The sequence below is a fragment of the Grammomys surdaster genome, unplaced genomic scaffold, assembly GCF_004785775.1.
Source record: "Grammomys surdaster isolate TR1022 unplaced genomic scaffold, NIH_TR_1.0 342, whole genome shotgun sequence".
Lineage (NCBI taxonomy): Eukaryota > Metazoa > Chordata > Mammalia > Rodentia > Muridae > Grammomys > Grammomys surdaster.
In genome coordinates, this window is record NW_021604761.1 from 632,202 (window position 1) to 767,844 (window position 135,643).

At 50.2% G+C, this 135,643-nt stretch overlaps 11 protein-coding genes across 19 annotated transcripts in view; 3 read left to right on the plus strand and 8 right to left on the minus strand.

Annotated features, from left to right (window-relative positions):
- Hsf1 (heat shock transcription factor 1) overlaps positions 1 to 3,693 on the plus strand; it is a 24,773-nt gene extending 21,080 nt beyond the window's left edge. The window contains exons 5-14 of one of the 5 annotated variants that reach the window (XM_028778898.1): positions 297 to 372; positions 446 to 507; positions 630 to 726; positions 832 to 965; positions 1,098 to 1,367; positions 1,809 to 1,892; positions 2,648 to 2,753; positions 2,831 to 2,896; positions 2,967 to 3,036; positions 3,115 to 3,693. In XM_028778898.1, the coding sequence (XP_028634731.1) occupies positions 297 to 372; positions 446 to 507; positions 630 to 726; positions 832 to 965; positions 1,098 to 1,367; positions 1,809 to 1,892; positions 2,648 to 2,753; positions 2,831 to 2,896; positions 2,967 to 3,036; positions 3,115 to 3,320 (1,171 nt within the window). In that variant the 3' untranslated portion in view covers positions 3,321 to 3,693. The remainder of the gene's footprint in view (positions 1 to 296; positions 373 to 445; positions 508 to 629; positions 727 to 831; positions 966 to 1,097; positions 1,368 to 1,808; positions 1,893 to 2,647; positions 2,754 to 2,830; positions 2,897 to 2,966; positions 3,037 to 3,114) is intronic. The other 4 variants (XM_028778899.1, XM_028778900.1, XM_028778901.1 and 1 more) reach the window with 4 other exon arrangements.
- A 1,171-nt stretch (positions 3,694 to 4,864) lies between these two features.
- Dgat1 (diacylglycerol O-acyltransferase 1) lies at positions 4,865 to 14,970 on the minus strand. Its single transcript, XM_028778819.1, has 17 exons — positions 14,520 to 14,970; positions 9,550 to 9,637; positions 7,522 to 7,562; positions 7,342 to 7,427; positions 7,205 to 7,257; positions 6,971 to 7,076; positions 6,710 to 6,817; positions 6,555 to 6,629; positions 6,373 to 6,476; positions 6,251 to 6,289; positions 6,131 to 6,172; positions 6,010 to 6,054; positions 5,813 to 5,925; positions 5,673 to 5,738; positions 5,498 to 5,585; positions 5,348 to 5,410; positions 4,865 to 5,239 (listed from the first exon to the last, which is right to left on the minus strand). The coding sequence occupies exons 1-17, from the start codon at positions 14,744 to 14,746 to the stop codon at positions 5,087 to 5,089; spliced, it is 1,497 nt and encodes a 498-aa protein (XP_028634652.1). The 5' UTR covers positions 14,747 to 14,970; the 3' UTR covers positions 4,865 to 5,086.
- Positions 14,971 to 19,238: 4,268 nt separating this feature from the next.
- Positions 19,239 to 25,152, minus strand: Scrt1 (scratch family transcriptional repressor 1). The gene is made up of 2 exons (XM_028778955.1): positions 24,611 to 25,152; positions 19,239 to 22,706 (listed from the first exon to the last, which is right to left on the minus strand). The coding sequence occupies exons 1-2, from the start codon at positions 24,723 to 24,725 to the stop codon at positions 21,775 to 21,777; spliced, it is 1,047 nt and encodes a 348-aa protein (XP_028634788.1). The 5' UTR covers positions 24,726 to 25,152; the 3' UTR covers positions 19,239 to 21,774.
- A 12,139-nt stretch (positions 25,153 to 37,291) lies between these two features.
- Positions 37,292 to 39,091, minus strand: Tmem249 (transmembrane protein 249). The gene is made up of 6 exons (XM_028778845.1): positions 39,044 to 39,091; positions 38,625 to 38,778; positions 38,317 to 38,411; positions 38,024 to 38,219; positions 37,768 to 37,853; positions 37,292 to 37,474 (listed from the first exon to the last, which is right to left on the minus strand). The coding sequence occupies exons 1-6, from the start codon at positions 39,089 to 39,091 to the stop codon at positions 37,292 to 37,294; spliced, it is 762 nt and encodes a 253-aa protein (XP_028634678.1).
- A 487-nt stretch (positions 39,092 to 39,578) lies between these two features.
- Fbxl6 (F-box and leucine rich repeat protein 6) lies at positions 39,579 to 42,571 on the minus strand. Of its 2 annotated transcripts, none has more exons than XM_028778879.1 (9): positions 42,158 to 42,571; positions 41,732 to 41,890; positions 41,538 to 41,601; positions 41,120 to 41,251; positions 40,908 to 41,015; positions 40,713 to 40,826; positions 40,413 to 40,644; positions 40,087 to 40,333; positions 39,579 to 39,823 (listed from the first exon to the last, which is right to left on the minus strand). In XM_028778879.1, the coding sequence occupies exons 1-9, from the start codon at positions 42,547 to 42,549 to the stop codon at positions 39,664 to 39,666; spliced, it is 1,608 nt and encodes a 535-aa protein (XP_028634712.1). In that variant the 5' UTR covers positions 42,550 to 42,571; the 3' UTR covers positions 39,579 to 39,663. The 2 variants fall into 2 exon arrangements, with proteins under 2 accessions (XP_028634712.1, XP_028634713.1); XM_028778880.1 differs by having other exon boundaries at positions 40,413 to 40,608; positions 42,158 to 42,549.
- A 106-nt stretch (positions 42,572 to 42,677) lies between these two features.
- Slc52a2 (solute carrier family 52 member 2) lies at positions 42,678 to 45,132 on the plus strand. Its single transcript, XM_028778920.1, has 5 exons — positions 42,678 to 43,013; positions 43,124 to 43,371; positions 43,463 to 44,342; positions 44,435 to 44,558; positions 44,672 to 45,132. Exons 2-5 carry the CDS (start codon positions 43,242 to 43,244, stop codon positions 44,882 to 44,884), a joined length of 1,347 nt encoding a protein of 448 aa, XP_028634753.1. The 5' UTR covers positions 42,678 to 43,013; positions 43,124 to 43,241; the 3' UTR covers positions 44,885 to 45,132.
- A 31,132-nt stretch (positions 45,133 to 76,264) lies between these two features.
- On the plus strand, positions 76,265 to 97,451 carry Adck5 (aarF domain containing kinase 5). 2 transcript variants are annotated; one of them, XM_028778811.1, is made up of 15 exons: positions 76,265 to 76,394; positions 89,811 to 89,914; positions 90,953 to 91,102; positions 94,859 to 94,934; positions 95,056 to 95,256; positions 95,346 to 95,486; positions 95,565 to 95,678; positions 95,777 to 95,908; positions 95,988 to 96,071; positions 96,166 to 96,247; positions 96,311 to 96,389; positions 96,484 to 96,575; positions 96,651 to 96,903; positions 96,978 to 97,094; positions 97,175 to 97,451. In XM_028778811.1, the coding sequence occupies exons 1-15, from the start codon at positions 76,383 to 76,385 to the stop codon at positions 97,284 to 97,286; spliced, it is 1,749 nt and encodes a 582-aa protein (XP_028634644.1). In that variant the 5' UTR covers positions 76,265 to 76,382; the 3' UTR covers positions 97,287 to 97,451. The 2 variants fall into 2 exon arrangements, with proteins under 2 accessions (XP_028634644.1, XP_028634645.1); XM_028778812.1 differs by lacking the exons at positions 76,265 to 76,394; positions 89,811 to 89,914 and adding an exon at positions 90,645 to 90,833.
- Positions 97,441 to 109,600, minus strand: Cpsf1 (cleavage and polyadenylation specific factor 1). Of its 2 annotated transcripts, none has more exons than XM_028778809.1 (37): positions 109,350 to 109,600; positions 105,321 to 105,348; positions 105,109 to 105,242; positions 104,899 to 104,979; positions 104,634 to 104,785; positions 104,392 to 104,538; positions 104,119 to 104,258; positions 103,931 to 104,041; positions 103,738 to 103,831; positions 103,533 to 103,620; positions 103,338 to 103,460; positions 103,187 to 103,238; positions 103,016 to 103,110; positions 102,875 to 102,949; positions 102,718 to 102,798; positions 102,554 to 102,643; positions 102,309 to 102,419; positions 102,095 to 102,236; positions 101,839 to 102,017; positions 101,623 to 101,759; positions 101,373 to 101,547; positions 101,084 to 101,290; positions 100,892 to 100,981; positions 100,658 to 100,801; positions 100,426 to 100,578; positions 99,630 to 99,746; positions 99,462 to 99,552; positions 99,293 to 99,377; positions 99,078 to 99,219; positions 98,848 to 99,000; positions 98,591 to 98,767; positions 98,450 to 98,516; positions 98,324 to 98,371; positions 98,089 to 98,244; positions 97,858 to 97,987; positions 97,647 to 97,785; positions 97,441 to 97,567 (listed from the first exon to the last, which is right to left on the minus strand). In XM_028778809.1, exons 1-37 carry the CDS (start codon positions 109,491 to 109,493, stop codon positions 97,520 to 97,522), a joined length of 4,326 nt encoding a protein of 1,441 aa, XP_028634642.1. In that variant the 5' UTR covers positions 109,494 to 109,600; the 3' UTR covers positions 97,441 to 97,519. The 2 variants fall into 2 exon arrangements, with proteins under 2 accessions (XP_028634642.1, XP_028634643.1); XM_028778810.1 differs by having other exon boundaries at positions 97,468 to 97,542.
- Positions 109,601 to 113,775: 4,175 nt separating this feature from the next.
- Positions 113,776 to 117,964, minus strand: Slc39a4 (solute carrier family 39 member 4). Its single transcript, XM_028778905.1, has 12 exons — positions 117,671 to 117,964; positions 116,970 to 117,254; positions 116,327 to 116,522; positions 116,068 to 116,234; positions 115,807 to 115,978; positions 115,376 to 115,548; positions 115,111 to 115,266; positions 114,922 to 115,041; positions 114,793 to 114,847; positions 114,555 to 114,707; positions 114,147 to 114,334; positions 113,776 to 114,055 (listed from the first exon to the last, which is right to left on the minus strand). The coding sequence occupies exons 1-12, from the start codon at positions 117,860 to 117,862 to the stop codon at positions 113,927 to 113,929; spliced, it is 1,986 nt and encodes a 661-aa protein (XP_028634738.1). The 5' UTR covers positions 117,863 to 117,964; the 3' UTR covers positions 113,776 to 113,926.
- Positions 117,965 to 122,411: 4,447 nt separating this feature from the next.
- On the minus strand, positions 122,412 to 126,543 carry Vps28 (VPS28 subunit of ESCRT-I). The gene is made up of 10 exons (XM_028778826.1): positions 126,415 to 126,543; positions 125,384 to 125,453; positions 124,850 to 124,878; positions 124,709 to 124,746; positions 124,340 to 124,429; positions 123,666 to 123,771; positions 123,448 to 123,549; positions 122,917 to 122,970; positions 122,734 to 122,825; positions 122,412 to 122,650 (listed from the first exon to the last, which is right to left on the minus strand). Exons 1-10 carry the CDS (start codon positions 126,535 to 126,537, stop codon positions 122,533 to 122,535), a joined length of 822 nt encoding a protein of 273 aa, XP_028634659.1. The 5' UTR covers positions 126,538 to 126,543; the 3' UTR covers positions 122,412 to 122,532.
- A 118-nt stretch (positions 126,544 to 126,661) lies between these two features.
- The window catches only part of Tonsl (tonsoku like, DNA repair protein), a 14,608-nt gene continuing 5,626 nt past the window's right edge, over positions 126,662 to 135,643 (minus strand). Inside the window, exons 14-26 of one of the 2 annotated variants that reach the window (XM_028778832.1) lie at positions 135,140 to 135,212; positions 134,866 to 135,029; positions 134,665 to 134,788; positions 133,852 to 134,582; positions 133,685 to 133,761; positions 133,068 to 133,218; positions 132,888 to 132,966; positions 132,122 to 132,423; positions 131,765 to 131,936; positions 130,916 to 131,091; positions 130,506 to 130,579; positions 129,995 to 130,128; positions 126,662 to 126,924 (exon numbers count right to left, since the gene is read on the minus strand). In XM_028778832.1, the coding sequence (XP_028634665.1) occupies positions 126,743 to 126,924; positions 129,995 to 130,128; positions 130,506 to 130,579; positions 130,916 to 131,091; positions 131,765 to 131,936; positions 132,122 to 132,423; positions 132,888 to 132,966; positions 133,068 to 133,218; positions 133,685 to 133,761; positions 133,852 to 134,582; positions 134,665 to 134,788; positions 134,866 to 135,029; positions 135,140 to 135,212 (2,439 nt within the window). In that variant the 3' untranslated portion in view covers positions 126,662 to 126,742. Of the gene's footprint in view, positions 126,925 to 129,994; positions 130,129 to 130,505; positions 130,580 to 130,915; positions 131,092 to 131,764; positions 131,937 to 132,121; positions 132,424 to 132,887; positions 132,967 to 133,067; positions 133,222 to 133,684; positions 133,762 to 133,851; positions 134,583 to 134,664; positions 134,789 to 134,865; positions 135,030 to 135,139; positions 135,213 to 135,643 lie in introns of both variants that reach the window. The other variant, XM_028778831.1, reaches the window with a different exon arrangement.

The following is a 135,643-nucleotide window of genomic DNA, read 5'->3' on the forward strand; positions in this document are numbered from 1 at the left end:
TTTTACCCCCAAACTGAGGGTAAGCCGCAGTTTAGGATCTTTCCCAGAGTCCTGACCTGTGTGTCTAGCCAGTATGTGATAAGTCCCCCATTTTGGATAGGATCCTAAGGTGTACCATCAGATTCTATCCATGTCCTGCCTCAGTCCTGGTTGACACTTGAATCCTGCCCTGTAAGTAGAGCGGAGTTAGGGAATCAGTGGTGCAGTGAGCCCTCATCTGGTCCAGCCCTGTCCATCAACAGCCTGGCTCTCTGGCTCTTCTCATGTGACCCAATTGACCCAGCCATGTGTTGCAGCGAAAACGAGGCCCTGTGGCGGGAAGTGGCCAGCCTTCGGCAGAAGCATGCCCAGCAGCAAAAAGTTGTCAACAAGGTGGGCAGGGCTGGTGGTAGGTGGGTCCCCTGCATGACTGGGCCAGGGTGACTGTATCATTTCTGCCCCACAGCTCATTCAGTTCCTGATCTCACTGGTGCAGTCGAACCGGATCCTGGGGGTGAAGAGAAAGATGTGAGGCTCTGGGAATGTCTACACTGTCCACTCTGACCCTGCGCTTTGGTGTCCTCTGCTTGCTGTATATCCTGGGCACCACCAAGGTCTGTGTAGGCAGTTGACCTGTCTCTTCCCTGCAGCCCTCTGATGTTGAGTGACAGCAGCTCAGCACACTCTGTGCCCAAGTATGGTCGACAGTACTCCCTGGAGCATGTCCATGGTCCTGGCCCATACTCAGTAAGCACCAAGCTCCATGGGACTGCCAGTAAGTGTGTAGTGGATGCTGGGTGGCCCAGGCTACCACGGGTATGCCTTGCATGTGGCCTTTGTCTCTAATTGCAGGCTCCATCTCCAGCCTACAGCAGCTCTAGCCTTTACTCTGATGCTGTCACCAGCTCTGGACCCATAATCTCCGATATCACTGAGCTGGCCCCCACCAGCCCTTTGGCCTCCCCAGGCAGGAACATAGATGAGAGGTGGGGCTGCAGTACCTTTGTCCCTCCTATCACCTTAGTGGGTCAGCCTTTATGGACTTCGGGCAGAGTTAGAAATGGGTGGGACTAACTTAGGCTCCTCCTAACATGTCTGTCATTGTCTAACATGTCCAGGCCTCTGTCCAGCAGCACCCTGATCCGTGTTAAGGAAGAGCCCCCCAGCCCACCTCACAGCCCTCGGGTACTAGAGGCGAGCCCCGGGCGCCCATCCTCCATGGATACTCCTTTGTCCCCAACTGCCTTCATTGACTCCATTCTTCGAGAGAGCGAGCCTACCCCTGCTGCCTCAAACACAGCCCCTATGGACACAACCGGAGCCCAAGCCCCCGCACTCCCAACCCCCTCTACCCCTGAGAAGTGCCTCAGCGTAGCCTGCCTAGACAAGTGAGTGCTATGCCCACCCTGCCTCCCTATAGCCTCTGAACCCCAACAGCATGGGATTTCCTCAGGCTGGACACAGGGTATCTATGTCTTAGCGAGGCACAATCCCTGCAGTTTGCTGGGTGTGATGGGTTGGATCTGTTCCCCCAGACCTGAGTGAGGTTGAAGCTGGGGAGGGAGACCAACCACATTACTAGAAATGGGATATGCCCCCTGCCTCCTGGGCCACCCTTACTACTGCCATCACCCTCTCTTATGGCAAGCCCCAAGATCTTTGGGTCTGTCCACTCTCCCTAGTCCTGAGATCGGGAATGATGAGCCAAGGCCCAGCCTTGGCCACCACCCCTCAGGTACACCCCAAAAGCTGAGTAAGCGAGGACGGTGGGCATAGACTCCCCCGTCCCCCGCCTGCAATGGGGGGGCTCTTGTCTTTGTATCTTGCAGTTTGGCTCGCGCTCCACAGATGTCTGGGGTCGCCCGCCTCTTCCCCTGCCCCTCTTCCTTTCTGCATGGCCGAGTCCAGCCAGGGTTAGCGCTGCCCCCACTTGGGAGGGAGGAGGACTCCGCCAGGCCCTCTCCCACAGCCATGGACCAGTTCCCAACCTGGGCATAGCACTTGCCCTGCCTGGCGAAGAGCACCAGGGGATGGTCTCACAGGCTCTGCATCTCCACTGACTGGCTACCATTTGCACAAGCCCATGGCTGTTAATAGGGACAAGTTTCCTGCCTGCCCCAACTACCAGTACAAGCTGCTACAATGAGCTTCCTGTCAGAGTAGGGTAGGCCCCGTGGCACCTACAGAGCCATTTTAACTGCCTTGCCCATGGCTCAGGTGTGTCCATGGCCTAAGGCTTTCTGGTCTGAAGGAGGTCTACCCGCGCCAAGCACAGTCCTGTTTCCTCTCCTTACTCTCTTCCGGGTGCAGTGGCAAGACTGTCAAACCTGAAAAATCTGCCCTCCTATCCATTTCTAGAGCCAACACCCCTTGTCCTTTTTCTCCACCTCCTTCTTGGCCCAGCCTCAGTAACTACTAAAGCCTCCTAGGATGTCCTGCCCCTGGGCCTTGCTATATTCCACCCTTAGCAGCCATAGAGGGCAAGCTTACTACCTGTCCTTTCAGCATCTTCCCAGAGATATACACACACAGTCCCCCCAGGCCATGCTGGCTATGCAGAGGGACCTTGCTTGGGGGGCTGCAACCAAAGGGGAGCCCTTCTCCAGCAGGAGTGTGGCTGGGTGGGAACCTGGGGCACTAGTTCACCTGCCCACTTGCCCTGGGCCAGGAACGAGCTAAGTGATCACCTGGATGCCATGGACTCCAACCTGGACAACCTGCAGACCATGCTGACAAGCCACGGCTTCAGTGTGGACACCAGTGCGCTGCTGGACGTGAGTCTGGTCATCCCTGCCCACCCTGCTCCATCCTGCCCACAAGCCAGCCCTGACTTCCCTCCCTCCTCCTGCAGCTGTTCAGCCCCTCGGTGACCATGCCCGACATGAGCCTGCCTGACCTGGACAGCAGCCTGGCCAGCGTGCGTAGGCGGGCAGGGTGGGGGGCAGAGGGGGCCATCAACAACCCTCACTGTGTTCTCTGTCCCACAGATTCAGGAGCTTCTGTCTCCACAAGAGCCTCCCAGGCCTACTGAGGCAGAGAACAGTAACCCCGACTCAGGTAAGCTAAGTTTCTGTGCTACTCCCAGCCCTCACTTCCAACTTGCCCACCCCCACCATCCTGACCCATTCCCCACAGGAAAGCAGCTGGTGCACTACACGGCTCAGCCTCTGTTCCTGCTGGACCCTGATGCTGTGGACACAGGGAGCAGTGAACTGCCTGTGCTCTTTGAGCTGGGGGAGAGCTCCTACTTCTCTGAGGGAGATGACTACACGGATGACCCCACCATCTCTCTTCTGACGGGCACTGAACCCCACAAAGCCAAGGACCCCACTGTCTCCTAGAGGTCTCAGGAGTTGTAAGGCTGGCGAATGCCTGGCCCCCAACCTATCCCTAGGACATGGCTAGTCCTGGAGAGACAAAACAGTTGGGCAGTCCAGGGGATCCTAGGTCAAGCCACAACAACCGCAGTGGAGCACAGATGGAACTTGGGCCTGGGCAGTACCATGGATCAAGAGGAAGGTCCTGAGGGATGCATACCTTCTGCCTTCACCCCGCCCCAGGTCTACTCTCTGATCAGAGCTTCACAGCCAGTCTTGGACTGACCCTGCAGGGTGTTCATAAAATTGTATTTTGGATTTTTACATGAGAGTCCCCTTTAACCCTTCACAAATAAATCAATAAATAAATATATCTACATATATACATACATATACACACAGAGATGGGCAGATGATAAACAGACAGGATCTACTGTGGCCTCCTGTGTTTCCTCCTGCCCTGAGGGGTCTGGAAGGTGGGGATGTAGACAAGGAGTTCAGAACTCACTACATGTCTCTGGAAAAATACAAATACCTGTGATACTCCCTAGGCCAACCTTGATGCCACAGAACTAGTATTTGCTCACAGCTTTTTCTTTAGGTGACTGAAAAAGACAATCTGCCCCATGTTGTCAGCAAGAGTGTTCTGCATGGTCATGCTGGACATATTGGCAGAGCCAGACTCTGTATCTACCAGGTACTGGAATGGTTCTGAATTTGTTCCTGCTGTCTTGGACCGGGGAAAAACAGGTGGAAATGGCCTCACGGGTAGCCTAGGGCTGGCTGTAGTGCATACCCTGAGTTCTGAGGCAGGTGAGTTTACTGCCCACCCTGCCTAGCACCAGATAACCACCTAACTGCAGGCTAGGGTCTGTAGCCTGGCAGAATCTAGCAGTTGACAAGCGCAAACCTCACTAAGGCAAAGATAAGGACCTTAGACTGTCAAAAAGACTCTTATGTAAAAGTCTTTTGTCTAATTTAGCAGCTACTAGAACTTGGGGGCAAAGTATTCCTCTGTTCAGAGCTCTCTACTGTCAGAGCCAAGAGTGCTTTGGAAGAGTGGGCCAAGCCCAGTCAGGTTTGGCCTCTGTGCAGCACAGCCTAGAGCCACTAGCTCAACTTGTTGAGCAGCCCGATCCCAAGGAGTTGAGACAGATCCTAAAGGTACAATGTGTATAATTCCTGGGCCCCAGGCAGTGTACAAATGTCCTCTCCATGGATGGCTCTACCTCTAAAAGTGTGGATTTACATTCCTACTGGTGGTGCTAGAATCAGGGTGTTTACCTCTGTTGAGTCTACATAGCTCTGAACCCTGGTCCTGCATGAATTAGCAGGGTAGGATAAGAATTCACTGGGCTTTCCTGTGCAATGACATTACTGCACCCCTGCATGCTGCTGCCTCCTACTATGCCCTGTTCTGCAGCCGAACAGCTCTGTCCACACAGTTGTAAACAGCAACCATGTAGCTCCAATCCTTCCAGCTCCACCTGAGATGGAGTCTGAGAATTTCAGTCCCTAAAATGGCACATATGGGTGTAGGTCATCCTCAGCATCTTCCACAACCCCTGTAGGAAGGTTTTTAGACAGCACTTTATTGATACCCTCAGCCCTGGACAGCACAGACCCCCAGCACTGGCTGATACCAGCTGGACTCAGGTGCCATCCCCAAGAGCAGGAGTAGGCCCCATAGGGGCAGAGAGGCCTCCCAGACTAGGAGGAGTGTGCAGGCAGCCAGGAACCCCTCCAGAACTCCAGGCCCAGATTAGGGAGGGCTGGCCTTTGGCAGTAGCTCAGACCCCGACTGGGGCATCATAGTTGAGCACGTAGTAGTCGTGGACATACATGAGCACAGCCACCGGTTGCCCAATGATGAGTGTCACCCACACAGCTGCATTGCCATAGTTCCCTTGGAAGAAGCGGCCCACAAACCAGGCCAGTGGGACCTGAGAACACATGAGGCTACAGTCAGGGGGCTACAATGGCCATAGGAGATGGGGTTCAGCACAGATTTAGGCTAAGAGAGACAAGCTTCGCTTCACAGAGTTCCTCACCTGAGCCATCATGGCTGTGAATGCCCAGAGGCGGAACATCCGCAGAGGAATGCTCACTAGGTACTGGAGTATAGGAATAAGAGAGATCAGTGTTTCAGCTGGTGGCCACAGCCCTGCCCAGAGGTAAAGTAGGGTGTGCAGAGCACTGACCTCATGGAAGAAGGCTGAGGCAAAAAATACCCCTGTCCTGGCTACCCATCTGTTGCTGCCCAGTCTGAGCAAAGGCTTGTAGAAGTGTCTGCAGAGCAAGCAAGCCATAGGATGAGGCTAATGCCATAGGGCCCAGGTCCACAACCACATTCCACAGGTGCATACATCAGCCTACCTGATGCACCACTTGTGCACGGGGATATTCCAATTCTGCCAAAAGTAGGTGACAGACTCAGCATTCCTTGGGGTCAAGAAACAATGGGATAAGCAGAACATGCTATGACCTACCCAGATCCCCAGAAACACACCACTCACCACCAGTCCCTGTAGAACTCTCGGTCTCCAAACTGCATAAGCTCTGCCACAGCATTGAGACAGGAGTGGAAAAGCCAATAGAAGAAGATAAGCCAGATCAGATGGTTGGGGACCTTTGGGAGACAAATCTCCAGGTTGCAAACTTACAGACTCCACCTATCCTTCACACTCATCCCACTGGAGTCTCTGACACTCACCGCCAGCTTTAAGAGACGCTCAATGATGCGTGAATAGTCCATATCCTGTGGAGATAGGGCTGCCTCAGCTAGCTATATCATCTACCCTACCCACCCCTGCCACAAGGGAGCCTAACCTCACCTTGAAGGGCTTCATGGAGTTCTGGATAGTAGGGACCATCCACTGCAAAGGAGAATATCACATCAGTTTCCCTCAGCTACATTGAGCCCTACCATACATACACCCACTCACACCACTTACCTGTTGGATCAGCCCCACTTGAAGCTGGGTGAAAAAGAGCTGGGAGAAGAACAAAGCAGTCAGCTGAGACTTGAGTTGCACACACACCCTGCCCATACCAACCCTCAAAGTCCAAACCTCACCATCTCAAGAACTCGTCGTAGCAGAAAGCGCTTTCGTATTCGTGGGGATCGAGGAAAGTTGAGTTCATAACACAAAGTAGGAGCAAAGATGAAGTAATAGAGATCTAGAAGGAAAGGGTAGGTGCTTGGGCCACACATCCCTGACCCTGACTACAGTCTTGCCTCTGGGAGTCCCAACTCACCTCGGTAGGTCAGGTTGTCTGGATAGCTCACAGGTTTCTGGGCAGCAGCCCCACTGACCTTCTTCCCCGTAGAAACTGCCAGCAAAGCGAGACTAGTGTGAGCCATGAGCCCAGGCTCAGGCCTATAGGTGAATCCCAATCCTGACAGCTCTTACCAGCTTTGGCCTTGGCCTTTCCTTGGCGGCACCACAGGTTGACATCCCGGTAGGAAAAAAGCTTGAGGAAGATGATGGAGTATGATGCCAGAGCAAACAGGGAACCCACTGCAAGACAGGTGACTCAGCCATGTCTGCCCATACACTACAGTTATATTGACACAGGAAAGGTAGGCTCAGATGTGACCACCCACATCCCATGAACAACCTGAGGTCAGCTCAACATGGGAGGGGATGGGAGGGGTTGGGATGAAGGTGCACCTGGAGTGATAGATTCAACCAGTAAGGCCACAGCTGCTGGGAAGCAGAGGATTGTGGCCAGGTTAACCACATGTAGCAGCAGCCCCATCTGCTCTGTCAGGGCACCCTGGAGAGGAAGAGAGCATTCAACCAGGTCCTCTGCCCTGGGAGACAACTATCAGGCCTAGTAAGAAGAGCCTATCTCAAGCAAGCCACTAGTAACTTTTAACAAGGATGGGGATAGGCACCACTTACCACTGCCAGGCGCTTCTCAATCTGAAATGCAGCCACAACAAAAATATTGGATGCTGAGGACAGAAGCATCACAGGACAGGTTCAGGCCCTGGTCAGCCTGTTCCCCCACCCATGGCCCTTCTTGGACTGCAGCTCACCAATAATCAGGCATGGGGCAGGCCAGCTGTAGGGGTCCTTCAAAAACAGAGACACCACCTGGATGGGATCCACCAGAATGCCATACCTGAGAGTGGGGCAATGGAGGCCTGAGTAGAGGTGGGCCTCAGGGCCTAAGCAGGCTGGGCTGGGGTAAGAGGGGTCCTAAAAAAGGTACTCACTTGATTAGGTTCTCTAAAAATAACCTTGCATTACTCAGGATCTGCAAGAGACAATCAGGAGGGTTCAGTCCTGGTGGTGCTATCACAGCTTACGTTACCCCAGCATCTCTACCCTTGGCCAGGAAAACAGCTGTAGCACTCTTAGCAAGGGACCAGTCCCTCTTGACAGCACAGACCTACTGGGGAGTTGAGAGGAGGGCTGCCTACCCTTGCCCAAGTACTGGTCCCTTCAGTGTTAGAGAGACAAGAGGCTACAGCAAGCAACAGAAAGACACATCAAAGCACAAAAGGGCAGGTGTAGGCAGTATTTGTACCTGAGTCAAATACTCTAGCAATACTCAAAACTCCCAAGAATGTGGCCCCAATGTAGCTCAACTAAAGAGTGGGCCTCTAGACTCTAGCCTGAGACTCAGTGTGTGGCCTCCATCCTCATCCATCTCCCGAGCACTAGATACAGGCCTGGTGCCACCAACTTGTCCAGCTACCCAAACAGACAGAAGCAGTGGATAATACTAACAAGGGAGCACTGGTGAGGTTCCTTGCCTGGGTGTTCAGAGAAGGGACCGTAAAGGTGGTGAGTTTAGGGACACCATATTCCAGCTTGGTACTTAAAAACATACTGCTCTATACCACCTTCTGATTGCCCACTGCAGGTAGCTGGAGCCAGGATTCATACATCCTGGAAGAGAAGAATAGAAGGGCCAAAGGCCAGGTGGGGCCTGAAGAGATGGCCCAGTAGTTAAAAACACTGGCTGCTCTTCCAGAGGACTTGGTTCAATTCCTCCCATTCAAATAGTGGATCACAACTATCTGTTAACTCCAGGTTCAGGGCATCTTCTGGCCTCCATGAACACTGCACGTACATGGTACAGAGACACATATGACGGTAAAACACCCAAACACATTTTGAAAATGAAAAGCTGGGTGGGTGCAGGAAATTCCAAGAGAAGAGACTGCTATCTGGACCAGCCAAGCACTCCCCTGCCCAAAAAGTTCCTTATCCACCAGGTTGGCCAAGAATAGTATGCCAAGTCCCACGGGCAAAGCTGACCTTGAACCCACTGGCCCCCACTGCTCACTTCTCACTCAGCAAGCCTTATAGCCCCATAGCTAACCAAGGCCGGAAGCTCTCTCCAGGGAAAAGGTGTTGTAGGCCTCAGAAACCTTTCAGAGCATAATAGGGTAGAATCCCTTCCAGACTGATAGCCAAAGAAGCCATGCCTAAAGCAGGAACAGACAACTTCTGGGTGAGGGCAATAGGTATCAGACCATATCCAAGTGTTAGAAGCTGGGTGACGATAACCCTTTGTCCCTGACCCACCCATCAGGTTGTCCTTTTGAGCCTTGGACTCCAACAGCTTCTAGGGTGCGGATGCATAGCACCAGTAAGAACCAGGTCCTAGAAGCAGCAGATTTAGACATAACATAGCACTCCACCAATACTCAAAGCCAAAGGAAAGGGACTAGAAGGCCTGTAACACTGTGCCTGGTTCTACCAAGGGCTCTATGTCTATGAATGCACATGGCATAGGACACACATCCTCAAGATTCTTTTTTTTTTTTCATGTATGTGAGTACACTGTCACTCTCCTCAGACACACCAGAAGAGGGCATTGGATCCCATTACAGATGGTTGCTGGGAATTGAACTCAGGACCTCTGAGGACTTGGACCCAGAGTGCTCCCTCTTCAGCCTCTCGGCCACCTACCCTGGGGAGCAATCAGTACACCCCACCATCTCCTTGCTCTTCTATACCACACCTACACAGCCAAGGGAGACCTGAGGCACAGAGTATTCAGGATATTCATTGTCTCTACTGCCACTGAGCCACCCACAGAAGTAGCCTGGGATCCTAGAGCAAACCCGTCCACTGCAGGGGCCCCCCTGCTTCCCTGTCCACCAGGCCAGTGCTAGCAACCGCATGGAGCTGTAGTCTTCAAAGGGCAAAGCCTCCGCCCAGGGAAAGGGTGCCCTGGAAGGTTCTGCCACACATGGCCACAGTGAGCCTGCTCCCACATTCCTACTCACCAGCATCACCACACACCAATTCAGGATACCACGATAATTGCTGAAACCACTGTCTGAGCTGAACAAAGAGTCTTGCAGACGATGGCACCTGGCAAAAAGGAGATAGGATCCTGCCCAGTAAGCAAACACAAGCAGGTCAAGGATAACCCACTCCTGCCCAGGTATCTTTTCTGTCAAGAGTTCACTACCCATTTTCAAACAGGAAGAGGACTCAGACAAGGCCATTCCAGTGGTTATATAGCTACAAGAGGGGACGGTCTCAGCACCACACAGAGACCTTTCCCTCTAGGCAGCAGAAGCTAGACAGGCCTCCATGGAACTTGAGTTCCCCAGAAACCAACTGCTATCAGGCTCTTGGGTCACAAAGATAACCCCATTTGGGTGTCTGTGGATCTGTGTGGACTGACCCAGTACTACTGCAGACTGCCCAATCTGTTCATCCCATCTACCAAGGAACCCATGGAGGAGTCCCCACACAGTAACAGCAGTCTCCTGACATTCAGACGCAGACCAATATAATAGCTGGCCAAGTGCCCACCCTCAATGTACATTTCTTACGAGCAATGAGTTGGCCCTCTATTTGCATGTTAAGTCTGTGTCCCTGACTTCATTCAGTGACCGTGAGGACACTACTCAGGCTAATGACAAGGAAACCCTCAAGGCTCCTACCCAGTAGGATACAGGGCATCCAAATAGACTCTGTATGTGAAGAATACCAAGCCTGGCAGAGGAGGACTATGAGACTAAGATAAAGCCTAGACTCAGCTCCTGGCAAAGACAAAAGGAAAAACTCAGAGCCCTAGTCCTGGTAACTAATGCCCTCACTCACACCAACTGTGGCTCCACCTTGCCCTCCAGCTGCTGTGCCACCAGGAAGCCACATAGAATTGAGCAAGACCTAGATTTTGTAAGCAAAGAGGCTAGGGCCTCCCCTTCCCTCTCACCACATACACCTCTACCCTGGGGCATCTGAGGAGGAACAGGCCAGGAAACCTACTATAGGTACCATCCTATAAAAGCCTTTTTAGAACTGACCTTGTTAGTGACCCTCAATAACAAGGGGCAAGGCCTAGCTTTGGTTAGGGTTGGAAGTCTGACAGCCCTCTCCAGAAGACAGGTCAAAGAGGTTGAGGCAATGCCAACAAATTCAATCTTTGCTGTCAAAGACTTTGAGGACAGCCTGGTCTACAGAGTTCAAGGATAGTCAGGGCTACAAGAGAAAACCCTATCTATAAATAAATAAATAAATAAATGCTATCTACTTGGCACCTAGTTCCATCTACACTAGCTTCTGGTTAGAAGGAGGGTAGTCACATCCTTCTTACTGTCCATACCATGCTACAGCACCAAAGTGAGACACAGCCACCCCCAACACCACTCCCAACTGTCCATTTCCTCAAGATTAGGCTTCCAGCATCTACACACTAGGCCCACATGATGCAAACCATGTGATATGACTGTGCTGTCTTTACCTTGAGTCCCTTTTCTCCCCAGATCTGAGCCTGCCTCCTGATGGCTGCCCTTGTTTGGGGTATTCCCCCACCCCTACCCTGGCTGGTTTCCCTGACTTGATGTGGCTGCCTTTAAGAGGCAACATCATGAGACAAGAAGGAAGGCATCTCCCAGTCTGTGTCTACTAGACCTCAGCACCAACCCCCCTACCCCATGCTGAAGCCCTGTGCTTGCAGCACTCCTGCCCCCAAAAACTCACGGCTGGCCTCTGTGGCACAACCCAGCAACAACTGCCTGAACATAACCAAAGCTGTTTCACAAGACTGACCTCTCTCCCCTTTGAGTAACCAAGGAGACCATGCTGCCTTTTCTATGGCCATCTCCAGAATAAAGACAAAACTAGAGAATGGGTCCTGCTTTCCAGAGCTAACAGCAAGCAGACAATTTTTTGTTTTATTTTGTTTTGTTTTTAGAAGACATGACCTATGTAGGCCAGGCCAGCCTTGATTTTCCTGCCTTAACCTCCCAAGTGCTGGTATTTCGAGTATGTGACACCTGATGGGACACCTGGCCTAGTTTAGCAGACAAGGTCTTAAGAGGTTTTTTTGGTTGGTTGGTTTTGTTTTTGTTTTTGTTTGCTTTGTTTGTTTTGTTTTGTTTTTTTTTTTTCAGGGTTCTTCTGTTGAGCTTCCAATTCCTTCCTCAACTGTCCACACTGGTGTCTTGGCTCCTCTCTGGCTCTCCCATTCCCACACTGCCTTGCCTCTACCCATGCCACTCCCTCCCTCCCTAGGTCAGAGACATCTGTCCCAGAGGAGGAAGCCCCCATCAACCAATGCCTGCAAAGCTCCAAGCCTGCCACTGTGACCAGAAGCTAGTAGGCTGAAGGGCAGGCTAGAGAAATGGCCAACAGGGAAAAGAGGAGCTGGCTACATGATACAGCTGTTTTTGCCACCCTCTCACCTACTAAAGAGCCTGCCCATGTCCTGTGCCTTCCAACTGTCTTACACTCATTCCGAGACCAAAAAGACAAGAGGATAGCTGGCTCTCCTTCCTATGTCTTATGGTAAGTCCTCTACCCAGCCTACTCAGGTAAACCACACAGAACAAGGAAAAGGTGGCATCCTCTCTCAACTTTCCTTCAACCCCACAGAAACACTGTAAAACAAGAACGAGCCCATCCCCAAACACATGCCAAGATCTGTGCCACACCCAAAGGACCAACCTCTAAGTATGGACTTCATTTGGAGATCACATAGTTATGATCTGACACTAAACAGAAAGAGAAGGGAACAGAGTGCCCGCTCCTCTTCCAGCTGACACCTGACACTTCATCTGTGCTGCTCTCTGAGCCAAGCCCTGGGGTACAAGATGGAAGCAAGCTACTTATAATTCCTAGACCCTGCTATAGAGATGTACAAAAGATATGCAAAGACAAAAACCACCATAAGGCCTTGCCTTGGGTGCCCATTCAGTAGATAAAATGTACACCTTGCCATAGGGTAGAAGAAATGAGCTGACATCCAGAACCTGGCTCAATGGCCCAGCTTAAAGTGAGCAGGAAGTACTAGGGAGGGGAAGATACAGCTCGAGGAGTCAAGAGGAAGGGTAGGAAGAGAGTTGGGCTGCCAAGAGCAACAGCAGAGGGAGGGGGAGCTGGCACAAGAGTAGCAATGGGGTGAGCTCCAAGCCAAGCCCATGAGAGCAGGCAGAGCCTGGCCCACCAACACTGACGAGTGGAGTCTAGCTCAGCCGGGGGGTTTCAAGCCCTGTGGCATCCCCAAACTGGAATGAGGCCCACTGCCCACTGGGTGATGACAAACTCCCCATGCCCATCCCCCCAATGCAACACCCATCTATGGAGGACAAGGGACACAGCAGAGACCCTTTCCACATATACATATACATCTTTCCTAGCTTTGTACAAGCCTCACACCAGAGGACACTGAAAAAGTTCAATGGTCATCTGAACATGTGATTGTTCTCTCCTGCCTATCCCTGAATGGTAACTTGGCCTACAACTGAGACCTCAGATAAAAAGATACTTTCCCCACCCCTCTAGAGATACTAGCCAAACTCCTGATCCCTAAAGGAAAGGACAATCAGGGAAGTCAGCATAGGGGACTCTTAGGATCATAGGACCTTAGGTCTTAGGATCCTTAACACCTTTTCTGATGGAGCAGGCACCTTTAATCCCACGACTTGGGAGACAGAGACAGGTGGATCTGTTTGAGGCCATCCTGATCTATAGAGCTAGTTCCAGGACAACCAAGGTTACACAGAGAAACCATGTTTGCTTGGAGAGAGAGAGAGAGAGAGAGAGAGAGAGAGAGAGAGAGTGAGGGAGGGAGGGAGGGAGGGAGGGAGGGAGGGAGGGAGGGAGAGAGAGAGAGAGAGAGAGGAACGCAAAATCATTTAAGATTGAAAATGTGTGGACAATCTCTCTCAAGACCAGCTTTGAATTGCAGAAAATCACCAACCCTTTAAGGAGAGACAACCTCCACCCCCCTTCTTGCCTCCCTGGCTTCCTTACCTGACCTTTGTCCATAATGTACCAAGCCTGCCTCACACTGAAGTTATCTTATCTCCCAGGTGAACTGTGAACACCCTAGGGCAGCTGGGGGGGGGGGGCTCTCCACAGTGCCCACGAGAAAAAGACTCGGTTGATACAAAGAGAACAAGGCTTTGCCAGCCTAGATATCCACTTCCTCCAAGCCCATCAGTTGCTTCCTAACCCAGAGCTACTAAAGGGTCCCATGATGATCACCAGAAAGAGTCTCGGAGCCGGCACGGAGGAGACAGTCAATGCTGCCAAAGAACACGGTGCATGTCTCCATGTCTTCAGTCATTCAGCTAAGCAAGGCCTCTCCCATAGGTGTGTCCACACCAAACCTCTCTCCAGTACTCCAACCAGAGGATGAAAGTCTCAATTAGTAGTCAGCTCTGTCCCTATAGCCCGCAGTCATTCTGGTAACATAAGCAGGGCTTCAGGCCCTCCTACTTGCTGGAAGAGGAGTGAATAAGCCGTGCAGCCTGTTTGTACGAGAAAGCTTCCTGTACTGTCCCGTGCCCTGAGCAAACGCCCATACTCATCTCCTCAAATAGGCTTGAGTCCTCTGGAGCCTCTAGTAGACTTCTCTACCCACAGGACACCCCTCATAGTTTTGCAAAGGTAACTTCATCATAACCCTCCCTGGAAAACATCTACCACTTTCCACTGAAGAAAGTGCATTCATCCCCAACCCCCAGCTACCCACCCCTCAGAAAGGACTTCAGGAGACTTTTTCTCAAGGTGTGCTTACTTCCCTAAGCAATATGGAAAGGGGGCTGCTGCCTACTCCTCTACCCAGGCTTCCTGGTGGGTTACTAGACCCCACCTGGATGACCTTGGCAAGTCACCCTCTCCCCAAAGCCAGTGTAGCCCAAGGGACGCGGAACTCGCAAAGCTGTGGCCAACTTTTAAGAACTGGGAACGACGCTGGAGAGATCAGATGTAAGAGGATCAGGAACCCCGCTACCTCAGCTCCCAGTAGCCGTCGCCCACGCTGGTCTTCCCGTCTTTGTCCCGAGTGTGGGCTGGAGCCGGAGCCGGAGCCGAAGCGTCACCCCCGGCGCCCAAGTCGGGGCCCACAGCCGCGTCTCGCACCTCCTCTTCGTCTACCGTGGGCCCATTACCACCCTGGACGGAAACCCGCGAGCCGGTCCTCCGACGCCGAGAGCTTCCCGCGCCTCCGCGGTCGCCCATGGCTTCCACCGGCACCTCGCCGCGGCCCAGTCGTGCTCCGCCGGCTCTCAGCGCCTGGAGCCCGCGGCCCCGCCTCTGGACCCTGAGCAACGGCCTCCGCCTCCGCCTCCGCCACCGCCCCCTGCCGGCCTCCGTAGCCGGCGCAGGGTACTACTACCTCTGCGACGCTGAGGCTGCGATGCTGCGGAGCAGCTGACTGGCTGAGGCGTCAACTGAGAGTCCATTTGTAGTTCGAGGCCAAGCTGAGGCGGGGCCTAATCGAAGAGGCGGAGCACGCCGGGAATTGCGGGAGCAGAGCGCGGAGCCTCCTGGGAGTTGAAGGCACCGTGAACTGACGACGTATAGAACTCTGGGAACTGCAGTTGCAGCCTGGCGGAAGCAACTAGTGCGCAGCTTGGCTGTGAACTTCGATGGAAGAGGTCCAAGGTGCTGTCTCACTGCGAGGAGCAAGCTGGAGGAGTACTGCCCCGGCTCCTGGCTCTCTGGAAGCTACGCACTTCCCCTGACCTCTTGCTTGCCCCTTGTCCCACTTCTGTAAAAACATAGTTTCGTCATCCCCAGCAGCGGTTTGACTGTAGGTCATTTATGAAACTGCGCTGACGTCTTGCAGCCCCAAATCCATTTTTGAACGCACAACCGACAGACCTATCTGTCCTGGCAGCGTCGTTCTCAGAAAGATCCCTAGCTGCTAGGCAGGAACTGCTTTAAATGGACCTTGGAGGACATACCCTGTCAAAGGATCAAACCAGAGAAATACCCAGACTCACATCACAGCAAGTGTGTGCAACTATTTGTTTGTTACACACAAATCAGTTGTTTGTTTGGTTGTTTGGTTGTTTTTGGTTTTTCGAGACAGGGTTTCTCTGTGTAGCCCTAGCTGTCCTGGAACTCACTCTGTAGACCAGGCTGGCCCAGAACTCAGAGATCTGCTTGCTTCTGCCTCCCAAGTGCTGGGATTAAAGGCGTGTGCCACCACTGGCCGGCTCAGTTGTTTGTTAGATGAAGCAACTCATCAGACACAATGGCCTCTTCCTCCACCGCCCCACAATGCCATCGAGGGCCTGACAAGCAATCTGCCTGACTTAGACATCTCAGTGCATGGATTCTGGACCTCAGGAAGCACCTGATTTCCTTCAGAAACACTATAAGGACCAAGGGGAATAGTGACTTTCTCTTCTGGGGGATAGCAGGCCTAAGAAGCACAAGGTTAGTAGCCTCTCCTACAGGGTGCCACCAGTCTTCCTATTGAGCACATCCCACTTCTGTGGTATCCACTGACTCCTTCCCTCAGGCCACTTTTTCTTCATGCCACACCTCATGGTGAACAATCTAGGATGCCTTGAAGGTGTCTTTGTGTACATATACAGAGAAAAGCAGACCTTGGCATGGACTTCTGTGGATCAGAGCCAACCTGGTCAGTGTCTCAGAACATTCCTTTGTTGCTGGTTCAGCATGTCTTTCAGCTGGGCCTTGGCAAGGCAAGGGCAAGGTTTTTGTGAATAGTGACCCCCAAAAGGAAGCAGAGTGAAAGAAAACGTCTCTTTGGGAGCCTGAAGTAAAGGTAAGTCACATGAGCTCTGCCATTCCTTTCCCAGTCTGTTAGGTGAATATGAGACCTCCACATGTTCCTGGGCTAGCACTTTGGCTACACCAACTTCCAGTATGCAGCCAAAAACTAAAAGTAGAAGGTTGAGGCCTAGGCTGCCACTAAAGCCAGAGATGAATTCACACTATCCAATAGCATGAAAGTTCTCCTTGGAGACAGCTATTCATTGACATTCCGGCTTAAAGCTGTCAGCCTACAAGAGACCATGGGAGTGAAGGGACCAGAGGATGGACCGGAGCCATCAGGAAGGATGGTTCTATGGAGACTTGTGGCAAAGAGGTGGGACCTATGTCAGAGACTCAGGACCTGATTCAAGGAGTAACCCAGGGTGCCAAGAGAAAAGAAAAAGTACCATTGAGATTGGCTGGGGATAAAGGTGTGGATAAATGCCTTGGCAAGGCAATCATGGCAGCCCTGCTGGAGGTGGCAACAAAATGGGTTCAGGCCCTAGAATAAGGAGCCCTGCAAGCCTGAGGGAATCAGAGGGACAGAATGGTTTTAGACATGTGTAGACAGGGCTGGTGAGATGCCTCAGCGGTTATGAGCCCTGGCTGCTCTTCTGAGAGGTACTGAGTTCGATTCCCAGCAACCACATGGTATCTCACAACCATCTTTAAGGGGAACTGGTGCCCTCTTCTGGCATGTGGATATATATGCAGCAGAGCACTCATACAATAAATTTTTTAAAAATTTAATAAAAAAAAAGAAATTCACAAACAGCTTCAGGCTGAACCCAGCACCCTAGGGTTATAAGCAGGCCAAGGAAAACCTGCTTCAGAGAGTTCGCAGCAGTGGAGAAGTGGGCTCATCTCAACCCTCCAGGAAGCTGCTTCCATCCTTTTGGCCTACCACCCTAAAGAAACAAGAAGCAATCAAGACCCTGAAACTGTGGGTCCTCTAGAAAGTAGGAAAATAAAAGACTTCCTGTGTGTCTTTGCTACTACCAAAGTGGTGTTTGGGTGGGTGAAGACAGAGCTGTGTAAAGGCAATCCTGGGCTATTTGTCCAATCCACAGCTGTTTAGCTGAGCCTTGGGTTCCCCTTTTACAAATAGGAAATCTCTTAGTGAGCTATGATGGTACACACCTTTAATCCCAGCACTGAGGAGGCAGAGGCAGGTGAATCTCTTGAGTTCCAGGACACCCAGAGAAAGCTTGTCGATCTCTTTCCAGCTAGGGACAGTGACAGTTAAGATCCTTCTGTGGAGAGCCTGATTAACCGCTTCTCCCAGTGCCATATGTGCCTTCATTCCTGTTGTTACCACTGTCCAAGCTTCCCAGAGAGCGTGCCCTCCACCACTGGAATATTCTCCAAGCTGCTGACTGTGACCTGCTGCAGACACATTTCTCCTCTTTTGACACTGAATGGAATCTGAGTGAGTCTGGCTCCTGTTCTTGCCAGAATGTGGGCAGTTAGGTTGGCCCTGACCTAAGACTGACCTAGTTTGGTCACATCAAAGTATTTGAGCCACTCAACTCACACCTGCTGACCTTCTTGCCAGGGGTCATTGCTAGGTGAGCCTTCCACCCTCACTCCTGTGGCTGCTTTGACTCTCTCTACCCAGCACAGTCTTGCCTCCTATTGCCTCTGCTCTCCTTGAATCTGAGGACTTTGTGTGGTTACAGAAGTGCCTCTGCCCCTGGGAATCTTCATACTGGCCCAGCCTAGCTGTCTAGCAGTACAGGAGCACACACCCACAGTTTAGGGGGCTGTAAGAGACCAACTCTTTTAAGCTCAGACTGCATTTTTTTTGTTGTTGTTTTTTCGAGACAGGGTTTCTCTGTGTAGCCCTGGCTGTCCTGGAACTCACCCTGTAGACCAGGCTAGCCTCAAACTCTTGAACTTGGAAATCCACCTGCCTTTGCCTCCCAAGTGCTGGGATTAAAGGCGTGTGCCACCATCGCCCGGCTCAGACTGCATTTTAGAGCACCTGACCTAAGTTTGAACTCAGTTAAACTAGCAGCCTGTTACCTAGCATTAGTTTCCAAGTTACCCCCCCCCAACAAGACCTATGTCTCCAGGTTATCCCCCAACAAGACCTGCATCTAACTCCAGTTTTCAGATTACTTCCTCCCAACATAGTTTACAAGCCCACCCCTGCCTTTACAACCACCAATGCAGAAGGAATAGAAGTTTGTGGTTTGACTCCCTGCACCAGCCAATTATGCTAAAGGCCATGGTAGCACTCCAGTTAAATGCTTGCCAGGCTAGAAACACCACCACCATCGGCCCTGCCTGCTGCTTTCCACAAAACCTTGCCCCATAGATGTTCGGGGCTCCTCTCCACCAATACCATCCTGTGTGTTGGTGGTGGGCTGAGCCTGAGCTAACTTGAATAAAGACTCTGGTGTGATGGTGTGATTGCATTGGATCAGCAACTCTGGCTGGTCTTTTGAGGTTCACTTAACACTTCCTTAGCACTACATCTGGATGAGAACAGCAGGCTTTCAGGAGAAGGGCTACACCCAGTAGAGGCTTCTACTGTCCCATTTGCTCTAACACCAAAGAATGAGGGACCCAGAGCGGTTGACACAGCTACAGTAGTATGAAGGAAAACAGACTGGAGGGATTCCAGGCCAGGGACTGCTTCTAGATCAGCTTAGGCAGGACCTGACTTCGGGCTATCTGCCCAGAAGCTACGAGGTCCCAGAATACCTGAGACAGAGCAGAGTCAATTGTCCCAGGGGAATTGTCAACGGCTTTGCCTTCAGACAGGTGCTCCTCTGGCTCAGCTGGCCTGACTGACCCTCTCCAGTAGGAGAAAGGCCAAGGCCCGTGCTTTACTTGGGATTTCAGCACTGATCCGAGCCTAAAGAACCAGAAATCCTCCCCTTAGACACCCTCCAATACCCCTAGCAGCACCCCAATATGACACGCCAATCAACACTCCAAATTCTATCAAGAGTGGCATTTATTCTCCTCGTGGAGGTGCGGCGCTCCGAGGAGCTGGTGCTATTGTGCTTAGGAAGGAGGTCTGTCCGTCCGTCCGTCTGTCCGGCCGGCCCGGCCCCAAACGGGGGCGGAAGAGGGACACGGCCCGAGTAAAAATCCCGGCCTGTTGCGGGCCAGGAGTATGTACAAGGTGGCGGGGCGCAGGCGGGGGTGGGGGCGGGGCGGGCCGGCAGCCACAGCCCCCACCCGAGGGCCCCCCGCACCTCGGGCCCTACTTGTAGAATCAGTACAAAATAGGTGCTACCTAAACGTTCCTTCTACCTGAATTCGCTAAGTCGGTTATTGTGCTGCTTAGTTATGGGGGCGGGAGGGGGCCCATGGCTTTCCACGGCGGCAGGGTGTGGGCGAAGCGGGAGATCCTGGCGGGCCCACAGCCCTTCCAGCCTTCTCCATAGGTAGGTAGACAGGAGTAAAGAGTGGGTCGGGGTGGGCGCCTCTGTGTGCGTGTGCATGCGGCACAGGCTGGCAGGCCCAGGCTAGGAACTGTGGGCATTTCGCCAGGTGGAGTAAGGGGATTAGATATGGGCACTGCTATGCTAGGCCTGCGGGTCCGCACCAGGAGGGTAGCCAAGCTTGGTGCTGGGTTGAGGCTGGCCATATCATATACTCCAGCATGTTGCACCTTAGCGGCACAGAGACAGCAGAGTCTCGTATCTCAGGGAATCAGAAAATGGGTACCTGTATGGGTGGCCCTGGTGAAGCTTGGGCCCCAGAGACCCTGGGACCTGTCCAATATGAGCTGGGAACATAAGGCCCAAGTCAAAGGCAGAGCCTGACTACACCCAGCGTATTCTAGGACTGAGGTGGGCAGGAGAGGCCATAGGGGCTCAGGGATTCAGCCCTCTGCAAATGTCTTCCACCCTGGCCTACCCATGCTTATTGGGCCCTGTCACTGACAGGCACCTCCCAGAAGGTTGCCACATCTCTGACGGATTCAGGAATGGGCCTGGCATATCGTAGGTACCCAATGATGGGTCGGTGAGTGATGAAGGACTGACAAGAGAGGCCTTAGGTGATACCTTTCCATCCCAGCCTCTGGAACCATGACGCCTGCCGGGCTCTGCCCTGGGGTAGGGTATGGGGAAAGAAAGTCTGCGTGGCCGGCCCCGCGCAGCATCCCTGATCTAGGGGCCTATGGGATGGGTAGGGCAGGGGATACCTGATTCTCAGTAACTCTAGAGGCTGCGGCAGCTTCACATGCAGTGCGCATTATTGCTCTATAGTCTGCATCGGACTAACTAAGAGGAAGGGGAGCGGGCAGCCCCGGGAAGGGTTGGGAAGAAGGGTGGGACTGCATGCAGTGATGTCACAAAGGCGGCGGCCAATGGAGCGGGGCCCTTGGAGTAGGGTCACCGCCGAGGCTTTGGCATAGACGGGTGAAAGTTGGCAACCGAATGGGGGTGGGGCCTGGGCCTCCGGGAAAGGGCTGGCCTCAGGGGCAGAGGAAGTGGTCCTGGACAACCTAAGCCCCGGGCGTCGGCGGGAAGGATGAGGGTTCGGCGCCCCCTCCCTGACCCGAGTGCAATCCGTTCATAAATAAAACGTATAAATACAGAAAGAAAGAAACCCGACGCGTCCGCAACCCCCCCAGGGGGCTTTACCCGCAAAGCAAATACAGAGGTGTGTAGAGGGCAGTGGCACGCCAGCCTGCCGGCCCGGGTATCCGTCCTCCAACACCCGAAGCCTGGGGAGCGAGGGAGGGGGCCCCGGGGCAGGGCGGGATCGGGGTCTGAGTAGGTCGGATAAGTTCATGCGATTCCGATATGCGTCATTATTATTCGTTATGGAGGACAGAGCCCCGGAAGCCGGGCTGGAAGAATTAGGATTTGGCAGAGGATGCGAGGCGTGGGTTGGAGGGAGGCTCGGACTGAGGCCCCAGAAAGAACCCGAGGGAGAGGGTTGCCACCGTCCGCGCCCCTCCCCATCCCTAAATCGTCTAGCACTCCCGGGAGGTTTGCAAAGCCTGCGGAACAGAACGCCTCTGTGGCCCGCCTGATATCCTGCTCCTCCTCCGGCCAGCTGCCCGAGTGGAGCTGACTCCCTGGACGCCGGGCTGAAGGCTTGGCCTGGAAGGCTTGGGAAGGGGTGGGGAAGACCTGAGTCTCTGGAACGCGATCCAGGGGCGCAGAGGGAGGAGGAGGGCGCTCCTTACCTCACCTCACCCCTGTCTTCAGAGACCCAACTAAGAGATGAGGTTCGGTTCTGGGTCTGGTCGACCCTATTGCTGGGAGAAAGCCTGGGGCACCCTGGAGGAGAGGGGAGGGTTTTCGGGGTGGGTCTCCCCTCGGGACCCTATTGCTTGAAGGGGCTGGCAAGGCTCCTGGCGAGCGGGGCGGGGTGGGGCCGGCTCCCTGCCCCTATTGCTGTAAGGAGAGGCCCGCCCTCCAGCCCCTCCGCCCGGACGCCAGCAGAGACTTCCCTGGGGGCCCGTATTGCTGAGAGCCGACCTGGCTGGCGGAGGCCCCGCTGCCCTAGGCTTGAACCGGGCTGAGCTGCGGCGGCGCAGGGGTTGCGGGGCCGCTGGCGCCGCCCTTGAAGCAGGCTGACTCGTAGTGCTTGTTGAGATAAGACTTGAGCGCGAAGCTCTTCTTGCAGCGCTTGCACTGGAAGTGCTTGAAGGCGGAGTGCGTCTGCATGTGTGCGCGCAGGTTGGAGCGGTCTGCGAAGGCCTTGCCGCAGTGCGCACAGCCGAAGGGTTTCTCGCCCGTGTGCGAGCGCATATGGCCCTGCAGCAGCCAGGGCCGGGAGAAGGCTTTGCCGCACACGCCGCACTTGTGGCGCAGGTCGTGCGTGAGCAGGTGCATAGCCATGGCCGGCATGGACACGTACACCTTGCCACACGTTGGGCAACGCCTTGCCAGCTGGCTGTCCAAGCTGCGGTGCGTTTGCTTGTGGCGGCTCAGGTTCGACGACGTGGCGTAAGTTTTGCCGCACTCTCCGCACGCGTGCCGGCCACCAGCGCCCGTGGCTCCCGGCCCCGCACGCGCCTCGGTGCCCGCCCCCACGCGCGTGCCACCCCGACCAGCGGACCCTGATCCAGAGCCTCGCGTGCCCGGCCCGCCCCCACCTCCAGCGTCGCTGTCGGGGGCCGCCACCGAGGCTGTCGAGGGGGCCGCGGCAGCGTTGGCATTAGCAGCCTTACGGCGTGAGCGCCCGTCAGTGATGAAGAAGGCGTCGGCCGCGTAGCCTTCGCTGACCGCCGCGTCGCCGTTGATGTAGCCGCCAGCAGCAGTAGCCAGCTCTGGGCGAGGGGTGGGCGGCGGTGCTGAGCCAGAGGCCGCGGGACCCAGCTCTCCCCGCACAGCCGCAGCATACATAGGCTCCGGGGATGGCCCTTTGAGCAACGCCGCCTCAGCGTCGCCATCGTAGACCGACGCAGGCCCCACGTAGTCACTGAGGTATCCTGAGGGCGGAGGCGGACAGACAGACAGCGGGAGGGGAACGGAGCAGCGGGCAAGACACACGCAAAGCGGGCGGCGGGAGATCGAGGAGACACAGCAGGAGACGTCGGGGTCCGAAAGGAAGGCGAACAGGGATCAGGACAAAGGAGAAGGAGCCGGGGACCACAGGGCAGAGAGGATGGAGACCGTGGGGAGGGGAAGAGAGGAGAGAAGAGAGACAGCAGAGGATGAGACAGGGCCAGGCAGGGCTCCTCCCCCGCCGCCCAAGCGCCCCGCCCCCGCGCGGGGAGGAGAGAGATGCATCTTCGGGCGCGGCTGCCCCCCTTCAGCGAGCCTCAAGGTCAGGGGGGAGGGGCGGCGCTCCTCTCTTCCTCCTCCCCCTTCCCCTCCCCCTCGGGTTCTCCCCACTTCAGCAGTTTTCCCTGATTATGCAACACACTGCAGACCCGCCGCGCACAAAGCCAGGGCCTCCAGCCCAGAGACCCCGACGGTCCTGCCTCTTTGGGATCCCCGAGGCCTTCTTCAGGCCCTAGAATCTGCTTCCAGACTTGGCGCTGTCCCTCTTGTTCCTTAGGTGTGCCAACAAAACCCTAGCGACTCCTACCTAGTCAGCATCTCTGGCCATCAGTACTCCTTCATCTTCCATGTCTCTAACCACTCACTGGACTTGCAGCTCCAACTCACCTGCCTCTCCACTCACTACTTTCCATTATCCTGGGTCCTAGTTTGTCCCAGGTTCGTGTTTTCTCCCCATGCCCTAACCCTACTGGAGACCTCAAGTCACCAACAGGGGACTAGGAAGGCTGTCAGGGCACCCACCAGGGGACACCTTAACAGAAACAAGCTGCAGATGGACATCGTTCATGCCAGTAACTGCAGTTGTTCCCCAGGTACAAGATGGATCTCACGATCTCAGAATCATAAATGCATACCCTTCACGAGTCAGGCTCTGGCTTGTTCGGGGTTACACTGGGGCTCTCAGCAACCATCGGGCCTGGTGGGATCTCGCAGGGTTTGCTGTACACTGACCCTAGCACTGGAACCCAACTCCTACACATGCAGGGTCACATATGCGATCATCCAGACACACTCTCAGTCACATGGTGCACAGCGGCCTCAGAGTCACGTGGTCTCATGTAGTGGCACACAGACAGGCACACACACAGGGTCACACACAAGCGCACAAAGTCACATGGCCACACGCAGTCACATGGGCCCACACAGGCTTATGCTCTTGCAGGTCACACTTGCTCTGCCACCCCACACTGCTGGCACTCCTGTTCCCCTTGCCTGCATGCTAACAGTTGTCCTTGAACTTGGGCATCCTTACACAAAGAGCCTCCCCTGACTCCAGTGCCTTGGCTTCCCTTGCTCATCTCTTCCTCCCTAATCCTGAGTCCAGGGAAGATACTGCTGTTGCATCTTCTGGTACCTAGGCCCTGACAGGTGGGTGGCCCTAACAGACCCCAAGCCTACTCCCTAGAGTTCCCAGAATTCCCTAGCTGGCCCTAGCCAGGTGGAGCCAAAGAAAAGTGAAACAGATCCAGATTTCTGGGTGTGGGTTTGCATGTGCCCATTTAACTGGGTCTTGTTATGTCAGCAGGTGTCCGTGCAGCTGTGTAGATCTCAACACAAGTCTGTGTGGGGGTCAGTGTGTGCCTTTAGTGCTTCCTCTTCCTGGTCCCTCTTTCCTACCTCTCCTCTACCCATACTCTGTCCTCTCTTGAAAGCTGTCTGGCCTTACTCTCTGCTCCCCTTTCCTCAGCCTTCATTCTCTGTTCCAGCCTCAGGCTGCTTCCGTTGGATCTACATCCCCTCCTACCTTGCCACTCCACCCCCACACTTTGGCCACCCACCCCTTCCTGCAAAGCCCTGGGCCCTGCCCCAGCTGCAGTCCAAAGCGCACCTTTATCTTGCAGTCGCACTCCGAGATCGCTGCGGGAGCGCCCGTAGGAGCTGTCGAGGTCTGCCGAAGAGAATGTGTCAAGTTTGACCTTCTTAACCAGGAAGGACCTGGGCATGATTCCTGCGGGGCTCCGGCAGTGAGGGCCTGCAGAGCCGGGGCTCAGGGGGACTGCGTCCGCGGCGAGGCCCCGTCACCATCCGAGGAGCGGTGGAAGCAGCACTGTCCCCAGTCTGGCCTGTGGATGCTGCTGGGCGAGTGTGGTCCTCTCTCTTCTTTCTGCCCTGCGTCTTTTCTTCTTCCTCTCCGGATCCCTCCTCTCTTTCTCTCTCTCCTTCCTTCCTTCCTTCTTTCCTTCCTTCCTCCTCTTCTCTTCTTTTCTCTTCTTTCCTTCCTTCCTTCCTTCCCTCCTCTGGTCCCGGCTTCCCAGCCCGCAGTGCCGCCCCTGGACAGGCGGGGGAGGAGGCTGGGGGGGGCGGAGAGGGGGGGAGCGGCTCCGTCCCGGGCCCGGAGGCTGCGAATGGGTGCAGGGCTGGCCCGGCCCCACGGCCCCCTTCCCCTCCCCCCCCCCGCCGCGGCGGCGGAGCCTCAGTCAGCGGCGCCCCATGCCCCCGGGGGCGGCAGCGCCGGGCCAAGAGAACACGACAGTAGCAGCGGCAGGAGCACCAGCAGCTTCAGCACCGCGGCCAGCGCTGGCTAGGGCAGCACCGCGGCCAGCGCCCGGGCGCGCTCAGCTGGCGTTGCCGGAGAGGGGCGGGCCACCCGGGCCTGGTCGCGGGGCGGGGGTCCTCGGCGGGGGTCTCTGGGAGGCTGGCTTTATTGTTCTGCAGTCGGAGCGGGCGGCGGCGGCAGCGGCGGGCGGGGGTCCTCAGGGGGAGGGGTGCTCAGGGAGGGCGGGCCGAGGGAGGGAAGGAGAGAGGGAGGGACGGGGGTCCGGGGGCGGGGCTCCGCTCTCGGACAGCTCTGGGGCAGGCCTCCTGAGCCCGCAAGCCTCTTCTGCCTACCGCCGAGCGCAGCCTCTGGCTTTTAAAGCCAAGCGCTGGGGGAGGGGGTGGGCGGGGAGGGGAAAGGCCGGCGGAAATGGCTGCGCCGGGCTGGGTCGGGCCAGGGTCTCCTGGGAGGGGTCCTGGGGATGCCTCGCCTCGACTTGTGCGGAGTTCCCCCGTGCGACTCGGGGAATGGCGACCTGATACTTGGTGGCATAGTCGGGCGTGCGGAGAGAGGTTGGGAATGGGCCTGGCACTCTCCCACCCCAGGCTCTGGTTCTTTTGGGGAGAACGCAAGCGGACCTCGGTCGAGTCCACGCTGTCTCCTATAAGGTCTGGAGGCTAGGTGCGGGATGTGCGGAGGCGGGGAGAGGCGGGAGACCAAAGGAGTGAATGCTGAGGCAGCGAAAACGCAGTGTGGAAGCCTGTGTGCGCCCTGTGCCGCAGTGCCTCTTGCCACTCTGTCACCTCGGCTGACCCTGTACCCGCTGGAGGGACCTTTCAGCCCCCGCCTCTCCCGCGGGACGGATGTCCAGCACGGTGGCGTCGGCGCAAGATGAGTGGGCATGGCAAGAGGGGCTGCCATGCCCCTGTTCCAGAAATTCCGCTTCATTGGTGGTTTCCGCCCTTCCGCGCGTCTGCAGCTTCTCCAGGAGGCCCGCAACCAGGCGGATAACCCTTCCCGTGGCCGCCCGCCCGGAGTTTGCAGCCCCCATGACGTCAGGCCCAACGGCCAATGGCGGGGCACTGGGGGTTGGGGGCCTCACAATGGCAGCGCGCGGGTGCATATGTCCCCAATTAGGGCCGGGCGCCGCCATTGTCCCTTCCTCGCCCCCTCCTCGCGTTGGGGTCTCTGAGCTGAGCTCTCCCCACGCAGCCTGCTCCGGCTATCGACTATGGTCGCAGAGCGGCAAGCAGAGACTGCAGCGTAGTGACCTTATACGGACTGGCCCGGCGGGCGCAGGTGCCAGGGCGGCACAGCAGTGCTGAGCTCAGCTCCCTTCCTCCTGCTGCGTGCTGGGCTGCTACCTGCATCCACTGCCTCGCGTCCGGCCACGGTGGGTGTAAGCTACCTGCCCTACACTGAGCGTGGAGACCACTCTCCTGCTTTATGCTAGCGGCCCAGCTCCTCAGCGGCGGGACATTCATCTTGCGTGGCAGGCGCTCCCGAGGGGCAGGACGGGTGCGGCCTCCCCCTTATCGCTGAACAGCAGCCGGCGAAGCTCTCAGTAGGGGGTGGGGGGCGAGGGTTCCCCATCAGCCACACCACTAGTCCGGGCTCCTTCCCAGAGGGGAATGGCTGAGGCGCAGCCGGAGGCGTCAGGCCAATTAGCATTTTGATTGCTGGACGGAGGTGGGGGGTTCATCTGGAACAAGGTCTAATTACCAGACGGACCCTCAGGGCTCAGGCAGGCTCGATTCCCACCCCCCACTCCGTTTGCTCCCTTCTCCTGGACATTGTCCCCGCTTCTAAACCTATACTCCCACTTCTTCTAGGTCCTCTCAACAGGCCCAGTCATCCTGTCTAGTTCTGTCCTCCTACTTTGCCTCTCGAGTCCCTTCTTAGTCGTGGTCCTTTGCCCGTCCAGTCTTTCCTGGGTCTGTCTTGAGTCTTGTTGTTCTGCCTCTCTGTCCTCAGCCCTCTTTACTCCACCTCTTCATACATTCTCTGTCCTGCCCTTACGTTGTGTACACATCTCTTCCCCCTCTTTGTCCATCTTCTACCTCCTTTGGCCCCTAACCCCCTTGATGGGAGATACCATGGCCGAAAACCTGTGCTTGGGCCTTGGGGCCAGGCAATACCGAACGAGCCATTCAAACAGGCCTTGCTCTGGCTATGGCGGATCCCTCAGGACTCCCCACCCCCCACGGGTGGTGGAGGGGCACATTGCTAGGAGGGGCAGCTGGGTCCAGGCCATGGCCATCAGTCCCCACCAGCCCAGGTGCATGGTTGCACATGGGACCTGTGCAATTACTCGTGCTTTCCGAATGGCCTCCTTGTGAACCTGACTCCCTGCCCCCACCTTCCCTTTCACATCTAGAGGTGCCCAGTCCCTTGGCCAAGCCAGAGAGATTGAGAAACAGTTGACCACTCATTTTGACAAGTTGTAGGCTCCTTTACCCAAGGCCCCATTGAGTCTCTGAGAGTCTCAATGACTCTTGTGAGTGTTATGTGGAGAATCAGTCAGCCCCCCAGCCAGTGGATAACTGCAGGCCTCTTATATTACCTTTCTAGCAACTCCCACAAAATCTCTTGCTATGCTGGCCCAACTTGCTCCGCCCTTATCCCTTCTCTATGAATGCTTGGTCTACAAATGATTGGTCTATGACTGTCTTACTCTGCTTTTGTTGCTATCACCCTGCCTAGGTCCCGTCTTACAAAGGGGTGGTGTTCCCATTGTTGTATTGCCAACAACTCACTGATGTGTTCAGGCCCTGTGGTCTCCAACCACCTAGGGAAACAGTGGACAGCCTCACTGGAAGGTCCACCTCTCCTGCTGGGCTGAGAGGTGACTGGCAAAGTATGGAGAGTTGGCTTGAAATGACCGGTGAGGACAGCTTCTGTGGTGCCTGGGTGGATGAGGTCATTAGCAAGAACAGGTCAAGGCTGTGGTAGGGAAATGGAGGCTAGTCCTTGAGACTACTTAATTCAGTCACAGTGATGGTGGCAGCTGGGCTATGCAGCTAATGACATGTCTGAGCTAGGAATCCTGGAAGAGAATGAAACAGGGCTCTGCAAATTCAGTAAGGAAAAGCTACCCTCCTTCCATGCCAGGGGCATCTGTGGTGAGAGAAACGGCAGCCTCCATAAAGGGCTGCCGAGTTAGGGGGTAGCACAAAGGGAAGTTACGTGTCCTGACTCACTGGTGACAGGTTGAAGGCCCAGGAAAGGTCTACTTCAAAAGGCCTAAAGGGCAAAACAGTCTTGGTCCCCACCGAGGCAGAATCATTGGAAGCTATGTTAGCTACGTCATCACTGTAACGTATCCCAAGGAGAGAAGAAATGTTTATTTTTATTCCATGGTTTTTGAGGTTCCAACACCTATTTCCTCTTTTGTTTCTGGGCCCTTCTCAGGCAGAGCATCATGACAGAAAATCATAGCAGAACCAAGGGATTCCCTGCAGAGCAGCCAGGAAGCAGAGAGGGATGCAGGAGAGTGCCAGACAAGGTATTTATTTCCAAATCACAACCTCAATATTCTGTTTCCTCCAGCCAGGCCCACCTACCAGTCTCTACCATTGTCTGAAAATACTATAATCTGGTTCCATTAATGGATCAGTGAGGCCTGGTAACCAATCAGGTTCCAAATGTTCCACCTCTGAACTTGGCTGCATTAGGAACCTAGGCTTTTAACATGCAAGCCTTTTGGAGGAATACTTTATATTTAAACAATGACAAAAGCCAAGGTTACGGGGGGGGGTGGACCATAAGAGTCTGGATCACAGCACAACCACAGCTATATCCATAAAAAATAAGAAAAGCACAAGGATCCGAGTTCAAGCCCCAGGATCCCATAGAAAAAAGCCAGTCATGGTGGCATGTACTGTAATCCTAGCACTGGGAGAGTAAGAGCCAGGCAGATCCCTAAACCTCATTGGCTAGTCTACCTAGCCTTCTTGGTGAGTTCTTGGCCAATAAGAAATCTTGTCTCAAAAAATAAAAATGAATAATGTTTCTGTAGTAAAATACCAGAGTACATCCTGTAGTTACAACATGCACATATACACACGTCTGCACACATACATGGCCACTTGCACAGGAACACACACACACAAAGAGCAGATATCAAAGTAGTAAATGTTTTCATTAAATATCAGTTTAGTAGTCTATAAAAAGTACCTGATAGCCGGGTGGTGGTGGCGCACGCCTTTAATCCCAGCACTTGGGAGGCAGAGGCAGGTGGATTTCTGAGTTCGAGGCTAGCCTGGTCTACAGAGTGAGTTCCAGGACAGCCAGGACTACACAGAGAAACCCTGTCTCGAAAAAACAAAAAAACAAAAAACAAAAAAAACAAAAAAAAAAAAAGTACCTGATAATGAGTGAACTTTTAGTTTAGTTTAGTTTAGTTTAGTTTAGTTTAGTTTTTTTTGAGACAGGTTTTCTCTGTGTAATGGCCCTGGCTATTCTGGAACTCACTTTGTAGACAAGGCTAGCCTTAAATTCAACAGAAATCTGCCTGCCTCTGCCCCCCGCTGAGTGCTTGGATGAAAGGCATGCACCATCACCAGGTCTTGAATGAACTTTTATAGAACAAAGATGCTTAGACCACAAAGAGGTTAACAAGTAATTGGTACAGAATAATTTACTAGGATCCCAAACATACCAATTTAGTCCCAGCACTGGGGAGGCAGAGGCAGGTGGATCTCTGAGTTCAAAGTCAACCTGGTCTACAGATGGAGTTCCAGGATGGCCAGGGCTATACAGAAAAACCCTGTCTCAAAAAAAAAAAAAATTCATAAAAGCAGAAAGAGCATGCCAGTTCATGAGGAAGCCTGTACCTATGATTATATTCTCTGTTAACTGAAGGCATTTTAGAATATGATATCTGGGATTTACTTCAGAATAACAAAGAGGAAGGTCTGTGTGTGGTCCATCTTTTGGTGAACATGGTGATAGGTACAGACTCTCAAACTCACCCTGCTTTAATACATAATTTGATGTTTTCTACAGGAAAAGAAAAAAATGCTGAAATTTACATTTTGTCATTAAATTGGTGTGCTTTTAAAAAACAAAAAGAAAAAGAAGATGGCCAAAATTCTACAAATCTGATGAAACTTAATAACCCACAGACTCTTCAGTACTCAGAAGGCAAAGGCGGGCATATCTCTTGAGTTCAAGTCAAACCTAGTGTATCTATTAAGTTCTAGGACAGCCAGAGCTACATAGTAGCTGCCTCGAAATAAAACAAAAACACAGACACATGTTCAAACTCCACACATAAAACAAGGAGAGTACCTAGATATCATATAGTTGACATATCAAAAATTGTTTAAAAATCCAGTGATAAAGCCTGGTGGCCCATGCCTTTAATCCCAGCATTCAGGAAGCAGAGCCAGACAGATCTCTCTGAGTTTAAGGACAGCCTTGTCTACAGAGGGAGTTGCAAGACGGCCAGGGTTACAAAGAGAAACCCTGTCTCAAAAGCAAAACAATTTTAAAAGTTCTTTCATGGTAGGGACACTTCTTTAATCCCAGTATATAGGGGCAGAGGCAGATGGCTCTCTGTTTGAGGCTAGCCTGGTCTAGGTAGGGAGCTCCATGCCAGTCAAGGTTTTACAGTAAGAACCTTTCTCAAAAACAATAATAAAAAGAGGAAGAAGAAGAAAGTAAAAAAAAAGCCAGCCTGGGTGGTATATGACTATAATACCAGCACTTGGGAAGATTCATACTTAAAGATTGTATGGGTTATTTAGTGAGTTTAGGGTCAGCCTGAATTGTTACTCTCTGTTCTGTTCCTCTATTGAACCTAGAAAATTGTTTTCTAAAAAAAAAAAAAAAAAAAAGCCGGGCAGTGGTGGTGCCACTTTAATCCCAGCACTTGGGAGGCAGAGGCAGGCAAATTTCTGAGTTCGAGGTCAGCTTGGTCTACAGAGTGAGTTCCAGGACAGCCAGGGCTACACAGAGAAACCCTGTCTTGAATAACCAAAAAAAAAAAAAAAAAGAAAGAAAACAACAACAAACAAAACAAAAGAGGCGAGGAGGGTTCCTGTATAGCTCAGGAAATAAAGGCGTTCCCTGCCAGGCCTGGCAGCCTCAGTTTTGATTCCAGAACTGACATGGTCCAAGGAAAGAACTGATTCCCCAAAGTTTTACTCTGATTTCTTCATGTCATGGAATGCACATTTTAGCTCTCAACACACACACACAGACACACACACAAATAAGTACTCCCTCCAACCCCTGCCCCAAGACAGAGTTTCTCTGTGTAGCCTTGGCTGTCCTAGAACTCACTCTATAGACCAGGCTGGCCACAAACTCACTTCAACCTGCCTCTGCCTCCCAAGTGCTTTGCTTTTTACCTGCTTGTCTCTTTGTCTCACTGGCAAGTTCGTCCACTCTGTTGTTGCTGTATTTCTTTACTAGTATCAAAACCCAGCTTCTTGCTAGGCGTGATAGCACACACCTCCAGCCCCAGGACTGGGAAGGTAGAAGCAGGTGGATCTCTGTGAGTTCGAGGCGAGCCTTGTCTACATAGTTCCAGAACAGCCAGGGCTATGTAAAGAGACCCTGTCTTTAAAATGTGTCTACCGTGATCGAAGCTTCTCAAACGTGCAGAGAGCTATTGTTGACTCTCTCGTGAACCCAAATGAATATGGCATGCGTACAAAAATGTCAGGATGAAACCCATTATTATGGGTAATTGATATATATGCTAATAAAGACAGAGTTGCCCATCACAGATGAATGGATAAGCAGAGATTGCCAGTGATACAGGTTAACAGTAAAAGACATTCTGTGTGTGGGAGGCCTTGGGTTCAATTTCCAGTATTTTAAATGAATGAATAAATAATACACTACTGATAAGTAAAAGTTAAAGGTTGCCATTAACCACCAAAAGTTAGGAGTGGGATGCTCCTTGGAGACCACAAACTCTGGTCTCCAGAGCTATGAGAAGAAAGGATGGCTGATGATGACCTTGGTACTTTGCTGTCCCAGGAAACCAATACTGTTGTACTTAGATCGGAGCTGGTTTGTTTGTAGCGGAGCTGGAGTTGGGAAGCCACAGCTTCCCACTTGGCAAGCATCCCCTGAGCTGTATCCCTACCCCTAAGTTCTTTTAGCCTTGAGGGATGTTGCAAGGGAGGCTTCAGATGAAGAGAGAACTTTTCTACTCATGAGCTGAATCAGAAGAAAATATTTCCTATTTAGAACTCACCGGGTTGAAAGTTAAACCTTTTTCTTTGTTCATAGTCACCAGCTTATAAAACATTATTTTTTGGGGGGTTGTGCATTTTCAGATAGGGTTTTATGAAGCCCACAGTGGTTTTAAGATTCAGTGTAGCTGAGGATAAATTTGAACTCGATCCTCCGGGTGGTACAATAGGCTTGTGCCACCAGACCTGGTTTTACGCAGGGCTTGAGACTGAACTCATAACTTTGTATAAGTGAGGCAAACACTGTGCCAACTAAGTCACACTCCAAGCCATGCTCAGGCTTTCATTTTAAGGAATAGCCTCTGGGTAGGCTAATAAAATGTAGGCCGCCACCTGTGAAATGTTTTTGGTGTCGAGGTTAAGTCCAGAGTATAAAGGTAAGATTTCCCATTCAGTGAGCTCAAAGATTGGAGGCAATGTTCAAGACTATTTTTTTTTTGTTTGGTTTTGGTTTTTGGTTTTTGTTTGATTTTTTGTGACAAGGTGGTCCCTTGGGAATCCAGGCTGCCCTTGTACTTGTGGCTAGTGTCCTATCTTAGCCTCCTACACACTGACACCACAGGCATGAGCTACCATGGCCAGCTAGCTCTTCCAACAATCTTACCATTGGTGGCAACACTTTGTCCTAGAGGCTACCTTGAAGAAATTCCTGGGTGTGAATCTTTTTTTTTTTGGTTTTTCGAGACAGGGTTTCTCTGTGTAGCTCTGGCTGTCCTGGAACTCACAGGGTAGTCCAGGCTGGCCTCGAACTCAGAAATCCGCCTGCCTCTGCCTCCCAAGTGCTGGGATTAAAGGCGTGCGCCACCACGGCCCGGCGCTGTGAATCTTTCTTAATGGGTCAGATTGTTGTCCAAACTGTTGAAAATCTCCCCGGTGTTTAGAGACAGTGTTCTGGCTTGGACTAAATAAGCTAAACCATTCAACACAAAGAGACCGTTGAGCGGCAACACTGCAGGTACAGACAACACAAGTCCATAAGGATGGTTATAGGACACAGCGAAAGTTAAGAACAAACCAGGGGGTGGTGGTGGCACATGCCTTTAATCCCAGCTGTAGAGACACAAAGGCAGGTGGATCTCTGAGCTGGAAGCCAGCCTGATCTACAGAGCTACTTCTAGGACAGCCAGGGCTACACAGAACCCCACAAAAACAAACAAAACCACCCCCTACTGTTCTCTACAACTAAAACCAGTAATCTAGCTGTTTGTGCTGTGCAAGTCCGCAATGCTAGCACCTGAGAGGAAGGAGGAGCCAGGTCTTCCTTAAACTTGAGACGAACTTAGATCTTATAGTAAAGCCATCACCTTATTGTTAGGATCCAGCTTGGCAATAAATGCTGCAAAACTCCAAACAATAGTTTACACCAGGGTTCTCTTTTCCCATTGTGAACCACTAGCATCTTCAGTGGAGCTCCACGAGCCACAAGCTCCCCAGGCCCAAGTTCTTGCTCTGTGATCAGCACACAAGAAACATGAGGAAGATCATGAGTTTAAGATCAGCTTCGACCACATAGCAAGTTTGAAGCTAGCCTGGAATACATGACACAATTTTTGTTTTGTTCTGTTTTGTTGTTGTTGTTTTTGGTTTTCGGGTTTTTTTTTTTTTTTTGTGGGGTTGTTGTTTTTGTTGTTTTTCAAGACAGAGTTTCTCTGTAACCCTGGCTGCCCTGGAACTAGTAGACCAGGCTGGCCTCAAATACAAAGGTCCACCTGCTTCTACCTCCTGAGTGCTGGGATTAAAGAAAGGTGTGTACCATCACAGATCAGTGACAGTTTCTTCTTTTTTGGGGGGGAAGGGGCATTGAGACAGGGTTTCTCTGTGTAGCCCTGATTGTCCTGGAACTAGCTCTGTAGACTAGGCTGGTCTCAAATGCAGAGATCCATCTGCCTATGCTTCCTGAGCGCTTGGGTTAAAGGAGCACACCTTTAACCTTTGTCCTGGCGACAGTTTCTTAAAAAGTTAAAAATAAATAACGAAGCCAGTCTGAACTCCAGTAATTGTTGGGCATATTGCTTCAACAAAAAGAAATGGCAAAAACTGAAAACGCTCATCTGTAAGGTCAGTTTCAGATATCAAATTTATCAACTGTTATATTGTTTTATCCAGGAGTTACTCAAATAGCCTCCCAAATGGTATGCACTGCAGGCCGACAGTATATTCCATTCTGTGTGACCGTATGCCTGACCAGTTATAGGACAGAAGCTGAGGATGGGAATAGATCCTACTCCTAATCCACTCATAGCTCTAACCTTTCTTTTCTGCCCATCCAAGAACATGGTTCCTACAAATAGTCAATCACCTGCCTCATAATAAATCCGTTGGAACCATCCTATCTGTACATTGGTATTCTTTTTAAAAATAGTGTCTGTCTGTGTCCTTGTGTGTACAGGTGCCCCCCAGAGACGCTAGGTCCCTTAGAGCCGGCGTTGCGGGTGGCTGTGAGCCACTTTGTGTGGATGCTGCAGGCCAAAGCTGGACCCTCTACAAGAGCAGTATGCTTGCTCTCTTAACCACCCAAGCCTCACCTCCAGCCCCCTATATGCCCTAAATGTACTCAAACAAGACCTACATCTCGTAGGCTGCCGTCTCTTTATCTTGAGTTTCACTATTTTCCGCCCTCTCCTCGCACATACGGAGCTGATGAGCCCCTTCTCCGGAGTTCCCGCCTTACTTGACATAGGTTCCCTCTCCTCTCATTCTTGGTTCCCTGCCTCTGAAGGTTTTTCCTCTGCCTCTGTATCACATACCAGGCTGCCCCCCACCCTCACACACACCCCTGTACTTCTTCTCATCTGCTACCACTACTGAGCTGCCAGAGACATCTTACCCCAGGCCCTCAGCTGTGGAAACAAACCTGGAAAATGTAATGACAAATTCTGTCAACCTGACTGAACCTAGCAGCACCACAGAAACACGTGGCTAGGTAAGTCTATGAGACCCAGCTCGAGTGTGGAGTCACAACATCTTTTGTTTTGTTTTGTTTTTTGTTTTTTTGTTTTTTCGAGACAGGGTTTCTCTGTGTAGCCCTGGCTGTCCTGGAACTCAATCTGTAGACCAGGCTGGCTTCGAACTCAGAAATCCACCTGCCTCTGCCTCCCAAGTGCTGGGATCAAAGGCGTGTGCCACCAACGCCCAGCTTTTTTTTTTTTTTTTTGGTTAAGAACATCTTATTTTTTAAAAAATACCAATTAATTCTTGCCAGCAACCTCAGGCCTAACTGATGACAGAACTCTTACTCACATCCCGGTCACGTTTCTTCGATCTTCTTCCAAAGAAGATCAAAGACCAGGGTCTCTAGGTATACACTCAGCCCTTCAGAGCCAGACTGGGACTACTGAGTCACCTGCCTTTGTGCACTGAGTACCTACCATGATCGAAGCTTCATCAACATGCAGGTAGTCATTGTTGGCTCTCTGTTCTGTTCCTGTAGTGAACCCAGATGAACGCCAGCACAGCACCCAGGCAAGAAGCCCTGGGCCTCACAAGGAATGGCTTTGCTTCTCAGTCTGTCCCTAGACAGGAAATCCTTCAGCTGCCTCAGCTGCATCCTCCTTGCAGTTCTTGCTACTTCAGTGTTCCCGTACATCCTTTTCTTGTTCGGAGCCTCTCACTGAGCTTTCCAGCCACTTTCCATGGTCATAATTGACAATTTGCATCTTTCTAAGGATGTTTCCTGTCCATCATCTTTTCTTTCTTGCCCTCTTCCTCCTCCTCTACTTTTTTTTTTGTCCTTTTGGATTGATGGAGCTCATGCCTTACACATGCCAGACAAGCATTCCAGCTACATCCAGTACTCCAGATCCCTCATTAATGTCCCCGACAACAAACAGAATCTCACTAACATTGATCCGCTGGCCTTCACCTTCTCAGTGCTGGGGTTAAAGGTATTCCACTATGCCTAGCCCCTTAAAAACTTTTTCTGTTATTGTTGAGACAGAGTCTTGTGTAGCCCAAGACTGGCCCGGAATTTACTATAAATCAGACTTGAACTTCTGATCTTCCTGCTTCTGTCGCCCCAGAGCTGGGACTACAGGTATACTCCACCAAATCCAGCCCCTTAACAACATTTTAGCAAGGGCTCTATATTTTCATCTTGTGGCTCTGCAAATTATGTAGCTCGTCCTGGTACCAGGGACACATGTTGACCACAGAGACAGGTGGACAGTGGTGCTCTGCTCCCATGGCAGTCCCAGGTACCAGGAGGCCTCTAGCATAGGAGCTAGATTGTTCTACCAGACAAGGAAGTTCATTGCGGATACAAAGCATATGCTATGGTGGGCCTGGTAACCTGACTGAAGACTCCGGAAACCAAAGTGTTCAAAAGCAACATTGCGGTACACAGTCTCAAATATACCAAAAGGCCCAAGGCATATCATCTGACTGTGCTCTGTATCACTATTGGCTGGACCAGGGACAGGTGCCTAAGTCAGACAGACCAATCATAGTCTGACTCCTGGCCTTCACTGGTTAGCACCAGTTCAACATTATTGGCTCAGATGGGCAGGAAGTCCTGAGTCTGGTGAGATAGACTCTCGGAGGCCCTCCCCTGATATTCTCCCATCTTCCAACTCAAACTCTGGGATTTGGTCCAGCAGTTGGAGAAAATTCGGTTCCCTAGGCCCTGGAAGGTCTGTGTTAGGGGAAGACCATGAAAGGAAGTCCACTCAGAAACAAACCAACAGACAGGAAAACCTCCTGGTTAGAGGCTAAAGTGGCTTTAGTTAGAGGAAGGGCAGTGTCCTGGGGCTGGCTGGCAGTCCCTTCAGGATGGGGGAAAGGGACACAGGGTAGGCAAAAGGAGGCCAGGGTTCAGGCCCCAGGGTTACACATCCAGGTCGTTGACACTTGACTTAGTGTAGACTTGTGTTTTTCGCTGCACAATGCCAGGACTAAAGGTGGCCCCCAGTGGCCAGTGGCGGACTACATGACGGTAGGAAGAGGCCAGGTAGTCAAAGTAGTTGATGTTGAGTTTCCGGGCAATGTACCGGCCCAAGAATTCCATTTGCTATGAAGAAGCGAGTGACAGCCAGTTCTCCGTTCTCCGGATAAGAGAATCCCCACCAGCATGCTCTTTAGGGATCCCTTCCCCTTACGGGGGTGGGGGTGGGGGCAGTATCCCCACCCCACCCCTGCCCAAAATTCCCAGCGCTCCTGCCACCCTTAACATAGTGGAGGTCTCAGGAGTGCTATATTTACCCTCTGAATGCAAAACAGCCCCATCCAAGAACTGCAAGCAGTAGTATCTTTTTGTCCGGGGTGGGGGGATGGGGTGGGGTCGGGGTTTGGGGCAGGACCCACCTCATAGCGATCTGACAGCTGCACCAGCACAAGTGGCTCTAGCTTGTGGCCACAAAGGACCAGCTGGAAGAAGCGACCTCCATAGGCTGCCAACAGATGAGCAAGTGAGCCAGGAACCCATAACCTCCTTAGAGCCTAGGGGTAGGATGGTAGGGATGGGGCTTCCAAGGTGGGAGTGTCCAGGTGGACTGTAGGCCCCTCCCAGCTCTGAATCCATGCCCCTCCCCCTCTGACCCTCTCCTATCCCAGGCATCACCATCAGAGCTGAGTGCCAGGCGCACGTAGACCAGATGCATTGGCCCCTGACATACAGTTCGGCCCTGGATCGAGAAGTGGTACATGCCGCGTGTGTGGTTCAACACTAGGCGGCGCTGGGGTATTGAGGAGAGCGTGAGCCACAGGCCTATAATCATGCCATAGGCAGGAAAGCCCCAGGTCTGCTGATGCTCCACCTGTGGGCACCAGGGATTAATGGACGAGTTCTGGCAAGAGGCTCCCGTGTGTGGCCCTATGCAAAGAGGCTGTGGGGTGGGGTGCAGGAGCTCTGACCTGTCTCAGAACATTACAGGAAATGAAGACAAGGCAGATGACAAAGAGCAGCATCCCCTTCCAGAGCGTGTCCAAGTAGTACTCAAGCACAAAGACTGAGGGCAGCATGATGCAAACATGAGGGCAGCTAGGAGCTGCCCACCGCCACAGGATGGACAGTACCAGGGATTTGGGGAAAGGGCCCACGCAGTGGAGGTTCTCCATGGTACTGCCCCGTCCATTCCCTCAAGTACACCTGCCTCCCCCCCCAACCCAGCCAACCTCCCCACTTCTGGGAACCTAACCACACCCAGTCCCCCCCAGCCCACCATCTGGCTGCTGCTGCTTGAAGGGGTAAAAGCTGTTGTTCTTGAGGTGATTGGCTAACTTGCGCTCAGTAGAGAAGAATCCTACAGCCCAGAGTTGGAAGCACTTAGCAAAGATGGATGTGGGGGAGCCACTGGCCTGCTGCTCCTTGGGAACCTAGTTAGGTAGATCTGGTCAGCATACAGCTTGACCCCCGACACTGCCCCACTGTCTTTATACAGGACTCCCACCCGAGACAATTCCAGGGTTGCAGCTGAGGGAAGAAGCAAGAGCCGCCAGACACCAGCAGGGCAGGAAGCAGGCAGCAGTCCAGGCTGGGCTGCCTGGGTTCTAGAAGGTCAGGGTGAAGGGTTCTAGAAGGGGCTTTTCTATTGACCACACCTTTCTAGTGAGCATGCACTCTCTGGTCAGTCTCTACTACCTGGAAGGTATAGCCTGGCACCCTCATGGCTGGACAACCTGAGCCCATGCTGCCAACACTGTCACCTCATGGATTCTGGTAGCTGATGAAGGTCTTTCTTTTCGACCACTATTTTATACCTCACTGCCTATCCTATCAGACAACTGTGTCCCAAGGGTGGAATTCACACAGTCCAAAGGTTAAACCCAAAGTGAAGAGAGACACAGCAAACTCTTAGGTTAAGACACACACACACACACACACACAGAGAGAGAGAGAGAGAAAGAGAGAGAGAGAGAGAGAGAGAGAGAGAGAGAGAGATGTTCAGGCCTGCTATAGCCTATTCCATCATGTATAACCCTGTTCCTCACCCAACAATTTACTCTAAAGACCGTACACAGTCTAGTCTGACGTGTTGATTCCTGCTTGTAAGCCTACCACATGTATGGGAGGCTGAGATGGGTAGATTGCTATGAGTCAGCCTGGGCTACACTGTGAATTCCAAGCCAGCCTAGATTAGTGTCAGAAGAATCGCCAATAAAACAACAAAGGACTGTACAGAGTGCCTAAAAATACTTTACTGTAACAAAATCTCAAACATTTTTTAAAAAAGGGCAGGGTAAAGCTGGTAGCTGCTTGAGTTACGTCGAGTCTCTGGAAGAGGGCAGGCTTGTAAGGAGCTGCTCTAGACACCACTGGACTTCCTCCGGGCCCCGGTAGGCGCGCTTCAGACCTCGGGGGAGGCAACGGCAGGACTCCAAATTGAGATACAGCAGCCCTGGACAACTGCTAATCACAGAACTGTGGAACAGGCAGGCCATGGGAAAGTGAGCTGTTGGCCAGAGAACCCTGTCTGTCCTCACTATACGCCAGGCCTACCACCTACAGCCACGCAAGCCCAAGCCTAGTACTCTCGGTGTCCCCAAGTAGGAGTGTGAATAAGTGTCTACATCCCTCTTGACCCCTGGAAATGTGGCATGAGGGAGCACACCTGTGGTCCCCAAGTCAGACATGGCAGCAAGCGGTGGTACAAGACTCACAGAAGTAGAGAATGGGGCACTGACCTGACTGTGCTTGGTGTAACTCGGGTACCCCTTAGGTTGAGGGAGCACAAAGCTGGGTGTACACCCCCAGAGGTGCCTGAGAAAACAGCCAGGGCCTGTTCCAAGTCTTTCTCGCTGAAGCCTTGGCCGCTGAAGTCCAGCTCCCGCAGGGTGTGGTACCACTTCTGGGTCAACAGGGGGCTGCCATTCTTAGCTAGGGTCAACCCATCAGATATGCCATACAGGCCCAGGTAGAGCTGCTCCAGCTCTGAGGTGAAAGAACTCGGTGTGACTTAGTGGGGCAGGCAGTGATCCCACACCCCACCCACCAAGCCAAGCCAGCTGACCTTGACACGGCAAATGACACAGACCAGTAGGAGTGATCCTCGCACAGCCTCGAAGATCCAGCAGGCGCAGTTTTGGGGAGCCATGGAGCAAGCGGCCCAGAACCTCATTGCTCACAAAGTTGCAGGTGGAGCCAGCCAAGCAGAGCTCCTCAAGGCTGGGGAAGCCTGGTCCCTGGGGCACTCCTCGGCCACACGGCTTGGGAAGCCAAATCAGATTCAGAAGCCGTAGCACCTGGGAGTAGGGACAGGCTGCAGATAACGTAGAGAGGTGGCAGGTGGCAGAGAGTAGGGTATAAATACCTGCAGCCGGGGGCAGCCTCTCTGCAGGGCTTCCACAGGCAGCTGCAGGGGTGTGCTGTTGCAGTTCACGCCCGTGCTGACCTGGAGAACTTGGAGCTGGGGGCAGCAGTTGCCCTGTAACGGTGGGGAAACACACTAAGGTCAAAAGGCCTGGCGGTTCCCAGTGAGCCCCTTTCCTGCCCATCACCAACCTACCAGCAGTGCACCCAAGATGGCTGTTGTCTGGGAACTGTAGGTCAGCCACAGTTTACGCATTCGGGACCCGGCCTCCTCCAAGAAGCTCACCACAGCTGTGGACTCCACCTGGAGATCCAACACAAAGGTGTGGCTCATGTCACACAGGGCCCAGGCGATTTCAGGGTCGTGTCCCCACCCCCACTCCCCCCACCCCATGGCAAAGGACTCACCATAGAATGATGTAGGTCCAGGCTGTGGAGCTGGCAGCAGGCTTTCGCTAACATGACCAGAGTCTCCGAAGTCACACTGTGGCAGTCTGAAAGCTTGAGGAAGGTGAGCCGAGGACAGAACTTGCTAACCAGCTGTAGCGAGAGAGAGACCATCTTGGAGTTGTGGAGGGCAAGTAAAGGTCTATCTACAGGGACACTGGTAGTCATGACCAGCCCATCCTATGGTCCCAGCTATGACGTCATTCTGTCCATGCCAGGCCTACTTGGGTGTCTCCTCAGCAACTTCCTAAGATGCCAGCAAGACGAAACTGGGCAGGCAGGCAGGCAGGCATCTCTGTGGGACATCACCAGGGCACTCTCCCGATAGTAGACAACTCAAATGTTACAGCTGGTGTGCCGGGCAGTCTCAAACTCTCACCTCCAACACAGAGTGTACTTGAGACTTCCAGTGGATGAGGGTCAGCCTCTGGAGCTGTGAGAACCTGGCGATAGCAAGGCCCAGCTGTGGTTGTGCTAGAGTCCTTACACTGCCCCCTCCTGGCCAGAATCCTCCCTACTCCACACTGACGCTGGGAGACACAAGCAAAGAATAAGATGACAAGGAACCCTCACCGATTGGGTATGAGCCACTCCAGGCAAGCAAGGAGCTTCTTCTCTCCCTTAAGGTTGCCCTTGGCAGCCCGGCCAACCAGAGGGGGTGACAAGGTCACAGTATGCCAGAGTGAAGGATGGGAGGTGGCTTCATGCCAAAGACGGCAAACGCGTGCAGCCCTAGGAGAAGAAACTTCGCTGAGAGTGCGTGGCCTTTTGTGGGTAATGCCTACAATAAAGTATCTCAGGAGCAGCACAGTTGCCCTTGCAACTCACAGCGCAGCGGTCTCAAAGCCTGCTGTCGCCCGCTCTCAAAGCTAAGCTTTGTGTTCCAAGTGAAGACAGGTGCTGGAGCACTTGTGTACGCCCGTTGAGATGTTCTGCCCTCTGCCCTGCACCCTCCGCTCAGTGGGCCAGTCTAGACCCCAGCAGGCGCTGTTAGTGTACCTGCCAAGAAACGGCATGGGCCCATGAGCCGCAACCAACAACCCGAAAATATGCACCAGGACTTCTAAAGGAATACGGTCTCCCCAACCAGAGTCCAGTCCCTGATCGAGTGACGGCTCCGGTCGGGGTTTGGTCCTGGGCTTGGCGACAGCCGTGGGGCCACGAGCCAGTGACCTCGGAGCGCGGCGAGGGGCGCGCCTGTGCGCACGAGCGCGGGGAGGCTCCAGGTCCGGCAGCACGAGCAGCATGCTGTCCGCTTGCAGCAGGTGGTACCCAGAGCCGCGAGGTGCCAGCCGGTCCCACCACCAGTCCTCGGCCGAGCGGCCCCGCGCATCGGGCCGCCTGGAGCTTCGAACTCGACGCCTAACTCTCCCAGAAGCCACAGGAGCCATAGCCCCGGGAGCTTTACTAAAGCGGAAGACGGGTGGGCTGAGAGGAAGGGGCGTGGCACGCCTCACGCCTTGCACTACACTTAGCTTCCGGGGGTGGGACTTCCGCCCCGAGTCTTAGCGCATTAGCCGGCGTCTTTATACAGCCCTCGGCTGGGGTTTGGCTGCCTTCCGGGCTTAGTGACGTGCTCCCTATGCTAGGCGGGCTGCTCCGGCCCCACGCCCCTGATGCACAGCACTCAACGCAGGAGCCCTGAATAAAGTCAGCCAGCCACGCCCCTCGCCGACCCACGCGGGCTGGCTGCCTGAAGTTCGCTGTCATCCAGTTTGGTTTAGCCGTACCGAAGACTTGGTCCTCCGCAAGCATCAAGGACTGCTCTTTCGCTGGTCCTCCTGCCCGGAGCCACGCTTTAGGCCAGCCTCTTGCTCCCCCGCTTGTTCTGAGGGTTCCCGGTGCAGACTTCTTGGTAGGTGCAGCTCCTGATCTATCTGCCGCCTCCCTCCAGGTGCCTTGGTTTTGCAATCTGTCCAGCTCAGACCCCGGCTCTGTCTACTCGCATTTTTTGTCTCCCTCCAGGTGAAAGAAGCTTGACTCTTTTCTCTAGGCTAGCTAGAGAAGCTTTGGACCTACGTGGGGATAGAGCGGATACCTTTGATTTGTCCTGGAGGGCCTGCTTTGACCTTTGACCTACCTAATGGCAGCACCTCCACTGGGCCGACTGGTGCTGACCCATCTGCTGGTGGCCCTTTTCGGCATGGGCTCCTGGGCTGCGGTCAATGGGATCTGGGTAGAGCTGCCTGTAGTGGTAAAAGAACTCCCGGAGGGTGAGTGAAGAGAAGTGGGCGGAGGTGAGCTTCTGTTGCTGTTTTGTTCCTTAGCCTGGTGCTTTAACACTGTCTCCTCCTTCCACTGCAGGTTGGAGCCTCCCTTCGTACCTCTCTGTGCTTGTGGCGCTGGGGAACTTGGGTCTGCTGCTGGTGACCCTGTGGAGGCGTCTGGCTCGTGGCAAGGGCGAGCGGATCCCCATCCAAGTGGTTCAGGGGCTAAGCATAGTGGGCACAGGCCTGCTGGCCTCTCTGTGGAACCGTTTGGCCTCAGTGGCAGGACAGCCCCACTCTGTGGCCTTCCTAACGCTGGCGTTTGTGCTGGCATTGGCCTGCTGTGCCTCTAATGTCACTTTTCTGCCCTTCCTGAGCCACCTACCACCTCCCTTTTTACGATCTTTCTTCCTGGGGCAGGGCCTGAGTGCCCTCCTGCCCTGTGTGCTAGCCCTGGTGCAGGGGGTGGGCCGCCTTGAGTGCCTGCATGTGCCTGCCAACGGCACCACTGGGCCTCCCATCAAAGTGTCTCGCATCAATTTCCCCGAACGCTTTTCTGCCACCACGTTCTTCTGGGTGTTGACCGCCCTTCTGGGCACTTCAGCTGCTGCCTTCCAAGGCCTCTTGTTACTACTGCCATCCCCGACATCTGAACCCACGATGGGTACGGGGCTTCGGGTAGAAACACCAGGAACAGAGGAGGAAGAAGAAGAGGCCTCACCGTTGCAGGAGCCACCAGCCCAGGTGGCAGGCATTATTTCCAGCCCAGACCCTAAGGCCCACCGGCTGTTCTCTTCCCGAAGTGCCTGTCTACTGGGGCTGCTGGCTGTCACCAATGCTCTGACCAACGGTGTGCTGCCTGCTGTACAGAGCTTTTCCTGCCTTCCCTATGGGCGCCTGGCCTACCACTTGGCTGTCGTACTGGGTAGCTCTGCCAATCCCCTTGCCTGCTTTCTGGCCATGGCGGTGCTGTGCAGGTGCACATGGACCCCAAGCCCCTGTGGGGAGGAGCTCGAGGTGGGCCAGGGCCTGGCACAGCCAGTCCTGAATCTCAGCCCATCCTTCACAGGTCTCTGGCAGGGCTGTATGGTCTGTCTCTGCTGGGCTTGTTCTTTGGCACCTACCTGATGACGCTGGCAGTCCTAAGTCCCTGTCCTCCCCTGGTGGGCACCTCTGCAGGTGTGGTCCTCGTGGTAAGTATAACGGGACTTGAAGTAGGAGCAGGGGCCTGTCTCACAGCAGGGGAGTTTCATGCTCAGCCGGCCGATGTGAACCTCCCCTCTACACACCCCCCTCCCACTTTCAGGTGCTTTCATGGGTGCTGTGTGCTGGCGTGTTCTCATACATCAAGGTGGCAATCAGTTCCCTGTTACACAGTGGAGGCCGGCCAGCATTGCTGGCAGCTGGTGTGGCTATTCAGGTGGGCTCTCTGCTGGGCGCCGTTGCCATGTTCCCTCCCACCAGTATCTACCGAGTATTTCGCAGCGGAGAGGACTGTGTGGACCAGTGTAGCCCTTGAACTCGGACTTATGGGAGTTACTTCACACTCGTCTCCACCTGGAGGGGCCACAGTGGCTGGGTCCTGTGGCCCAAGGTGGCTTCTATGCACAGATAATACGGATATTTCACACTCCATACGAGACCTGGCTTTTGAGAAAAGACCAGGGTGAGGACCAAAGAGTGGGCCCAGACCCAGGGATAGGTTGGGGCTGCGGCCTTCACCCTGGAACCTCTGTGGGATTTGCACAATAAAACATCTTCATCCAATGGGTTGTTAATCCCATGAGCACAGCTCATTATACCAGGCCTCCCCTACTCTGTTAGGCAGCCCCTCTTCCCCAAGATCCTGGTTGCAGCTTCTGGGCAGACATTCTTCCACTCTCCTAGTTGCTCTTGCGGGGCCTTGGGTGACCATGGGACTCTTATGCCATTGCTTTTCTGGAACTGCTGTGGGAGATGAAGGCCAACTCCCAGGGCCTGCGTGGGGCTTACACAGGATAATGCCTCTGGTCGGCTGGACAAGCAGCAGGGTCATTGCCCCACAGCATGTCCTGAGGGTGTAAGTGTCTGGCATGAATGGGAAGTCAGCCAACGAGGGAACCTGGGGTGGGGTAGGGCCCCCTGGTTACACACAAGACCCTCCTGCCAAGATCTTCATGTCAAAATTTGGTGCAAGGTCCAGGCGCAAAAGGAGTTTAGTGAAGCTGGTTTTCTGTTTGTTTGCTTTTTTACTTTACGTGCATGGGTGTTTCGCTTGAGGAGGTCAGAACTGAATGTCCAGTCCCCTGGAACTGGAGCTACAGACTGCTGTAAGCTGCTATGTGGGTGCTGGGAATTGAACCCAGGCCCTCTGAAATAACAGTCAGTGCTTTTAACCACTGAGCCTTCTCTCCAGCCCCAAGAGCTGTTTTTTAAGGTTCTGACCCTCTCAGGACCTTTCAACTTGAGAACATTGCTTACTGGCCCTCCAGATCCTAGATCCCAGTTTCCAGCTTCTGTAGTCAAAGCCCCACAGTGTGCCCATTCAGGTAGACACGTAGCTATTTTCCACCCAAACTCCTGGCAGAGTCTGCTTGTAGTCAACTGGGCCTTTCCTCGTGGCATCTGTAGGGTTGTTCCTGGGCTGAGTGGGTCTAAGGCTCTCACACAAAGGCTGGAGCCTCAGAACTGGAAAGATCCTTTGAACCAGGAGAGGGCTATGAGGATTTGGAGGCCACGCCAGGGCAAAGGCCTGAGTTTCTGCCTTCTCCGTTTTATGGCAGACTGGAGAGAAGCCCTTGGGGGAGGCAGGACGTCAAGCGTGTCCCAGTGTGACGCAGAATAGTATGAAGCCTGACTCAAAGGAGTGGGAGAGGGGAATTCCCCACCCTTGCTGCCCCGCTTCTTCCAGATGATCTTTCTTTCTTTCTTTTTTTTTTTTTCTTTTTTGTTTTGAGACAGGGTTTCTCTGTGTAGTTCTGGCTGTCCTGGAACTCACTCTGTAGACCAGGCTGGCCTCGAACTCAGAAATCTGCCTGCCTCTGCCTCCCAAGTGCTGGGATTAAAGGCATACTCCACCCCCCCACCCCCCCACCCCCCGGCCCAGATGATTTTTCTAACTTAACGCTTATGTCTTTGACTAAGTCACCTGGCTTTGTTTTCCTTCTGGCCCCTATACCTTGTCAGGATCACCGGAGCAGGGGGGAGCTCCTAGGAGTTTCTGTAGCTCAGGTATTGGCTCAGAGGAGCAGGAGTGGTTTGGCCAAGTAGGCAGGCACTGCATGGCCTGCAGAGGTAAAGGTGGTATGCAGGAGTAAAGCAGGTAAGACCAGTATTAAGGTTGAACTCTGCAGGACTCTTGTTCCAATGACCCTGTTCCCCTTTGTACTCTGCCCTTGTTCCCGGTCAGCACCCTTGCCTGGGGCCCCTCCCTCCTCTGGCTGCCTGAGGCCAGAGGCTGGTAGAGCTGCCTCCCAGCTCCCTTTCTTGTCTTCCTCAGGTCAGTGATCTGACCTCAGCCTCTGCCTTATGTTCACTCGTGGATTTGTGCAAGGTGTGCTCTTTCCAAGGGCCACGGGGCAGCATAGCCCTTCAAATCTGTATGGTCTCCTAGAAAGAAGGGAGCCGGTCCCCCAGATCCTGGCCAGCCTGTGCTAGAAGTGGGTGATTTGAGGAAGCCACTACTCTTTGAAGTTCTAGTGCCTTCCTGTTCTGCCACAGAAAAACTTGGGCAAGGGTCAAAATAACAAACACAGGGTGGAAAACAACAGATCCAGGATGGAGGTAAGGCTGGCTACCAAGTCCAGAGGTATTTATGACATCCAGGTCTCTGAGTCCTGGGCTGTGTGGGGAGAGGTTTGGAGGGCACCCCACAGGAAGGTGGCTGCTGTAGCGGGATTTTTTGTCCCAGAAGGCAGTCTCTTGAGTACTGAACCACACTGTACAGTTTTCTGTGTCACCACCATGAACGTCCCCTTGGCTCCTTAGAAATAAGAAAAGGGCCATTCACGAGTAGCCTCTTTTCCAGATGTGAGACAGCCTATGATACAGGGATAAAGCTTGTCTTTTTGGGACGAGATGACTGACATTAATGTCTGCCTCCCTGGGTTCTCAGCCCTCTGAGTCCCCAGTAGCTGTGGGTTCCAATGTAACCACAGATGTTACAAGCTTTCAACCCTGCTCAGAGACTCAACCTGATTTGGAGACCCAGGATAATCCTTTAAGGGTCGCTACACTTGAATTCAAAGGGATTTCCCGAATTTCTATGATACTGGAAGACTAGGGTTGTGGAGCATTAGCAGTTCCAAGAAATAGGCACTTTAGCCCCTCCCACCCCTACCTCCAAGGGAACCAGTTACTGCAGTGCTCAGAGAGCTTCCAGGGCTCCAGGCCTGGTGTCCATTGTCTTTTTCTCTCCCTTCCTTTCCTTCCTACTTTGTCTGTCTGTCTGTCTGCCTGTTTTCCTTTCTCTTCCCTTCTCTTTTCTTTCCTGCCCTCCTTTCTTTCCTTGACAAGATTTCAAGTAGCCCAGGCTGGCTTCAAACTTTCTGTGTAGCCAAGGATCCTCCTGTCTTGACTTCTGGGACAGCAGATGAGCACCACCATTCCAGTCTCTTCAGTGCCAGGGACTGAATTCGGGGCATTGTATTTGATAGACAAACAGTTGAAGAATTCCATCACATCATTAGCCCCTTATGTATATTTTTCTCCTTAATTCTTTTTATTATCCCGGGAGCAGGACTGGGTTGTAGCTCGGTGGTAGAGTACTTGTCTAGACTGCAAGATTCTGGGTTCCATCTCCAGCACTCCAAGACAAAAACAAAACACAATTGTATAGAAAATACAGAGATGGGGGGGGGTGGGAGTGAAGGATGCTTGATGGGTCCAAAGTTTGTCTTGTAAGACCAAAGAGTTGGTCTGGATGGTGGTAAGCTGATTACACAACATTCTGAGTGCTTTTTAAGTAATTGCCCTATACTCTGAAAGTGATTTATTTCCAGCACCTGAGAGGCAGGGGCAAGTGGGTCTCAGTCAAGTTTAAGCCAATTTGATCTACACAGCTCTAGGACACCCAGGGCTCCATAGAAAGATCCTGCCTCAAAAATAAAACAAAGGGATTGGAGAAATGGCTTAGCAGGTAAGAGCACTGATTGCTCTTCCAGAGGTCCTGAGTTCAATTCCCAGCAACTACATTGGGGGCTCCCAACCATCTGTAATGGGATCTGATGCCCTCTTCTGGTGTGTCTGAAGACAGTAACAGGGTACTCACATTATGCAAAATAAATAAATCTTTTAAAAAAATAAAACAGACAAGAAAAGTGGTTAAGATAAAACAGTTTTTTTGTTGTTTTGAGACCATTTCCTGTAGCCTAACCTGTTTTTGTTTGTTTGTTTGTTTGTGAGCTAGGAAAGGTCTCACTATGTAGACCAGGCTGGTTTAGGACCCACAGAGATCTGTCTGTCTCTGCTTCAGTGCTGGGATCAAAGGCATGCACCACCAGACTTTGTAAAAGAATTATCTTGTAGTGCGATCAAATACTTTCGGATGAAAGAACTCAGTGGATGTTGTTTTTGAAGGAACCTGGCAGAGTGTGGGGGCTGTGCCTGGTGTAGGATAGGTCTCAGCTGTTGAAACTGGAAATGTACACAGTCAAGGTCTTCGACTATTTGACCTGATCTTGTGTGTGTTGAAAATCCCACAAATAAGCCAAGCAGTGGTGGTGTACACTTTTAATCCCAGTACCTGGGAGGCAGAGGCAGCCAGATCTCTGGATTCAAGGCCAGCCTAGTCTATACAGTGAGTTCCAGGACAGCCAGGGCTACACAGAGAAACCTTGTCTCAAAAAATCAAAAAAAAAAAAAATGCCGGGCAGTGGTGGCACACGCCTTTAATCCTAGCATTTGGGAGGCAGAGGCAGGTGGATTTCTGAGTTCGAGGCCAGCCTGGTCTACAGAGTGAGTTCTAGGACAGCCCGGGCTATAAAGAGAAACCCTGTCTCGAAAAAAAAAAAACAGAAAAAAAAAAAAGAAAAAGAATGTGTTGAGCAGAAAAATACAAATAGTACAAAACAGTAATTGATGATTTATGATTTAACATGTAGTTGTTATTTTTGTGAAAATTACGGATATTTTAAGTTTTTCACTTTTTTTTTTTTTTTAAATTTCCTGTGTATGGTGCCTACAAAGGCATGAGCCATCTCTTTGGCCTCTGTGTAACAGTCATGATAGGAAAGAAGGAAGAGATGGAGATCTATAGGAGAAAAGTTTCTGTGTATTGTTGAATTAATAGAAACAGAGATCATACTTTGCGGGCCATGGTAACACACTGCTTGAACCCCAGTACTTGGGAAGTAGGTGCAAGTGGATTTCTGTGAATTCAAGAGTTCAAGCCCAGCTTGGTCTACATAGTGAATTACAGGCTAACCAGGAATACTCAGAGAGACCCTGATACACATACGTTATTACACACATACACATACACATCTGAGGATGTTAAGATTAATCCAGAAATTTTCATTTATTTTTAATCTTTTTTTTTAAAGGAAAGACATTTTTTTTAATTTAAAGATTTATTTTTTTTTTATGTATATGAATACATTGTAGCTGTCTTCAGACACACCAGAAGAGGGCATCAGATCCCATTGCAGATGGTTGTGAGCCACCATGTGGTTGCTGGGAATTGAACTCAGGACCTCTGGAAGAGCAGCCAGTGGTGCTCTTAACCACTGAGCCATCTCTCCAGCCCCCTTATTTTTAATCTTAATTATGTTAATTTAATTAAATATTTAAAATTTTAAGCCAGAAAGCTTAATCCAGAGATTTACTAAGAAAATAACTTTAAAAATGCAGAAAAAAATACCAAAAGAATTAAAATGGTACAGTTGAGTTGGATGTGGTGGCACATTCCCATAATCCTCAACTCAGTGGACCCAGAGGCCAACCGGAGCTATAGATGAGACCCTCTGTCAAGAAATAACAAAATACACAGCTGGAAACCTCTACCCACCAAACAAGCATTGGGAGACCAGATGTGAGGGACACATTATAGCAGGCAGGACTCTCCTTGTCACTAGCTATTCTAAGTGCAAATGGACCCTGTACTCTCCACCAGCTTTACGCAATACCTCCAAGATAGACTGTCAGGCTATGGGGCAGGTCTCACTAAATTTAGATTAGGATTGGATTCCTAGAAAGAGCAGTACAAAGGAGCACAGCAGGTTGAGCCAGTCTTGAAGTCCACACCCACATCTCTGGTGTGTCTTATTTTTGTCTCTCCTGCTTCTCTTAACCTTTGTGCTTAGTAGGCTTATCTTCAAAGTATTAATTAAATCCCAACGCTACTTAAAACAACAACAACAACAAAAGCCCAGACATCCTTCTAGTCTAGTCAGGTAAGTGTAGTTCTCACCCCTGAGCAAGGAGATTTATTTTTTTGTAAATGGATGGAGATCATGAGAGACAACCACAGCCAATGAAAATGCAGAGCATGGTGCTCAATCCTGGTGGATATATAAACATAACTCCTCACCTAAGGTCAAGGGAACACTGCAGCTTGTTGTGAGTCACCACATGGTCCTGGGAACCAAATGCAGGCAAATGCTCCAGCCCCATGAGATCCTTTTTTTTTTTTTTTTTTTTTAAAGGGCAGAATGGTTAAAGCTGTCATAAGGATATCATATGGGCCAACTGTTTCGTTCTCAAACCATACAACTGAATGTTGAAAATAAAGCCCTTACATTTATGTCAAACAACTCTAAAAAAAATTAGGTCTGGGGGCTGAAGAGATGGCTCAGCAGTTAAGAGAACTGACCGCTCTTCCAGAGGTCCTGAGTTCAATTCTCAGCAACTAGATAGTGGCTCACAATCATCTGTAATGGGATCTGATGCCCTCTTCTGGTGTGTCCGAAGACAGTGACAGTGTACTCAAATAAATAAAATGAACCTTTTTTTTTTTTAAAGATTTATTTAATGTATATGAGTGCTCTATCAGAAGAGGGCATAAGGTTACATTTACAGATGGTTGTGAGCCACCATGTGGTTGCTTGGGAATTGAACTCAGGACCTCTGGAAGAGCAGCTACTGCTCTTAACCTCTGAGCCCTCTCTCCAGCACCATAAAATAAATCTATTTTTTTTTTAAAGGTCTTACTGTGTAGCCCAGGCTGGCATTGAACTTGTAATCTGCAGGCCTCTAGCTCCCGAGTGCTGGGATTAAAAAGTGTGTGCCATCACACTTTGGCCTCCTTAACATTTGGCAGTATGACAGTGTGACAGGACATTATTACCAGTAGCAATGGACACGAGTGTGATGGAGTCCTGTGACGATGTACTACTATAGCCTCGCATGCACACCCACGTACAACACACAGAGACAGGACATAGAAACCTAGGATTTAATAAAATAAGTAGCATAGGACGAGGCATGCCGATGCAGAGCACAGGCTGGGGAGAAGGCCTGTTAGGTAAAGCCCTTGCCGAATGTGCTGGCACACGCTTTGTCAATTTGACACAAGTCAGAGAACCTCAGTTCAGGAAATACCCCGACCAGGCAAGCCTATGGGGGCACTTCCTTAATTGATGATTGATGTGGGAGGGACCAGTTAATTTTGGGTGGTCATGACCCGGAGCACTTGATTTTGAATCCCTGAAATAAAGCAGGTTGAGCAAGACAATGAGTGGCAGTCCTCCACAGCCTCTACATCAGTGCCTGCCTCCAGGTTCCTGCCCTGAATTCTCTGGCTGATAGACTATAAGCTACAAGATGAAATAAACCCATTCCTACCCAAGTTTCTCTTAGTCATTGTGTTTCATCACAGCAGGAGAAAACTAACAGACATATAAGTGCACACACACTGGACAGATGGCTCAGTGGATAAACTACCCAACAAGTATAACCCTGACCCTAACCCTAACCCTGACAAACTCCCCACCAAGCCTAACTCTATACCTAACGCCTAACCCTAACCCTAACCCTGATAAACTTCACACCAAGCCTAAACCTACCCATAACCCCTAACAATAACCCTAACTCTAAACATAAACCTAACCCCTAACCCTGATAAACTCCCCACCAAGCCTAACCCTACCCCTAAACCCTAACCTAAACCTACCCCTAACCCCAACCCCAACCTCAACCCCAAACATAACCCTAACCCCTAACCCTAAATGAAACCCCTAACCCCTAACCCTAACCCCAACCCTAACCCCTAACCCCTAACCTTAACCTTAAACCTAACCCCTAAACCCTAACCCTAACCCCTAACCCCTAACCCTAACCCTAACACTAAACCTAACCCCTAACCCCTAACACTAACACCCCAACCCCAACCCTAACCCCTAACCCCTAACCCCTAACCCCCAACCCCTAACCCTAACCCTGGGACCCACGAGTTGACCCAAACTTCACTCCCCATGACACACACTCCCCCCATACAAGATAAAACGTAATTTCAAAGAAATTTAAAGCTGGACATAGTGGTACACACCCTTAATCCCAACACGTGGGAGATAGAGATAATGTTTGTCTACAGTAAATTCTTTCTTTTTATGGAGGGCTGGGGAGACGGCTTAGCAGTTAATCATTGGGTCATAGTTCTGTAAGGTGGAAAATGCTTGAGCAACGTCCTGAGGCAGAGAGGGAGTGGTTATGATAAGAGGTCAACAGCTAGATTATGACGTCACACGGAGACGGAGATTGTTGCAGGGGAGAGACGGGCACTGATGTCGGTGGTAATAATTGCTATCCCTGAGACAATGGCGTTCAAAGCTTAACAGAAGAGTCCAGTTGAATCAGGTTAAGTATGAGAAGGGCAAAAAGAAGAATAACGCCAGAGAGTGGTACAGTAGAGGGAGTGACCAGAAAAGCAACAAGTTCAGACCATGGCCTTCGACAGATGGCGACAAGAAAAGATATGTAGTAGTAAGAACTGAGTGCAGAACTCAGAAACAGTGAAGTGCAAAATGCATTCTTGTTGTGTTTGTTTTTTTCTCTTTCTTATTTTGAGGCAAAGTCTCACATAGCCCAGGCTGGCCTCAAACTCACTATATAGCCCAGCTAACTTTGAATCCCTGGGCCTTAGCTTCTCAAGTACTAGAATTACAGTTGTATGCCACTGTGGCTGGTTAAAAGTGAAATCACGGTGTGACTTCAGAAGGACAGGTAAGTCTGAGGAGAATGATTGTAAAGATGAGGAGGAAACTAAGCCAGGAGAGGAGCCATGCTGGAGTGAGTCCTTAAAGACAATGTTGTGGCCTGGCAGTGGTGGCGCACACCTTTAATCCCAGCACTCGGGAGGCAGAGGCAGGCAGATTTCTGAGTTCGAGGCCAGCCTGGTCTACAGAGTGAGTTCCAGGACAGCCAGGGCTATACAGAGAAACCCTGTCTCGGAAAACAAGAAAACAAAAGACAATGTTGTGATTCAAGGTGTCCATGAGTATTCTAAGTCTCCCTGAAGGTGTAGGTCTAAGATAAATATCCTAAACTGGATTGGGTCTTATGTCCCTGGAATAAGAGAAATCTTGTAAAATTATATCTTAGAACTTCGAAGGTGAGAGAAAGAATCTTGGCTACCCATTAAGGTCTGGTAGTGTTCAGGGGTAGGTTTTATCTGGATCTCACTGGAGTAGGAAACAGACATATCTCAGAGTGACAGGTATATGGTCCTCTTACTGACAGACAGGCGAACCGGTAGTGACAGGCCCATAGTGGCTGACTGCAATTGGAGACATGAGGAGGACTACATCAGGTCTGACCCAAACAGCTCCAAGTGGCATTTTCTCGTTAGATGCAGCCACCCAAGATGATATAAGAGGCAATCCCAAGAAGATGTCAGCCCTGTGGGGTTCTGCTTGTCCCACTAGTCAGTGATTGTCTTGCTCTTCTGTCTTAGTGACATGTTGAATCTACCAAGAGGTGTGCCTGGAGGAAGGACCTACTATAAAGGGCTTTGAAGGGACCGAGTATGATGAGGGATTATAAAAGTACAGTGGGAAGAAGTATGGGCCAAGTCTTGAATCAAATGAGAAGTCTCTCAAGGATAAGATTAACCTTCTCATCTTTCCAGGAGATAGAAGGTACTAGGCAGCCAAGGAGATGATATTTAATTTAAAGTGTTTTGCATTCTTTCAGTGTCACCGGAAATTAAAGCCAGACTGGATATTGTGAGTGAGGAATGCCTGTAATCCTAGCACTTAGGAGGCAGAGGCAGGAGGGTCACTACAAATCTGAGGCCACCCTACCTCAAAAAATTCAAAGAGGGGACTGGGGAGAGGAAGAAAGGAAGAAGGAAGTAAAATAGAGGTGGGGGGAGGGAGAGACAGAGGGAGGGAAGAGAAATAAAGGAAGACAGCCAGGCCATTGTCTCACAGTCAGGACTGAGGGAGCGCAACACAAGAAATCATGTCTTCTATGAGGAAAGAGGTTGTATCTCAGACCCACTCTGTATTACTGATGCTTCTATCTGTCTGATGCAGGTATTTTCCTGAACTAGTAGATATTTGAGCCCCTTGCACATGGCATGTGTTAAATTTATTCACCAGTCTTCCTCCAGCATAGTTCCCTTATGTTGAATAAGGTTGAATAGGCCACAAAAGGCTTGAGGGTCTTTGGGTTCCTCAGGTTGACAACACTAAGGACAAACTTTAGAATCAGACCACAAGGTGGGGCTAGAGAGATGGCTCAGCGGTTAAGAGCATTTGCTGCTTTGGCAGAGGGGCCAGCTTTGGTTTCTAGCATCCACATGGTGGCTTACAACCATGTTACTCCTGTTCCAGGGGAAGTTTTATCCCTCCACTTCTGACCTCCTCAGGCCCCAGACATGCATACAATGCACATACTTACATGAAGGCAAAACAGTCATACTAAAAAATGAATACATATGAAGAGAGATAAAAGGGCTGGAAGATGGTTCAGTAGGTAAAGGTACTTTGTCACCGAGCCTCATGACCTGAGTTCGGTCCCCAGGTTCTACATGGTTCAGGAGAGAACCAAGTCTCATGACTTGTGTGTCACAGGCACACAGAATTTTTTTAAAAAGAAAGAATAGAAAAAAAAAGAACTAGCCTGGCAGTGGTGGCACACACCTTTTATCTTAGCACTCAGGAAGCAGAGGCAGGCAGATCACTAAGTTTGAGGCCAGTCTGGGCTACACAGAGAAACCCTGTCTCAAAAACAAAACAACAAAAAGAAAGAAAAGAAAGAAAGAGATCACAGGTTTGGTTGTATTGTTATGCCTGTAAAGAGAAACTCAATTGGAAGTTGGAGGGCCCTGGTCCCCAAATTCATGACCTGATGAAAACTATTAAGGCTCTCCCATTGGGAAGATGCAGGGAGCAGCAGTTTGCTGGGCTTCGAGTATCCATCTCTCTGGTGTGGCTTTGAAGCCCTGATCTAAAGCCAGTGAGTTTCCTGTTGGAGGAGGGGCATATTGTAGAGGAGGGGTTGGGAACAAAGGCAGCCGGGAGTGGGAGTCAAATTTCTGCTCAGCCTGCTGAAATCAGTTGCTCCACTGGGAAGTGTCAGAATAGTCCTGGTGGCTTTGCAATGTGTAAGAGCTCCCTGGGCTGGAAGCCAGATGGCATCTAGTAAGGTCCGAATCTCAGGGGCATATTTAAGAGGGTATGGGCAGTGAGGAAACCCCTCTCTCTCCAGGTGGCTGCATGGGTACAGAAAGCATGGGTTGAGGCATGCCTAAATGTTGTCCCATTCATGCCCCTCGCTGGGGAGCTCTAGTGACAGCAATTGCTTCTTCTCTGGGGGCTGATACAGAATTACTACCCACAAAACACCCAAATTCTGTCACCTCTGTGAAACTCACTGTTGTATTCTCTGAAAGGTCTGTGTCCTACCTCCATAAATCATTTCTGTCTGTGGACGAAGTAGCCTCAGAAGAGGCTCACCCCATAGGGCTTGCCTATAACTGCAGGTGAGGTGGAGTCTCTCCACACAGAAATTCAGAGTCCTCAGGACTAGGATCTGCCAGTAAAGGTAGCAGGAGCCAGATTTAAGTTTGGTAGAGACTGTAGCAAGCTCTAGGGGTTGTTTCATGTATGTATGTATGTATGTATGTATTATGTATGTATGTATGTATTATGTATGTATGCATGTATGTATGTATGTATTATGTATGTATGTATTATGTATGTATGTATGTCTATATGTATTGTTGGTCTTTTGAGACAGGGTTTCTCTGTGTAGCTCTGGCTGTCCTAGAACTCTCCCTGTAGACCAGGCTGGCCTCAAACTCAGAAATCCACCTGCCTCTGTCTTCTGAGAGCCGGGACTTAAGTCTTGCCCCACCACTGCCTAGTGTACTCAGAGGTTTGTAAAAGAAGACCTGCACCCTGCTCTCTAAGAGGAAGTCCATCATGTCGAGGCTCTGGGGACCTGTGTACAAACCATCAGACTCTTGAGAGCTAAGCACTGTGCTGGTATAGGACTTGAATCCCAGTCCTGTGGGAGGCAGAGGCAAGCTTGAGGCCCAATCTGGCCTACATGGTGAGTTACAAGTCATCCAGGGCTACACAGTGAAACCCTGTCTCAAAAGGGGGATGAAGTGGGAACACGAGCTAGAGAGATGGCCTTAACTGGATCCGAAGTTTCGACATGCTGCCCCTACCTAGGAGGGGAATGAGACAGTTACACGGTACCACAGAGGAATAACGGAAATTCATCTACTGTAGAGGTGAAGACACACAAAGACTGGTTGGTTGAGGCTTGCCATCAGTACCAGTGAGGAGGATTGAGTGCTGGAATGTTGACAAGAGAGAGTGGTCATGACAGAAGAAAAAAAACTGACTCTTGTACTAATAAGGAATATAATTTGGGAGCGTTTAAGAATGTTTACTGCTGGGGCTAGAAAGATGGCTCAGTGGTTAAGAGCACTCACTGCTCTTCCAGAGGTCCTGAGTTCAATTCCCAGCAACCACATGGTGGGTCACAACCATCTGTAGTGGGATCCGATGCCCTCTTCTAGTGTGTGTCTGAAGACAGCTGCAATGTACTCATTAAAAAAAAAAAAAAAAAAAAAGTAAAACGAACACTTACTATTCAGTGGAGAGAACCAAAGAATGAATCTCACCCTCACTGGGAAGCCTACAATCACTTGTAACTTCAGCTTTAAACCTCTGGCTTCTGTGGGTACTTGTCCTGGTCAGATACCTACATGTAGACAGACAGACAGACAGACAGACACACACGCACACGTAATTAAAAATAAATCTTTTTTTTTTTTTGATTATTCAAGACAGGGTTTCTCTGTGTAGCCCTGGCTGTCCTGGAACTCACTCTGTAGACCAGGCTAGCCTCAAACTCAGAAATCCGCCTGCCTCTGCCTCCCAAGTGCTGGGATTAAAGGCGTGTGCCACCACTCCCTGACACATTCTTTTCTTTAAGATTTATTTTTAAGCCGGGCAGTGGTGGCGCTCGCCTTTGATCCCAGCACTTGGGAGGCAGAGGCAGGCGGATTTCTGAGTTCGAGAGTTCGAGGCCAGCCTGGTCTACAGAGTGAGTTCCAGGACAGCCAGGGGTACACAGAAAAACCCTGTCTCGGAAAAAAAGGAAACAAGAAAAAAAATGTAACTTTGATTTTTGCTCACACTACCCCAGGGCTTCAATCAGTACACGGAGGGAGAGGGACCTCCTTTGCTGAGCTCCTTGTGGTCCAGAAATTTGTCCCTTTTTAGATTCAACCTGTGTGAGGTCGTCAGATATGAGCTGGCCTTCCCTCACAAGAGAAAGAACATTATTGCTTCCAAGGGTTTCCCACTTTGGTGATTGGGCTTGACCCCAGAAGAGGTTCAGTAGCTTTGAATTCTCCCAGCAGACATATCAGCTGATCAATAACAGGAAGAATCCTTTGACCCGAGGCTGAGTTAGTGCCTGCAGACTGAACTGAGTGGCCACCAGATGGCGCTCTAGCATTTCCTGAGACAGAAGAGACAATTAGTGCGGCCATAAACGGAATGCGTTGTTTATCTCTTTTCTGGCTTTCAGAGTCTCTGCTTAGTTATTAAAAACCTTGAAAGCACAGGATGTTGGTGGCCACACCTTTAATCCCATCACTCAGGAGGCAGAGGTAGTTGGATCTCTGTTAGTTCCAGGACAGCAAGGGCTGTACAGAGAAATCCTGTTTCAACAAAACAAAACACCTCTATAGCTGTCTTAATAAAGTATTGAAAAAGGGCTGGAGAGATGGCTCAGTGGTTAAGAGCACCGACTGCTCTTCTAGAGGTCCTGAGTTCAATTCCCACAGATCTCGATCTGTAATGATGCCCTTTCCTGGTGTGTCTGAAGGTAGCTACAATGTACTCACATACATTAAATAAATAAATACATAATAAATCTTAAAAAAATAAAGTATAGAAGAGATTCTAGAGTTCTCGATCTAGCTGTTTGTCTGAGACAGGGTCTCACTATGTAGCTTTAGCTGGCACCTGCTTCTGCCTCTTGAATGCTGGGATTGAAGATATGCACCACTACACTACACCTGGCCCAATCTATCTGTTTATTAGGGTGTTTTGGTTGGTTGGTTGGTTGGTTGGTTGGTTTTTGAGACAAGGTTTCTCAGTGTAATGTGTGATCCAGGCTATCCTGGAACTTGCTCTGTAGACTAGGCTGGCCTCAAACTCACAAAGATCCCCCTGCCTCTGCTTCCTGGGGTTAAAGGTGTGTGTCGATGCCACAGTCAACAACGCCACCATCTGGTTTTGATTTGATTTTTAAAAAGGACTTATTATTTTTTATTGTATGTCTTTATGCTTTGCCTCACTAACCCATCATGTAGATTTAGGGATAGAAAGCTGTCCTGGGGAGACAGAAGGAGTTTTTTTTTCCCCCCTCGCACAAGTGAGTTCAGTGTAGCAATTCTCTTGGGATGGGAACAGAGATGGGTGAGGAGTTGATTTCTTTCGATAAAAATATTTTTATTATATTTACTTATTTATTTTGTGTGAGAGTGTGTGTGCATGTGTATGTATATGCACCCACTGGTCGTGAAAGGACACTACAACTTCACTGGGCTCTCCACAGTCAGTCCGGAGCATGTGCTGTTGGGCTAGAACCGAGTCTAGCATTAGGTGGGCATTTGGGTAGTTGCAGACTTAAAAGTCATTGAGGAAGACACACTCCCCCTCATAATTAACTGCTGATAAAGCCAGGAACTGAGACTGCAGGACCTAAGAGGAGAAGTGACATTCTGAACTTCCTGAAAGATAAGATTACTGCCTGGGCTGAGGCTTTCTGATAAAGAACAATGCAGACCTTTGTCTCTTCCCTTAACAGTTAATCCAAAGGGGCCTGTCAATCAGCTGGGTAGAAGATACTCCATAGGAAAGTCTCGCAGGCTTTAGTATAAAACCTACCTAAATAGATCTGTGGGGGCAATGGTCTGACTGTTGTCCATTCTCACCCTGAGAGGGTAGTGTTTTCACAATGCCTTTGAGCAAGGTTCAGTTTCACCCTGTGGGATTGTCTTCCCCCACAGAGGTGCCTCGGCCATCCTTCACTCTTACCCCTTGAACATGCCCCATTTTGCTTTGTTGTAAACCTTGATCACAAGGAGTAGCGAGCCAATGGGGACCAGAGAAAGATTGCAGTAATGCCTTCTCCTTCTGATGTTTCTGCCTGGCTACCATTTGGTTTCCCGTCAGCTGTTGGTCCCAGGTCTGAGACCTAAGAATAAGGTGTGGACTCTCCTCTCTTGGGACGAGGCTATGAAAGTTCCTGCGTCACCTGCTTACATCTTCTCTTAGTGACTGCATGTTTGCACTTGCCTACAGAATATGTCTTACTTTCTTATTTGGGGAACGGTATGCTTCAGAGTATTTGCTCTACTTGTATCTGCCTCCTGTTAAATACACACTAACCAAGCTAAGGTGTTTTTTTTTTTTTTTCAACAGGGTGGCAGATATGCTTATGTAATATTTTTATTTTATTTATTGTTTATTTGTTTTTGTTTTTTCAAGACATGGTTTCCCTGTGTAGTCCTGGCTGTCCTGAAACTTGCTCTGTAGACCAGGCTGGCCTCAGACTCAGAGATCTGTCTGCCTTTGCCTTCTGAGTTCTGGGATTAAAGGTGTGTAACCCTATACCCAGATGATATTTTATATCTTTAAAAAAATTATTTGTGGGGCTGCAGAGATGGCTCAGTGGTTAAGAGCACCACCGACTGCTCTTCCAGAGGTCCTGAGTTCAATTCCCAGCAACCACATGGTGGCTCACAACCATCTGTAATGGGATCTGATGCCCTCTTCTGGTGTGTGTCTGAAGACAGCAACTGTGTGCTCATATACATAAAATAAATAAATCTTTAAACAAAAATATGTGTGGGGACCTGAGATATGGTTCAGGACTAAGTGAATTTCCTAGCACTTTTCGCAAGGACCTAGGTTTGGTTCCCAGCACCTATGTTTGGTGGCTTACAACTACTTCTAACTCTATTTCCAGGGGCTCTAACATCCCTTTCTGGCCTCTGCAGGCACCTGCACACACAGGATACACATTCACATAGACATACACCACACACACAGCTTTTTAAATTTATTTATTTATTTATTTATTTATTTATTTATTTATTTATTTGGTTTGGTTTTTCGAGACAAGGTTTTTCTGTGTAGCCCTGGCTGTCCTGGAACTCACTCTGTAGACCAGGCTGGCCTCGAACTCTCGAACTCTCGAACTCAGAATCTGCCTGCCCCTGCCTCCCAAGTGCCGGGATTAAAGGTGTGCGCCGCCGCTGCCACCGCCGCCGCCACCACCACCACCACCACCACCCGGCAGCTTTTTAAATTTAAATAAATTAAATTAAAATTATCTCGTTTTTTGCATGCCCGTGTTTGTGTGTTTGTGTGCACCTATATGCACACCACAGCTTGTGTGTAGATGTTAGAGGGTGACTTTGGGGCATCAGTTCTCTCCTTCTACCATAGGATCGAAGGATTGATCTCAGTCGTCAGGCTTTTACACACTGTGCTATCTTGCTGGTCCCACATAATGTTTTCCAAGCGTCCCTATTGGCCATGGGATAAAGTCATATATTCCTTCCATTAGCTTTAAGGAGGTGATCCCAGACGTCAACTGCATAGAAATGTGTTTTTTAAAGCACCCATTTCATTTAAGGTTCCCTGAGGTCATCACCCTCTGGTATATTATAGTTATCGTTGAAATCAGGCTGTGCCTTGCCCTAAGTTACTCTGTGTTTTGCAAAAACAGTGATTTTTTTTTTTTCCCAATTGTGCCTTGTCCTCGAAGATTCCATTTTATAAGCAGCGTTTGACTCCATTTTGATGGTGGAGGATGACTACATTTTGGTGGAGACGGGAATGGCACTGTCTGTCCAGTACCACCCATGTATCACAGACTGACGATAACTTACACCAGGAGAGGAACGAGTACAGCACCATTCTGCAAGTTTATTGAGCCTGAAATGAAACTGTAGGGATTCATGGTTGTAACAAAATCGTATCAGGGGAGCCAGGCCCAAGAGCTTAATGTCACACAGAGGGATACAGTTCTTTCACCCAGGCACAGTAGAGGTGGCCGCCTAGCACTGTCATATGTCAGGTCCAAAAGAAACTCAGGACAAATGGCCATCTGTGTGCCTATTGGTATACTGACACACAAAGTGCATGCTGGCCTCCAGGCTCACTCAGTACCTGTTCTCCTCTCAGCTCTTCTCATCCCACCCCTACCTTAAACTTCTCCTGCTCAGGGGTTCCCCTTCCCCTACTTTCTCATTCCTAGATAACCTGTCATCTGGGCTTTGTGAGCTCTTAGCTTCCTCTTCTTTTCTTCTCTTGTCTTCCTCTCTCCTTCCCTGACCCCGTGGCCTGGTTCAGTCTGCTTGTCATATTTAGTCTAATACTTTCCTGGACTCTCCCTCTGGCTGTACTGTCCCTCATAGTGACAACAAAACCTTCTCCTCCTCCATACCTTGGAGACATGCCTTCACTTTACACACTATGGTTATGGCCTCCACTGACCTGGCATCTGACCACCTGTAGTGTGCAATAAAGGACCAATACACAGAGTGCACAGGGCCTTCAGCTTAGCCCAGTGCCTGCTGTTGGCGGTGGAACTGCTGTCTGTCTATCCTCCTGTTCACCTTGTCGGGCTTGTTTGTTTGTTTGTTTGTTTGTTTTCCAAACAGGGTTTCTCTGTGTAGCCCTGGCTGTCCTGGAACTCACTCTGTAGACCAAGGCTGGCCTCAGAAATCCACCTGCCTCTGCCTCCCAAGTGCTGGGATCAAAGGCATGCGCCACCACTGCCCAGCGGCATCTCTTGCAGCCTTAAGGGATAGTTTTAGCTCTCACTTCACTCCCAGAGGAAACAGAATAACAAATAAATGCTCTATCTGTCTATTAAACTGCTTGGTAGGAAAAAAAAAGCCCAAATATTAACACCCCCTTAAAACTCCTTGCCCTCTAGGCTGGACAGATGGCTCAGAGGTTAAGAGTACTCACTGACTGCTCTTCCAGAAGTCCTGAGTTCAATTCCCAGCAACCACATGGTGGCTCACAACCATCTGTAGTGAGATCCAATGCCCTCTTCTGTGTAATCACTCTCAGTGTGGCAAGACAGGAAACTGGACAGCTTGTTGCCTCAAGAATCAAAGAAATGCCCCAAGAAGCCAGAGTCCCAAATGGTATCCCTTGATGAGTAAGCCTTAAGATCTAGTTGACCTCAGGATCACCACTGATGGCAAAGGGCCTTAAAGAAATCTCTTTTTTTGTGAGTATTTTATTTTAATTAATTTTTCTTTTTCTATCACTTTGTTTCTCTTTATTTATTCACTTTACATCCGGCTCACTGTCCCTCCTCCTGGTCATCCCCTTCCCATAGCTCTCCCTCCCCACCCCCTAAATAAATCTTGAAATCCTTATGTGAAATCTTGAAATCTCTTCAGTGTGAGGTGCACTGAGATCCATCAGAGAATTACAGAGAAGCCCGAGGCACTGGGACACTCAGCTGTTGCTAGCAGTACCTGGTCATCTTGGGTTGCAAAGTTACAGATAGTCAACTACGTGACAGAGCCCACAGTCAAAAAAGGAGACAATCTCAAGACTCAGGAGATTCATTAGATAAAACTGTGCATCCTGAGCCAATAGGATGGGGAGTTTGGGGAGGGGGCTCTGCTAGACAAGAGGACAAAGGTTGTAACTCTGGAATGCCACCCTATGGGGGAGGTGGTAGGATAACAATAGCAGATATACTTCAAAGTCTGCTGTTTGAGCTGCTACTGCTACTGGCTGTCATCACATCAGGGTGTAGGGGCAGAGCAGATGGCAAGCATGAAGTGTGATAGAAGCTATAGGCTGAAAGGCAAGACTGGGTTTAGGCAGATGATGTGTTACTAGCTTGGAGTCTGGATCAGATTCATTTTCTCTGCGGGTTAAAGAGTTAAAAGGAAAGAAAATCTCAGCAGGCAGGTGGCATTGGACAGATCATGAACACAGCGAACAGAAATAGTTCTTAAATCAGTTGAAAAAAAAAAAAAAGCTGTATTGGGTTGAGAAAGCACATAGAGCAGGCACACACAGAGAAAGACCCTCCACCAAACAAGGGGGTACTCAGGAAGCCACCACCCAGCTTTTCTTTGAGGGCTGGGTTTGTCTTTGAAAGGTCTTCCTCCCCTGATTAAGGGTTGATCAGTTTGAAGAAAGATGGGATGGCTGTTTGGCCAATGGCTGTTGTGAAAGCATTGCCTAATCTGACTTCAACTTGTTGAGCCAGTTCTTCAACATTAGGACCTACAGGAAGGAAGCCCAGAGGGGCTTTGTTTTAAGATGTCAGGCTTTGTCTGTGTCAGGAGGAGGAAGAAGAAGCCACTCATCTTGGAAGTTTGCCACCTTTATTATTACCTAGCCACGTAATTGTTTACTACCTTTTACCTGGGTAACTGTTCCCTACCCATCTGCCTATCAGGGAATTATTTAACTCCTAATCCCTCAGATGGACATCAGGTCCCTGTGGGTGAACAGGAGGATGGACAGACAGCACTTCAGTACAGCATGATTCCATCCTCGAAATGGAGTCAGTTGCTGCCTGTAAAATGGAATCTCTTGGGATAAAACAGTCTGAAAAACCACTGCTTTATATGATATAGAGTACCTCAGAGCAGGATGCATCCTGATCTCCACCGACCTCAACTCCCTAGAAAGATCAAGAATGCTAATCAGATCCCAAAGTTATCTATTAAAAGTCTTTCCAGGAGCTGGTGAGAGGCTCAGTGGGTAAAAACATCCTTGGAACCCATGTAATGGTGGAAGGAGAGACCCAACTCCAGGAAGTTGTCCTTTGACCTCCACACACACACACCACAGAACAAATAACTCCATAAATTCACACTCATACAATAACAATAAAAAAAAAAAAAAAAAAGCTTTGGTGCTGGAGAGATGGCTCAGTGGTTAAGAGCACTGACTGCTCTTCCAGAGGTTCTAACTTCAATTCCCAGCAACCACATGGTGGCTCACAACCATCTGTAATGAGATCCGATGCCCTCTTCTGGTGTGTCTGAAGACAGCCACAGGGTACTCACATATATAAAATAAATAAATAATTTTTTAAAAAAAGTCAGGCGGTGGTGGCGCATGCCTTTGATCCCAGCACTTGGGAGGCAGAGGCAGGTGGATTTCTGAGTTTGAGGCCAGCCTGGTCTACAGAGTGAGTTCCAGGACAGCCAGGGCTACACAGAGAAACCCAGAGACTCATCTTACCTGGAGGACAATATTACTCACAGTTGTTCCCCTCCCCCAGAGCCTATCCTCTTATCCCCAGAAACTCTTGTTAAGCTCTTGGTCTAGGCCCTTAGATGCCTCATGGGTACCGTTATCCAGGCTCAGCTGTGTCTGTATATAACAAAGCCCAACTTTTTTTTTCTTTTAAAGATTTATTTACTTATTTTATGTCTATGAGTATACAGTCGCTGTCTTCAGACACATACCAGAAGAGGGCATCAGATCCCATTACAGATGGTTGTAAGCCACCATGTGGTTGCTGGGAATTGAACTCAGGACCTCTGGAAGAGCAGTCAATGCTCTTACCCACTGAGCCATCTCTCCAGCCCCTAACAAAGCCCGATCTTTAAGCCTCTATAATTAGTCAATCACAACAAACTGTCAAAGAATATGGGTTACAAAGATCACATAATGCACAGAAAAAACAAGGGGATCCTTTCAACTGGTGGAAGGGTTGTTAATTAAAAGCATGCCTTTAATCCCAGCACTCAGGAGACAGATCCAGAGCCAAGAAGGTCTCTGTAAGTACAAGCCTGGTTTGGCCTATTCAGTGAGCTCCAGCCCAGGCTGGAAACTGCAAAGCACAGACTGATAGAAAGACTTACCAATAAAAATTGAGACCATAGTAGTACATGAGCATATTCAAATCATGTCAGGAAAACCAGACCTACAGACTTATGTATGAGACACATCACAATGTGACACAATGAAACTCTGCTTAAGAAAGAAAGAAAGAAAGAAAGAAGGAAAGAAAGAAAGAAAGGAAAATATATTTGTATATAGGGGTAGGGGGAGCTCAAGGATAACAATCAACTTTCTGAAAGAGACCAGCTGATGACACATACCTTTAAACCCAGCACTCGGGAGGCAAGGGGCAGGCGATCTCTGAGTTTGAGGCCAGCCTGGTCTACAGAGTGAGTTTCAGGACAGCCAGGGCTGCACCATGAAATACAAATCAACATCATCATCAACAACAACAACAAAAAGCCATTTCTTGGGACTGGGGAGATGGTTCAGAGGCTAAGGAGACTGTCTACTTTTCCAGAGGACCCAGTGTCTGATCCCAGCAGCCATGTAGTGGCTTACAGCTTTCTGTAATACCAGTTCCAGAGACCAGATGTCCTTTTCCAGTTTCTGTGGGCACCAGGAACACACGTGACATACACACATACAGGCCAGATACTCATGCATGTCAAATAAAATAATTAAAGCCGTGCTTATTGTGTGTCCTTAACTCTGCCCAGCCTAAATTCTGCCCAGAATAAAGTTCAGTCATAATTTTTCTGTCTAGCTAGCCAAAATGTCTTGAGTCAGAGCCAACCACTGAGCAGTACTTCCTGTACCTATGTATGAGCTTGTTATTGTTTTTGCAGTTTTAGCCTTTATAAGCTGACAGAAAAGTATGTTTGGGGTCGTATTCTCAGCCCCTGAATTCTGAGCTATGGCCTGATTGCTCAGTCTCAGGGTGTGCGTTCAATCAACCATCCCTGTCTGACTGGGATCAGTATTTATGTGGTTTGTGGGTGATTCCTAAACCCCAACAATTTTAGCAGGGTACTTCTGTTAGCCTTTGGACCTGTGTGCTTAATTGATGTCTTAACTTTATCTCCTCTCATTGGCAGCCAATCTTTAAACAGAATACCAGAGATCAGAGGTCATTGCCTGTCATCACAAATGCTAACGAGCACAAACAGGAAGTGATTCTTCAGTGTGCACTTTATCACTGTGAAGGTAGCAGATTAACATCCTAGAGATACAGGGTATATCTCATCTCTGGTCAGCAGATTATCTGAGGAGTGGAAACAGAGGCAGTTCATCACTCCAGAGGTTAGTCTTGTCTCTCTGGCCAAAGTGTTCAACCTTGTCTCCAGAAGTCATCCTGTTAGTATGTCTGTTCTATTCCCCCTGCCCTTTTTCCTCATTATGGTCTTCTGTGCAGCTGGGCTTGCATATCCCCAAGGCTGCTGAACCCTGTATTTCTCTGCAGCATTATCTGAGCAAATGGTTAACAACGTAGAAGAAAGCAGCAGCAACATGTCATCATTTAGCAACTTACGGTATCCACGTGTAGATTCCCTTCTACAACATGAAGTACAAGTAAAATAGAGTATGAAACTATGGGTGTTACTACTCCCTTGCCTTCTCCCCCACTCTCAGAGGTTCTTTCTCACGTTTCCTTAATCAATCTACACTCATTCTGCCAAAAAAAAAAAAAAAAGTTCCCCTTCCCATCCTTCATGTCCCTTTCATCTCCCACTATCAGTAATAACTCCTATCTGTAAGATCTGTAGTATACAAACAATGACATCCTGCTGCTGTGTGTTTGGTTGATCGATAGTATGATTTCTTACCAGTAAGGAAGCTTTTTGGCATAAACCTGTATATATTGGAGCACACCAATATGTAACAGCAAAAAGTTAAACTGAGAGGGATGTTTGGTTTTTTTGTTTCTCTATGTAGCCCTTTCAGAATGACATGGTTCCTGCCCCTGGAATAGAGCCAGTAGGGCGTGGGCCTCCACGAGAGTTGATGGTTACTGTAGGCATAAGGCCTGTTTGTATAATAACGTACATATTTTCAGGCATCTCCTTTGAGGAATGTCTTCTCTGCCAAGGTTAATGACTCCATGTCTGAGAGGCAAGGGTTTGTCTAAGGTCTCAGCAAAATGGTAGAAAGCTGTGACTTTCAGGTAAGGCTGTGGGAAAGAACACTGAAACCATGAATTCAAAAACAGATAATTTCTCAACTATGCAAAACATAAGGATACAATATGAATTGTATGAGGGGGTTTCACAGATGTAAAGGAACAGAGGCAGCTGCACTATGAGCCAGCTTGTCAGAAAGATACTAAGGAAGGAGATAAAGAGATTTAGGGAGTGCTGTTTTCAGGGCAAGATCCCATTCAGCTAAGGTTTTTTTGTTTTGTTTTGTTTTGTTTTGTTTTTGTTTTTTTTGTTAATGCTTACACAGGCAGGGAGATTCCTGAGTTCAAGGTCAGCTTTCTACCGAGGGAGTTTAGGTCCAGGCCCAGGGGTGGTAGGAATAGTAATTTCAGGGCAGAGTACCACTCAGCTAAATTATTGTTTGTGTTTGTGCTTGCTGTGTCTTTCTAAGAATCAAGAGGTTGGGGTCATGGGATGCTGACTCGTGACATAATCAAAAAAAGGAACGTGGGGTAAAGACTGAACTGATATGTAAATAAAAGATTGGGCTTTTGATTTGCAAGGAATGAGCTATCCAGAGAAAGTTTTTAGCAAGAAAAAGCTGTCTCCATCAGAATAGAGAGAGAGAGAAGTGGGGGAGGGGAAGCACACATAAGAGCAATCTGGAAAGCTGTCTTGAGCAGAACATAGGCCTTCAGCTTGGACCCACGATTTGAATTCAAGTCATTCATTTGGGTGCTCTCAAACACCCCTTCCTCAGAACCCCTCTCCAAGCTGAGGCTGGTCATTGGCAAGCCCTGGCTGTCCTGGAACTTGCTCCATTGACTAGGCTGACCTCAAACTCACCTGCCTCTTGCGCAACCACCACCTGGTACTGAGAAGGATTTTAAAAAGGAAAGTCAGGAAAGCTTCTCTATGGTCAGTAAATGCTCAGAAGCAATGAGGTTAGAAAGGACAGGAGAGAACTGAGGAAACATGTGCTGGCTAATTTTATGTGAGCTTGACACACAGTAAGTCATCTGAGAGGAGTGAGCCTCAATTTTTTTTTTTTTTCTGAGACAGGGTTTCCCTGTGTAGCCTTGGCTATCTTGGAATTCACTCTGTAGACCAGGCTGGCCTTGAACTCAGAAATCCACCTGCCTCTGCCTCCCAAGTGCTGGGATTAAAGGCATGTGCCACCACTGCCCGGCAAGTGAGCCTCAATTAAGAAAATGCCTCCATAAGATCAGGCCTGTAGGCAAGCCTGTAGGTAATTTTCTTAATTAGTTATTGATGCCAGAGGGCCCAGCCCATTGTGGATGGTGCTGTCCTATTGTAGGATATATGATCATACTGTGAACCCTGAGGTTCTGTTATTTACTGAGAAAACCTATTTTAAGTTGTGGTGTGACTCAGCCCAAGTACACCTTTAATAGCAAATGATGTAGGTAAAGTTAGTTTGTAGAGGGAGGCACCCATGTTTAAAAGTGATGTCTAATTGAGTGGTAGACAAAGTGATGAATCAGTGAAAAGATTTTGCAGAATGGGATATGCTCAACTCTCATGAGAAGAGAGGAAAGGGAAGCTACTTAAGAGAGCAGTGCAGAGAAAGAGGGAGAAAGGAGGGAGAAAGCTTTACCAGAACAGTTGTACAGAGACAGGTTGCAGAGAGACAACAAGCTTAGACACAGGTCAGGACAGAATGAGCCAGGGAATGAGAATGAGCCATAAAGTTAGTACAGATTGTTAGTTAGTTTGATGCCAAGCAGAGCAATTTAGAGAGTCAGAGAGAAGCTAGTTTGAATCAGTCAGCTTGGATAGGACTTTGAGCCAGAACAGCTGAATTGAATTAGCCAGAGATCAGAAAAAAAAAAAAAAACAAACAAACAAGAAAGGGTGAGGTTATTCAGCAGTAAGTCTCAGAGGCTGAAAACATTCTAGGCCTAGATAAGACTGTATGGAGTCTAGAAGCTTCCAGGACTAGGCCCAGGTTAGCAAATGGAGGCAGTGAGTCTCAGAGACGACAATTATTACAAGCAAATAAAAGTTACTTTTACACCACCCCTGGGCTGGGTTCTGGCTTCTATAAGAAAGCATGCTGGGCAAGCCATGATGAGCAAGCTAGTAAGCAGTACCACTCTATGGCCTCCTGATCAGCTCCTGCTTCCAGATTCCTGCCCTGTTTGCGTTCCTGCCCTGACTTCCCTCTGTGATGGACTGCTACCTGACAGTGTAAGCTGAGATAAGCCCGTTCCTCCCCAACTTGTTTTGGTCGTGATGCTTTGTCACAGCCATAGTGACCCTATCTAGGACAAAATATTTTAGCTCCTATTTTTGTCAGAGACAGTTTTATGAACAGTCCTAACCTTTTGTTAGATCTTAAACAATTTTTAGGACGTTTCATGAGAACAACACACAAAATGTGACACTTGAAAAACCTGTAGGATCTTTTCTCTTCTGTTGAGTAGCTCTAGACCCTCCGGGGAACCTGCAGTAGCAACTCTGTCTAGGCCTCTTGGTCATCCTTCAAAGCCTAAAGGTCAGCAACAGTGGAGAATTTAAAATTTGTATTGCCCCATTTTGAAGCAGGATAGAAACAGCAAACATTCGTGGATGAGAGAAGAGGAAAGGAACCCCTTGGGCAAGCACCTGACCGAAGCCTCCTGCCCCCAGAGAAGCAAGAAGTCCAGCACAGTTACCAATGGCTGCAAGCCTAAGCTCCACATGCTTCAGTCCTCTAAGAACGTCACCAGCAACCCCCTTCAAGGGAAAAAAGGAACAGACTAACCCTTTCACATCCCTAGTAGTTCCTGTTCTCCCGTCTCTGATTATAATTCTATACAGGGCACGTCTAGAGCCACCTCACTTATTTTAATTATCAAAAGAAAAAGAAGAGGAAAAAAATCTTAGCAGCCTTTCAGGGTGCAACTTGAGAACCCCCCAAAGGGTCTATATGGCTAATACTGAGAAAATTGTTACTGTTCTTTAAGCCAGTACCTACACTTTTATACATCTCTGTCTCACTGTTCAGGAACTTCTTATAGCAAATGATGAGAAGGCTGCCATGGTTAGATGGTGGAGAAGGAAGATGAGCCAATCACCTTACAGAATGACATTTTTTTTTTAAAATGTGCATTGGTGTTTTGCCTGTGTGTATGTCTGTGTGAGAGTGTCAGACAGTTGTGAGCTGCCATGTGTGCACTGACAACTGAACCTGGGTCCTCTGGAAGAGCTGTCAATGTTCTTTAACTGGAGTGAGCTATCTCTCCAGCCCCCCAGATTGACACTTTTTAGGAGAATCTTGTGACCATAGGGACCATGATGAGGCCTTGAGATTGGAGAGCAGTAGGAGGTACAGGGCTCTGGGATTAAAGGTATGCACCACTACCGCTGTCGATTAGCATCTGTTTAATAGGTCTTATTTATTGTTTCATTTACATGTAAGAGTTTGCCTGCGTGTATGGAAGCACATTATGTGCACGCATGACCTGCAGAGGCCAGCAGAGGATGTTGGATCCCCTGGAACTGGAGTTTCGGATGGGACGGTTGTGAGCCACCATGTAGGTGCTGAGAATCAAACCCAGTTACTTTGCAGGAGCAGCAAGTGCTCTTAAATGCCGAGCCATCTCTCTAGCCCCTCACTCTGTATTTGTTTAAGATGTGGTCTCATTTTGTGTCATAGCTAGACTGGAAGTTACTATGTAGACCAAATTGCCCTGAAACTCACAGAGATCTCTGTCTGCCACTCCCTTCTGAGTGCTGAGATTAAAGGTGTGTACTACCTGGATGATTAGTATAATATTTGTTAATTAGAAATACACCAATCGCCGGGCAGTGGTGGTGCACGCCTTTAATCCCAGCACTTGGGAGGCAGAGACAGGCGGATTTCTGAGTTCGAGAGTTCGAGGCCAGCCTAGTCTACAGAGTGAGTTCCAGGACAGCCAAGGCTATTCAGAGAAACCCTGTCTTGAAAAACCAAAAACGAAAAAAAAAAAAAAAAGAAAGAAGTACACCAATAGGTACTGGAGAAATGGCTCAGCAGTCAAGAGCACTGGCTGCTTTCCCAGAGGTCTTGAGTTCAATTCCCAACAACCACATGCATGTAGGTATATATGCAGATAGAAGATTCATATAATGTGTGGTGTGTGTGTGTGTGTGTGTGTGTGTGTGTGTGTAAAACAAAATTCCAAATGTCTTAAATATAATGAGTTTATCATTTTCCTTTAGAATGGAAGAAATCTTCTGTTAATAATGAAATCATTTGCCAGGTGGTAGTGGCATACGCCATGCCTTTGATCCCAGCACTTGGGAGGCAGAGGCAGGCAGATCTCTGAGTTCAAGGACAGCCTGTTCTACAGAGTGAGTTCCAGGACAGCCAGGGCTACACAGAGAAACCCTGTCTCAAAAAACACCAAAAAAAAAAAAAAAAAAAAAAGAAATCCTTTGTTCATATTTGTTTTGGAAGAAGTTAATGTGGAAAAATGATTATTAGTGGCAGTGACTACTTTAATCACTAATCTATAGGCTCTAAGATAATAGACATTATAGATTTAAGTATTTTCTAACAAGATAAGATTTATGGTTATTATATAATTTATTAGGAATGTCTTAAGTAGAAACGATTTCTTTAAGTAGAAATCAAATCCCCAGTGGTTAAAGCAGTGAATAGCCAGCAATGGTCTTACCCAATTGGAAAAGATAAAACTACTTCTTATAAATATTATGAAGACGAGCCCGGAGAGGCGGCTCAGCGGTTGGGTACTTGTAACTCGTGCAGAGGACCCCAGCTCAGTTCCCAGCCCAAGATCAGCTGACTTGTAACCGCCTGCAACTCCAGCTTTAACAGATTTCATGCTCTCTTTCTTTCAGCCTCTGTCAGCACTTACACCCACAGAAATGTGTATACACACATAATTAAAATGAAATCTTGGGCTGGAGAGATGGCTCAGCGGTTAAGAGAACTGGCTGCTTGTCTGGAGGACGTAGGTTCAATTTCCAATGCCTACATGGTGCGCACAGCTGTCTAACTCCAGTTCCAGGGGATCTGACACAGATGCACATGCAGATAACACACCAATACACATAAAAATCATTTAAAAATACATCTTTAACTGAGCATAGAACACAGCTTTAGTCCTAGCACTCGGTAGCTAGAGGTACATGTATTTCTGTGAGCTCAAGGTAAGCCTGGTCTATTTAAGGAGTTGTCCTGTTACTCTGGAACTTACTGTCTCCAAAACAAGTAAGAGAAAGAAGACCTTTTAAAAATATATTATGAGGGCTGGAGAGATGGCTCAGTGGTTAAGAGCACTGACTGCACTTCCAGGGGTCCTGAGTTCAAATCCCAGCAACCACATGGTGGCTCACAACCATCTGTAATGAGATCTGATGCCCTCTTCTGGTGTGTCTGAAGACAGCTACGGTGTATTCATATATAATAAATAAATAAATCTTTAAAAAAATATATTATGAAGAACAGATCATCATTTATAAAATCAATAGCTTTTGTTTGACATTCAGATATAGCTCAGACAAACCCCAAACGGTTTTAAATAAATGTCAAGGTGTCAGTTTTCTCAAGTACTCAGTGATCTTTATTAAACATAACCGTTTAAAGACATTGCTTATAACTCTTACCGTGAGCAAATCAAAATAACCTTTAATGATTAATCAGAGCTCACACCCACATTCACATCTGCACGCCTCTCTGTAGCCTGCCTTGCAGAGCCCGTATGTATACTCGAGTATGTCTTGCTTTCTGCAATGCCCCGCCCACCTCAGAAAATCCCACTGTCACGCTTTTGGATCTGATCTACCTGCTGTCAAGAAAAGCAGCTCTTTCCTGAGCAGGCCCAGCAAAACTCCTGAAGACAGTGGTGGTTGTCTCAGAGGAGAGTCCTTTATAGTAGATGCACACAGCAGGTGAATACAACAAAGTCCTGGTACTGGTAGCTTTTAAAGCTTAAGGACCTGAGAGTTGGACACTGAGCCTCAGCCTCCGGTCCACCCGTCAAAGTCTGAGGGACAAAACACTGGATGTTTGCCAAGCAGATCTGGGAGAGAAGATGCTATACTGTGAGAGAGTGCTCACAGCCTTCATATGTGGGACATGGGAGCTCCCCGGGGATGAAAGCTTAAGAAATGGTAGGCTCTGGAGCACAAGGAGTTTCTGCTATTGGAGATCCCTGTATTTGCTGGCTCCTGCTGTCCTGAGTCTTAGCAGTAGCTCCTAGGCAAAGCACAGGGCTAAGCCTGTCTAACTGTAGCTGGTGTTCCTGAGCTGTAGCATGCCCACACAAGTGTCTCCAAACAGGTTGCGCCTCTTCCCCAGTTAGTGTCACCCCTTTCTAGCTGCTGTGCCAGCTGAAGCTTAGGAAATCCTGGCCTCCTACTTGTCTCTCTCTCCACAGTACGAGTCTTATCTGTGAACATCCTCTGTCCGCTCTGGACGTCTCTAACTTGTCGTCATTCTCTACTTCTCCAATACCCAAGCTCCAAGCTTGGCTTTTGGTTTCATGGCTACCCCTATCACTTGCACTGTGAGGTTTGAGACCTACTACTGGTCTCTGGGTCCCTGTATACCCAAGTGACTTTATGTATATATCCTGACATATGTCATTAAAAATACATAGGGTTCCAACTGCTGCAGATGCTCAGGGACACACTGCTGGCCAAGACTGTACACTATAATGTTTGGAAAGGTTTGGGTTAAATAGGTATCCTGGAGTTGCCAGGACTACTTGGGGCCCCAAGACTTTCCAACAGGTTCCTGGTAGCTCCCAGCTAGGTCTCCCTGGTTCAGGTGTGACCTCTCAGGGCTGAGGACTTTGATCTGTTTGTTCTCTACTGTATATCTGGACCCAATTGCCACCTATCTCTCTCATGTGCTTTATGAGTAGCCTGGTCTTGGAACAACCATTTCTGCCTTTTCTTCTTGGGCTTTGTGCACCCTGAATCCTTTTTTGTCCCTGATATATTGCATTCCAGTGACTCCCAGACATCTCAGCTACAAGTACTTCCTAGGCCTGGCAAGGGGCAGGAGTGGGATGAACGAACTGAAAGGGTGCCATTGCCCTGGACTCTCCGGCTCACAGACTTTCGTAATTCTCTCATATAGCTGCTCTGCCTCCTGCCAGGCGCTCTGAAGCCAATTTGGGACTGAAGGCATAACACCATCTTAGAGTCTGCTTTGAGCCCTGTTCAACCAGAAGGCAGCTTCCCAGCTTCAGCGGGTGGGGGAGGGGAAAGAGGCTCAGGGTGGCCTCAAAGAACACAATGGACATCATACAATGGTCTCTTGGCCATCAGGGACAGCTGCTGAGAAGGGCACCATGGCTAGGAAAGCAGGAGCTGCAGGGGAGTTCTGAGGAACCAGGTGGTAAGGACCCCTCCAGAAGAGTATTTGCAAAAGGAATGGGTACCACAGGGTGTGAGAAATGGGGGGGACACAGAACCTGGACTCTAACTGACATGGTTGGCATGAAAGCTAGGGTGTCTCTGGCTCTCTACGTGGCTGGCTCAACAGGTGCCATCAAACTGTCATTGCAGCCTGTGCAATCAAATACCAAAGAGTTGTGAAAATAACCAAGTGTCAGCTTTGAGTTACCCCGTCATCACTTTTCAGGGAGGAAAGAGAGCCTGACAAAAAGAGCCAACTCAAAGGTCTGGGAATATGGCTTAGTGGGTAAAAAGTGTATCCTAGGAAGCCAGGTTCCAGGAACAGCGTAAAAAGCACTTCTATAGTGAGATAGGAGTGGGGAGAGGAAAACTGCCCACAAACTTAGCTTGGCGTGCACAGCGCAACAGAAATCAATGCCCCAGAAAGTGGAAAGCAAGAAACAACTGACTCTTGAAAATCGCTCCCTAAAATCCACATACAATAAACAAATGAAAAAGCTTGGTAAAGACTTTCCACTTGGGGCTGGAGAGGTGGCTCCGTGGTTAACCCTCTTGCTGCTCTTGCTGAAGGCGGAGGTTTTCTTCTCAGCATCTACAGGGTAGCTCACAGCCACCTGTAACTTCCGTTCCAGGATATATTCTGTCCTCCTCTGGACTCTTTCAGGTACTGTAAGAGAACACATACATGCAGGCAAAAGCATTCATACATATAAAATAAAAATAAATCACACTTAGGGGGGCAGGAACAGGTAGATCTCTGAGTTCGAGGTCAGCCTGGCCTATAGAGAGATTTCCAGGACAGCCAAGGCTACATAGAGAAACCCTGTCACAAACAAACAAACCAACCAAGCCCTTTTTTCCCCTCAGAGCTAAGGACCCATAGCCTTGTAATGCTAGGCAATCACTTTATCACTGAGCTAAATACACAGAGAGAGAGAGAGAGAGAGAGAGAACGAGAGAGAACGAGAGAGAACGAGAGAGAACGAGAGAGAACAAAACCGAACCAGAAAGGGTCTCCTATCTCCTATCAACATGAAACCCTGTTCTTCCATGAGGCTATGCTATGCGCCGGGCGACCCCCAGGGGCCGCTGCGGCATAGCCGAGACGGTCACGTCACGTCTTGGGGGCGTGGCTCTTCCACTCTACCCAGGTCTGTGCGGAGAGTGTGGGCCGGTGCGCAAGCGCGTTGCCCACTCTTTCGCGGGGTCAGCTGGGCATCAGGGACGTCTGCGGCGAAACCGGGAAGAGAGCTCTGCCGGGGACATGTGGCGGCCGGTGAGGACCCCGTCCCCGCACGCCCTGGACCTGGGCTCTGAGTCTGCTCTCCGCATCCCTGAGTTGAGGTCTATCTCTGTACCTGGAGGCTCTGGACCCAACCCAGGCCCGAGCCCTGCCCATCGACCCCAAAGCTTTAGAGAACTCTCAGATCCCCGGTTCTCCCTTTTACCCCAGAGCCTTTCGGAAGTTTCAGCATCATTTAACCTTATCCCAGGGTCCTCTCCCTCCTGCCTCTGTCCTCAACGCATCTCTCAGGTCTCCCCGGGAAGCTGCTTTGTACTGTTATCTACTTCTAGGAGGGAGACAACCCCATGATGCCCGCTGGGTTAGCATGACCTCGCTTCCTTAGTTCTGGCCCTGGAGGTGGCCTTGCCTATTCCCTGCCCTTGGAATGTTGGCCCTTCTTCAGTTGTGTTGTTTTTAAACTTCTCCGAAGTTGTTTTTCTAGTACATCTGGCCTTGTAGGTTTAGATAACAATAGGCAAGGAGTTGGGTTAACTTTTGGCTTGCAATGTGCAGCCTTGCTGGGTATGTGCTTTCTGATGGAGTCCTGTCGGTCGGAGACACGTGCTGGCCTTTAACACAGCCCTTTACAGTTGCAAAACTTTCCCACATATCGGTTTCACTTGTCACTTAAACCTCCAGACAGCCCTGGGGAGTTTGTTTTGGTTTGGTTTTTTGAGACAGGGTTTCTCTTTGTAATAGCCCTGGCTGTCCTGGAACTAGCTCTGCAGACCGGGCTGGCCTCCAAATCAGAAATCCTCTGCTGGGAGCAAAGCCATACGCCACCACTGCTTGGTGATACTGACCTCAAACTCCCAGAAATCCTGCCTGCCTCTGCCACCCGAGTGCTGGGGTTAAAGTCGGAAATCTGTGTGGAAAACTCACCACCCTACTGGAAAGATGAGTTTTAACGTTTTATTAGGAGTTGCTTCACAGTACAGTGGAGTCCTTCCAGGTTCCTGGTGACAAGTCCACTCCCTCTAGCTCAAGTCCCTAGTCTGTCACCTACTAACTACGGGAAATATTCTGTGTCTCAATTTCCTGTTGAGGTGCCTTGGGCTATCCTATTAAAGGTCACAGTCTAGTCACGTTTTTTTAAGGGCCCTATCCTGATTCTTGGCAGTTTTTTCGTGGTGCAGGCTGCTGCTGGCTTATATGGACATCTTTGGTCTTCCTCTAGCTCACTGTGTCTAGCTGGAGGCTTCTCCTTAGAGCATGAGTTTGCTGCTTCTTGCAGTCACCAGAGAGAACTCTAGTTGAATGTTTCTTTCTGCAGACCGACTGTGCACACATTCATTCTTTGTCAAAAGGCTGAAAACTACCAGGCATGGTGGCACAGCATTTAGGAGGCAGAGGCAGGAGGATTTCTATGAGTCCAAGGCCAATCTGGTCTACATAGGGAGTTCCAAGCCACATAGTGACCCCCCCCCAAAAAAAATCCAAAACAAACCAAACCCACAAGAACTAGGTGCAGAATGCCTCCGTATGTTACTCTGTTTACATTGAAAGACGGGAAGGGGCTACGTGTCAGTTGCAGTTCAACATGACCACAGGCTGGTGAGTATGGACCTGCTCTAGTATACCAGGGCAGTATTCTCCTGGTGAGAGAAAATGTGTGGACACCGTATTTGTTTGCCAGCAGTTTTGTTCTGGGCTACTGCAGCCAGCAAAGCTGTGGGCATTGCAGGGACCTGGAGAGGAGGGTAATGGTAGACAGAGACATAAGACATATCTTAGTTCACCTCAAGATAAAGTTTGTATTCCCTCCCCCAATACTCTCATCCCCCATACCCCCCCTTGCTGTTTATATAATATAATGTTTAACTTTAACTCAATAGCACTCCAGGCAGCGCTTGAGCAAGCTGTGTCTTTAAGCCTCTTATCTTAGTCTTTTGCACTTCCCTGCCCCTGTGGCCTTGTTCTGCCCCAGTGAACACTCCTCCTTGACCTTATCTCCTGCCTTCACTTTTCTCCACAGTCACGGAACTGAGTCAGGAACCAGAGACCCCAGACCTGCTCTTGTTTGGAATTTGTTTTCGTTTTGGCAAGTCTTGACTGTAGGCTTGGCCTCCTCTGCCTTTTGGGGGACTCAGATTCTTTCTCATTTGATGGATATTTTAGAAGATAGCTTAAAGGGTTCTAGGTATCCTATCTCAGAAGGACCCAGGCATTTGAGTAACCTTGGCAGTAACCCAGGGTGGTAGCTCCGGAGTTTTCAGCACAAGGCTTTGTCTGCTTGACATCATGCCCAGAGCCAGAATGGCATCTCTTACCTGACTGTGACCTTTTATTGTGGATGAATCCTAGTAGGGCAGAGGGCATTAACAGGTGACTCCTAAAAGAATCTTTGTTCTGCATCCTTTGTGGGGAAGGATAAGAGACAGCCTGAGAGGGAGAGGGACCAGCTCGCAAGAGCCATTTGCACCATGCTGGCAGTGGGGGAGAAGGCAGTGTGCTCCAGCCTGTTATCTCACCAGAGCCCTGACAGTGGTAGCCAGTCACTGGGAGTTAGAGTCTCCTGTATAATAAACACCAACACAGACCTTTCTGGCATTCGAGTTCTGAGTGTACACATCTAGAAGGGGGGTGTGACAGAGGCCCCCTTCCAGGGGACTGGCTGCCTGACTTTGTCCCCTCTGCAATATGCCTTCAGTGTGAGGTGCCATCTAGATTTTTACATCACCAGAAAACCCAAGGGGCCACTGACAACTAATGCTTGGCTGAGGTAGCACAGGCTTCTTTGCAGACAAGCCTCCTGGTACTGTTCTGAGTCTTTCTGAAGAACTTTTTACCTTTCTGGGTGGGTGATTTTGGTCCTGAACAGTGAGCTCTCTCAGCTTGGAGCTCTAGGCTGCCTCTTTTAGGTCAGCATAGGGCCCCATCTGCAGGCCCTTTCCTCTCAGCCCTGGCATAAGGTTGGGCTTCATGCTCAGTTCAGCCTATGACTCTGGGCAGGTTTTTGTGAGCACAGAAGAGCTGCAGTGTGTGAGGTTTCCGGGCTTCTGTTGTCTTGGGTAGATGTTTCTGATGTTTCTAGCCTGTCTTACTCTCAGCTTCCATCTGTTCCTAGCAGTTTGTGCATCACATCTGTCTGTCTGTCTGTCATTCCATGCTTCTGTGTTCTCAGCAGTGACATGCCTGATTCAGTGGCCCCTTTGAAGTACTCCGACAGCCCTCTCCCATACTTTGCCCCAGTTAGTGAAAATCTCTTTGTGTTCTCAGTGTGTGGCCTGTCTGCATGTGTTGTAAATGGTTCACTTCTCAGACAAGTAAACCTTTTTTTCTCCTGTTGGGAAAGCAGTGGGAGCTGGGCAGTGGAAGCTCATACCTTTTAATTCCAGCCTGTGGGAGGCAGAGGCAGGCAGATCTCATTGGTTTTGGGTCAGCCTGATCTACAGAGGGAGTTCCAGGATAGCCAGGGCTACATAAAGAAACCCTTTCTGGGGGTTGGGGGGTCGGGGGAGAGAAAGAAAGCAAAGGAAAGAGCAAAGCAGTGGAAACTGACCCTCAAAAAACAATTCAATCTGGAAAGCAAGACTGAGCATGGTCATCTGGGTTAGCTGGAGAGAGCAGCAGGCATTGGGCCCAACAGGGAACTGGCACAGGGACAGGGCCTTGGAGTGCTGTGTGGGGAATCCTTGATCCTACTGTGGCCTTGGTGCTGGTCTGCTGGACACACATTCCTACTGTTTGGTATGTTGGACACTGTTCCAAGAGCTTGCAGATAGTTTTGTGAGCTTAATTCACTCTGTAGTTGTGCCGTAAATCAAATCATACTTTTCAAAGCAAGAATCTGAGGTTTATTAAGGAAGATGAACTTCAGTCGATAGCTAAGTACCACAGCCAAGAGCCTATCCACAGACACCCAGGGGTCTGCAACAAGCCAGGAGGTGCATTTGCCCTGCAGACGTGAGTAGCATCTCTAGCCTTTGAAGCCCCTTCTTCTGTGACAGCCTGGGCTACAGTGAGACCCCATCTCAAAAGACAAAAAACTGGAAATGCACAATTTCCTACATTAGGTCATAGTAGAGTCTGTGACCGATGGCAAATAGGCTAGCATCCTCTCAGATTAGTGCCTCTGCCATAGCTACTTCATTCGCAGAATGCTACCTCAGACCTGGGATTTTGATATTACAGAAAATCTGTAACTTGTGCTCCCCTGGTGCCACTGGAGATTGTGCTCGTGCACACTTAGCCCTCTTTACTTTTACTTTGAGACCTTTGTATACCAGGCTGGCCTCAGACTCACTGTGCAGCCCTGACTGGCCCTTGAACTTTCAGTGGTTCTCTTTGTCTGGCCCACTGGGTGCTGGAATTACAGGTGATTGTTGTTTTTCTTCAGTATAGGAGTGTATATATTCACCGGGTAGGGACTGTTTCCTCGTGTGTGTGGTCAGAGGAGTTAGCACCTGCCTGCCCGTTAGTGTCTACACCCCATTCCCGCATCATTGAGCAGCAATAACAGTGGTAATAATCTAATCAATTGGTATATATGCTTGACTGTTGGTACCCACTACCTGAATCTACCTATTATTTGGTTATGAGCCTAGCCTTTAACATCTGAGCCATCTTTCCAGTCCCTGAATATACCCATTATTAGTAAGTTGATTTTCTACTTGAATTAGGGTTTTGTTGTGGTTGGCCTAGATGTTTTAATACTTAATTTTTTAAAAATATCTTTTTCAGACAAAGTCTCACTATGGAACTCTTGCTGGCCTGAAAATCATTACATAGACCAGGCTGGCTTTAAACTCACAGAGATTTACTTACCTCAGTCTCTGGAGTGCTGGGTTAAAGATGTGTGTGATGTTGAAACATATCCTCCTGCGAACACCTCCTGAGTACTAGGGTTACACAGTGGCCTTAGCTAAGACAGTCTCTCCACACTTCCATATGCACCTCCTATGCAAGGATTCATGCTTCATGTCTCGGTGGTGAGGTTTTGTGTTTGAGAGATACTGATGGGCTGGAGAGGTGGTTAAGAATGCTTCCTGCTCTTGCAGAGGACCCAGGTTCAGTTCACTCACACTGGGTGGCTCACAGCCATCCAGATCCAGATATTCAGTACCCTCTTCCTCCCTCCTCAGGCACTTGCATGCAGTCACAAGGCACAAATCCCCACAGGTGGACACACATACACAAATAAAAGTATCATAAATCACTTTTCGACAACAAAAAAGAAAGAAATACTAACGGAGACTGGAGGGATAGCTTAGTGGTTAAGAGCATTCCTTGCTCACAACCACCTGTAACTCTGGCTCTCGGGGATCTGATGCTCCAGCCTCTTGTGAGTGCCCTCAGATACACTCATGGCATATACTCTGTCTCTCAGATCCCTGGAGGAAGGGCTAGAGAGATGGCTCAGTGGTTAAGAGGTTAAGAATCAAAAGAACTCAAGCTGGATTCCTAGCACCTCCATAGTAACTCCTAATTATATGTGACTCCAGTCCTAGGGGATCTGATGCCCTCCTCTGTCCTTCATGGGTACCAGGCATTTATGTGGTGCACAGACAAAACACTCACACGCATAAGATAAATAAGTAAACAAAAATTTATTTTATATGTATGGGTGTTTTGTCTGCATGGCTGTGTACCCCGTGTGTGCCTGGTTCCTGTGGAGGCCAGAAGAGAGCAGCAAATCCCAGTTTTAGATAGTTGTGAACTGGGATAGTTGTGGGGATTCAATCCTGGATGAGCAGTGTTCTTCACCACTAAGCCATCTATCTCGCCCCACTTTGTTTTGTTTTGTTTTGAAGCAGGGTCTCATTGTATAGCCCTGGGCCTTGAACTTGCTCTGTAGACCAGACTGGCTTCTAAGTCAGAGTTCCACCTGCCTTTTCTCCTCTGGTGCTAGGATTGACGGCGTGGGGCACCATGGCCAGCCCATAATAATGAGTTCCCCTCTGACACTTTGATAGAGTCTAATACATTTAGCTGTGTTCACTGCCACTGTTCTCTGGTGTGTCTTCCCTCTCTAGTGATCCTCTTTCCAACTAGTGCACTTTCTATTTTCAGGTCTCACGTGTGCCCACCTGTGTGTGTGTATGCATGTGTGTGCCTCTGTGTGTGCATGTGTGTATGCGTGTGTATGTGTGCATGGATGTGTATGTGTGCGTGTGTATGTGTATGTATGCATGTGTGTGCATGCATGCATGTGTGTGTACATGTGGTGTGTGTTCATGCATGTGTGTGCCTCTGGGCATGCGTGTATGTACACGTGTGTGCATGCATGTGTGTGCGTGTATATGTGTGTGTCTGGAGTGTACCAGTGAATTTCATTACAGTCCATGGGTCACAGCTTCACAGAAGCACGGGCCCTTACCACTGGTTCGCTGCTAAGTCACTTTCTTCATAAAAGGCTATTTTGATAGGTTCAGTCTTCACACAAGTCTTATGCAGGCAGTCATAGCTGTCATGCGTTCAGGAGTACAGTAGCCATGTCAGGCCCGGGGAAGAACATTCCACAGAGCTCTACCCCATCCTCGGATTCTCACACCTCTCCTGTAGCGTTCCTGTGCTTTGGATGGGGAGGGCTGATTATACCTGTCCCACTTATAGCCAAGACAGTCACATATTCTTGGCTCTATGACCAGTTATGACTGTTTGCTGTAGCCAGATCACCTGGGTTCATCTGAAAGGGGGGCTGGAAATGAAAGAAGGGATGGAAGGGTGAGAAAAGATGGAGCCAAGACAACATATTCTGATCAAGGCTCAAAGTTTAATGTTCAGCTCTCAATTTAAAGGAGAAGCCCCACCCCCACCACTGAACCCCTTCTTGCTTCAGTCTGTTTGGGTGAGGGAGACCCATCCTTGATCACTCTCTGGAGATATCTCAAGGCAAGCTCAGTGGGCAGTCTATTCTTCTAAGTTCTTGTAGCAGGCTGTATGTGCAGCCAAGGTGGGTAATACCACCTGGATCCTATTGTTTGGTCTACTGTGGCAAACAAGGTCTTTCAGGCCTGCTCAAGGCTGGGGGAAGGGCACAATTCCCCCTTTTTAGTTTTAAAGATGGCAGCAGCTGGATGAGGCATAAGATTTCATCCCGTCTAGGGTAGCGAGTGGCCGGATGACCATGCCTGGCTTAGGTTGGCGTCTGTATTGCTCCTATATTACTGGTCATCGAGGAAAACGTACATGGAATATTGATGTATGCCTCTGCCTTAGGTTTATAGGAGCTCAAGAACATTCTTACCCGTCTTTGACTAACCAACCATCATTGGCACACTCTTTCCCAATGTAGACCAAAGCCACGTACAGACCAAAGGACCTGTGGGCTTGCACTTGATGCAGTTCTTCACACTGATGTGTAACTGCCATGATGAAAAGCTGAGCTTGCTGAGAGCATCCTGTGTGAGGGCAATCAATCTGCTTAAAATACAAGGTTCAAAGGTTAAAAGCAACATGATTATCCAAGCAATGTAGAAAATAAGGTTGAAATCGGAAATGTCCCAATATCTAATCCAACTGCTAGTTAGCAGGGATCATACCCAAAGTCTGGCCACCAGGTATATAGTGGGTGGCTTTAAGTAATGATGAAAACACTAACTCTCCAGTAAGAGTGGAGACTATATGCTATGGCTCATAGGGATTTGGAGCCATCTTCATCATTAGAATCATAATTATCAGGCTCAAGATCTGTGTCCACTTGATGGACCAATCTTTTAGGCAGCTGTTGGGATCTGCATTTCTGAGAAAATGCAGACTGAGCCATGACCCCAAGTTAAGACAGGGTCGGGACCATTCCAAGTATTAGTTAGGGAGTGTCTCCATTTGAGCCTGGCAAATGAGCTGGAAGTGACTGGATGCCAGTGGCGATCTGCTGCCCGCTGACCTTTAGCATCAGTTTGGAGAAAATTTAAAACAAATAAGACAAAAGCAAGGTGTACTTTTGGTGACCTTTTGGGGTATAATTCCCCCTTTTTAGTTTTAAGGAGCCAATTATTCAGAGTTCCTTCCAAAACCCGGGAAGAAGTGACAGTAGCTGCTCCTCCCACACTCAAGAGAGTTATGAAGATATTATTTTAAAGTTCCATAATCTCTGTTTCACAGTTCCTTGTCTTTGAGGATGATAAGGAATCTCGGTAATATGGATAATATTAAATTGTCAAAAAAACATCTCAAATGTTTGACTGCAATAGCCAGTTCCATTGTCTATAATCTGATATGGAACACCAAGCATAGAAAAATAATGTAGGCAGTAACTAATTATAATTTTAGTTGCTTTTCTTGTTAAAGCAGTTGTAACTAGAAAGCCTAAAAAGTGTCAAGTCACATGTACATATTTTAATTTTCCAAAATCAAAAATGAGTAACATCCATTTGCCATAATTGATTATGTATAAGTCCTCAAGGCTTAACACCATTATGAAAAATTTGAAGACACTGAGAACAAGTTTTTACAATTTAACTTGCACACTTTCTAGAAATGCCAAATTATTGTCTCAGGCTATTACTATTTTGATGATATAAAGAATAAGATTGTATGGCCAATTGTTTCTGTAAGGTCTATAATCTGACTGGTTTACAAATCTGCTCTGGCATTGCCCTGGGGTCCAGGCAATCCAATGAGCTCTTAAATGTCTTATAAAGTTAAGAAACAGTGCATGTTTCTTAAATTAAGCTGTATTTATATAAATAACTGTAAAATTTGAGAGTTAGCAATATCTAAAAAAGGAACAATTTCAAGCAGTTACAAACCATGAGCCATATACTAGTATGAGCATACAAATTGAAAGCTTGATTTTTTTCAGTATTTCAAACAGTGGCTACAGCACATAATTCAATTATTTGTGCTGAAGCAGGGAAAAACTCAAGAAAATGAACATGTGATTTAATTACATGTACTGCCTTCTCAATAGATGAGGCATCTGTAAATACAGTAAACATCTTTTCTATGGGCTGCATGCAAACTTATAGGAAATACAAAAGCATGCAGAGGAAAACTGTAACAACTTGTCTTATGGATAATGATTATCAAATTTGCCTAAAATGTTTGCCATGTAATAGGCCAAATATCAGTATTCTCCAATAACCAATTTAATTGCTGTTTGGAATAAGGAATAAGCATTTCATCCAAAATACTTTCAGGAGTCTATCTTACAACCCTGTATTAACACTGCAATAGTTTCATAATAGGATGTTCAAACTTTACTTGTAGATGAAGAAGGATGAATCCACATTAATAGTTTCTTTTGCCAAAGTGCTGCTGTGAGCACATGAGTAGCAATAACACAAACAGCCAACAATTGATCATAGTCTGTATAATGTATCTGTTGATAACTAACAGCTAACTCTACTTTCTACAAAGCTATTCCTCCTCATCAGTTAATTGTTGAGGGGAATGAGGATTTGCATCCCCCTTGAGAATATCAAACAGAGGTTCAAGTTCTCCTATGGTAAGCTTAAGATGAGGTTTCAGCCAATTAATATCTCCTAACAACTTTTGAAAATCATTAAAAGTAAAACTTTTTTTCATGTACACCTGCAAGCCAGAAGAGGGCACTAGACCCTACAGATGGTTGTAGTCCACCATGTAGTTATTGGGAATTGAACTTAGGACCTCTGGAGCAGTGCTCTTAACCACTGAGCCATCTCTCCAGCCCTGAATTACCAGTTTTTGGGTTTGTTTGTTTGGGTGTTTTTATTTTGTTTTGTTTTTTTTTTTTTTGAGACAGGGTTTCTCTGTGTAGTCCTGGCTGTCCTGGAACTCACTCTGTAGACCAGGCTGGCCTCGAACTCAGAAATCCACCTGCCTCTGCCTCCCAAGTGCTGGGATTAAAGGCGTGCACCACCAACCGCCTGGCAAGTTTTTTTTTTTTTATTGGATATTTTATTTACATTTCAGATGTTATCCCCTTACCCCATTCCCCCCTCCCACCCAGGAACCCCCTATCTCCCCTCCCCTCCTCCTGCTTCTATGAGGATGTGACCCCACCTACCCTCCGACTCCTACCTCCCCACCCTCAAATTCCCACACACATGGCATCCAGCCTTCATGGGACCAAGGATCTCCTCTCCAACCTATACCTGACAGGACCATCCTCCCATGCATATACAGCTGGAGCCATGGGTCCCTCCCTAAGTGGTCCCAGGCTGGTGGTTTAGACCCTGGGGGCTCTGGTTGGTTGGTATTGTTGCTCTCCTCATAGGGTCGCAAACCCTTTCAACTCCTTCACTCTTCACTCTAACTCCTCCATTGGGAACCCCATGATCTGTTCAATGGTTAGCTGTGAGCATCTGCCTCTGAATATGTCAGACTCTTGCAGATCTCTAAGGAGACAGCTATGTCAGCCTCCTGTCAGCATGCATTTCCTGACATCCACATCAGTGTCTACCTTTGATGACTGCACATGGAATGGATACCCAGTTGGAATGGTCTCCAGACGGCCCCTCCTTCAGTTTTTGTCCTACACTTTGTCTCCATATTGAGTTACCAGTTTTAAGCCAACTTTCTGTTACCAAGGTTGCAAATTTGTAGTCATACCCAATAACTTATAGGCCAATAATCTATAACCAAGACATGTAGAACATATTTATACCTTTAAAACCAATCAGAAACAAAAAATGAAGTGGCTACACATCTTATATATTTAGACCAAACCAAATTTCTTGCTTTTTCTAGCTGTAATTTCAAGACAAAAGCACCTTGTCACAGAGATTTTTTCTGGGATTTTTTCAGCTTCCTTATGGAATCTAAAAAGCTGCTGGTCTCTTTTTTTTTTTTTTTTTTTGAACCTAAGGAAAAACTCTGCAGTTGGGTCCTTTATTTCTTTTATACACTAGGCCATGAATTTATATGGAATGGGCTCCAGCAGCTCGGGCTCTTTCCCATTAGTCCTCACAAAGTGTGCTTCTCTGGGTGGTCAGGCTGGCGCTTCAGCTGAACCCAGGCGCCCTTCTCTTTGGCTTCCTTTTTCTTCTGATCGTTCTCCTTCACCCGCTTCAGGAAGCTGTCTCTGCTCTTCGAGTGTTTAATGTGCTCAGTCCGCACACTGATCCTCTTGTCCAGGATCTTGCCCTTAACCTGCTTGTTTACAATGATGCCCACGCATGCTGGGTGACATTGTAGACTCTTCTGGTTTTCCGTGGTAACACTTATGGGGCATTCCTTTTTGAACAGTACCCATTCCCTTGATGTCTACAATATCACCCTTCTTGTAGATTCACATGCTTGTGTCCTAGAACAATTCCGTGTGTCCTAAAAGGCCTAGAGAACATATACTGAGTGCCTCTCTGCTTTCCCTTTGTGTTCGTCATTTTGGCGAGTTAACTGGAAGATGGCTGCCGAGGCCCGCTGCTGGTCTCTTGAAGAGCAGCTTATGTCGACAATCAATTTCTGGAAAGGCTTCTCTAGCTCAGCTCGACTCTACAGGTGTAGAATCTACAGGTGTAGGGTAACTTATCAGCCTCTGCTGTGCATAGTAAGACTGCCTTTAAAACCAAGTTAAACTAGATTAAGGGTTGGATCAAGCAGTTTTTACAATTTTTCTTTTGGAACATGAAACATAGAAGAATCATTCAAACAACGAAACAAAACAGACAATTGACACACGTGGACATTGGCATGCCAAGGACAGACAACAAAGACCTCTAGGAGCCAAAGAGAAACTCAGGACGTCTCCTGAATTTTTCTCCTGTTCCTAGGAGATCTCTGAAATAGCCTTTTCATTTTTTTTTTTTTTTTGCTGACACAGCTCAGAGAAAGGACAACTGCTTTTCTGAAACCCCTTCTCTCTCTCATATTCAAGCTCTAACCCTTTAGCTCTTTCTTTAGAAAGTGTAGCGGCGGCTATTGATAGTAACACCTCAGTGCCCTGCTTTCTTAGTTTTCCAGTTCCTTCTAACCCTGCTCCTCTTGCATGGGGCAGCTCTTAGGCTTCGGGTGAATGCCTATTTGGAATTCTCCAGTCCCATAATTCGCTGTCGCCTCCTAGGTGAGGTCAGCGTCAGGTCAACACCTATTCAACCTAGACCGTATCCCCTTGAAGACACTTCCTGCAAACACAGCCATAACTAGCTAGCATCAATGCTGTCTGTTGTTTACCAAGTCCCCAGGATACTCTACTTCTGTTTTCCGTGGAGCTCCACCCAAGACAGCATTCCTCAGCTGGTCCCCTGTTTTCAGGTTCCTCGTTGTGGTGCCAATCTGTAGTTGCTTGCGGCCATGGATCACCTGGGTTCATCTGAAAGGGAGGCTGGGAATGAAACAAGGGACAGTAGGGTGAGAAAAGATGGAGCCAAGACAACATATTCTGATCAAGGCTCAAAGTTTAATATTCAGGCCGGGCGGTGGTGGCGCATGTCTTTAATCCTAGCACTTGGGAGGCAGAGGCAGGTGGATTTCTGAGTTTGAGGCCAGCCTGGTCTACAGAGTGAGTTCCAGGACAGCCAGGGCTACACAGAGAAACCCTGTCTCAAAAAACAAAAACAAAACAAAACAAAAGTTTAATGTTCAGCTCTCAATTTAAAGGGGAAGCCCCACCCCCACCACCGAACCCCTTCTTGCTTCAGCCTGTTTGGGTGAGGGGGACCCATCCTTGGTCACTGCAGGAGATATCTCAAGGCAAGCTCAGCGGGCAGTCTATTCTTCTAAGTTCCTGTAGCAGGCTGTATGTGCAGCCAAGGTGGGTAATACCACCTGGGTCCTATTGTTTGGTCTACTGTGGCAAACAAGGTCTTTCAGGCCTGCTCAAGGCTGGGGGAAGGGCACAGTCTGCAGTTACTGTGCACACTGCCAAAAGAGGCTTCTCTGATCAGTGGCAGTAGTAGCGCTAATCTATGGATATAAGCATAATATTTAGCAGACAGTTAATTTGATGGGCAAATCATGTTCACTTAGCTTAACAGTAACTGACACTTCCTCGCTGGACCTGTGGTTCCCCAGCTGTGGCTTTGGCCCAGATTCCCACTGTCAGCTCTCCTTGAACCTTTTGCTTTCAGAACAGGGTCCAACACAAAAGCCACTTCTGTAAGACCACCCTCTTAGAATTGGTGAGTGAGTATTTGCTAACACTTCTCCCATGGTGTGGCCTATTTCCTGTGATCACTGGTTAGTGGTGTCAGCACCAAGAAATAGTAAATGCAATAGTAAATGCCAGGTTAAAGGTGCCACCACATATATGATGCTGGACCCTTACTACAGACAAGCCAGGTCAGAATACGCTTTCTTCCCTTAGAGAGGAGGCATTTTCCAGAATGTCTGCCCTCTCCTGCCTTCAGCTTTCTCATCCAGTAGGCAGCCTGCATCTTCATTGCTGAGGCTGGTATCTAGCCAGCTTCCTGCCTGGGACCCTGGAAACACGGACATCCCTCACTGAGGGAGAGTTTGCTCCAGGCCTGTGTAGGTGCCAGGCACTGCCAGAGCATGGGCTGTGTCCCTGCCTCTGCCAACCCTTGCTGTCTTCCTTCACAGATGCGACTGTGCCACTTCCACTCCACCCTGCTGCAGAGCAGGCAGAAGCCCTGGCCATGCCCTGCCATATTCTTCAGGAGAAACTTCAAGAGTCCGCTGGCAAGGTAACAAGACGCCCCCAGCCAGAGGCGGGCACCCTTCCCAGGCAGGAGATGACCATGGGATCACAAAGATGGGGATGCCCACATCAGATATTTTCTCCTGCTGGGTTTGTATCTTCCTACAGTGTCTTGAACCTGAGACTACAGGGTTCCCAGCCCATGACTAGTCACATTCTGTAGAGACAGGTGCTTCTAATAAGAAGTTCATGATGAGCAGACATTGCCGGATTGGAGGACTAGAAATGGAGGTGCCCACTCCATCACAGAGACAGGGCTCATTTAGAGATGGAGAGCGGAAGTGTCACACTGGGACAGTGGAGCTGTGTGGCTCTGTGAGCGGGGGTGGGGAGGCTTCTGCTTTTCTTTCTTTCCTTCCCCTCCCTCTCTCCCTCCCTTTCTTTTTTTTTTTTTCTTAGAGTTCCTCTGTGTACCTGGCTGTCCTGGAACTCACTCAGCACACCAGGCTGGCCTCGAACTCATAAGAGTTCTGCCTGCCTCTGCTTCCCGAGTGGTGAGATTAAAGGCATGCGCCACTGAACAGTGGAAGGCCCTTTCTTTCCGTGTTCCATGATGTAGACAGAAAGCTGTGGGCATGGCCGATGCTCCTGCTGATACTGCATTCAGCATATGTTCATGTGTGCTGTTGTGGGCGATACGGAACTGTGTTCTGTTCCTTGTTTTGCGTGCTTGCTTGGTTTGGTTGTGCTGACTACCAGGTTTCACTTTCTGTCACTCAGGATCTCTTGAAACATCATAATGGGGATGGAGATGGTGGTCCAGTCTGTGGACTGCAGACCTCCGCTGATCTCTCTGATGAGCCCTTCACATTGGTGGCCAGGGCCAGGGTTCAAGACAGCCGAAGGAGACATGCTCCTCCAGCATCTGTGCTGTTGTGGAGTCCAGTGAAAGGGCCTTGAATGCGGTGGGCATCCCACAGACAGGACTTAGAGTTGGTTCTGCAAAGGCAGGAAAGAGGGAAACTGAGGCCCCAACTTCCTTGTGGGGGAGCAGCACTTCTAGCCTCTGCCCATGTCTCCACAGGACCTCAAGAACCAGGCTGCTGTGGGGGAGGACGCTCTCGGCCACTGTGGTGGGGACACCTTTCCTCCTTGGAGCCCATTATTTCCTGGCAGAGGCATCGGAGAGGAGGAAGCTGCGGCTTGCAGTAGATGGTATCGGGCGCTTTGGCAGGTAGTCGGGCTATGCCAGTCCTGGTAGAGGTTGGGTGGGATAGCCTTCTCCATATCCCTGTCCTCCAAGGGATGCATGTAGACAGGGCGGGGGGCAATGGTAAGAGTTCTCCAAAACCTGTACTAACTAAAACTTCAACAGACTACCAGATCAGCCATGGTCTTAAAGGCAAGGTCTGCGGCCCCAGACATAGAGGAGACCCGGTGCTCCAGTCAGAGCTTGGGAACCACCACCTCACTCCTAGCACAGCACGGAAGGGTTTCTGCAAAGTTCCTTCCTCTCCCAGGGTGGGACTTCCCATGGCTGATAGCCCAGCCTTGGTGGGTTTTGTTAATGAGAAAAGCCTCATTAACATGAATATTCTCCCATTTGGTTAATGAGAGAAGCCTTAATCGTAATGTCTTTGACCTGGTGGAGGTGCAGGCGGTCATCTTGCTCCATGTAGCTATAAGCACTGCTGCCCCCCTGAGCCGGATCCACCACAGGAAAGGTGTAGGTCCCTGGGTCCTTAGGCATATCATAAGAAGCATCACCGAGATTTAGTCCAGTTATCCCATGGGCATGTCTGTGGTTGGATACCTCTTTCCAACCTTGAGGCCCTCCACACCTGTCCTCCTGATTGGTTTTACCTGGAGCTCTGAGGCATCCCCATCGACAGGCTAAACAATGTCTCCTGTGTTCTGCAGGCCCCGCGCTCTCACAGCCCTGGCACTGCTGAGAACAGAATCTAATATCCTTACTCTAACTCTGCTGCTGTTGCTGCACTGTGTAGGGACCTTGCAGCTGCCTGTGTACAGCCCACTCTGACTAATGGGAAAAAGACTTCACAGTACACTGCTAGGGGCCAAAGAGTGAGCTGGGAACAACTCAGGGCAGCTCACCATGAACAAAGGCTGGAAGCATACTAATGTATAAGGACAGAGGGGTGGAGGGCGGATGAACCCTCAGACAGGCTACCTGGGGCACAAGTTTTCTCTGTAGCAGAGCCTTGAGCTCTTTCCCATTTTGGTTTGGAGACAAGGTTTTACTATGTAGCCCTGGCAGGCCTAGAACTTAAGTACATTAGGCTGGCCTCAAATTTACAGATTCTTCTGCCTCTGGTCTCCCACACCCCACTCCACCCAGTTTTTTTTTTTTTTTAACTCTTTGAGAGGCATTGTTAAGTTGTTTACAGACCTTGGGGTCCTCCTACTTAAGTTTCCTGAGTCCTGGGGATCTGAGGTGTGCCGCCGCCAACTGGCCCTACTTCCTTCTCTGTTTTGAAGTTATTTCAAATATCCGGAAATGCCTGAGTGTGGTGGCTCACACCTTTGGTCCCAGCACTTATGAGGCAGAGCAATCGGATCTTCTGAGGTTGATGCCAGCCTGGTCTACACAGTGAGCTTCAGACCAACCAGTGCTGTATAGTAAAATTCTGTCTCAAAACAAACAAATGAAGTGTCAAAATAAGTTATCAGTGCTCTGTTATTCCACTCTTATACCTTAGAACATACTTTATGTAAACAAAATGTTCTTTTATATAGATAGCTACAGTAAACACGGATGCGTTACCAGGAATGGGGTTTATTCTAGCATTCAGGAGGCAGAGAGATTATGAATCCCCATCACACCTCCCCTTTTTTTTTTTCTGGCTGGTCTTGAACTCACAGAGATCTGCTTGCCTCTCTCTTCGTTGTGGTCCCTGGGTCAAAGGCAGGGCTCCTTGAGCAGCTGTCTGCTGAGTAAATGAAGGTTTGTCAGAGGACACTGTTCCTGGACCATGTTCACTGCAGAGGGACCACTGGGGTTGTGGGGCCAGAGGTTGGAATAGTTATTGTCTAGCTTTCTTTGGGATGGATTTGCCCAGTATGTCCTCCAGTCAAGTCTGACTAATGTACTTAACTGTTCTTCTGGCTGGAACAACATAGAAGCGATATATTTTAGATTCTTCCAGGTCCAGCCTAGTGGCACATGACCTCAGTTTGTTCCTTAAATCCAATAATTTTTGTTGTTGTTTTGTTTTCCCCAGACAGAGTTTCTCTGTATAATAGCCTGGCTATCCTGGAACTCCCTCTGTAGACTAGGCTGGCCTTGAACTCACAGTGACCCCTCAGGACATGTGCCACCACACTTGGTTAAATCCAGTCTTTCTTTTCTGTCACCTTAGTATTTACCAGTGCTTTGTGATGTCTCACTGATACATTCTGGAAGAATTATTGGTGATTTTCCACTTCAGTCACTCTTTTCAGCATTAACTACTTGGCACCTTCCTGTAAAGTTTCCTTTCCACCATTTACAGATCCATTAGTTTATTCTGATGCAAAGACTGTTCTGGATTTTTTTTGGTCATCCATTCCCAGGTTTTCCATTTCTGCTTTATCACCTATGTTTATACCCAGATTTCACCATTAGCCTTACTTTGACCTTTAGCTCTGCTCCCCTTTTGGGGCATTCTTCACCCTTCCTGGCATTAGTAGTGTAGGATATTATACTCCATACTGGTCTTTCTCTGCCTGGCTTCGGGGTCAGCCTTTCTCTTAGGAGCTGCTGCAATGGAGTTGAGGCCTGAGGCTGTGTTGTAAGCGCACACATCTCACACTGACCTGCTGATGTCCAGCCCTGGAGAGCAGAAGCAGGTTCAAGTAGATACTGTCTCCTAGTCACCATCTTGTTTGTTCCCTTTTGTGTTTCTCACATGCCCAGCCCTCAGTTGCTGTCACCACTGAGACGGTAACACCGTCTGGGTGTCACCACTGTCCTTACCTCAAAGCACTAAAGCACTAAAGCTCTACACTGCCTAGAGAAGGACATTCTGAGTGGAGGCTCAGAACATCCCTGGCTTCTTAGCTAGGTCAGTAGCAACTCTGCAGTACAGGTTCCTGCTTGCCTTCTGTATACTGCTGGGCTGAGTGGGAAGATCTGGTTTGTGGCATTTCGCAGTTTATGGGTATGGGTTGGCTTCTTTCTTGCTTCCACAGCTAGGGAAGGAAAAGGAATCCCAGAAAAGGAGCCCTTTTATGTCAGGTCAGCGACCTGCCACCTTTTTGGTTATGGGCTTTCCTGTGGTGGAACAGCCAGAAGTGGGACCCTACTGAGGTTATCCAGAGGGGCTTGGCTTTGCGTCCTCCCGCCTGGTACGACCCCTTCACCTGGAGTCATGAGCCCCCCTCCCTTGTAGCCTACAGTACAGGATGTCAGTGGGACACTCCTAGTCCTCACAGTAGTGGGTGAGCCAGCTTCTGTGGCTTTTTTCTTATTTTTTTATATTTGTTTATTTATTGTATATGTGCAAAAACGCAGCATGGTATACATGTGGAGGTCTGAGGACAAATTTAGGGAATTGATTCACCATGTGGGTTCTGGAGATTGAATTCCGGTCAGCAGGCTTGGTGGCAAATGCCTTGGCTGGCTGAGCCATCTCACCAGCCCTTCCATGATTCCTAGAGAATGTTTCTCTTTCTCTGTTTTGCCAGTGATCTTCCTGGGACCATGCTGCTGCCATGCCTGTCACTGCCTTCTCCTCTCACACCCCTCATCCTTCTTCCCACTGGCACTTAGCCATCTGTCTAGGCACCTTCAGGATACTGTCACGAGTAGTAGGGTAGTATCCTGTGAGCTCACAAGGACCCAAGTTACTAGAGGCTGAACCTCAGCCCAGACTCACTTTTCATATAGGTGCTGATGGGAGAGGCCAGACTTTGGGCTTAGAGCAGAGGGTCTCACAAGGACCAACGTACTCTTCAACTTGCTTGAGACTTAAGCTGCTTGTCCTTGCAGGTCTGTGAAGATTGGGCTCTTCATCTCCCTGGACTACTGGTGGTGCACTAACGTCGTCCTTCGAGGAATGGAAGAGGTTTGTCCTCATATCCTGAGCACGTGGTGGGGTGAGGGGAACGCTGGAGGTGGTGGGTTCTGGGAGGACCAAGAGGTACCCAGCCACCTGTCCCCAGCCTCTCTTCTATGCCTGTGGTCAGAACAGCCCGAAGTATGTGGAGATCATGTCTGCATGTCACCAGCGTGCAGCTGACGCCCTGGTGGCTGGAGCCATCCGCAATGGGGGCCTCTATGTGAAACTGGGCCAAGGGTTGTGTTCCTTCAACCACCTGTTGCCAACCGAGTACATCCAGACGCTGCGTGTGCTGGAGGACAAGGCCCTTACTCGGGGCTTCCGGGAGGTGAGTCCAGCTCTTGGGAAGGAGGAAAAGGGAAAGCGGGGGCTGCCTCACCAGTCCTGCAGTGACCCCCTAGTACACATTCTTGCCAGGTGGACGAGTTGTTCCTTGAAGACTTCCAGGCACTTCCTAATGAACTCTTCCAGGAGTTTGACTATGAGCCGATGGCCGCTGCAAGCCTGGCTCAGGTGCACCGTGCCAAGCTCCATGATGGCACCGCTGTAGCTGTGAAGGTATCTATGCTGCTGCACCTTAGCTGGATCCTGGGTCAGTAGTGACCCTGGGTTTCAGTGTGTCCTGGCCTACTGCAGGTACAGTACATTGACCTACGAGACCGCTTTGATGGGGATGTACACACGCTGGAACTCCTGCTGCGGCTCGTGGAGCTCATGCACCCCAGCTTCGGCTTCAGCTGGGTCCTACAGGTCGGTGCCACGCACAGCAGGTGGGGGCGTGGCAGCTAGTGGTAAATGCTACACCTGGACCTGACTGAACTCTGCCCATATATATATATAACCTCTAGGACCTGAAGGGGACCCTGGCCCAGGAGCTGGACTTCGAGAATGAGGGCCGGAATGCAGAGCGCTGCGCTCAGGAGCTAAAGCACTTCCACTATGTTGTCATCCCTCGGGTGTACTGGGACAGGTCCAGCAAGGTGGGCTGGGTAGAGCTTTCCCTGAGCGTAGGGCAGCACACACCCTGCTGAGCTCACTCAGCCTCTTCCTCTCTCCCAGCGGGTGCTGACAGCCGACTTCTGTGATGGCTGTAAGGTGAATGACATGGAAGGCATCAAGAGTCGGGGGCTGGCAGTGCAGGATGTGAGTACCATGCGCTGGGGCAGGACAGGGCATGCTGGGAGGACGGGGCATGCTGGGCAATGGTTACTGACGTCCATTTCCCATGTCTCCCTAGGTAGCCAAGAAGCTGATCCAGACTTTTGCTGAACAGATATTCCACACCGGCTTCATTCACTCCGACCCCCACCCTGGCAATGGTAGGAAAGCCCCCGGGGTGGGGTCCCAGAGGGGTGGCTTGAGCTGACATGCTCTATTCCTAGTTCTGGTGCGGAAAGGTCCAGATGGAAAAGCAGAGCTGGTGCTTCTGGACCATGGGCTCTACCAGTTCCTGGATGAGAAGTAAGCCGGGGCCGGGCATGAGGGGAGCGGGCCTCATTCGGGCCCCTCTTCCTGCAGCTTAGAGCTTGGAGCTCACGGCAAGGCCTTCCTGCAGGGACCGATCCTCCCTGTGCCAGCTGTGGCGGGCCATCATCCTGAGGGACGATGCTGCAATGAAGACACATGCAGCTGCACTTGGGGTCCAAGGTAGGTGTTTGCCAGAGTGGAACAGGCAGAAGCCTGCCACAGGGCAGCAACCCAGGAACCCTGCCTTTTCCACAGACTACATGCTCTTCTCTGAGGTGCTCATGCAGCGGCCTGTGCGCCTGGGCCAGCTGTGGGGTTCCCACCTGATCAGCCGGGAGGAGGCAGCCTACATGCAGGAAATGGCCCGTGAACACTTTGATGGCATAATGGAGGTGCTCAAGGCATTGCCGCGGCCTATGCTGCTAGTGTTACGAAACATCAACACAGTGCGCGCCATCAACTCGAGCCTGGGGACCCCTGTTGACCGATACTTCCTCATGGCCAAGAGGTTGGTGACCCAAGGGGAAGCCAGGAGGTGCTTCAGCAGGTTAGCGGGCTGATGTGTGTGTGTATCTGATGCAGTGCTGTCTGGGGTTGGAGTCGCCTGGTGGGTGCAGCGTACCAAGGCATTTATGGCAGCAGCCTCCTGCGCCACATCAAGGTCATCTGGGAGGCACTGAAGTTTGAGGTGGCTCTGAGGTGAGTGAACATGGGGGCTGGATGGTGGCTGGCCCAGGTCTGCTCCCCATCAACTGATGACCCTTCCGCCTGCCCTCCAGGCTGGAGATCCTAGCCATGCGGCTCACCGCCCTCATGTTGCGTGTTCTGGTTCGCCTGGGCTTTACCCCCAAGGCTGAGGCTGAGGAGGTCTATCAGTACCTGGAGATGTAGTTCCCCGAGCCAGAATGACTGCAAGGCTGCCCGGGGCGAGCAGAGTTTCCATCCAGCATGGGCACACCGCACAGGCCCCAGTGTAGATATCTACAACCTGGGGCCTGGAATGGGGGACACAATGGGGCTCTTAAACACAATGACCACACACTCGTCTGAAAGAAATCGTTTTCTTTGTGTTTTATACAAAACGGGTGGAGGGAAGTGTACAACAGCAGAGCGGCATCCCAGAGTTAGAAGTGAGCCGTGACTCGGTCTGTCTCCAGCAAGTCATCCAGGATCTGTGGATGATGGGGAGGTAAAGGTGTAGACGGGAAGGGCAGGTGAGGCAGATGGGCTAGGGCGAGGGGCATTACTCACAATGTCTGGCGTGGTGCCGATCTTCTTGGCCAGCTCACTGCGCTCCATGGTGCTGAGGTACAGGTAGCGGTTCAGCAGCTCACCGTCTAGGACGTTGCGCACAGCATTCTGCAGGATGCGCCGGTCTACGTGCAACATCCTGGGATGGTGGACACAACAGGTCACAGCACATCTGGAGTACAGGGAAAGACCAGGGAAGGGGCACACTCACCGGAAGGCTCGGGGGTTGAGGCCAGCGTGGTGGGGTAGCATGGTCGTCAGTGCATTCTGCAGCATCAGCAGTCGTCGGTATGTCTTCTCTTGCATGGGCAGCAGGAGCCCAATGCCACCATCAAGGGTTGCTGAGGAAATGCTGTGTCAGCCAGGCTGGCCCTCCCATCCCTAGATACCCCTGCCCCAGGCTGGCCCTCCCATCCCTAGACACTCCTGCCCCAGCACTCACCAAACCATGTAATATGTTTGTTCTCCCACATGACTGACTTCTTGCTGGGCCCCTCAGCAGCACCTCGGCACGGGGTCCTCCAGAACGTATTCACATGGGCACCCACATGGAAGTCTGCTCGGCGCAACAGCCGCATGCCCCCAAAACTCTCTTTGGCTGGACACAGGAACTCAGATCATGACCAACCCACTGCTTGGTACCCAGCCCAGAAAGAGGTCAGAGAGGAACCACTCACCTTCTGGCAGATACATATACACCATAAGATTGCGGTCTCGGTCAGACACTGATGAACAGAGACCTAGAGTTAGCCTCAGCTACCCATGTCACACTAGTGTAACCTCCTCAGGACCCACATACTCACCCAAGAAGCCCAGTTGGGCATTGTCCACCATGAAGTCCACGCTGTATACCTCCAGAGGCTTGGCATCCTGGGAAAGGGAAAGGACAGTGTTAGGGCAGGCCTTGGACTGACACCCACCAGCACGGCTGGCCCTGAGAGTACCCGGGACACCAGGCTTAGCGTCTTGCTCTCCTCCTGGTAACGCAGCAGCGAGATGCTCTTCATGACATCTGCTGCCAGGATGAAGTTCTTGACACTGATCATCTGGTGGATGTACAGCTGGGTGTCAATGAAGGCCATGCCGGTCAGCTCACTAGCCCGCAGGCTCCACAGGAAGATCTGAAGGGAAGGAGACGGTGAGCAGAGCAGCTGCTACAGGCAGAACAGCTGCTACAGGAGGGGAGGGGAAAATAACACACTTTTTGGCCAATGGCTGACACCAGGTGGCCATTGCAGTGGCACAGCGCAGTCACAGGCCCTTTCTGCTCCTTCTCATAGAGGACCTTGAACTTGTTCTTGGTCAGGGGCTGCCCAGGCTCAGGCACCACTTCAATCACATCCATGATCAGGATCTGGAAGGGCAAGGGGATGTATGGAGATGGCAGATGGTCTGCTCGGGGCTACCTACCCCCCACCCAAAGGCCCTTACCCGCCCACGGCACGTGACCTCCTCCCCCTGCATGAGGCAGGTCCCAGCAGCCACATAGCCCTTTAGGCCTGACACGGTCTCCTCACTGCGCAGTGACACTGTCTTCATGCACGTGACATGCTCCCATTCCTCTAGCTCGATCCTGCGTGAAGCCAGGCTGGGTCAGCACTAACCACCTCCAAGCCAAGAACAGCCCCTGCTAGATCCATCCTTACCTGGCATTAGGAATGGCCTCCCAGCTGACTGGGGAGATGAGCTGGATGGAGAAGGCTTCTTGCTGGGGGTGGATGTATCTGTCGTCTGTAGGGACAAGGACAGTGAGTCCCCTTGTAGACAAAGTGTATAGCCAGGCTCTGCCCAGCTCCACCCTCAAGTGTTACATACCTCTCTCAATGGCCTCAAATTCTTTTTCCTCACCGGTCATTCGTGGGATTCTAGTGCAAGGTGTGTTGGTGCTGGTGGCCACAGCATACACCTGTGGTGTTAGAGGGTGTCACATTCCAGACGCCAGGCTCACAAGGTGTCTGGGGGGGGCGTAGGAGAAGGACAGACCTTGGATTCAACATGGTAGGCCACATAGTGGGCTGTGCAACGGAGTGGAATTTTCCTGACAGGCCACGGGGCATCATAGGACAGGTAGGCAGGCAGGACACTGATCCTCAGTTCTCCCTAGGAGTGCAGTAGGCAGCAGAGTCAGTTTACTGGGGTTGACAAGGGCAGGCCCAATGAACCTAGGCCTCCTAAAATGTTCTCTAGCTCTGTGGCAATGGGACATCAGGTCTGCCATGTTAGACAGATGCCTGGAGAGGGTAAAGCTTTGGTAGCCTGACTGCCCAGGGCCAAGAGGTTGCTTGAGTACACTTGGAGGCAGCCAGCAAGGAGCACCCATGACACTGAGCAGAATCATAAGGCCAACAACGATAAATAGGCAAAGAGCCAATGTGAGTGACCAGACCACCCTTTAGCAACAGTGCTGAGTCATTAGTCCCTGGAAAGCACCTGCCCCCTCAGGGTCGTAATCACTGCTGCCATCTGCACGGCACAGGTGACTAAAGAGTCAGAGGCATGTGCCTGCCACAAGCCACACAGAAGCTTAGAGGCAGAACGAAGGCAAAGCCAGCTCAGCCTGACTCTGGAACAAAGTCTGAGGCTACAACAGAGCAATGAATTCAGGGTGTACCCCAAGTAACAGTGGCCCCACCCATCAGCCCTCCACACCCCAACTGTCCCATTCTCAATCTTCTCTGGAGAAGCCCAGAGTTGAATCCCTTGGCCCCCTGCTTCCACAGCTGCTCTGGCCTGGGGCAGTACCAGTGGCACTGGGGGTAACTAGATTAAGCCTCCCTACCTGTCTGTTGAAGTACAAGAAACCACGGGGGCAGTTCACATTGTGGAATGGAGCAAAGGAGTCAATGGGGCCATCGATGCCCATGGGGTGCAGACGCAGAGCTCCGCGGCCGGTCACCAGGAGCCAGTGAGGTGAGGGTCCACAGATGAAAACCTGGAGAAAGGCACTTTTGAGTGCACTCTGAGTGAAGCCTCATCCTCAGATCCAGGTCCTGACCAAGCCACCTGCATACCCCTGAATAGCCATAAATATCCTCAAAGTAGCGGAAACGTGCCACACGGCCCCGGACTCCAGATCCCTCCTCAGTGCTGCAACCTTCAGCCTTCTTCTTGGATGGTTTTGGCTTCTTTTCACGGAAGTTGATATTGTGGGGGACCTGTTGGAGGTGACAGTGAGTGCTAGATTTTCCATATGCTACTGGCCTAGCCTTCTACCCCATGTCTAAGTAGGGTCTAGCCACTGGCACCTTCTTGAAACGGACTTTAAGATTTCCCTGGCCAAGCTGAGAGTCATGAGGAAAGGCTTCATAGATAAGCAACTCCTGGTCCACATGTACCTGGGGGATCCAAGAACACTGGCTAAGGTGGATGTAAGTGGGAGTGGGGTATGGGAGGGGCGAGGCAAGGCCCTGGGAGGCAGGAGGCAGGAAGATACTTACCAGCAGGTAGGGCCTGCTCTGCCGGCTTCCCAGAGCAACCAACAACACCTCTTTGACCAACGGCAGCTCCCCCTGGCGTGTGGCCTCCTCCTTTCGGACTTCACCTTGTGTAGTGGGCTGTCCAAATGAACTGTCCACCAGAACCCGCTGTCCCACAGGGAAGTTCTTAACTAGGAATACCAGCCGCCAGTCTGGGAGCTGGTAGATCTGCAGACAGGCAATGGTTAGGAGCGGGAGCAAAGGCTTCTCTATGTACGGTAGTACTGTTGAAAGTGTGTGATGCACCTACCTCCATGGTGCCATTCTCCCGCACCAGCAGGCACCAATGAGTGGGGTCTGCCCTGAAGGGTGCAGGGTCACGATCGGCTGGTGGCTGGTTGCTCCTACGGGCCTCCTCCTTGCTGGGACTGAAGAGGGAACTGGAGTCCCCATACAGCATCTCTTCCTCATCATCCACTGTGGGACTGAGACCCGACAGATAAGATACATCAAAGCCTGCCATAGGGACCCTGGCCCCTTACACACCAGTCCCTACCTACCTCGTTTCTGAGCCCAGGCCTTCAGCCTCTGAGCAACTTCGGCCACCCAGTTCATCACGGGCCCCACCCAGGCGGCTCTCAGTGGTGAACATACCACTGACATCTCGGTACAGGCAGAGAGCAATCACCTTAGACTGCTGCAGGAAGAGAGAGAGGGTTCAGATGAGGGCAGGGGCAGGCAGTGGCAAGGCACGGGTATCAAAGGTAGGGGCCTACATGATGCAGTGGAGGCTTGTGTAGTGCCAGCCGGTGGTGGCGGCCACCATAAGAATCGCTCTTGAGTAGGAACATGGTCACGTGTCCCTCAGCGCTCATGATGACCACGTAGGGATCAGCCACAGCACACTGCACGATGGGGGCGCCCAGATCCACAGGGATGAAGTGCAGCTGATTCACTGTGGACAAGATGGAGGTCAGGTGCAGGCACATACTGCCTGCCTTAAGACCCACTCACACACACCTGCCTACCTACCGCCTTCCAACAGGCGAATGCCGAGCGGCGACACTTGGACAATGTAACGATTGTCCCCAATGTTTCCAGCAAAGACAGTAGGACCCTGTGTGGCAAAGCCACTGGTGTCCAGCTCCATGATCTCCTGGCCAGTCTGTAGGATCTATGGTGACAGAGGTGAGTGGTGTCCTTTCCCGTGAGACCCTATTCCCAGTCCCAGATTCTCCTTTTTTACCATGGTTGAGTCTTCCCGGCTAAGAATAAGGAAGCCATGCCTTCGCCCATCCTCCTCTGCTTTAGGGGCACTAGGTTCCTGCTCTGTGCTCTCTGCTTTGGGCGTTTCTTCCTGATAGGGTGAAAGAGGATCACAGTCTGGCAAGGGCAGTGTGTTACTGTGACCTCCTGTCCCCAGTGTCCCCAGGTGCTACATATATAATTCTTTGCCCTTCTGGGTTTCCTCCTCAGCCCAGCCTCATCTACCTCCTCTTTCCGCACGGGAGCAATGACTGTCCACATATCATAGCAGCCGGGAAGTTCAAAGGTTGTCACCACCTGAGGCCGGATACTCTTCTGGAAAGGAGATGGGGTGAGAGGCTTAGCCCAGTCAGTCCTACCAGGAACCTTCCACCCCTGCCCACACATACCTGCAACACGGACAGGGCCCCATTCTTCCCATAGCCGGAACAAACCACGATCTCCAGGTCTGGCTCAGGGCTGTTCTGAAACTACAGAGTGGGATGAGGACATGGCTTCCCAGCCACCCCCTAGGCTCCGCATCTACTGACCCAGCCCCCTGGGTACCTCTTCAGAGAGGAAGGCAGGCTCGCCCACAGCAGCGTTGGCACAGGGTCCAATGTTGAGCATGCTGTCACATACCTGTGGGCACAGCAGTGGTCAGGTAGGGTAAAGACGGTGGATACCCGCTGCCTTCCCCAGTCTCACCTCAAAGGAGTAAGTAGCCAGCTGTGTGCCTGACTGGGCCTCACTGCCATAAACTTCAATTTCATCCACCTCATCCTGTGGCACTGTCTTGCCTCCTGTAGCAGACAGAGTCCAACTGAGTCCAACTATGGACTCTGGCCCTCCCCTGCTCATCCTAGTCCACCCTCTCACCTGTCCAGCCCACTGTAGGGTCCACTCGCTTCTTCTTTGAGGGAGGTTCTTCCTGTGAGGCAGGAGAAATGAGTAAGCAGTCAGTCCTGAGGCTGTCTCACACAGGGGTCATGGCAGGCTAGGCCCAGGGCCCCGCACTGTTTGCACTTACCTTGTCAGCAGCCTCACGGACAGAGCTGGCTGGGGGCTCCTGCAGCTTCTCCGTGTACTTGAGGAGGAGGGAATTGCCCAGGCGAGAGCCTAGGAACAGGTATCCAGGCTCCATTGTGACCATCTGAGGGAGAGGTGTGAATAAGGGTACAACCAGACCTGGACCCAGGGCACTCCCAACCCTACCTCTACTCACACTGGTGGTAAGGACACTAGCAGCCGCCTTGTCAAAGTGAAACGCTCGGACACTTCGCATGCCGTCAGTGATGAGGGTCAGCACATAACTGTGGGCAGGGGTAACGACACTGAGTGGGTAGGGTACCCACAGCACCCACAGAGGCACAGAGAAGGTAGAGAATATGCATATCCCAGAGGTCAGGGCTCCCGGGCTGTGGACTCACATCTCACCACCCTTGAGGGAGATGACCATCTTATCATATGAGATGAAGGCTGCCTGTGCGCAGTCGAGGGTGATCCGTACACCCTCTTGGGTACCTGTGGGGAACATCAACACGCAGACTGAATGCCTGGCCCTCACCATAGCCTGCCCTGCACCAGGCACACCCCACTTTGACTGAAGTGCACCCCACTTACGCAATGGGAAAGCAGTGGTGCCCGTGGTAAGACTATTGAGCGCCACACCATACGGGGGAACACTCTGGTTCAGGTACAACAGTGAGTTGACAGCGAAGATCACTACCCCACCTGGAGGTAGACACCACTGTAAGCAGCTCATTGCTGCCCCCTACCCCCACTGCCACTCAACACAGCCATACCCTCACCTATGGGCTTGGGCACAGCCAGGGCCTGGGTACAGTCAAAAGGCAAGCTGGTGAGGGACCAGATGACTGGATGGACTTTCTGTGTGATGTTCAGCGAGATAGCCACAATGGAGCACGTATCCTGCCTCACAGCCACCCGCCTAGAGCAGCAGGTAGGTCACCCAGAGGCAGTCACATTGCTCCCAAGGCCAGTGACCCAGTCATCCCTAGCCCCACCCAAATACCCTGCCTGGGCAAGACACCTGGGGGGCCCCAGCAGAGGCCCCGCCTCACCCTGGCCAGGTCTGGTTGGGCTCAAACAGGATGAGCAGGGTGGGTTCATAGTAGCCGTGCAGGAACTGCAGGTCAATGATGTTGAGCAGCTTCTCGTCCAGAGCCCGCACGTCGATAATGTAGCTGGGCAGGAAGCTGGACCTCTGCCTACAGATCAAAGACATCAGCAGGAGGAGGTGATAGGGCAAAAACTCAGGGCTCTTGGGGCCCCAACACCACAGCCGGCCCAGCGTAGTACTCACCCTTCCCCCATGAGCCCCTCGTGCTCCTCTGCTAGACTCTCTCTTCGGAAAGGCAGAACCACCAGCCTTGTGCCGTAGATGAGCATTGCTGCACAGCGCCCATCAGGGTCCACCCGCACACGAGGCGTATGCACGTTCTGCACAAATCCATCCTGGTGGCAAAGGGGACATCAGTTGAGCTACAGAGGATTAGAGGGAGGCACTGGGGCACTAGAACGAAAATGGAAGAGGAACTTGCTAGGCTTAGCCTGGGGCACTGGCTTACCCGAAGTTCAGGCTCCTCAAAGTAGTGTAGAGACAGGGTCTTCAGGTCATGAGTGCCTGGGTCATACTCCACCACAGACAACTGGAGGTAGGAGGTCAGAAGCATGGCCCGTTTAATACCAACCTTGATCACACTGACAGATCCCAGCCCTGCACTGTTCCCTGTAACACCATTGTGCCCAGGAACTCCTGCCAGACTCACACTGCTTACCTTAGCATCTTTGAAACTGAGAAGCAAGGCATCGCGTTTGGCACCTGCAAGCTGCACACTGGCCATGGACATGACATTGCCAAAAAAAGAGAAGGAGGCTACCAGCTCCAGTTTCTCTCGATGGGCCTTCCCCTCTAGATTAGGGATCAGCAAGTCAGGGCTGGGTCCTATCCCCAGGCCACCCATACCCACCCCATCATGTGAACACTTACCTGCACTCCCATCATTCTTGGTCAGAGCCTGGAATGGAAAAGAAAGCAGTAAGAAGGTACTCACCAGGTAGCCCTCCCTGTCTCATCCATGGACACAGCCATCTGAAGGGTAAAAAGTCCACCCAGGGCTGGTCACTGTCATCAGTGATCCTGGGAAAACTCATATTCACATATCCTATCCACAGGGCTCATCACTGGGAAGCCACAGCTTTTCCAGAAGCCTACCCTTATACTACACACAGTCATTCTCTATCCTCTCTCAAACTTGCTTATCTGTGCACCCATTGGCTTATACCTGAGGCCAAGTGGCTTGAGGTCCATAATATATAATACAAGACATATAATAGCCAAGTGCATGGTACCACATACCTGTGGTCCCAACTACTCAGGAGGTCAAGACAGGAGGATTCTAAGTTCCTGTCCAGTCTGAGTTACATGGCAAGACTACCCCAAAAGACAGTAACAACAATAAGGCAGAAATGGGGCCCTGAGCTTTGCTGCCAACTCCAGGTGCCAGGACTGTGTCCCTACAACACATGGCTGCATTTTCTACTAGATTCACAGGAAAAGACAGAAGCCACAGAAAAGGACTCATTTCCCTTTAAATGTACTGGGGCTGCTCTGAAGGATGGGGAGCAAGGCCGCCATGTCCTCCTGGCCTCCCTCTTACGGTGCCTGGAAGCTTCAGCCTTGGTCTCCTAGAAACCTAAGTTCTAGAGAGATGGCTGACTAATCTTAAGCCATCGATCGAACTGCCAGGATAGTTACACAGAGCACAACAGAAGAATGCACAGACAGCAGGCCAGCCTGCTCCTTCTGTATTCTCAAAACTCTGTGTCTTAATGGGCCATGTCTATCTATTCCAGGGCGACTGTCATGAATCTGTGACTGGATAGAGATCTCTTTCACTTATATTCATGGTCACTTTATACTTCAGTCTGTGGGAAAAGAGCAGCCATACTATTCTGCTAGGATCAGAAAGCAGAAACTGCATCCTTTGTTTCAAGGGTCTGTCTTTAGAATATTCCACAAACATCGGAAACTGCAATCACTCCCATCACTTCCCAGTGCACAGTATGCTGCTTTCTCCCTCACCTTTAAAATCCTTGCTACTGCTAAGCCCGACACTCAGGAGGTAGAGACAAGAAAATCTCTGTGAACTTGAGTCCAGCCTGGTCTACAAAGTGAGTTCCTGAACAGCCAGTCTACACAGAGAAAGCCTGTCTTGACAAACCAAACAAAAATAACAAAACCCCAAAACCTTGCTCTCTACCTGAGTTCCATTCCTAGCACTCACACTTGGCAACTGACAACCACCTATAACTCCAGCTCCAGGGAGAAGCAACATCTCTGGCCTCTGTGGGCACTTGCACCTGTGTGCACATACCCCAAAACACACACATGGATAATTAAAAATACAAACAATGGATTGGAGGGGGCTGGAGAGATGGCTCAGAAGTTAAAAGCACTGGCTGCTCTTCCAGAGGACCCAGGTTCAATTCTTAGCACCTACATGCTGCTTAAAAACAGTCTGTAGCTGCAGTTCCAGGGGATCCAACACCCTCACACAGACATACATCCAGGCAAAACACCAAATACACATGAAATAAAAATAGTCACTTAAAAAGAAAACCAAGCCAGGCGGTGGTGGCGCACGCCTTTAATCCCAGCACTTGGGAGGCAGAAGCAGGCGGATTTCTGAGTTTGAGGCCAACCTGGTCTACAGAGTGAGTTCCAGGGCAGCCAGGATTATACAGAGAAACCCTGTCTCGAAAACAAACAAACAAACAAAACAAAACAAAACAAAACCAAAGAACAAGAGACTGGAATGATGGCTCAGAGGTTAAATAAAGAACACTCATCTAGAGGATGGGGATCGGTTCCCAGTACCCACATGGCAGCTCACAACCATCTGTAAACATGACCACTAGTGCCTCAGGTACTCATAGACACAAAAATAATACTTTAACAAGTAAAAACTAAAACAAAGCTTTAAAACCTTGCTGTCCGGGCAGTGGTGGCGCACGCCTTTAATCCCAGCACTTGGGAGGCAGAGGCAGGTGGATTTCTGAGTTCGAGGCCAGCCTGGTCTACAGAGTGAGTTCTAGGACAGCCAGAACTACACAGATAAACCCTGTCTGGAAAAACAAAAACAAAAAACAAAAAGAAAAACAAACAAACAAACAAACAAAAAAACCCTTGCTCTCTACCAGTTACTGCTCCAGTTCTTTGCTGCTCTGTGGACAGGCCTTCTTCCAAACAACTATCTGATTCTCTGCTACCAGTTCTCCACAGGACTCAACCATCCTCACTGTGTCTGCCTCTGTATCACTTTGTCACAGTCGTTTAAGGAACAGGGCCCACTTCCACAGCCATCTCTACCTCGGGGAATAGCAGCACCATCTCTGTAACTGCTAAGACCAACTCCAGACCTTTGCCCACAACAGTGACAGATTCTTGGCATTACCTTGAGTTCCTTTTAATCTCTATCCATCCTGAACCTCAACTGTCATCGCTACAGTGGTCCAGGCTACCATCTTGCTTAATAGCAACAGCCAATTCCTGACCAGTCTCCTTGGACCACTCTCAAATAAATTGGGTAAGATTATTTTGTTGCCAAAACTCCTTGCTTGGAGAGTGTGTCATGGAGCCCCAACCCTGATATTTACCTGTTCTTTCCCTCCCTTCTCTCTTCCCTTAGCCTCTATCACAAAAAAACTTAGCTTTACTTGGAACCACTTTGCCTAACGCCCACATACTTCTCCATGCTTCCTTGTCTATTTAAATCACATCTTCTAGGCAGATGAGCTTTCCCTGTCCAGTACTGCTGCCCCAGTAAAACTGCATCTCAGGAGTGATGCTCAGCCATCAAACGCTCTTGTAGGTAGCTCTTACAGAGGCCCTACTTGTGGTACAACCATCCATAATGCTGACCTCCATGGACACCAAGAATGCATGTGGTGTACATACATACGTACGTATGTATGTATGTATGTATGTATGTAGTATGTATATAGGCAAACACAAATGAATACATCTAATCTTAAAATTGCTGGAGAAAAAAAAAAGCTGTTCTTTTTTTTGCTTTTTAGTTTTGTTTGTTTTTAAGAGACAAGAGTTTCAGCCAGGCGGTGGTAGCGCACGCCTTTAATCCCAGCACTTGGGAGGCAGAGGCAGGCGGATTTCTGAGTTCGAGACCAGCCTGGTCTACCGAGTGAGTTCCAGGACAGCCAGGGCTACACAGAGAAACTCTGTCTCGAAAAACCAAACCAGAGAGAGAGAGAGAGAGAGAGAGAGAGAGAGAGAGAGAGAGAGAGACAGAGAGAGAGAGACAGAGACAGACAGACAAGAGTTTCACTATGTAGCCCCAGATGGCTTCGAAATAGTTTAAACCAGAACACCCAGAAATCTGTCTGCTTCTGCCTGGGATTAAAGGAGCGCAATACCAGGAGCCACAGAAACTACCTTTTGCAAAAAGTCTTCCTGAACCACTTGCTGTCGCTCTACCAACCAAAACATCCCTCTATCTATGTAGTGATGAATTCATTCCACGTTACTACATCTACTGACAACAGTCTGTCCCCGAGCAACATCGAGCCTTGCTCCTTTAGGAAGAAATGTTCTTCCACCAATAAATTTGCTCAGTCGCAGAAAAAGCTCTGGTTGTTTTGTCTAGAAACACCCAGCCTCCTCCATTGGGGTCTTACTCCTAGAGACACTATGGCAGTCTGTGTGTGGCAGTATTAATTTACTGAAGGGTCATCTCCCTCAAGGGTCTTGGTTCAGTGCCTTGTCCTTGCTGCTAAACACCAAGAAGGTCTGCAACAATCTCCTGAAAATATCAAAAAACAAGGAGTAGACCGTAGGCAGGGGTGTCCGGGCAGGGTAGGATGAGGCCAAACAATGTGGTAGTGATGAACCGGCTCTGGGGACCAGACATCTTTGGCAAAGCTAGGCTCCTGCACTGGGGAACCTGCCTAGGTGACTGCGGTACGGCCCGGGCATCTCCGCTCATGAGACACGGCCTACCTCAGCGTCGCGGTTCAGGCGGTACACATACAGCTGCGAGGTGCCGGCCACCACGAGGTTTCGCTCACTGTTGTTGAAGAAGTTGCAGTACATGGCAAACTCGAGCCCGGTGGGCGGGTGCGCCTGCTTGTACACCGCGTACATGTCGCCGCCACTGTCACGCCGGAGCCGCCGACTCAGGGGACAGGGACGGCAGCGGACTCGGTCCGGCCGCGCGCGCAAACCCAGCCACTGGGTTCCGAGTTTCTGCGCCTGCGCTTCGCGCCCGGACCCGCCTTCTAGGAGGACTAGGTAGTTGAGAAGCCGGGTTCCGGGCCGCTTCGCATCTGCGCCTGCGTGTCGTGGCTGCGAGCGACCAGCGGCCCCTAGTGGCCTAGCTTAATAAAAACTGAAGAGCTGAAGGGTGCCGGGGATCCGCATCCTTCCGCTCTGCTCCCACCAAGGTTTGCCTCATTAGCTAAATCCCAGAAAATAAAACAAGGGCATATAGACTCGGAAAAGGATACAGAAATATATATCAACACACAAAGCTCTCTCACCGGGGACTCAGTAGATGAGATGATGTGATAGATCACCCCTGTGTCACACAAAAGATCTCTTTTAAAAAGTATTTTGTTGCTCAGGCAGTGGTGGTGCATGTCTTTAATCCCAGCATTTGGGAGGCAAAGGCAGGCGGATTTCTGAGTTCGAGGCCAGCCTGGCCTACAGAGTGAGTTCTAGGACACAGGACAGCCAAGGCTACACAGAGAAATCCTGTCTTGAAAAATATTTTGTCGTTGTTTCGTTTTCTTGACTTTTTTTTTTCCTTTTTTCGAGACAGGGTTTCTCTGTGTAGTCCTGGCTGTCCTAGAACTCACTCTGTAGACCAGGCTGGCCTCGAACTCAGAAATCCACCTGCCTTTGCCTCCCAAGTGCTGGGATTAAAGGCGTGTGCCACACCGCCCAGCCGTTTTCTTGATTTTTTTTATATTTATTTATTTATTTTATTTATGAGTACACTGTTGCTGTCTTCGGACACACCAGAATAGGGCATCCAATCTCATTACGGATGGTTGTGAGCCACCATGTGGTTGCTGGGATTTGAACTCAGGACCTCTGGGAGAGCAGTCAGTGCTCTTAACCGCTGAGCCATCTCTTCAGCCCCCGTTTTCTTGATTTTTGAGTCAAGGTCTCACTTTATAGCCTTGGCTGTCCTGAAACTCTGTGTAGATCTGGCTGGCCTCGAATTGACAGAGATTCGCCTGCTTCTTACTCCCAAGCATTGGGATTAAAGCTGCACAGTCATATGGCACATATATACATAATTTTTAAAATAAAAATCTTAAAAACCAAAACTCTGAAGACCTGTGACAGCGTACCTCACACCTGCACTCCCGGCACTCTTGAGAACTATGCACATTTGAGGCCAGTCTGGTTACTCAGTGACACCCTGAGTTATGAAGCAATTGAAACATCCCTTCAAATTTAAACACTCTTTCTGGAGACAGGTTTTTGTTTTTTTGTTTGTTTGTTTGTTTGTTTTGTTTTTTGAGACAGGGTTTCTCTGTATAGCCCTGGCTGTCCTGGAACTCACTCTGTAGACCAGGCTGGCCTCTCAGAAATCTGCCTGCCTCTGCCTCCCAAGTGCTGGGATTAAAGGCATGTGCCACCACAGGCCGCCCGGCTGGAGACAGGTTCTTAAAAACCTGGAGGTAAACAGTATAAGGTTCAAGGGTTCCGGAAACTCCCAGAGCACTTCAACACCTAGAACTCCCAGGTGAGAGTGGTCATGCAGGCAGAGGAGAGCTTTGTTTGGTTTTTGTTTGGTTTCCAGTTGGTTGGTTGTTTTTTTCCAGACATATCTCAGTTAGCCCTGGCTGTGCGGGCTACAGGGGCTGACCTAGAACTCAGAGATCTATCTGCCTGACTCCCTAACCCTCTTTTTAAAGACATATACCACCAGGTCTGACTTTTTGTTTTGTTTGTTTTAGAATTATTTATTTACTTTATGTATATAAGCATACTGTTGCTGTCTTCAGACACACCAGAGGAGGGCATCAGATCCCATTACAGATGGTTGTGAGCCACCATATGGTTGCAGGGAATTGAACTCAGGACCTCTGGAAGAACAGTCTGTGATCTTAACCGCTGAGCATGGGTGAGCTTTTTGATAACGCAGCTGCTTTTGAGTCATCCTCACTCCTGTAAATATAACTCTTTACCTCTACTGCTGTAAATATACCCATTAAAGTCATTAAATAGTAATAATTTATTAACAATAAACTCATTAAATTACGTAGTAGTTTGCCAAGTTGGACTTTTGTGAAGTCATTTGTTTCCTTAGTTGTGGTGATCTATCTGGGGTAAAGAGCCATGCCTTCCCCCAGCAGAATGCAGAGGCAAGCAGATCTCTGGGAGTACAAAGCTCTAGTTGGTCTAGTTGAGTTCCAAGCCAATCAAAAATACATAGTGATAGCTGGGGAGTGGTGGCACATGCCTTTAATCCCAGCACTGGAAGGCAGAGGCAGGCTGATCGCTTGAGTTCAAGGCTTCCTGCTCCAGGACAATCAGGGCTACACAGAGAACTCCTATCCAAAAACAAACAAACAAATCCCCCAAAACTAAACAAACTAATTGAAGCCAGCTCTTGGTGGATTTGGGTTAGGCTGGGAGTCAGCTTTGCTTCACCTGGCTACAGAGCTCACAGAGCCCAGAGTCTGCCTTCCTGCTTGTGGCTGCTCTGCTCTAGAGATCAGGGGAGCTAGAATACCATAGGCTCCGGGTCAGCAGACGTAACTCTTCTAGAGGATGATGCTGATGGCCTGTCTCAGCAGCTGGAGGAGGATGAGGAGCTTCAGGGCTGTCTGGGCCGGTGGAAAGTAAACAAGGTGAGGACGACTTGCTTCCCCCTTCTGTTGCCCAGCAGCTCTGGCAGGTGGTGGTACATTCCTTTAACCCAGCATTGGGGAAGCAGAGGCAGGTGCATCTTGTGAGTCCAAGCTTGGTCTATATAGTTCCAGAACAGCCAGAGCTACACAGACAAATCCTGTCTAGAGAAGCCAACCAAACAAACAAAACATAGTAAGACGTCTGAAACTGTAAACAGCAACAGCAAACACTGCAGATAAAGCAACCACTTGGTAATTCAATGTCCTCCTAGGTTCGCTTTTTTACTTTTATTTTGAGATAGGGTTTCTCTACATTGTTCCAAGTATCCTGAATTTTACTTTTTTATTTATTTTGACACAGGTTCATGTTATTTAGCTTCAAGTGGCTTGGAACTCATGTTATAAAACATGCAGGCCTGAACTCATAGTTCACCTGCCTCCACTTCTTCCAAGTGCTGGTATGAAAGGCATGCACCTCCATGCCTGGCCTAACAGTTAACACTACACTGTTCAAATTTATTTCTCCTTAGCACCTGCACTGTTCTGCGTTTGTCAATCAATCGTGAAGGGATGTGAGGCTAAGCTCTAACCATGCATTGAGACATTGAATCCTTTTGAATTAAGTATTATAAAAACTCATCCAGCACTTGGGAGGCAGAGGCAGGCGGATTTTTGAGTTCAAGGCCAGCCTGGTCTACAGAGTGAGTTCCAGGACAGCTAGGGCTATACAGAGAAACCTTGTCTCGAAAAACAAAACAAAACAAAACAAAACAAAAAAAAAAACTCATCAATAACTTCACTGGACATGGTCGCTTGCTTAATATAGCACAGCTACAAGACCTTCTTGCAAAAGTAAAATTTTTGGTCTTGCTGATTTTTTTTGGATTGTATGGTGTCTTTCTTGAGAACCCAGACCCATTTTTTTTTCCTCTCAAAGATGTATTTATTTTATGTATATGGGTACACTATTTCACACGCACCAGAAGAGGGCATCGGAACCCATTACAGATGGCTCTGAGCCACCATGTGGTTGCTGGGAATTCAACTCAGTACCTCTGAAAGAGCAGTCAGTGCTTTTAACTATGAGCCATCTCTCCAGCCTCCCAGATCCATTTCTTATGCCTGACTGAAAACTTGCCTTTGGTCTTCTAGCCTCCAGAAAGGAGAGAATAAATTTCTGCTCTTTAGGCACCTAGTCTACGGTAGACAATTATGTCAACCTCCAAAGGCTAATGCAAGTGAATTTGGGATAGCCAATTCTGCCAGGAGCTGTGGTGTAGCTCAGTATCAATGGGTTGTCCTTTGATCATCTCTAGGCTTCTGTTCATAGCAGAAATGAGTCCTCATATTTGTAAGCAATATTGGTAATGTTTTAACCGGAGACAGGGACCCCATCGGATCCTGGAGAACTCTGACCATTACCCAGTTTAAATTATACAAAAGACAAGCTGGCCTTCCACAGGACCCCCAGTGTAGCTGTCCATAGCAAACATTGAGGAAGGAGGCAGTGGCCTGCCCCAGAGCTCTTACCAGGAGACTCTACAAGAAGAGAGTACAGCTGGGTTTGATGGACAAGTCTTTATTGAAGTCAGAGCAGGGAAATGAGGCCTGAACCCTCTGGCTACCCGTAGTGGGTCCAACAATTAGATGGCTTAAGAAAGTAAAGCAGAATCAACAGACAGGGACAAGGGCTGGGATGGAACAGAGCTGTCAGAAGGTGATGTTGTCTTCGTACAATGACAGCAGCAGAAGGACGGTCCAGCCGCCTAGCAGACCTACGTTGTGGAGCAGGAAAAGAAGCCAGGGCCGCCGGTCCCGCACATTCATCATGGCTGGGAGCTGAGGAAAAGGTGGGCACCAGTTCAGTAGCCAGTTGGATGGAGCCCCTGGTAAGCTCCCCACCCCTACATAGGCTCGCTGCCTTTCTAACCATGTCACAAAGTGCCACATAAAGGAAGAGGCCTGTGGCTACCGCCAGAATCCAAGCCTCGCCCTCTTCGCCTACTCCGACTGCTAGAGCTACGTAGAGGCCAACGAATGCTGTGAGCGCTGAGGCCAGATTCAGCAAAAGCGCACGCTTCACAGTCAGCCCAGCATGCAGCAGAGCAGCAAAGTCCCCTAGAACAGAACAAGTCAGTGAGAGCTCTGCTCACAAGTCAGGTACAGCCCACCACACCAGTCACACCCACATCCCAGACAGACACAACCAAAGGCAAGTCCCCAGATGACAGGCTGCTCTCAAAGAAAGGCCTTGTCCCATCTCCTCTGGCCTTGGTCACCTCCAGAATAGATCGCTCCCACTAAGCCACACCCTTTCAAGCCACACCCCAGAGCTCACCGAGTTCGTGGGGCAGCTCATGGCAGAACACCGCCAGTGAGGTGGCCAACCCAGTCTTCCACGAGGATGAGAAGGCTGCGCCCACAGCGAGCCCGTCAGCGAAATTGTGCACCGCATCGCCCAGTGTGATCAGATAGGGCAACAGTCTCAGTTCTGTGGGCATAGCAAGCCAGGTTCTGCACATGCCTAAGGGAAAGCCCCAGACCAGCAGCCCTCCAAGAACTCCCTCAGGGCTCACCTGCTCTCAGTCGCCGGGTCTCTGGGTTCAGTAGTTCTGGGATCTCCTCTGTCACCTGAGAGGATCGAGAATGAACCCAGGCAAATACATAACTAAAGGGCTCCATGTGGGATAGGACTTGCCACTTACCAAGTCTGAGCGAGAGCTCTCATGGGTCTGTTTGGACTGCCGGAGATTGCTAGGTGCCAGCTGCAGAGATACCCCATGGCTGTGCCCACCATGGCTACAAGGCCCATCTTTCTCAGGATCCTATGGAAAAGCTGGTCAGAGCCCATCAAGCCCTTACCCATCCTGCCTAGCGGTTCCCCAGAGCCTGACCTTGTCCCTGGGCAATAAGAGGTTGAAGAAGCTCTCAAACAGGAAGAAGATGTAGAAGCCTCCAAGTACAGCCAGCAGACGCCAGGTAGTCTGTCCACCAATGCCCACCTCCTCATGGGTGTGACCCTCTCCACCATGTGTGTGCAGTCCCAGCACCTGAGAAGGGATCGGGTACTAACTGGGGACTTCAGGGATACAAGGGACTTGAGGCTAGGGCTGGAAAAGGGCAGCGGGGAAGGGACGACCCTGTTGAGTGAGGGCTGACCTTGGGTATCAGGTGCAGAAGAGCATCACCTGTGAGTGCACCCACAGCCAAGCTTAGGAAGGTCTGCATGACGTAGTGGGTAGCTGTGCTGCATTTGGCACAGGTCAGCAGCAGAAGACCGAACACAGCACAGAGGCAGATGAGCAGGGTAGCCAGAGAGCCATACAGATACCCTGTGGGGTAAAACGACGCTGAGATTCCCCCTGCTTCCTCAAGAGACAACCCCCAAGTCCAGCGGGGGAGTAAGCAGGATCTCAACAGATTTGCAGGCTGTCAGCAGGTGCCAGGTATCTATTTACACTGGGCCTCGAGCCTTGAAATCCACTACCCTCCCCTCCTTGACTGGTTCCTCATTTCTCAGTGCCAACTCCCTGTTCCCTTATAGAGCCCAATAACATGAGACTAGCACCCAGGGGCAGGTAGGGACTCACTCTCTGTTTGACTGAGCTGGTCCTGGATGTGGACACTGGGGTGGGGGCTGCAGGCTCCACTTAGCTGCTGCTGGACCAAGGCAGGGGTCAGTTGGGCCCAGGCCTGAGGGCTCACCCCAGCCTCTTCAGATAGCCCATACACAGCCATTACATCTTTGGCACTCAGGCACAGCTGGAGACGAAGAGAGCAGGACAGGAGTCAGGTGTCTGAGCAGACCCACGGAAGCCCATCTTTCTCCAGAACGGCATTAAGTGGCTTACCGTGTCCCATACACTAGAGCTGCTGTTGTGGGTAGCATGGAGCTCAGAGTCTTGGTGACTGACTTCCCTGTCCAGATGACTGTGGTCATCACCATGGTCACCATGGTCATCATGGTCACTGTGGTCCTCTCCACCCACCCCAAGGTAATGCATCAAATTTTCCAGTTCTAGCAAGAAAAACAGTGCAGTCAGTGCGCTCAGCTCCAGCCCTGTCCCCTCCCCCAGGAGTAGAGGCTGAGGATCTTAGACTAGGCCTCACCATGCAGTGTGATATTGGGAGGGTCACTGCTGTATTCCCTGAACACAAAGTCCACAAAGTACTGAGGGCTAGGCAGGCCTTGGAAGCAGGACCCATTAATGACATGATCCAGCAAGGCAGTCAAGACCAGGCCGGGGCTTCTGGAAACCCCAGCTTCCTCAGCCTCCTCCAGCAGTTGGGGAACATCTACACAGGTCTGTAAAAGAGACTGGCCTCAGCTCTACCCTCGGTATCAGCTTCTGGAGTCCACCCACTGGATGGGTCTCCCATCAACTCCCAGCCTCCTCAAATTACTTCCCAGATTTCACCAAAGACATCAGCCTATGTCTCTATACCAGGTACCTATACCATAAACCTAGGCTGCCCCAGCTAGTCACACCCTTCACTGTGGCCTATGACCTCCCTCGGCCCCAGAGCTTTCCTGACCGCCATTTCCCCAAAGCGTTCCCCTAGACTCCCACAGAACCCATCCTACCCAACAGTGTATTTAATTCTGATGCCCAATACACTTTTAGCCATCTAAATATCTCCACAGACGCCAATGAGGCTGGCTGCACGTGGGACATTTCCCTTGCTGGGGCAGCCTCCCTTCCGTGGCACTACAGTTTTTGTCACTACCTGCAAAAGCCCTCTGGGACCTCACCTCCTCCCCGGTGGGTTGGCTGGCAGCATAGGCCTCAATCTTCTGCAGTAGCTGGCTCAGACCCATGGTCATGGCCTCTGGACTCTCCAGTGTGGCCAGGTAATCGTCCACATGGGAGGCCAAGAGGCCAGCTTGGATGTCCTTGCATGTTTTCTCTGGGTCGTTAAGGTAGAGGGCAGCGGCGGCACTAAGGTAAGTAATGTATCTGGACTCCAGGCCTGATTCGGGGGCAAGCTGTGGCTTGTCAGGTTTGCCTAGAGCCAAGACACTCTCCACAGACAGACACTGTGGGCAAACAGGTAGACAGGGGCTGGGCTAGATTGGGCCCACCAAGCATAGGCAGGAAATTGATTCTATCGGCTATCTTATGTCATGTTCTGCCCCTTGGACAGTTAGCTTGACTAGGAGCCTACACAAAGGGGTCCCCAGCAGTTACTCCCCCATCCTGAAGGTGAGAGTGGTCACCTGGAATCACTACAAATTTGATAGCCTGGGGGAATGGAGCTGTGTGTCCCAGGAGGGAGGCCAGGGCTGTATAAGCCCCCCAGAAACGGAAGGGAGGCTCCAGCCTGCCAGCAGATTCAGACACCAGCCTCCAGACCCGCCTCCTGGAGTTTGCCCAGATCTCTTTAGTGACTGCCACAGGGTGGAGCGGGCAGGAAGGGGCCGGGGCTGGGGGACCCATCGGGTGGGGGTGTTACCTTTTCACACGGCCCGTCGGTGCAGTGCACACGAGCCACCAGCGTATTTAATAGGCCGTCCAGTGCCGGGCGATCCAGAGCACCCTGGCCCGAGGTGAGCAGGCTGAGCAGGTTATTGGGCTGGACCACTGCTGCTGTGCCCACGAGCAGAGCCAACAAGAGCCCCGGTGTGAGCGACTTTGGGAGCATCATGCCTCAGGCCCTCAAAGCGTTCCTTGCAGTGGTGCTGGCCTCTGGGCTAGCTGGAGACTGCTGGGACTGCCTGGGGCCAGACGAGGGCTGGGTTCAACTTGCTTGGCCCTCTCCCAGTTCCAAGACCTCTCCCAGATATTTCCTGCAGGGCTCTGTGATTGGCTGCTGGGTTAGCCATTCCAGTGGCAGATCCTCCCTGAAAGTCTAGGGGCAAGGAGCTGCTGCCTCCTGGGGCTGGAGCTAAAGGTGGGTCTCTTCCCGTAGGTGGGCGGCTTGAGCCTGTCATACCCTGAACTGCCAGTCAGGACTTTCTCTGTTCCCTGAAGAGCCTAGATCATCCTCTTCTGTTATCTTACCTTTGGAGCACAAGCTAGGGGATTAGGGGTTTGAGCGAATAGATGTTACCAAGTCAAACATGGGTGTTCTATTTGACATTTTCAGAAGAGCCCTTAGGCTCACCTCCACCCGTCACCAGCTGCCTCTCAGCTCAAGCAGCTTACACAAATTCCAAATCTTGTAGCCTGAGGAAGGGTGGGGGTGCTGTTCTTGGTTCCTGAGCTAGGGTCCAACGTGGGCTACAATGGGAGATTTCTGAAAGGTACTTGCTGAGTCATGTTCCCCACCCCCCAGCTCTCAGGGGGAAAATCCCCAGGAAATGGCTAAAGCCCCGACCTAGACAAACAGGAAGCAAAGATGTGACCTTGGTCCCTAGCCAACTTTTGGGGCTTTGAGGAGTTTGAGTTGAGCAGTAGGCGTTTGAGGCCCTGTGGTGAGCTCTGTGTCTGAGCACAAGAAGACTAAGGTAGGGCTGGGGTTCCCAGCTGTGCCCCTCCCCCATTGATCTTTCCAGCCTTTGACCCCTGAGCCTTATCTCTAGCCAGGTGGCAGGCTGAAGGAGGGGTTGGAATCTCTAAGAGCTGACAATCCCCTGGTCACAAGGCATTTTGGCCTTCTGGAAAAGGGCTTCAGGTAGCTCCAGAGGAACTGTGGGCCACTTCTACACAGGTTCATACTAGTCCTGACCCCTAGCCCTCTTGGGGGTGTGGTTGGGTATGAGCCTAATAACCTCAAGGACTCTGTCCCTTAGTGTTCTGGAGGGAAGGGCAGGGTGGGGAAAGAAATTAGCTGAGTATCCTTGAGCTCAGGGGTCAACTGCTTCAGACCCGTTCCGAACATACACATGCCATTGTTTCTAATGGCTAAGGATCCTTGCAATGCAGCATCCCTGCTGGTCCCCTGGAGGAGCCATGGCTGGGAACTGGGGAGACCAACATGAGAGCATTCCCCACATGTAGCTCTGAAGGCGACATATACCCAAACTGCCTTTCCTGTTTCTTCTCATTGCTGGGCTGCTGGGGGCTACGACTAGGTTGGTTTTCTTTCCCTGTATCCCCTAAAGAGAAGTCTTAGTGTAAGCTTGGCTGTTCTGGCCTCTCTAGATTTCTCCTTCAAAGGGAAGACCTGCCTGAGCCCAGGAAGGCCAGAATAGCCAGCCTTCGTGCAGCCTCTCCTGCTCATTCCCAGCCAGTTTACTGCCGTTGCTGTCATGGAAAAAGTATCTAAACCTAGGGCTGGAGTAGGTGAGATGGCTCAACGGGTAAAGAAGCTTGCCAAGAACTCGTGTGATAGAAGGAAAATCTAACATCTAACTCCTGAAAGCTGTTCTCTCGCCTCTATTGTTCCCTCGGGTCAAAAAAAAAAAAAGACAAATGGTGACCTTCAGCACTTGGGAACTGGTGTTACTCCATACAGTGGATGAACTTAATGCCTCTGAACTGTGATCCAATCGACTACAGAGGCAACTTCTGTGGTAATCACAGTACAAAATTAAAATAGAGCAAAACCAGTGCTACCTGGTTAGCAGTTCCCTAGGACTCCTGCAAGACTTAATTCAGTGGCTACAGACAATATGAAAAGTAAAAACCGGGGCTGGAGAGATGACTCAGTGGTTAAGAGCACTGACTGCTCTTCCAGAGGTCCTGAGTTCAATTCCCAGCAACCACATGGTGGCTCACAACCATCTGTAATGGGATCTGATGCCCTCTTCTGGTGTGTCTGAAGAGAAGACACCAACAGTGTACTCATATACATAAAATAAATAATCTTTAAAAAAAAAAAAAGAAGAAGTAAAAACCAGGTATCGTGACGAATACCCCTAATCCCAGCACTCAGGAGGCAGAGGCAGGCATATCTCTTTGAGTTAGAGGCCAGCCTGGTCTACATAAGCAAGTTTGGGGCTAGTCAGATCCTGTTTCAGAAAACAACAAAAGGGAGGTAGATTGGAGTAGGCCTGATGTGTGCCTGGGAAGGCAGAATCAGGATTGTGTTTGAGGCCCGTGTGGATTACATAGTGAGACCATCTCAAACAAAACAAAACCCCAAAGAGGGGCTGGAAAGCTGACTCAGCAGTTGCAAGGACTGACTCCTCTTCTAGAGGTCCTGGGTTCTAGGCATCCACATAGTAGCTCAAAACTACCTGTAACTGTAGTTTCAGGAGATCCAATGCCTTCTCTGGCCTCTATGGTACCAGTCATGCACATGACATACAGCTATACATTGAGGTAAAATATTCATATGCATGATTTAAAAACACACACACACAAGCAAGAGTTGTGAAGGTAGCTCCATGGAAAGCATTTGCCTGGCCACCTGCACAAAGCCTTAGGTTGAATCTGCAGCGACAGCTCTGCTCTCATTCCTTGGAGGATTGAATGCCACATGGCAGGGCTATGGTGTCTAACTCTGCACAGGACAGCAGAGGAGGTGAACAGCCTGTGCTCCGGATGAATTCATGGAGCCTGTGAACTGCCTAGAACTCTCTCAGGTGCTGCTAGGAAGGTGTTCCTGGCAGGAAAGAAGGCAGCCACATAGGTTGCCAGATTCCAGCCATTCTGGGAGCTGTGAGGACTCACACCTCATCCCTATAGTTGTTGTGGGTTGTTTAGACGAAACCGAGAAAGGCTTTAGAACTCGAGGAATCCAGCCCACCCATGATGGGTGTGCTTCCAAGAGGCAGAGCCCTCTGTGTCATCCTGAGGACTTCGTGCTATTGTAGAGATAACGTTCAACTTGTCTTCACAGTCACATCCCTTACAATCTAGAACTTGTGTGAAAACTCTCTGGGGGCTTCTAGCCCCTCACTGGGCTGCATCACCCGCCCTTACAATATAAGTGCTTGATCTTTTTCAGGCACTAATCTGCTGGAGCAGATTAATGATTCATCCACCACCCTGAGAAAGAGAAAGAACTTAGAGATGTAGATTGTTAGCAACAACTACCACCCTTAGAAAGAATTTGGAGACTAGATTAAGATGTTTTTGTTAGTGGCTCTGATCTAGAAAATCTTGGGGAACAGGTTGACTTTCATAAGTAGTTGAGCTAGAGGCTTTTTATGGTCAGGAAACAAGAACAATGCTAACCTAACTGACACTGGCTAATGTGACTTCCTTGCTAAAGCTGGGCAGCTGGTCAAGGTGTGATTAATTTCTTGTACCCATTTTTGCCCTCAACTTCCTGATATGATTTAATAGCTTGTTAATGGGTAGATCTGCAACTTAAGGGTTTTTTTATACAAAAGTTTAGATTTGTGGTTCTTTTAAGATTTCTATAAGATTTCTTTTTAAGATAAATAATAACTGATTTTTTTCCCTTGTAACCACACATTGTTGCCTCCTAGTCAAGAGAAACTGGCTGAAAAAAAAATCACCTTGCTTGCTTACACTTTGTTAATCTATAACAAATTGTTGAGTTACCAATGTATGTGGGTTCTTCGGAATAATCTGTTTTTCACATTTGTTTTTCACCCATAACACTTAAACTCATGCGAGGATATTGGGAAACATTTTTTTTCTTATGCATACTTATTGTAATCATTTACTTAGAGGAGACTAGAATGTAACTGCATTGTGATTTCTGTTCTGCTTGAACGATATAAACTGTGGGAGAAAATGTTGTTGCTGGAGCTTCTTCCCACCCACCAAATATGCGTATATATATGTATATATGTAGAATCCAGTGTATATGTGCATGTCTGTCTGTACACGCACGCACGCACACACACACACACACACACACACACACACACACACACACACACACACAGTGGGTGAAGCTCTGCTCCATCCAACCAATGTGTAAATGTGTATATGTCTGTCTGTCTGTGAAGTTGTTGGAGCTTGCAGGTTGGAGCTTGTCTTGCTTGATCCACCATATGTGTATGTATGTATTCTTCTTTCCTTTTGTCTACTTGCTGGCTTCCATCAGTCCCCGCCAGGTGCCATCAGCACTAGCCCCCACTGACTCTAGGCTGGGCTTCAGTTTACTCCGGTGTTGAAGCTGCTCTTTGGTGGATAATTGCCCAGCTATCATTCTCACAGAAGCTGCTCTATGTGTGGGATAAGAAACAGGGGTAGGGCCCCTTGCTGGTTTAGGGCAATGGTTTCAGGAGCTCTGTGCCCCTGAGGAGACAGGGCACTGCCTCAAGGTCAGAAGGATGTATATATATATATATATACCACACAGGGCGGGCTCAGCATAGCTGCCCACAGAGGAAGGTTAGACAGATCTTTATTGTGGGTGATATCCTGACAATATAGACATCTAGGACTGGTGTAGACACTGGGAGGCTGAGGCGTCACATCTTCATTGTCTCATTCCTGCCTCGGTGAGGCTCAGGCGTGTAGGAAGCGGTTAAAGGCATTGTAAGCTGACTCCAGGTCAAAGAGCATCTGGCGAACTTGGGAGTCATCCAGCTCATCAGAGGCCGACATACCACTCAGGGTCTGCAGCCTAGGGGCACAGGCACAATTGTGTATGAGCAGCAGGACTATGATGTCACCGTGAGGCTCCACCTGTTCAGGAAAGCCACTCACCATTGGCTGACTGTCTGGCGGCCCTCAAAGTCTGGAGGTAGGTGGCTCATTCTGTGCATGGTCTCCATCAACTCCCGTAGGTCTGGCTGAATCTACAGACACAAGTGCTACCCTCGTGAGACCCTATGTACCTTGCTCTGTTCCCCTCCAGCCAGGCCTGGGCTCCCTGCCCAACTTTTGCACCTCGTCCATGGCTCGAATCTCCAGACGCAGCTTGTCCATGACTGTAATGAAGAGCTGGGGTGGGGGAGCATGTATATTAGTCATCTCTTACTCAGTGGGATTTAGAGACTTTTTATAGCTTATTTACAAGTACAAGGGCCAGGCCCCCACCCATTTTCTTCCCCACACCCCGCACTGAGGTTCCTTCCTGCTTGGGGGCTATACTGAAGACCTGTCTGTTGACCTTCTGGGCCTATGGACATTTGGGATCACAACTGTGAGAGTAATCTGGGAGTCTGGAAAGATCTACTATACAGGGTATATAGCCAGGGTCCTGCCAGAGTAGATCGTGGTCCTCTTCATAGGAACAAACTCAGTCAGGTGGGCCTTAGGCTCTATGGCTGTTTCGCATCCTCCTCACAGCTGAGATGATCCCTCCCAAGGTACTGCTTAGGTCCAGAAACCCCAGGAATATATATTTATGACTGACCCAGGCCAATAGTCCTTTCTCTCTAATCCCCACAGGGCCCTCCCAGGAGTTGTAGGACACACCGAAACAACATCTGCAATGCAGCGGTTCAGATTGCCCTTGTCGTCTTTGATAGTGATGGGTCGGTCTTCTTTGATCCTCTCCATAGCAAGTGGGCAGTCCAACTGAGTAGAACAGATATGGGTACTGGGCATCACAGGGCCTCCAGGGGGCCAGGGTCTCACACCACATCCCACCACACCCTTTCTTGTACGATGGAAGGGAGGACTTGCTAACTCACTCTGAACTTTCTGCAGAATTCATCAATGGAGCTGATCTCTGAGCCTTGGACCTGTCGGAAGGCAGCTTTGTACTGAACCAGGAGCCTGGAGCAGGCTGCAGTGTACCTAGAGAGGGGACCGGTTGCTTCTGGAGGTTGAAAACACTCTAGCTTGGCTCATCATGTTCTCCCTCAACAATTCTAGATGCAGCAGCTTTCATGGTAGGCTAGGAGGGCCAATTCCTCTTGGGTGTGTGTATGAAGAGAACAGGGAGGCAGGACAGAAACAACGACAACAGGAGATCTGTGTGGGCCAATCTGGAACTCAGCAGAAGAGTGGATATCTATTCCAGTTACCCTAGACCAGGTGTCAGACCTCCTGGCATCTCCTGGTCTAGTCAAACTGGCTTGTCAACTGTGGACAAAGCATCAGTACCCACACTGGGCATCTAGACTTGACACTGATAACTTAGACAATGCTGCCCAGGGCTCCAGTTGCCTTCTGAAGTCAGAACCATACCCACCCTTACAAAGGTCCCTAGAAGATCCTGCCCTGAAACTGGTAACCACAAGGAACACCGTCATAGCTTGGTCTCCATTTATGCTGCCTACTGAACCCACAAGCTTCGTGGAAGGGAGAAACACGCTTCTGAGGACTGGTGGCCACCAACATCTGAAGCCACAGGCTTGCTCACTCATTGGGGGTGACACAGTCCTTGATGTACGCCTTCTCCAGCGCCTGCATTGTCTTCACCACTGCGAAGAGCTCTGCCATGTTGTCATACCTAAGACCAAGCCATCCATCAGGCCACAGTGCCAAGGTTTGGCAGCCAACTGCTGCTCTGCACCTATGACAGAGTTCAGCCCATCTCTCCATCCCTGGTAGGTATTCCTCAGGGACTATCTCCCAAGCCCGACCCCATGTCCCCCACAACCATTAGCGTGGTGGTGGGTTTGGGAGACTGCTGGGCCTGCCATGGAGGCTGGATGAGTGCGTGTGTGTGTGTGTGTGTGTGTGTGTATGTGTGTGTGTGTGCTAGTGGCAGCTTAGACACTTGACTTACTTCTCTCGCTCCCGAGCATTCTTGTACAGCTTTACTTCCTGTTGGAAAAGTAAGTCAGTCAGCATCACTGGTGGTTACAGAACCAGTGATCAGTCATACGGTGTCCACAGTGGCATGGCCAGATAAGTATCTACTACTTACCTCGTACAGCTCCGGCTTGTTCCCAGGGGCTGCAACAGAGCAAGGAGGAGCAGACAAGGGGTCACAAGGTGACCTCACAACGGGCCTATTTCAGTTATGTCCCAAGATGTCTCCCATGCCATGTCCCATAGAGCTCAAAGGAAGCTACAGAATAGGGGCTCTAGCCTCACCTCCTAACAATATGGTCTGTAAGAGGCTACAGATCGCTAGTTTTAGCTCTCTACACCCACCAAGATGACCATAGTTTGTTTACAAGGTTTGATACAAATAAAAGTCTGTCACATGCTTCACAGCCTACAGCTAGAGACCCAGAGTTGCCCAGGATGCCAGAGGTTCTGGCCACACTGGAGCTAATTATCTCTCCCCAGCAGGGTATTGCTGGGCCCTCAGAGTCCCAGCATAAATAGCTCTGGCCCCAGGCACTCCCTAGGACTTATGGATATGGGATAGAGGTAGCAGTGTGGTCCTTTCCCAACAGCTCCTGCAGAAGGGAAAGCCTGGGCTCCTCCACTTCCTAGTTTAGGCTATACTCACCTCCAACACCAGGAGTAGCTGGGATCCCGTGAAACATCCTGCAGGCCCCGGCAGCTACAGCACAAGAGACCTGGGAAGCAAAGCCAGCACTAACTCAAGGGTCTCCTTACACCTTAAGAACTGGGCTCTGAGCCTGGCGGTGGTGGCACACGCCTTTAATCCCAGCACTTGGGAGGCAGAGATAGGTGGATTTCTGAGTTTGAGGCCAGCCTGATCTACAGAGTGAGTTCCAGGACAGCCAGAACTACACAGAGAAACTCTGTCTCGAAAAACCAAAAAAAAAAAAAAGAACTGGGCTCTGGGGATCAGGGCATTGTGAACAGCTTTCCTGCTTTCTACAGGAATGATGGAGGATGCTAAAGGGCTGTCATGGGGAAGTCAGGCTTTGAGGACAGACACTGAGTGCCATGGGTGTCCTGCCTGTTAGCTTGGTTAGGGCAGCTGTTAGAATTGGGGCAGCATCTTGGTCACAGGGGAAGGGCACACTGTTGCAACACCTTTCAATGGAAATGAACTGAGAACTAGGTGTCCAGGGCTTCCTCTGTGGGAGGGGAAGTGTGGAGGTGGGTTTTACCCTAACTCTGTGGGAGATACTGGAGATATGAATAAAGGCAAGCTTATTGGTTGATGTGGTGTATAAGTGTTGGAGGCAAGGCCCAGGATAGGTCCTATCTAATTAGGACTTGGTGTCAGTGGCTTAGCCAGCTCAGACACACCTCAGGATTTGAAACGGGGTGAAAACAAATGTCCAAGGAAGATAGGCAAACTGAGATGGAATGGCCTGATGAGGAGCGAGAGCTACTGCGGTCGCAGGAGCTAGGAACAGCTGGTGGAGTCGGAGAAGAAAGGTGGGTACCCTCACAGCCAGGGGAACCTGAGCTGTGACCCAGCAATGCCATCTGACAGCGCCCATCGCCTACTGAGACACTGGCCGCGTGGCAAGGGCCGCTGAGCCCAAAAGGAGACAGGACCGGGACACCTAACCCAAAGGTGTCCTATGAGGAGGGGACCCGGCCACCGCCGCTGTGTACCTGGGGCGTCTGGAGTCCCAGAGATGGCGACAGAAGCTCGGTGCTCGCTTTTTCCGCCTGCGCCTGCCGGGAAACCCGATCGGCAGCTCGGCACTCATCCTCCAACCTTGAGCTTACGCACATAGCAAGCCCAATCCGTAGGTCGGCGCTCGCCCTCTTTGCCTGAGCTTGCGCTCTGGGCTAGCTCCGCCTGTCGAGGCTTTTAAGTCTCACCTCGCCCACCCTTTTCACAGACAGCCGCACGAACGATAGCAGCATAATTTATTTTTTTTAAGGCTTTTTTTTTTTTTTTTTTTTTTTTTTTTTTGTAGAAACAGCAGGGCCAGGATCAGAGGCATTTAAAGAAGAGCTTGGAGCCTTGGTCCAGTGTGCACGCCCCCTCCGGCAGTCTCTGACACAGGGTGTCTCGGTCTTTTGTGCTCAGGTCTTTGCTGCACAACTGCAGCTCTTGCAACTGCACAAAGATCTTGTCCCAGAGGTCAGAGTTCAGCGGGCCCTGAATAGAGCAGCCTGTGGGGGTGAGGAGGAGGTAGGTTTAATTTACACACCCAAAGGAGACATAGTGCTCATGTGTACCTCAGAGCCTACATTTTGGCTTGTCCCATTCATTATAAAGAGGATTCAGTATATCTGTATATTGTGGGGCCAAGGATCTCAGGAGGCAACTGAATGCCAGGACTTGACCACCAAACCAAAGATCCCAGTAGGCTCAAGGATATCAGGAAACTGGATGAAAGGGCACAGATGCCAGAAACACCAGTGTGTAGGAAGGGGTGGGGGGAGTGAGGTATAGGAAAAACCCAGGAGCTCTCCTGTGCTCAACCTTTATCCTCCAAGGGCTCAGCCTGCCATCCTCAAATCTCAGCTGGGCAAGGCAATGCCATGCCATCAGGTACATCTCTAAGGTGGAGAATCCTTTGGTGTGACAGAACAAGCCACCTTATTAGTGGGTACTGTATGAATGTGCAAGTAATCCCTATTGCCAGGAAGGAGGGAGGGAGGGGACAGGGACAGATTGAGAGCCAGCACCCCTTCAGTGGAGCTTGCACTGTTTTGACTGGCTCCCACCTTCCTGACAATGAGGAAGGAAGGCTTCCTGTGGCCACGATCTGGTACTCTCTTGACCCAGAAAACCCCACAAAACCATGTAAGAGGTCCAAATCATGCCTGCACTGGTGGCACCGGCCTTTAATCTCACTTCTCTCCAGGTAGACAGGAACCTTTACAGAGTTCCAGAACAGCCAGGACTACAGGGAAACCCTGTTTCAAAAAAACAACAAACAACCCCGGACTCCAAAAGGAGGTTCAGATCATTATGTTCATTTTATTTTATTTATTTATTTATTTTGGTTTTTCGAGACAGGGTTTCTCTGTGTAGCCCTGGCTGTCCTGGAACTCACTCTGTAGACCAGGCTGGCCTCGAAATCAGAAATCCGCCTGCCTCTGCCTCCCAAGTGCTGGGATTAAAGGCGTGCGCCACCAGTGCCCAGCTTTTTTTGTTTTGTTTTCATTATGTTCATTTTAATACCTGTGGAGCTGCCTAGGCTGTGAGGGGGATGCATGTGTATCTGAAAAATGCCACTTTAAGGAAGCAATGCGCGCTGTTCCAGAGGTCTATAAAGGTGGAGTTGAAAGATGCCAGTTAGTCAGTGGCCCCCAGAGAGTGCTGGCTTTGATGAACTTATGGGGTTTGGATATAGATTCTCTCTAGTCACAAAGCAAAGAAGCACTGTTGAACTTATAGTCCATGGTGGACTAGCCCATTGAGTTCCCCCCAACCCCCACCTCAATAAGATGATTCTCACTGAAAAGGAATAAACTGTTCTTAGCCAAAAGAGAAGGCTGCACAAAAGAAAATGGTGGTGCACACCTTTAGCCCCAGAACTCAGGAGGCAGAGACAGACAGATCTCTTTGAGTTCAAGGCTATTCTGCTCTACACAGTGAGTTCCAGGATAGCCAGACATACACAGAGAAACCCTGTTTGAAAACAAAACAACAAAAATCTGAAGAAACAAAAATTTATGACACAAGAGAAAAATAAAGGGCTGGAGAGATGGCTCAGAGGTTAAGAGCACTGTCTGCTCTTCCAGAGGTCCTGAGTTCAATTCTCAGCAAAGACATGGTGGCTCACAACCATCTGTAATGGGATCCAATGCCCTCTTCTGGTGTGTCTGAAGACAGCTACAGTGTACTTATTTAAATAATAATAATAAAAAAAAGTAGCTGGGCAGTGGTGGTGCATGCCTTTAATCCCAGCACTTGGGGAAGCAGAGGCAGGTGGATTTCTGAGTTTGAGGCCAGCCTGGTCTACAAAGTGAGTTCCAGGACAGCCAAGGCTACACAGAGAAACCCTGTCTCGAAAAACCAAAAAATAAATAAATAAAACAAAAAATGCAAATACAGTTTTTAAAAGGAATGAAGAAATATCCCTGTGGGAGCCAGGCAGTGGTGGTGCGTACCTTTAATCCCAGCACTTGGGAGGCAGAGGCAGGTAGATTTCTGAGTTCAAGGCCAGCCTGGTCTACAGAGTGAGTTCCAGGACAGCCAGGGCTACATAGAGAAACCCTGTCTTGAAAAATCAAAGAAATATACCTGTGGGAAAGGCCCTTAATCTTATTTATTTTCATTAACATTTTATTTTGGGGAGAGATGGCTTAGCAGTTAAGAGCACTGGATGTTCTTCTGACTTCAATTCCCAGCAACTACGTGGTGGCTCACAACCATCTGTAATAGATCTGATGCCCTCTTCTGGTGTGTCTGAAGACAGTTACAGTGTGCTCATATACATGGCAGTGGTGGCGCACACCTTTAATCCCAGGACAGCAGAGGCAGAGGTAGAGAGGCAGAGAGGCAGGGAGAGGCAGGGAGAGGCAGGGAGAGGCAGGGAGAGGCAGGGAGAGGCAGAGAGAGGCAGAGAGAGGCAGAGGTGCAGAGGCGCAGAGGCAGGTGAGTCTCTTTGTGTTCGAGGCTAGCCTGGTTCCAGGACAGCTAGGCTACATAGAGAAACCCTGTCTCAAAAAACTAAAATAAATGTAAATTTTTTAAAAATATTGCTTTTATGTTTTAATTTCATTTGCTTGTATATCCGTGTACCATGTGAAACCAGGCTGTCTGCAGAGGCCAGAAGGCAGCTCCAGATCTCTTGGAACTGGAGTTACAAAGGTTGTGAGCTGCCATGTGGATGCTGAGATTTGAAATGGGGTCTCTGAAAGAGCACCCCTAAGTGTTCACCATTGTTCCCACCCTCCTTTGGTTTATCATTATTATTAATTTTATTTTTTTATTTTTTGAGAGAGAGGTCTTTACTATGTAGCTCAGGCCATGTTTGAGGTCGTCTGCCTTAGCTTCCAGTGCTGGGTTATATGTATGAGTCACACTTGGTCCCTTCCTGCCATACTCTGAGTCACCAGTCAGTCTCACTCCTTGCCCTGGTTACACCAAACTGCCCTTCTCCATGACAGCCTCGTGGAGCCTGGCTAATGGCAGTGACTGCCCCTTCCGCTGGCAGATCCCTGGAGAGTAAGCCCTGTGTTAGGTGAGGCACAGTGAGCAGGAGCCATTGTTGTTCCTAGTCCTTACCTGACAAGCCTAGGAAGCTGAGGCCTTGGGACCGCTCTTGTAGGGCAGACAGGAGCTCCTCCAGGCTGGCACAGCTGACCTCAGGGTTGGCAGACAGGTCCAGAGAGGTGAGTGAGGGGCAGCAAGGGAGACATCTACAATGACATGGGAAGTGAAGGCATGAGCCTGCAGGGCAAGCCCTCGCTTTAGTACTAAGGAAGGCTGCCTGGCCCTTGACTTGGAGCCAAGGACCAAGCAGGACCTCTACAGCACCAGGCAGAGGGAAGACTGCAGTGGCCAGCTCTATCCAGTTCCTGCTCTAGGGGCAGGATCTGGGGTGGGGAGAGAATGCTTTATCAAGGAAAATAAAGAATAGACCAGAGTGGGGAGTTCTCAAACCACAGGGGCATGGCAAGAAACTTGAGGGTAAATATGCCTGCCAGGGTCATCCCTGGAGACCGTGGATATCAGAAAGAGGTGACACCACTTGACCCATCTTCATGTCAGGCTCCCTCACAGAAGTCAGTGTTACCTGCTCAGGTCTCTCACAGCCTTGTCACTCAGGCAGTTTGCAGACAGGGTTAGGTGGGCCAGAGCACAACCTTCCTGGAGGTAAGAACAGGGCACAAGGCCATGCCTAGTGGGCACCCGCCCACCATCCTCCCAGCAGAGACCCACCACCAAGCTGTTTGGAGATGGAAAGGAAACGCCTCTCTTCCAGGCTATAGGTTATAGATGCCTTGTAAAGACCAACAGGCCTGGCGTGTGCCTTGGAACTTGCCTGAAGTACCACCACCTGACTCCCAGGAGTCCATGGGTGTTCTCCCCAACCCCCAGCCCTTTCCTCAGACTGCACAACACGGCAGGGTTTCAGCTGTGGGACTGGGTCTCCAGTTTTGGGTCCTTCTGTTCTGGGTTGGCAGTCTACTCCATAGCTCATACCTTGGTCAAGTATTTGATAACAGGTTCTATGAGACTCGAGTTGCTCTTGCTGGCTGCCACAGAGCTAAGCTCCAAATGTAGGAGGGTACAGGCCGGTAAGCTCTGCAGCACCCTTGCCAGGGCAGGAGCGCCGAGCGTATTGTAGGATAAGGACAAGGTCTTCAGGTGCTGAGCATCTGTGTAGCAGAAGAACTTCTTGTTAACCCATTTGGTACCCCCTGCCCATTCCCCACCCTTGAGTTCTGACCCCAGAAACCTCATGAGTCCTTTAGAGAAACTGTTACCCCTGAATTTTTTGTGGGGAAATGGCAGAGCAATGGCTTTTGTCCAGTCTCTGAGCCCAGTTTTTACCATTCTGTATTCCTGGCTGGTGGGCAGGAAGCTCCAGGCCGGGACATTTGTGAGGGAAAGTCAGGACACTGCCCTGACCATTCCCACCTAATCCCAGGCCCCTCCCTCTGCTGGGCTCCACTGGGCAGCCCCAGTCCTCAGCCCTCTATACTGGGGTCATGTCACTGAATCATGGGCTCACGATGAAATGCGCTCAGGAAAGTGGTGAGCTTAAGCCACGGATATAGAGGAACTCTGAGTGTAGACATGGCCTCGCTGAAATCCGACTTGTGATGGGGGGAGGGGTGTAATGAGTTCTGAGAACGGCCAAAGCTCGTCAAGTACTAATTTCTGATGGAACCCCAGCTTTACATGGGTTATCCCTTATCTACAAGGGTCCTAATAGGAACTGGCCCTCCCCCTGAGAAGCCAGATCCTGATATCCTGGGACCTGTCTGCTCAAGGTCTTGAATTTTCTCAACACTGGGCTCAGGGAATACACTTAACTGATCATCTTACCTTGGAAGGCGCTACCCAGAGCAGCCTGGTGGCTCAGGAAGAAGCTGTGGCTGAAGCCACAGGCCTGTAGGCGCAGGGTGCTGAGTGTGGGGCAGGCCCGCAGAAGAGAGGCCAGGGCCTGGCCACAACCATCTCCGAGTGGATTCATACTCAAGTCCAGTTCCTCCAAGTTCTAAGGAAGATATGGGATGGGCACTGAGCTCACAGATTTCCCATAAAGAGTCTGGTCTCCACAGGGGTCCCATTCCAGGGACACACACTGCCTAGCTCTCCCAGATGCACCACACCACCAATGAATGGCTGAGTAGGAATAGAGATACCCTGTAGCTGTTGGCCTCCGGTACGCTGGGTCAGTACCTGCAAAGCAGCCTGGCCTGAGGAGCCTTCGACAAGTTGACGCAGACCTTCCTGGCCCAAGTGATTGGAAGAGAGATTGAGGAGGACCAGGTTAGGCATGGTGCTCAGGGTGGCCAGCAGCTCAGTAGCACACGCATCACCCAGTCGGTTCCCAGCAAGGTGTAGCTCCCGGAGCGCTGTGTGTAACTTGAGGGCCCTCAGGAGGGGTGTGAGCTGGGCTTGGCACAAGGCCAGGGAACAGGCACTAAATGCAGGGCTTGAACTCTGGTGTTCCATGGCCTGCAGCACTTGCTGGTGCTCTCCTAAGAAGAGAGATATAGGGTCAGGTCACCAGGGCCAGAGCTTAAACCTGCTCTCCGAATCCTCCAGGCAAAGTAAAATGGTTCAGGCAGTAATACTGAGCCCATTCCTAAAAGCCTTGGATTTATTATCCTGCAAGGAGCTTGCATATAAATCTGGGGGGGGGGCCCTCTGATCTCCTTCAGCCACACTTACATCTTCCAGTCTCCAGCTTTAGGTGACTTCCAGTGTCCCTCAGACTCCTCCCTGGGCTTTACCCGTGGCTTAGGTTGCTTTAGGAACTCTCATCCCAAGGGCCCATGATCTTAGAACTGTCTGCCCCTACCTGTCACCCACATGAGGGTAACAGGTATGAAGGTTGGAGGAGACCTGGGTTTCCTCAGATATATGTATCTGCAGGGTAGATGGGGACTACAGGCCCAGCTCCTCTTGCATAGGCCTCCATCCTAAGGCAGGGCTAGCTCACCTTGTCCCAGGCTCTGGCAGGCTCTGAGGTAGCGGTCCTTCAGTGGAGGAAGGTCCCATGAAGTTACTTCAGCCAACACCTAGAGTGTACATGTGGTGAACAGCCCTGCAATGCCTAGCAAACACAGGTAGCCTGTGCCCATGGTAGCCTGTGCCCGTGGCCTCTCGCCCTGCTGCTCACCTCATCATCACTCTGTAGCACATCAGGGATGGGGTCCTGTGGGGCCAGCAGTGCTCCATCCTTCCGTAGGGTGAGCCTTGGGAGTAGCCCACAAGTTTGGAAGTAGCGCTGGGCGGCTTGCTCTGCTAGCCAAGCCACGGAACGGACATCACTGCTAAAGAGAACAGCACGCTGAGCTCAGATGCCCTGGGGTCCTGCTTTGGTGATCCGGGATCTCCAACTCATTCACTTGTGCTTTGCACCTCTCCTCTGGATAAATAGCCTTCCCCCCAAACCCCTCAAGACAGGGTTTGTGTGTAGCCCAGGCTGTCCTCGAACTTGCTCGGTAGAGCAGGCTGACCTCAAACTCACAGACATCTGCCTGCATCTGCCTCCTGAGTACTGGGATTTCTGGCCATTTCTAAGGCCCATAGAAGCTTCCTAGGCTGTGCTGTGGATCCCTGCTTGAGCCTGTGTAAGGCCCCCTGGGGCTCCAGGGAGTAGAATCCCAAGTCCAAGGGCATACACATCGCTTCCTGATATGTACATAAGGATGCTGTGTACCAAACTGCTGTTACCCCAGGCAGAGCTGCATGACAGACGGAAGGGATTGGAGATGGGGAGAGCATGTGCCTTACCTGTGTGGGACAGGGATGAGGAAAAGGTTATCCTGAATTTGAACGCGAACCCGGATGGGAGGGGGCTGGACCAGAAGCTAGCAGGTAAGGACAGAGGGAGGGGACAGTCAGATGACAGAAGTCTCTACCTGCACCTGTCCCATGCTAAAGACTGCTTGTGTACCCACCAAAGGCTGGCCTGCCACACAATTCTCCTTGTTGGGTCCTGAGGTCCTAGGCACGCTGGGGTTCTCCGTAGATTCTGCAGCCAAGCGGCCATCTCCTGCTTTAGTCCGTGTACACCAACCATCAAGACTTGTTGGGCGACTCTGCCTGGCACGAGTCTGGGGCCTTGCAGGGCATTGCTCATAGTCTGACACTGAGGTACTGGGCCTGCTGCTGCGGGTCAGAGGTGTATCTACTTCCAGCCATTCCCCAGTCAGGTATTCCTCCTCAGGAATGAGTGGAGTCTTGGGGGCAGGGACTTCCTCTGACCCCCGAGGCAGGCTAGGCACCAAGCGACGGCTCTGGGCACTGCCCACGCCTCGGATGGCTGCTTGGTAAGCAGCCCGGCAAGCACTTGATGTGGCTGTCTCTCTACTTTTAGATGGGTCAGGAGTCTTGGCTTCACCCTGCTGTGTGGTATGTCTCGGTCTTTTCTGAGATGGCCTGCAGGGACTTATGTCGTCCTCATCCTCTGAGCTGCTACTGCTGCTGGTTGGCCTGTGCCTGTTCTTTCGAGGTCTGGACACTCCAGACACAGTTTCCTCCAGAAAGACCTTAGCAGGGGCTGGAGAGGCCTCTGGAGGTCTAGGAGTATATGGTGAGGGTTCTGGACAGGGGCTTGAGGGAGGAGAGGTCTCAGGGTCAAATAGATTGTTACTTGGAACGGTCTGGAGGGCAGGGGAGCTGTGGGAAGCTGAGGAAGACAGAATAAATCATGAGACAGGAACTCACTTTTAGGACTAGAAACAAGGAGAGGTAGAGGAGGCCCTGTTTACCTTGGCCTGCAGAGGCCATCTGGAGCCTCCTCTCCATGGATGTGGCTTTCTGTCTTGTCTCAAGGTCAAGGTCCCTGAAGTACAGTTTCACCCATTGCTGCAGTGTCTCCAGTGGGCTGAGACCCTGAGCGGCACTCAGTTGAGCAGAGGAACAACAGACTCTACCTAGTCCCTGCCCTCGCTGCCCACGCCCTGCCTCACCTTCTTGGTACGGAGAGTTACGGATGCCCCTCGCTCAATGAGTAGCTCAGCTACCTCAAAGTGGCCACAGTTGAGGGCATCATGCAGGGGCGTGATGCCGTCACATCCCTGGCCACCTGGGTCATCCACTGCTGCTCCATGGTCCAGAAGGAAGCGCACAATCTCTGGGAGTGGGGGGTGGGGGTGGTGGAGCACATGAACTCAGCTCCCAGTACCATCCATACTTACCTCCTGACCCACATGTCTGTCTTGGGCTTGGCCTGACATTACTTACCAAGATGCCCAAAGTTGCATGCTTCATGGAGAGGTGTCCAGCCACAGTAGTCTCGGGGACTCAGGGGATGCCCCTAGGACCAAGGAAAGAGGGATGGGTCCTGGCCCTGGTCTTAGCACAGATTTGTGACTAAAGCCCAGAGCAGGCCTCAAAGACTTACTCCTTGATATAGCCTTCTTTCCCTTTAGGTGTTTCCAAAGAAAATGAGGCTATGCCCTGCCCCTCCTGGTGTTTGGCTGGCTGCACTATCATGGTACACTCCTAGTCCATGTGCCATCCTACACCTTGGTACAAACAGTGCCTGACTACAGGGCTTACTTAGAACAGGAGGGAAGATACCAAGGTTCTTAGTCTGTTGGCCATTCTCATCCTGGCTAGGCCATTCACCCACAGCACGAACGCTAGACAGGTACTTGGCATCTCTTCTATGCTATAAAGGAGATACTGCCTGGGTCTGTACCTCCCTGAGGAAGTAAGGGTTCAGTGATCTCTCTAGGGATTTTG

Bases quoted from the DNA above. Each gene is read 5' to 3' on its own strand.
- Cpsf1 (XM_028778810.1), bottom strand. From the start codon at position 109,493: ATGTACGCGGTGTACAAGCAGGCGCACCCGCCCACCGGGCTCGAGTTT. The intron at 102,644-102,717 runs GTATGTGTGGGC...TCTCCTTTCCAG, and splicing joins GGGCCCTGTCCGTGTTGCAG to AAGAGTATCCGGCCTCAGGT. The intron at 98,245-98,323 runs GTGAGTGGTTCC...TCCTGTGTCCAG, and splicing joins GTATATGTATCTGCCAGAAG to CCAAAGAGAGTTTTGGGGGC.
- Slc39a4 (XM_028778905.1), bottom strand. From the start codon at position 117,862: ATGATGCTCCCAAAGTCGCTCACACCGGGGCTCTTGTTGGCTCTGCTC. The intron at 115,267-115,375 runs GTCAGCCCTCAC...ATCCCTTCTCAG, and splicing joins TTCTGCACCTGATACCCAAG to GTGCTGGGACTGCACACACA. The intron at 114,708-114,792 runs GTGAGCCCTGAG...CTATGCCCACAG, and splicing joins GACCCGGCGACTGAGAGCAG to AACTGAGACTGTTGCCCTAT.
- Vps28 (XM_028778826.1), bottom strand. From the start codon at position 126,537: ATGTGCGTAAGCTCAAGGTTGGAGGATGAGTGCCGAGCTGCCGATCGG. The intron at 125,454-126,414 runs GTACACAGCGGC...TTTGCTTCCCAG, and splicing joins TGGGACTCCAGACGCCCCAG to GTCTCTTGTGCTGTAGCTGC. The intron at 122,651-122,733 runs GTGAGTGGCTTT...CTGTGCCCCTAG, and splicing joins CGCCAGACAGTCAGCCAATG to GCTGCAGACCCTGAGTGGTA.
- Dgat1 (XM_028778819.1), bottom strand. From the start codon at position 14,746: ATGGGCGACCGCGGAGGCGCGGGAAGCTCTCGGCGTCGGAGGACCGGC. The intron at 6,477-6,554 runs GTGAGTTGGGAC...CTTTCCTTCTAG, and splicing joins AGACAACCTGACCTACCGAG to ATCTCTATTACTTCATCTTT. The intron at 6,173-6,250 runs GTAAGTGGTGTG...TCTCCTTTGCAG, and splicing joins AAGTGGGGCTGATCCAACAG to TGGATGGTCCCTACTATCCA.
- Slc52a2 (XM_028778920.1), top strand. From the start codon at position 43,242: ATGGCAGCACCTCCACTGGGCCGACTGGTGCTGACCCATCTGCTGGTG. The intron at 43,372-43,462 runs GTGAGTGAAGAG...CTTCCACTGCAG, and splicing joins GGTAAAAGAACTCCCGGAGG to GTTGGAGCCTCCCTTCGTAC. The intron at 44,343-44,434 runs GTGCACATGGAC...CATCCTTCACAG, and splicing joins GCCATGGCGGTGCTGTGCAG to GTCTCTGGCAGGGCTGTATG.
- Tmem249 (XM_028778845.1), bottom strand. From the start codon at position 39,091: ATGGGCTCAGGTTGTCCAGCCATGAGGGTGCCAGGCTATACCTTCCAG. The intron at 38,412-38,624 runs GTGGGCTGGGGG...TGCTGCCCTCAG, and splicing joins CAAGCAGCAGCAGCCAGATG to TCTTTGTGCTTGAGTACTAC. The intron at 37,475-37,767 runs GTGGGTCCTGCC...GCTTCTTCATAG, and splicing joins AGCTGTCAGATCGCTATGAG to CAAATGGAATTCTTGGGCCG.
- Scrt1 (XM_028778955.1), bottom strand. From the start codon at position 24,725: ATGCCCAGGTCCTTCCTGGTTAAGAAGGTCAAACTTGACACATTCTCT. The intron at 22,707-24,610 runs GTGCGCTTTGGA...CTCCGCCCTCAG, and splicing joins AGTGCGACTGCAAGATAAAG to GATACCTCAGTGACTACGTG.
- Adck5 (XM_028778811.1), top strand. The intron at 95,257-95,345 runs GTGAGTCCAGCT...CATTCTTGCCAG, and splicing joins TTACTCGGGGCTTCCGGGAG to GTGGACGAGTTGTTCCTTGA. The intron at 96,390-96,483 runs GTAAGCCGGGGC...GCCTTCCTGCAG, and splicing joins TACCAGTTCCTGGATGAGAA to GGACCGATCCTCCCTGTGCC.
- Fbxl6 (XM_028778879.1), bottom strand. From the start codon at position 42,549: ATGGCTCCTGTGGCTTCTGGGAGAGTTAGGCGTCGAGTTCGAAGCTCC. The intron at 41,252-41,537 runs GTGAGAGTTTGA...CTCTCGCTACAG, and splicing joins AAGTACACTCTGTGTTGGAG to CTGGTTAGCAAGTTCTGTCC. The intron at 39,824-40,086 runs GTCAGTGCCCCA...CCTGTTCCACAG, and splicing joins GTTACACCAAGCACAGTCAG to TTCTGTGATTAGCAGTTGTC.